The sequence below is a fragment of the Coloeus monedula genome (genome assembly GCF_965178545.1).
Source record: "Coloeus monedula genome assembly, chromosome: 15".
Taxonomy (NCBI): domain Eukaryota; kingdom Metazoa; phylum Chordata; class Aves; order Passeriformes; family Corvidae; genus Coloeus; species Coloeus monedula.
Window position 1 is genome coordinate 3,282,365 of NC_138795.1, and position 136,748 is coordinate 3,419,112.

At 50.1% G+C, this 136,748-nt stretch overlaps 11 protein-coding genes across 15 annotated transcripts in view; 5 read left to right on the top strand and 6 right to left on the bottom strand.

Annotated features, from left to right (window-relative positions):
• Positions 1–30,822: 30,822 nt before the first annotated feature.
• Positions 30,823–32,988, bottom strand: DRD1 (dopamine receptor D1; the record flags this gene model as incomplete). Its single annotated transcript, XM_082291256.1, has 2 exons — positions 32,911–32,988; positions 30,823–32,189 (listed from the first exon to the last, which is right to left on the bottom strand). The coding sequence occupies exon 2, from the start codon at positions 32,179–32,181 to the stop codon at positions 30,823–30,825; it is 1,359 nt and encodes a 452-aa protein (XP_082147382.1). The 5' UTR covers positions 32,182–32,189; positions 32,911–32,988.
• Positions 32,989–45,442: 12,454 nt separating this feature from the next.
• Positions 45,443–67,503, top strand: SFXN1 (sideroflexin 1; the record flags this gene model as incomplete). 2 transcript variants are annotated; one of them, XM_082291654.1, is made up of 12 exons in its annotated part: positions 45,443–45,549; positions 46,338–46,438; positions 54,413–54,587; positions 55,183–55,353; positions 56,328–56,426; positions 57,725–57,800; positions 58,361–58,446; positions 59,685–59,812; positions 60,318–60,367; positions 65,371–65,420; positions 66,075–66,122; positions 67,407–67,503. In XM_082291654.1, exons 3-12 carry the CDS (start codon positions 54,424–54,426, stop codon positions 67,501–67,503), a joined length of 969 nt encoding a protein of 322 aa, XP_082147780.1. In that variant the 5' UTR covers positions 45,443–45,549; positions 46,338–46,438; positions 54,413–54,423. The 2 variants fall into 2 exon arrangements, with proteins under 2 accessions (XP_082147780.1, XP_082147781.1); XM_082291655.1 differs by lacking the exons at positions 65,371–65,420; positions 66,075–66,122; positions 67,407–67,503 and adding an exon at positions 61,983–62,079.
• Positions 67,504–67,855: 352 nt separating this feature from the next.
• Positions 67,856–76,954, bottom strand: KIF20A (kinesin family member 20A; the record flags this gene model as incomplete). Its single annotated transcript, XM_082291144.1, has 19 exons — positions 76,899–76,954; positions 76,284–76,456; positions 75,762–75,851; positions 75,516–75,635; positions 74,935–75,073; positions 74,655–74,842; positions 74,419–74,563; positions 73,488–73,688; positions 73,146–73,257; positions 72,961–73,032; positions 72,277–72,420; positions 72,035–72,200; positions 71,606–71,770; positions 70,906–71,045; positions 70,707–70,809; positions 69,852–70,059; positions 69,373–69,464; positions 68,972–69,109; positions 67,856–68,128 (listed from the first exon to the last, which is right to left on the bottom strand). Exons 2-19 carry the CDS (start codon positions 76,437–76,439, stop codon positions 67,856–67,858), a joined length of 2,652 nt encoding a protein of 883 aa, XP_082147270.1. The 5' UTR covers positions 76,440–76,456; positions 76,899–76,954.
• A 274-nt stretch (positions 76,955–77,228) lies between these two features.
• BRD8 (bromodomain containing 8) lies at positions 77,229–92,275 on the top strand. 3 transcript variants are annotated; one of them, XM_082291535.1, is made up of 22 exons: positions 77,229–77,262; positions 77,538–77,634; positions 78,452–78,521; positions 78,785–78,834; positions 79,719–79,841; positions 79,982–80,062; positions 80,485–80,549; positions 81,126–81,262; positions 81,684–81,899; positions 83,148–83,292; positions 84,439–84,648; positions 85,057–85,337; positions 85,826–86,281; positions 86,627–86,720; positions 86,931–86,977; positions 87,314–87,528; positions 87,794–87,886; positions 88,070–88,138; positions 88,839–89,016; positions 89,664–89,768; positions 90,707–90,751; positions 91,875–92,275. In XM_082291535.1, the coding sequence occupies exons 1-22, from the start codon at positions 77,244–77,246 to the stop codon at positions 91,932–91,934; spliced, it is 2,856 nt and encodes a 951-aa protein (XP_082147661.1). In that variant the 5' UTR covers positions 77,229–77,243; the 3' UTR covers positions 91,935–92,275. The 3 variants fall into 3 exon arrangements, 2 of the variants coding, with proteins under 2 accessions (XP_082147661.1, XP_082147662.1); XM_082291536.1 differs by lacking the exon at positions 84,439–84,648; XR_014226844.1 differs by lacking the exons at positions 88,839–89,016; positions 89,664–89,768; positions 90,707–90,751; positions 91,875–92,275 and adding exons at positions 88,235–88,372; positions 88,478–88,541.
• Positions 92,276–101,693: 9,418 nt separating this feature from the next.
• NHP2 (NHP2 ribonucleoprotein) lies at positions 101,694–103,068 on the top strand. The gene is made up of 4 exons (XM_082291193.1): positions 101,694–101,851; positions 101,953–102,022; positions 102,095–102,200; positions 102,795–103,068. The coding sequence occupies exons 1-4, from the start codon at positions 101,704–101,706 to the stop codon at positions 102,918–102,920; spliced, it is 450 nt and encodes a 149-aa protein (XP_082147319.1). The 5' UTR covers positions 101,694–101,703; the 3' UTR covers positions 102,921–103,068.
• A 258-nt stretch (positions 103,069–103,326) lies between these two features.
• N4BP3 (NEDD4 binding protein 3) lies at positions 103,327–108,921 on the bottom strand. Of its 2 annotated transcripts, none has more exons than XM_082291390.1 (5): positions 108,644–108,921; positions 106,142–106,585; positions 105,406–105,960; positions 104,963–105,220; positions 103,327–104,746 (listed from the first exon to the last, which is right to left on the bottom strand). In XM_082291390.1, the coding sequence occupies exons 2-5, from the start codon at positions 106,553–106,555 to the stop codon at positions 104,174–104,176; spliced, it is 1,800 nt and encodes a 599-aa protein (XP_082147516.1). In that variant the 5' UTR covers positions 106,556–106,585; positions 108,644–108,921; the 3' UTR covers positions 103,327–104,173. The 2 variants fall into 2 exon arrangements, with proteins under 2 accessions (XP_082147516.1, XP_082147515.1); XM_082291389.1 differs by lacking the exon at positions 108,644–108,921 and adding an exon at positions 108,214–108,337.
• Positions 108,922–111,473: 2,552 nt separating this feature from the next.
• On the bottom strand, positions 111,474–113,989 carry B4GALT7 (beta-1,4-galactosyltransferase 7). Its single transcript, XM_082291712.1, has 6 exons — positions 113,872–113,989; positions 113,392–113,745; positions 112,670–112,895; positions 112,365–112,448; positions 112,093–112,197; positions 111,474–111,929 (listed from the first exon to the last, which is right to left on the bottom strand). Exons 1-6 carry the CDS (start codon positions 113,916–113,918, stop codon positions 111,774–111,776), a joined length of 972 nt encoding a protein of 323 aa, XP_082147838.1. The 5' UTR covers positions 113,919–113,989; the 3' UTR covers positions 111,474–111,773.
• Positions 113,990–114,292: 303 nt separating this feature from the next.
• LMAN2 (lectin, mannose binding 2) lies at positions 114,293–118,086 on the bottom strand. The gene is made up of 8 exons (XM_082291391.1): positions 117,932–118,086; positions 117,733–117,851; positions 117,532–117,649; positions 117,198–117,277; positions 115,881–116,042; positions 115,435–115,549; positions 114,920–115,039; positions 114,293–114,775 (listed from the first exon to the last, which is right to left on the bottom strand). Exons 1-8 carry the CDS (start codon positions 118,071–118,073, stop codon positions 114,615–114,617), a joined length of 1,017 nt encoding a protein of 338 aa, XP_082147517.1. The 5' UTR covers positions 118,074–118,086; the 3' UTR covers positions 114,293–114,614.
• A 1,840-nt stretch (positions 118,087–119,926) lies between these two features.
• LOC309578608 (ADP-ribosylation factor-like protein 3) lies at positions 119,927–121,876 on the bottom strand (the record flags this gene model as incomplete). Its single annotated transcript, XM_082291356.1, has 6 exons — positions 119,927–119,974; positions 120,054–120,239; positions 120,989–121,039; positions 121,149–121,265; positions 121,350–121,493; positions 121,859–121,876. The coding sequence occupies 6 exons, from the start codon at positions 121,874–121,876 to the stop codon at positions 119,927–119,929; spliced, it is 564 nt and encodes a 187-aa protein (XP_082147482.1).
• Positions 121,877–123,935: 2,059 nt separating this feature from the next.
• RGS14 (regulator of G protein signaling 14) lies at positions 123,936–130,367 on the top strand (the record flags this gene model as incomplete). Its single annotated transcript, XM_082291603.1, has 15 exons — positions 123,936–123,980; positions 125,315–125,336; positions 126,377–126,531; positions 126,636–126,728; positions 127,251–127,394; positions 127,555–127,704; positions 127,869–127,989; positions 128,076–128,200; positions 128,277–128,480; positions 128,588–128,664; positions 128,803–128,929; positions 129,218–129,299; positions 129,482–129,540; positions 129,758–129,872; positions 130,138–130,367. The coding sequence occupies 15 exons, from the start codon at positions 123,936–123,938 to the stop codon at positions 130,365–130,367; spliced, it is 1,749 nt and encodes a 582-aa protein (XP_082147729.1).
• A 3,184-nt stretch (positions 130,368–133,551) lies between these two features.
• The window catches only part of SLC34A1 (solute carrier family 34 member 1), a gene marked incomplete at both ends in the record, with an annotated part of 3,755 nt that continues 558 nt past the window's right edge, over positions 133,552–136,748 (top strand). The window contains 11 exons of the mRNA XM_082291766.1: positions 133,552–133,657; positions 133,791–133,973; positions 134,340–134,468; positions 134,546–134,689; positions 134,799–134,910; positions 135,001–135,196; positions 135,395–135,490; positions 135,606–135,705; positions 135,935–136,102; positions 136,249–136,365; positions 136,522–136,646. Of these exons, the coding sequence (XP_082147892.1) occupies positions 133,552–133,657; positions 133,791–133,973; positions 134,340–134,468; positions 134,546–134,689; positions 134,799–134,910; positions 135,001–135,196; positions 135,395–135,490; positions 135,606–135,705; positions 135,935–136,102; positions 136,249–136,365; positions 136,522–136,646 (1,476 nt within the window). The remainder of the gene's footprint in view (positions 133,658–133,790; positions 133,974–134,339; positions 134,469–134,545; positions 134,690–134,798; positions 134,911–135,000; positions 135,197–135,394; positions 135,491–135,605; positions 135,706–135,934; positions 136,103–136,248; positions 136,366–136,521; positions 136,647–136,748) is intronic.

Here is a 136,748-nt window from a genome sequence, read left to right on the forward strand (position 1 = left end):
ATATCTCCACATTAGGAAGGAGAGGAGCTTCTCCCTAGCCTTGCAGCTCAGGTGCTGCCTCAGTACAAGCCTGGCTTCCAAGGCAGGTGGCTTCCCAACAGGTGGGATAAATAAAAGGTGATCTGTCAGACTGTGCTTTCCCTCCACGGGTTTGGAAGGAAGGCTTTTAACGCTGCGCTGAAGGCAGCAGTGACTGCAACACTTGGTGAGTAAGAAGTGTAACGTCAGCGTGAAAACCGAAGCCAAAGAGGGGAACAGGAAAGAGAAAGCGAATGAATCAGAAGAGTGATTGCGGGGGCGTATCAATATTTATAGCAAAAATCCCCAGGCTCCAACTGACTCTATCTAGTGGCACAAAATAGAATTTTTGCATTATTTTTTTTAACACTAATCAGGAAGTCTGTTTGACAACAATAAGAACCTGTGGATTCAAACCTTGCGCTCTGCACAGCTACGCCAGGCTCTGAAGATTATTTCTTGATACTTTTGTATTTCAAAATAGGAATGTTTTTTCTAATAGCTTATTAAAGGTCAAATCACTTCACTTTTTACAGCCAACCATGACTGCTTGTAGTGGATTTTACCTCTTTGCTATCCTGCAATTAAGGTAAAAGAAATCATGAAATTAGGCAGATGAATGTGTCATTTGTCTTCCAGATCCCAAAAGTTCTTTGAATTTCAGAGTTGAAACAATTTGAATTTGGTGAATCTGTTGCTAAGCAATTGAAGCCATCAAAGTTTAAATCTTGAATTATTATCCTTTATTGTCTGGAAATAGGATGCAAGAGAATGGATCAAAATGTGAGCTGATATCTTCTAGTTCCATCTCCCAAGGGCTTCTCCCAAATAACACCACGATCCATGTGGCACACTTTGCAAAAAGCCAAATTTTCTTCATGTTGAGCTATCCTTTTCCAAAAAGCACTTTCCAAAGAGTCTTTTGAGGGCATGGAAGCAGCTTGGATTTATGAAATATATAAATGTATCATCAAGCATGTTAAATGCTGATAGCAGCACTCAGCTTACGGGCAGGCATTTTTAAAAGTGGAGAGAACAGGACCGATTCTCACATCCAACCATTATCTTGTCCCACAAATGAATGGGGGTTTTTTGCCTACAACCACTAATGATACACTATGCTCTGATTGTGTTCGGAGCTGTGCTTTGTTTCCTAAATACTTTTAATTCTGTTTATTACCCACAGACATTTAATCACCCCTGGCTTAACTTTCAAAGCACATTATCATCACTCGTTCACGTAATCGCTTGGTTCAGACTGGGTTTTCTGCAGGAAACTGTCCTCAGGCAGTCTGATATGTTTGGATAGCCACTGATGGAAGCCAGTTTGGGAATTATTGATTGCTGGTATTTTCATACCATATTTTTATTTCAGGTTGGTAGGGATGTGGGGTTCTGTGCATTCTCGTGTGCTCTGGAAAGATTTATAGCAATAAGGATATTATCGGAAGAAACAAAGCGATAGTAACACAATGCATATCGTGTTTCTGGGTTGAACCAGCTGCTTAAAAACTTTTAGGCTTTTAAAAAAAGCTCTTGGGAAACAAAATCAGAGTAGATTTTGGTTTCCTTTTAAAGCTTTCAGCAATTTCAAACAGATACACGGGAACCTTTGATGTCACTTATAAAAAATGCACAGCATCAAAGAATATTAATCTGCACAGTAATGGCAGTTCCTAAGGAAATAATCTGATGGAAGTGAAACCTCTACTGGATACATTTTCCATCTGTTCACCAATAGCAAGAACTCCTCTTCCTTTAGGAATTTTCTCTTTTAGAGTTAAGAGAAATATTGAATCATTTTGGCATGTTCTTCCTCCTTTCTGTCTATTCAAAAATAGCAGTGCATGGAGACCCCAAACAGTTTGGAACTGCAAAAGATGAGATTAAACACAGGTTCAGAATTAGTCTCTTCTCACCCACAGACCAAGGGAGTTTGTGTTTACTGATGACGTGAAAAACATAAGGAGCTGAGCAACAACTGAGCTGACAAAACATGAACAAAAGCTGTAGGTCATGGACTGTTAAATCAATGGACATTTGAATATTGAACTCTCGGAAGTTCTGGAGGCAAAACCAACCAACCAAACACACTGAAGGCTGCATCTTTTCAACAGAGACTTTCCTCCCCTATCCAGTAGTTTTTAAAGTGTGCACACATGTGGGGATCGGGCTCTGCTCGCAGGGAACAGGGACAGGAGGAGAGGGAACGGCCTCAGGCTGGGCCAGGGCAGGCTCAGGGTGGGCAGCAGCAGGAATTTCCCCACGGAAAGGGTGCTCAGGCCTTGGCAGGGGCTGCCCAGGGAGGTTTGGAGTGCCCATCCCTGGAGGTGCCCAAGGAAGGGCTGGAGGTGGCACTCAGTGCTCTGGTATCCTTGACAAGGTGCTTGGACTTGATTATCTTAAATGATTTTGCAAAAAATCCTAAATGATTCTGCAAAACTGTGAACTTATGGTGAGAGTCATCCAAAGTCAGATGCAATGAAATATATTTCTGCAGAAATTGACAGTTCAGTGTGGAAGTATTGCTGGGCTGGTTCCAGCTGATCAGATGGATCGATGGACAGCGATGCTGCCTGGCAGAATGACGAGGCTCCATCTCATCACCATCCCTGCGTAGGTACAGGCTGCCTACCTACTCACAGCAAGAACATTTCTCAACAGGACCCTTATTTTTAAAAAAATGGATTAAAAAATTTAGGCATTTCTGTGGAGGCTTTCTCATACATCCCTATAATAATAGTGTACAAAATACTTGTGCTCTGCTGCTTCATTTTCTTTCCTTTTACTTTTGATAAGGTAGTTTTACTGAAATCTGAAATTTAAATATTTATACTGTAGGCTTTTTGATTAGCATATTTTGAAGCTAATCATAATAGGGCTCAGCTCATTTAGTGGATGTGTCAGTAAAATGAAGAATGAATTCAGTGACAGGGGTGAAGAGGAAAGGATGAAAAAGAAGTATTTGTACTTGTGAGAAGGATAATGTCTGTTACATGGGGACAGATCTACAGAAAGTTAAGTAGGATACAGCTCCTGCTCCCTTTCCTATTCAAGGAGCAATTTTTCAGAGAATGCACATTTCAAATAAATATTTTAATCTAAAGTTTAAAACTTCCACTAAATTGGTTTTCAAAGTTTCCCTTAAGTTTAATGGAAAGGATTCAGATTCTTTTAACATATGGTACAAAGCTGATCACAGAGAGAATTTAAATCCTGCTTTGAAAGTACCAGGGGACACAGCTCTCAGGATTTCAAATACCAGCCTTGTGCAAGCCCAAAAGAGCAGATTAATACAATTGTTCTGTTATCATCTATACATATATACTATTAATATATGTAATCCTGAACTTTTGGAGATCTCATTTGTTTATTCTGTGCAGCCACAAAGGTCAGAGGACGATTAGGAAGCCAAAACTGATATATATGCACGAGTGAAAGTACTGAGCTCTGACAGAAATGTCTGGCATCATGTAATTTGTCACAAAAGGATGAGAACAAGCAAAACAGAAGTCAACTAAACAGCAGAGAAGGATTTATTTTGTTTCATCTTGGATGACTGTGTCACATAACATTTTGTCTCAGCTAGTCAGCCCTGACAAAGAGCATCCCCAGAGCATCATCCACCACGGCTCATGGAGAGGTCAACGTTTCGTGAGGGGATTGCTACTTGGTATTGCCTCTTGTTTGCTATCAGCCAGTTCCTTGATTTGTTTTTTTTCCTAAATTTGCCAAATTCCACGTGGGAACATGAAAGGTAAAACCGAACTGGTAATTGCCCAACCCATCAGATCAAGACCATGTTGCACAAGATCTGCGACTCAACACTAAAGCAAGTCAAAGAAAAAACTCTTCTTTTATATTGACTGAAGGCACTCACAAGTCTGAGAGGAAAATTCATTGGTTTGGCTAAGAAAACAAGAGAAAGAAATTTCAAAACTCAGAAAAAAAATTGGTTCTGACATTTCTCTAATGAAAAAGCCGGAGGGCTTCTTAATATGAAAAACATTGCATTTAGAAATTAACTTAAATAAGTTTTAAAGGAAGGAATCATCCCCAAATTAACCAAACTCATGAATGCACTGTAAAAGGGTCAAGTGGGAGGCAGTTTTTCAATCCAAACCTAATTCCCCTGGTTTTGATTCCATCCAAATCGCATTTGTAACGTAATTAATGAATGAATTTAGCCAGGCTGATGAGCTGGCACTGTGACAAGCTCCATTCAGAAAGTCACTTCATTCCTCTGGGTGAGTCCAGGATCAGCAGCAAACTTCAGGCCTGGTCCTGCCAGTGTGATGCTTAAACAAGGATAGATTCTTGTATAGGTGTGATGACTTGCATTGGTGGGATTTATCCCAAAACGATCGTGGCAGTGAGACCCATGGTTGGCTTTCACCACATCCATTGCCTGGCATCACCTGAATTTGGGTTTTTTCCATCTGGTCATTCACACATCCTTCCCTCTCCTATTTCCCAAGCCAAGCAGCTGAGACCTCTGATGCACCCTGGCCACACTGCAGCCCCTCTGCTCTCCTCAGCCTTTCAGCTGGGCTTGAGGTCCTTTTAGAACCCTGGTCCCATGTAAAAATACTTCAGTTCTTCCCAAACAGAATTTGCAGGTGGGAACAGAGGGGTGTTGCATTGCACGAAGCTCTTCATTGCAAACCAAAGCTACAGCTGATCTTCCCCATGGGGAAGAAATCCAATTATCCTCTATTTTTAAAAGAGGTGCAAACCATTAATTTCTAAACACTTCTTTCTGTAACAATATTCAGAATATGTCTTGGATCTATTTAGAAGACCAAGAGGATAGATTATTATGTTCTTATGAAGTTTAATGGAATTTGAGCACCTAATTCCCAAAGGCTTCTTTGACAGCTGCATTCAAAGTCATTTACCAAAGAGATGGAGATGTTTTTAAACAGTTTCTCCAGTCTACACTTGATATCTTTCTCCTTTCCTTTTGTTATGGTGGCTGCTATAAATATTCAGTGGTTTTTATGAGCCTCAGCAGACCAAAAATGATCTTCAAAGAACTCGCTTACATGTATTCATATATTTTAAAAACCCTAAGATTTCCTTCAAAAGAAATATTATCAGGATTTCTGTATGTCTGCAGATAGTGAAAAGAAACTATTTGCAGAAAATAGTATTTTCACTGAGGAACAAAAGGGCAGAAGAAAGGATGAGAGGATTGGAGAAGTGATATACGTTCCAAGAATTCCTGTTACGGAGCTCTTGAGAAATACTTGTCTATCCCAACACGAATTGTCATCAAACTTAATTTCTTCAAGGGTCGATTGTGCAAGATAGTGAGAGAGTTAAAACTCCACTGAGATAAACCAGAGGCTGTTTGTTCTCTATCCTCTCCACCATATGTTGTCAATGAAGGGAAAGGGCAAGCAGGGCAGCTAAAATAATCCTGAAATGCTGTGGTTTGTACTCACGCCTCCAAAAGTGATTTATCTGATGGGCATTTCAGTTCAAGCAGTAGAAACAACATCTCTTCCAAAATACAGCATGTTTCAGCTGGAGAAATTCCAGGATAAAGTCAGAAGAGAAGGCCATGAAATCAAAGTACAGGTCTAGCTGTGAGTAAATAAATAGCAATAATTTAAAAAAATATTATGAGATCATCCTGTCTGTATCTTTGTGGGACCTCCTCAAAACTGATCCAGCAGGATCCTGATGCACATCCAGCCTGGCCTTGGACACTTCCAGGGATGGAGCAGCCACAGCTTCTCCAGGCAACCTGTGCCAGGACCTCCCCACTCTCACAAGGAACAATTTCTTCTGTATATCCAACCTAAATTTCCCCTGTTTCAGTGGGAAGCCATTCCCCTGTCCTGTCACTCCAGTCCCTGAAGAACTGTCCCTCTCCTGCTTCCTTGCAGGCCCTTCAGACACTGGAAAGGGCTGTGAGGTGTCCACAGAACCTTCTCTTCTCCAGGCTGAACTTTCTCAGCCTGTCCCCGTAGAGGAGCGGCTCCAATCCTCTTATCAACTCCACAGACTCCTCTGGACTTCTTCCAACAGAGTAGAGGGGGAGAATCACCTCCTTCCAAGGATCCACCCTCCAAACCAAGCTGGGGCAATGCTGCTCCTCCAGCACCTCCTGTTTCATTTTCAGTGGCAGTAAAAACAGACTGGCATGCTCAGAATTTTTCCCGGTCCAGAATTTCAAGTTTTTCCCGGCAGCTCTTCAATTTTACCTCGTGCTTGACAGAAAGTGGAACAGGAACAGGGCACTTGAGCAATACCCACAGGGTAATCAATCATTGTGGAAGGAGATTGAAAACAATCTGGCCTCCCACAGGAGGTTCAAAGCCACCGGCACCGTTTATGGCACATGTTTTATGCATCTGTTGTTCCGTAGTGGGAAGCCATTCAACAGATGGTTTCGTTTTCACTTACATTAGGTATATAAAGTTGGGAGCTTGTTTGTAACAAGTGATAATCGAGTTTGAGCTATAAAAACAAGTGTATTGATGCCACCCAAATTTTCAGTATGTGTTTGCTACTACTTTAATAGGTGAGGTTACAGATACTCAAGGACCCACGCTGGTAAGGACACAGAAGGATCTGCCCTCCAAGCCAAGACTGGGTCAATTCTGCTCCTCCAGCACCTTCTGCTTTAGTTCTGATGGAATCAAAAGCAGACTGGGATGCTGAGGATCTTTCTCCATCTAAAATGCCAAGTTTTTCCAGAAGCTTGTAATTTTCAAAGCTCGGTTACTCACCAGGGTCAGTGAGAACTCAGGGGGTGCAATGACAGGATGTGAGGACCATCACCTCTGAGTGTCAGTGGCCAGATCATATCTTAATTGAGATCATTTATTTTTTGAAAAATATATTCTCAAATTACCTGAAAACTGAACAGAAAGGACTTCCAGACAAATGTGCCTGGATTTAATATCAGTTTATGACTCAGGCAGTGCCTTAGTGTTTGATAACCACTGGGTCATGAGCAATGAAAGGCACAAAGTTGAGAGGTTTTCCAAACTTCCAGTTATAATCAGTAATGAAAACTGAATATTCTCAATATTCCTATAGCCCCAAATTCCTTTGAAATTCTTGTCGAAATTCTTGTTCTCAGTGACTGTGCCATAACTGAATATTTTGTGAAATTATTCCCTACTGCCAGCAGCTTCCCACCTTCCAGCATCCCTTTGATCAGGTAACACAACACGTGGAGAAGTTTCTGACCCCCTGCTCACTGATCAGGCTTTGTGCCTTTCCATCATGCTCACTTGTTCCCAAAATAAAGAATCCATATATAAATTCCAGGGAAAAAATTCAAACTATGATTAAAAAAAAAAGTTCGTATGTTAACATTTTAAGCAATGATTTGCACTTAATGGCTGAAATGACAGAGCTGAGCTGAAGCAGTTTCTGAATGCAGATGTTTCAAAAGTGAATGTAAAATGTGGATTTGTGGTGGCCTTGGGGAAAAAAAGTGAAACATTTCTGACAGTGATGGTGGAGCATTTTTCTTACATTGTTTTCACTTTCTCTTTTTCTTTTTTTTTTTTTTTTTTTTGCCATTATCAGGTTTCACTCAAGACAAAAATTTCCATTGCTTGAGGGAACAGACAGATAGGCACTAATGAAAAAAAGGGAAAGATGAGCAGGTACCAGCACGTGGCATTCAAAGGGACCTCCCACCCCCTCACACCATTTCACCCACCAGCCTTCACCGGGTCAAGAATTCTCTCTTTTGAGCAAACCATTCTCATGGTTTGTTGGGTTCGAGGTGTTTTTGGTTCTTTTCTTGCAACGCTGCCTGAAACGTTCAGTTCTGCTGGGAAAAATGTTGGTGTTCTGTGACATTTCCTGGGCTGCTTGCCTGGAAGGCTCTGCTCAATCTCACACTCTGCCCGTGGGGAGGGAAGGGAGCTGACAAGCCCTGGGGAGGGAGAGGAGCTGGGGATGGGGCGGGGGGAGGAAGGCTGGCGTGTGAGGAGGAGGAGGAGGAGGAGGGTCTGCCATCAGCCTTCCAGCCTCCCCTGGAGCAAAGGCCTTCATGAAAATCTTCTAAGCCCTAGGCTGGCATGTCAAAGGAAAAGATACAGAAGAAGAACCCTATTTTGGTTTCTTCAAAACAGCCAGAAACTCGCTCAGCAAAAGAAGACATTTTCACCTGGAACAATTTTCCGTGAGACTTTTTTTCCCCATCTCCAACCAAAACCCATCACACCAATGCCCTCTTTGCTCCCCCCACTTTTCACAGCTCTGTTTCCTCACTTGCCCTTTATATTCTAATCTCATATTGAAGCATCTTCCCTCGCTCTTGCCTGCTGGCAAAGCACAGGTTATTTTTATATCTCCTGAAGGTGCAAAGCATAGAAAATCACAGATCAAGGCCTCATTTCTCCTGCCTTGTTAACTTCTCTAACCACAGTTAAGCAGCCCTAGGGAAAGAGTCTCCAGGCCCTGCAGCCTGGCCAGAGCTGTTTCCTGAGTCTATCTCAAATTATTGCTCCCAGACCTTCTGTAAGCACCTTCTGCCACCTCAGGCAGTGCTCCCATATCCCTGACAGCACATTTCTGTGCTGCCAGATCACCCAGCCATGCAACACACTCTGGATGAAATGGGGACATCCAAATGCTTTGGACAAGGTGTTAAGTTTCCCAAAGCCTCAAAAAAAAATCACATTTTCCCAGTTTTGTAGCTGTGTGCTCGCTCTGCATCTCTTTTTCACAGGGGCAGATTTTAAAAACAGCATTTTTGATGCACTTTTTTTCTTGCCAAGAGCACTGTCACCAAGACAAGAGCTGTAGGTTTCCTTTTTCCTGGCTATGAACTGGCTAACTTGTCTCAGGACCAACACATTTCTAACCTGGGCTTTCTCATACATTTCTGTGCCCATCTCTTCCAGCCATATGTGCAGAGGAAAAAGTTGCACTTAGAGGAACAGTGCATTTGGAAAACAAGGATTGTTGTTGTTGTTGTTGATGTTATTCCCTCGTTGGCCCAGGATTTGAGAGTTCTTTGCTGCTCTGGCTGCAGACAGAGTGGGGATGGCAGAGCCAAGGAGGGGACAGAGCAGATTGTTCTGCAGAGGACAGGGAAGCAGGACCAGGGGTGACAATAGGGCAGCACCCCCTGCTCGAGGAGATGCAGCCTCCCAGTAGTTTGGCAAGAGCTGAGAGAGTTCAGTGGTCACAGACAAGGTCTGCCACAGTCCAGAGCCCAGAAAAGTGATGGGGCAACTGCAAGTCAAACCAGGAGGTCAGAGCCTGTTGGCATCCTCATGGATGCACCCCACTTGTCGAGCCTCACCACGAGCCCTCACACCAGGGTGGCTCCCAGGAGCTGCCTTGCCCCAGCCAGCAGGTTCCTCTGCAGCAGAAACATTTCATTCTTGAAACATTTTTGGCTGCATTTTGCCTTAAAAATAAAATGTGCAGAATCAATCTGTATAGCAATATTGAAATCTGACAGCATCACTCTGCACAGGGCAGGCTGGTTATTAACACAACCACTTACAGCAATGCTCCCACCTTTCTCTAAAAGCATTGATTTAAGGTGAGATAACAGAGCAAATTTGCTCTGTAATTCACGTTGGCCACACAGCATTTCTGCAAGGAAATGGGTGCTCCCAGTGTCTGTGCAAATACATCTTCTGGGGAGCTGCAGGCGGTGAGCATGAGGTCCCCTCTGTCAGCTCATGTCAGGTGACAGATGTAGAGCAAGGCTCTTTCTGGGCAAGGAAATCATTAGCAGGCTTCAGAGACACAGTGGTGTAAATCAGAGGTGAATCCACCTCGCAGTATAAATCCAGAGAATGGCCAGGCATGGAAGGTTAATAACAGCACCGTGGCAATTTTCAAATATCTGGGCAGTTCTCTGCAGTCAAGATGCCTTGAGAGTGTGGCCCAGTGGATTGGGCACAGCAGAGCCATGGACAGCAATGAAAACCTCATGGCTCAATCCCAGGGGTGCTGCTGGGGAACACATCCAAGCACTCACCATGAATTGCTCACAGGATGGCATTTCCTGCCTGGTGACTCCTCCCCTGTTACTTACTGCAAACCACCCATCCCAGCAAGTGTGTTGACATATTAAATTCAGGCTTCATTTGTGTGTTGAGTTGCCCAGGAGAACTCTCTGAGAAATGACATCCTTCAAGATTCACGAGGAGAGCTGGGGAGCTGCAGGCAGCAGAGTGCGTGTCATTTATTTAGTGGAAGAAATAAGATATGCATCAAAGCATCTTCGTGGAAGTTGTTAGGATGCAGCTTAGCTTTAATTTGTTCATGTGAGGTGGTGGGACTCGTTTCTACACTGTCACTTCAGTAACATCACTGCCATCACTGGCATCACTCATTATTGGCAGCTCTGAATATTTGATTACAACCTCACACACGCTGCCTGGAACAGGCTCTGATTCCTTTGCACCTCACAGCTCAAGCAGGATCCTGCTGGATCTGTCATGGATCCTAGACCTCTAAAGAAAATTCATGGAGCTGCAGCTTAGGAAGGGTAAAACTCTGTGCTGTTGCTCACTGCTGAAATGAGTGACAGTCACGTACTTTATCTTAGTGGCAGGAGGTGTTAGGCTTCTTTATGTGAGCAAAACAGAAAAGCAAAGATCTGGCTCTTGTTGCTGAGTAAAAATCCAGCAATTAAATTCAAGAAAATAAAAAAGATCCAACAATTGCTATGAAGAATTTCTCCTGTTCTGCTGAATATTTGTATGAGCAATTAGCTGCCTTCTGCCTAAAATTCTCCTTCAAAGGTGATAGACACAGCATATTTTCTCCCTTCTTGCCCCAAGCTGGTTTGCAGTGAATTATGTACATTGTAAAAAGACTGTTATTTCAGCCCAGGAGGGGCTGCAGGGAGCTGGTAGATAAAAGGATGATTTTTTAGACAGTTTCTTAGAAAACTGCTGAAAAATACAATAAAAAAAAGTATATTATGAAGCAATTTGTCCTCAAGATATTCTGAGAAAAAAACCCCCATATTTTGATACTGGTTGTTCAGTTAAAGAGGACAAAATTGCACTCAATATATTCAGGAATCACTGGGTTCTTTAGAAATAAATCAACCCTGACAGGGATGTTCCTTGTCCAGGTTTTAATGATCTGTGTCACTAAAAGCCCTGTTCTTTGTCTGAGCTGAGTCCTCCTCAACAAATACTTTAATCAGCCTTGGAATATAACCCGAGGAGGGATGGGGCTGTGGCTGGATGTGTTCTCACTGAGCAGAGCAGTCAGAGGCAGCGCTCCAGCCACTCCCTGGGTATTTTAACACGATTAAAGCAAATCCTGGGCATTAATTTAATGGGAGAAGCCTGTTCATGGCACAGGTCAGAGATGCAGCGCTGCCACAGAGCTCCTGGAGTTCAGCAGCAGCTCTTGGAGCCCTGGAGAGGGGATGATTCCCAGTGATGCCTCCATCTGACAGCGGGAGTTTCCAGGGGAGATGTCCTGACAAACCGGCCCTTGTTAGCACGCTGAGCACAGCAGGAGAGCTCCCTCGTGGAAAAGGGAAATCCAGATGGTTTCAATCTCCCTGGCAGGGAAGCGATGGGGGGAGAAGCCGTGTGTGCACAGCAGAGGAAGAGCAGAGCTCTGGGGTAGAAAAGCAAAGGTTTGGCTGATAAAGCTTAATAGATTTGGGCAACATAAGCAAAGGAGCTGAACTGGGGAGATGCTGCTGTTCAGAAAGGGACTGAAAGAAGCTGTCACTAAGAAGCCTTCAGGATACGTCTAAAATAGCCCACTTTTTATATTTGATGTATGAATAACCCAGGTGTTATCTAACCTGATAAAATCTACCTTAATCTTATGCTACTCTGAAATGGCAAGGTTTTCCTTCTTTCACTATTCAGTTTTGGCTCTTTCCCTTTATTTCTAAATATGTATTAAACTTCTGGAGGTTTTACTTTTGCTTGATACAGCTTTGAATTTCTGCTCTGGGCAAAAAGCCACGCTGACACACAAACAGGTTAGAAAATGTCCTGTGAAAGCATTGCTTGGAAAATATCACCTTCCAACTGAAAATCTCACAGAACCAGCCCTGCTCTCTGTTTTCAGGGCATTCAAAAATGCTCATATTTCAGGTATTTTACATTTTTCTGTATGCATTCCACATGCTTTCCATGACACTTTAAAAAACAGTCCCGAGCCTTTCTTCTTTAGAGAAAAGAGCTTCATTTTGTAAGACAAAAGGTTTTGTAATTCTCTCTTCTATTTCAGGAGAAGATTCACACTAAATAAGAATTCGTGCTTCTATAATCAAATCATTTATCTTTAAATTTTCTGTGGGAGGAGATCCTCATCCAGACTCAGAGCCTGGAATCTCATAAAAAATTCCAAAGAGGTAAGGGTAGCATACATAGGAAATGATGCTTTTTGTGGTTGTTTTGCTTGTGCCAGAGGAAAACCACTGATTGCTGGGACCACCCTTAGCCCATCCAGCTGTGTTTGATGTGTCCTTATCAAAGGGGAGGAAGGAGCAGATATGGAAGGAGCAGAAAATGCCTCAGCTCCTACAGCACCAGAGAGTTGATGTTCAGAGCCCAAGAGAGAGCATCTCTTGCTGCTGGTAGCCCGGGGTGGGACACCAACCTCCCTGGGAGCCCTGGGATCACCTAATTCAGAACCTAATTCTCTCTCCAGTTGCAACTCAGCAGCATCACTTTGCCCGGTGGCTTTTAATATTTGAAAAAAAATAGCAGGAGTTATGCAACGTAGCATGTTTGAGGCACTTAAAAGAGAGAAAGGGGGGGAAAAAAGAAAGAAAATTAAATAAAACCTTCTCTTTACAAGGCCTTTGACACGGGGGAAAATTCTGAAAGTGCTTTGGCTTGAAGGATTTGCTTCATGTGTTATCAAGTCATCTCAGGGGCTACACATTGACACAGCTCTGGCTCTGCTTGGACCTAACGCCTCTGGAGAAGGGCACGGGCAAGTTTCTGCCTTCAGAGGTGGGGCTGGACCTCCCCATGCAGTGACCAGCAAGCACAGAGCCCTGGGATCAAATGGGGGCTGAGACAGAGGCTTTTGTTTTATTTGAAGCCCTTGCAGAACTCTCCCCACCCAGCCTCATAGTTTGGGGGCCTGATGCTGCCAGGGAGAGAGGCACATTCCCTGTGCACCCTGGGGCACTGGGGGTGGGTGGCTTTGTCCTCTGTGAACTTCAGGGGGCACTTCTAAACCTTCGTGGAGAGCCACATCGGGCTCCTTTAGCCTGGAGCTCTCCTTTTCACCCCGTCCCAGAGAAGTGTTGAGCCTGCAGGGAGCGGAGGGCAGCGAGAGCTCACTGCGCTGATCCCCAAACCTTTATTTTCCCAAAGTGGCCTCCTCTATTCCAGCCTTTCCTAAAGGATGGGCATAGCAGCTCCTGCACACCAATCCACCCCCAGCCTCCTCTGTGTAGCACCAGGCCGGTCCCAGGGTCAGAGCAGCAGCCCTTAGTCGGGATGGACGAAAGGAACTTTTGGGTAAACTTGCCACGGTGAATGCTAACGAACAATGTAAGAATATCTTGAGGGCCCTACCCATGGACACAGAACCCACAATAGAACAAATGATAGAAAGCTGTACATAACACACATCCACAGAGAACACAATGACCCAAGCCGTTGTAAAAGGCGTCTTTTTTTTTTTTTTTTTTTGGTTCCTCTGTGCAATCTCAGCAGACATCCCTCCAGGGCAGTGGCTGGGCACACCCCACAGCCCTTGCCCACTGCTGAGGTGCTGCCCCAAGTGCATCTCCAGAGCCAGCCCCACCTGTGCCCCTCTCTGCTCTCCCACTGCACATCTCCAGTGCCAAATCTGAGAGAGCCACAAAGTAAATCAGCTCTAAATCAACACCAAAAGATCCAGAGCAGAGAATGGATCAAGCGAGAAGACACAAGGATGAACTTTTTTTTTATTTACACAATAGGCTAAACACCGTTGTAGGGCCAGAGCAACACGAGTTACATCTGGATGAGGATTTTAGCCCAGCCCTCCTAATGAGGGCACGGCAGAGGCTGGAGCAGCCAGAGCTCTGCCCTCAGCCCTCTGTCTGCAGCTCCCCTCGGTGAGCAGCTCCAGGCTGAGCTCCCCCAGCTCACAGGGCTGCTGCTCTTCTCCCCGCTGCAGATTTTCCAGTTCCTCTCTGGAATGAGCATCATCAAATGTCTCCTTGCCTGACTCGTTCCTGCCTGGAGAGGACGGCTGAAACTCTGAGCTCACTTTCTACCTCTCAGGCTTGTGGTTGAGCCTGTGACTCACACATCACCTCCTCAGACTTCTTTGGGTTCAGGCCATTTTCTAATTTCTCTCCACAGGACTGTAAAGATTCACTGCCCATGACCCTTTTTGGAAAATTTAGTAACTTTTTTTTGTCTCGATCCACTTCTTTCTTCCTGCTGAATTCCTCCGCTGCGTGTTGCTATTTCCTGCATTTTCAGCACAGCCTGAGCCCCATCATGTGTCTACACGCACAAAAGGAAACTCTCCTCTATTATTAGAATCCCAGAATAGTTTGGGTTGTAAAAGACTTTAAAGCCCATCCCATTCCAACTCCCTGCCATGGGCAGGGACACCTTCCACTATCCCAGGTTCCCATCTAACCTGGCCTTGGACAGTTCCAGAGATCCAGTGGCTGCCACAGCTTCTCTGGGCACCCTGTGCCAGGGCCCCATCACCCTCACAGGGAAGAATTTTTAATTTATATGTAACCTAAATTTCCCCTTTTTCAGTTGGAACCCATCACTCCTTGTGCTATCCCTACAGCTCCTAATAATGAGTGCCTCTCCAGCTTCCTTTTCTGTCTCCTACTCTGATTTCCACTTCACTGCAAACACCAAATTGTTCCAGAGACAGATTGCTGGTTTTATTGAGTGTATTTTACAGCAGACATCCTAGTTAGCTTTTCAAGCTCGTGGTCCTGTCTGAAGACAGCCATCCATCAGGTGTGGCTGCTGCACCAGCTGAGGAAAAGGCTTTGGAAGAGTATTTTGGAGACAAATCAAGCCTGTGGCCCTACCTGAGCTCCTTAAATCCATCTCAGAACAGAGATCCTGGACTGTCCCGTGGTGAAATACCCCCTTCTGTGGTTATTTGAGGTCCCAGCCAGAGCACTCAGCCCCCAGCACAGATCACAGCGTGAGTGAGGGGCAGAAGCACATTACAGAAAATTGGAAATGTGCTTTATTGCTTGTGCCCAGCCACAAGCTGCTCTCCCTTTTCTTTAGATGTTTACCTTAGTCTACATGTGTTATATTAAGATTTATACTTCAAATCTGAAAACAGACATTTCTTGACAAGATGAACAGACAACAAGCAGTTGATTCCAATCAGAGAATTTGGTCTTCTTTATTTTTTTAAAAGCCCCTGAAGAGTTATCTATTGCTATCTGAACAATGGATAAAATAGAGTAAGGTGAAAGATAGTTCAAGCTAAATTTAGAGGTGCAGACACATCTTGTTAGGCAAGTTCAGGGTGCTAGGACATATAACATTGGAACAAGAAAAGTGAAAGTACAAGTTGAAATTCTGAATACACTGCTGCCCTTGCAGCCTTTTTGCATTAACTGAGAGCAACCCTTCCTGAGCATTCCCTGGGCCACAGTGGGAGCAGGAGAGGAGCAGAAGAGAAACGGAGCCACAGCAGCTCAGATGTAGCAAAACCAGTCTCCAAGGCCCAAACTGGGACCTTCTCCTCATTCCCACCCACTAGATGTTGCAATTCTGTTAAAAGACAGTAAATTAATTATAAAATCCAATATGGAAGGGAAGGCAATGTTGTCTGCATGGGGAGCTGGGCAATGGAGCAAGCTCTCAGCAGATCTTCCCTTTTTTAGGAAAAGAGGTGAAGAGTGACAGGAGATGTGGCAGCAAGATCAAGGTCCTCAGCAGAAAGGTTCTCTTTTGCAATTTCTTGATGTTCACAGCCATATTTAAACATCATTCATCCCACAGCATTTCAGCACAAGGAGCCAGTTTTAAGTGCAGTGCTATTAAAGCCGATGGAGCTGTGAGAATTTAATTCACTGTGACTCTACGAAACACTGGTGAAAAATGGGCAGGCACTGTGCACTTATAAATTCTGATTCTGGAACTATTCTTTCAAGGGGCTATTTGGTTTTCATGTTCATTTCTTCCTTCACTGGAGCCTGACATTCAGCTGAAGTTATCTCCTCTCATTTAGAGAGCAATGTATCAGAGCACAGTAAAACTCACCTCAGCTTTATTGTTATCCAGCAGAGAAAACAGTGGTTAACTGACAGCAGAATGAAGAGGAATAAAACAATTACAATATTAGTGTATGCCTCACAGATGGGGGAGGTACTAAATAACCACGAGTCCATTACAGGGGATTTCTCAGATGCTAAGAAGGTTAAATGGCTGAATGACTTATCCAAAAGTGATTGCTTTTCTGATCCCAGCTCCCTCATGCTATGGCAACATTACCTTATTGCTTTCAAAACCACTCATGTGGCTTTTTTTAATTATGATTTGACTCTTCTGGATGGTACCATCCCAACCATCTGGAGCCTGTGGGCTCTGCCCAAGGTACATAAAGCTCCCAGCACAGGCAGGACAGCAAAGGACAAACAACCCCAGGGCTGTATCTGCTGCAGGAGGGATCAGGGAGAGGGCCAGAGTTTTGTGCTTCACCCAAATTACCCACAAGGAGGATATTCCACAGCTGTCACAGCCTTGCCCACAGGTCAGGATGGGACTCAGGAATTCACCCCAGCTGATGGGAAATGCTCTCACAGAGTCTTCTCACTACTTCTTCTTCTCTCCCTTTGAGACTGCAGCTTTTCCATCAGCCTGGATGGGCTTTTTTTTCCCTGCCCAAGCTTTCCATGAGCTTTAGGGTGAAACAAGCCAGCATTAGCCTAAAGAAGAAAACCATGTCTGGGGTGGTGAGACTGTTAACGTGGCAGTGGAGTAGATTTCCAGGCTTTCTGTCTTCTCTGTAGAAATCTTCAAACACTGGGGAAATGGATCAGGAAGAAAGTATACATCAGTAAAACAGAAGAAACACTTTTAGGATCTAGAGACAAAAGAACTCAAGGCTCTGGGGCACATGGTGGAATTTATTGGGTTGTCCCATGCAGGACTAAGAGTTGGACTCGATCCTTGTGGGTCCCTTCCAACTCAGCTCATTCTGTGATTTGTGATTCTGTGAACTGATGAGCCTGTTCCTTCTGAGATTCTCCAGGAAATGAAAACTAATCCATTTTTAGATTCCTTCAGACAAGCTCAGATCCTCGATCTAAGCACGTCCTGTCTTTCTCCCTTCCATCAGCTCCATCAAAAGTCCTGGACACTTGAAATGGAAATGAATCCTGTAAAGGAGCTCTGGGTTTGTCATTCAGTTTTGGTAATAAAAATCCTTCTTTGATCCTGCAAGATGTCACGCTCGTTGCCTGAGCACGTCGGCAAAACCAAATTATGGAGCTACCGTGTTTTTGCTGCCTCTCAATTCCTGTGACACTAGAATTGTAAGACTTCTGCTTTTTTAGGCTCAGACAAATATCAGCAATTTAATTGCTTTCTTTAAGCTTGGGTTTGGAAAGCTGATGAGACTATTAGGAAAACAGGGTCATGTAAGTGGGTTTTTTCAGTCAGTTAAGGAAAAAAAAGTAACTATGATGCCTGTAGGCATAAAAATTAACTTAAACAATTCTTTACCCCTTTCCACGCTCATTTTAGTACCTCAAAAAGGCCACGTCTAATTGGAACACAATTAGAGCCAGAATGCAGCTTGCTTCTATTTCCGACCCCTTTGTACAGTGCTCATCATCGAAACTCCTGTTCAGAGAGACTTACACAGGGCAGATTTTGTGTCTTAATATCACAGATTATTTTAAATGTACAACATTCTGCACGAGCATGCAATCCTGCAAAGCTGCTGCCAGCAATTCCTGCTTCACACTCCTGCTTCAGCTCCTGCCTCTGCGAGGCCTAAAGCCAGACAGCAGAAACTCTCCTCATGGTGGGCTGGGAACACGAGTTGGGTGTGTTGTTAGTACGAGGCAAAATTGGTGTGAAATCCAGCAGTACAGGCTGACAGCCTTGTGGGGATTGTTTTCCCCCACGATTCTGCCCAAGGAAACCTTCTGGAGTCAGGTCTGGGCATCACAAGTGGGAGCAGCAATTCCCCAGCATCGCTCTGTGCTGTCAGCAGCACGTTATGAGTGGGACACAACACCTTCTTTTCTGCAAATTCACCAAATCCCTCGTGTCTCTTTCCCATCTTTTGCCTCAGTGTGAGTTGAACCTCCAGCTGCTTGTTTTCCTTCTTATTTCTATTGCTTAAGTCCTCTCAAGCTGTGCCAGCTTTAATAGGAAAGACTTCTGCTGATCTCTGTTCCTGGATGGCAGTGCTGGAATCACCTTGGGCACACAATTGTTCATTAAACACACACATGGAAGCAAGTGATCAGCAATATCTTCCCTTTCTCACATTCTAGTGTACCCTTTTATTAAAGAGCTAAAACCACAAATGGAACCTCTCCCTCTTTGTTTAATAATAAACCCTTAAAATTGGAGACCTTGTCTTAGGCAAAGCTCAAAAGCTCAGTGGGGGTGAGCCGGGATCCAGGTGGAAGGAGAAGGAGCACATTTGGTGGTGTGGTGAGGTTTTTTTGTGAGGTGCCCACACACTCCTGAGCACACACAAGGTGAGGTGGTTTCAGGGACACCTAAATTCCTGAAGTTCAGGTGTATTTTCCCCTGATGGAACAGCAAAATCCAACAGAAGGCACCTCTAGACCCAGCCACCTGCAGAACTGTCTGCCTTTGCTCCAAAACACGTCAGCCCTTGAGCTTCCCCTCACAAGAGCCCCAAATTTTCATGTGGGAAACACAAGTTTCCTTTCCTCCTGTTCTCTTATGCTGCATTGACTTCACTGCTGTGACTGACACTATAAAAGTTTGTAGGTTTGCCTGAGGCACAGATCCAGCATAGAAAAATCTCTCTCCAAAGGCTGAGGCTCAGCAAAGAGATAAGTGACTGAAAAAAGGGTCTCCTGAGACAAAGATCAGTCTTAAGGTGGTCTGGGCCTCCCCACAATCGCATTTTGCTAATCAGCAGGGGGACTCTGTGATCTCATATATGCCAGGATAGATCTAATGCAAATCCCAGGGAATAAATTATATTACTGTGGATTTATTCAGCTGTAATAGATCAACATTTGTCCCCGAGTGACTCCAGCATTTCTTGCCCGTGTGTGCAGCCTCTTCCCTGCTAATGCATCCCCACAGGAGGGAATGTTTCTTCTGCTAAGCAGGAAACAGGGGAAGAAGCCAATTGCATTTTGCTTGATGGGTGAATTTCAAATGTACAATTTCCCTAAGACAGAGGCTCCTGTCTCAAACAAACACAGATATGTAACCATGCCCTCACATGGAAAACACAATAAACTCCGACCGAAAATCTGAGATTCCTCACAGCTCAAGAGGCTTCATTCCTCTTCATTTCTCTCCTGAAACACCTTTTGCATTAATCCAGACCGAGGCCAGTTGTCCAGACCCTCTCAATCATGCACCCTGCCCTCTGCATGCTCTGGGATGCACCAGGAATTAAGTAGCTGCTCATCTGGCACCATCTCTTTCCCCAAACTCGCTGATTAGAAAGTGCTCCCGGGCAGAGCAGGGATTGCCTGAGCTCATTCCTAATCCAGCTCCAAATGACACAGCCAAATTAACCAGATGCTCTCCACACTGATCTCACATGGCAGAGCTGCTCCGAGCCCTCGCCACGAGACAGGAGTTTGGGAATTGTACATTTGAATGTCATGGCAGGGGCACGGCCAGACCCCGCTCCCTCCTCCTGCTCGTGGCTGAGGAGAACAAAAAGCACAATAAAGTGAACACTTTTACTGCTTGCTTAACTCATTGTTCTCCAGCAAACATCCTAATTTTATGTGTCTCTGTTTCAGGTGACTCATTAATTCTTTGGCTCATGATTCACCTTTCTAGGTGTGACCAGGAAATCTATCAGAAAATCTCTCACCTTCAGAGGTAATGCTGAAAGGAACCCCAGATGTCCCAGAATCAAATATGGTTGTTTCCACCTCACAGGGAGTTCTGAATTGGTGGGGAGGAAGTTTGGGGTTTTTTGGAGGGTGGTTTTCAGTATTGAAACTCCTCAACCCAGTTCAGAATTAAGATTTCTGAAGCCTGCACATTTAATCACAAGTCTTTTCTCCAATTAGGGAGTAGTTCACAGCATGACCACGATGAAAGAAAATAAAATAATGTTTCTCAATATTAACTGAAAGGTTGGTGCCCATGTCTAGACACACAAATTTTCCTGCAGTGGTAAACATTGGTTTTGATCAGAAAATTGTTCTTACTCCAGTTTTAGCATCACAAGACAGAATTACTACTTGGCAGCTGAGATCTGAGAAAGGTCAGAAGCTGGCCAGTTAAAAGTAATGTTTTTCAGTTTTAATGAAAAAATATTATTTGCTGTATTTTTCTCCATCCTGCTTGGAAGAAAATGTTGTTTTACTGCAGGGCTCTGACTGCAGCTCTGCATCACATGGGAGTCCAGTGGCAGACAACAGCACTTAGAGCATTAAAAATGCATTCTCCATGTATCAGACCAAAAAAGTGTGCCTCTTGGCAGCATTGCTGGCCTAATTTTGGCTGCAGAATGAATAAAATCAAGGCTTCCACTGAAATCCCAGCATGCAGCTCCTGAGCTGCAGACAGGGAGGTAACAGGGAGGGAGTTTGGGCAGCCTTTGGGGGCAGGGGCTGTGGGTTCCCTCTTCATCAGGGTTCCGTGCTGAGGGAGACAGCACTTGCTGAGCATCCCAAGGGCAGCCGTAGAGTCCGTGGGAGTGGATCAGCAACATTTCTCTCCTGAAATCACCACGTTTCTTTAAATATCTGTGCCCACCCGAGATGCACCCGGGCAGCCTCGTTAATCCCTCGGCATCTCGGAGCAATGGTTTGCTGTCCCTGGAACTCGCTGACGGGAGGGACCATGGGGAGGTTGCTCTGGTAGCACCCACACTTCAGTCCTCACACACCAGCTGTGTGGGTGGGGATGTCTCCATCTACTCAAAAGGAGCATTCAGGACTAGCTGACCCTGGCCCAAGAATCTGCCTGTTGAAGGATTCCTGCAGGCAACTTTTTTCTTTTTTTTTTTTTTTATGGGACAGGCTGATTTCGGAAAGGAACTGAGGAAGCAGAAGCTGTTTGGGGTGCCAACAAATTACAGACTGGTTTGGGTTGGAAAGGACCTTAAAGTTCATCTCATTCCACCCCCTGCCATGGGCAGGGACACCTTCCACTATCCCAGGTTGCTCCAAGCCCTGTCCAGCCTGGCCTTGGACATTTCCAGGGATCCAGGGGCAGCCACAGCTGCTCTGGGCACCCTGTGCCAGGGCCTGCCCACCTTTACAAGGAAGAATTTCTTCCTAACACTTATCTAAAACTCCTCTCTTTTAGTTTAAAACCATTCTCCCTTGTAAAAAGCAAGGGGCACAACATGACAGCTGTAATGAAGATAAATTGGGGAGTATTATGATGACCCTCAGACCAAACCGAACTCAGCGTCTCCCAACCACACAAATCCAGGCACTGTGTGATAACAGCAGCTCCTCCAAGACTGACAAATGATAATGACTCTCTGAAAGCAACACTTAAACCTCCTGGTGGATGTTCCTCCCATCTCAGCTTCCCACTGAGACAGATGTGATAGATTGGAACAAGCTGGAATTAAAGTATGAAATGGCATCACACCCTGAGCCTGCGGGAACGAGCGGGAACCGCATCCTCCCTGACATGCCGAGCTCCTCACAGGGTGCTGGCTTGAATAACAATCACAGAAATCACAGTATTGAAGTCTCGGCACTGTGAATATCCCCTGATCTGTCTGCAATGACCATGAGGCCTATTAATTTGTGTTATTTTCCCACTCGGCTTTTCCATGGGCTGTCTATACCAGCAACAACCGGAGCTGTGCCCACACATCAGTGCAGGCTGTGACCCACAAGTGCCTGAGAGGGAACTTAAACACTGAGAAACTACTCTGCAGCATTACATGGCATCCTTTTATTTTCCTTAAGGAACTAAAATACAAGGAGCATTTTGATTAATTCAGCTCTTGAAACAATTACAGTCTGTTTAGTGCCCTTGAGTTATGGGTACAACTAAACATGGACTCACTGCTAAAAAAAGAAGCAATGTTACAAGACAATGCAAATTAAGGGAGTCCTTTGTAATAAAACAAGATATTCAGTCCAAGCAAGGGAAATTCTCACTTCTGAGGGCAGAAACAGCTTCTCAGAGAGGAAGGTCCTCCTTCCTAATATTACCTTTCTCTTCAGCTCAGTGACTCCAGTGGGCATTGTTTCTGGAACATTGTTTTTGCTCACCCTAGTAAGTGGGCTGGCCTTCATTATCTACAGGTGTTTGTAGTTCAAAAATATTACATAAGGCACAGAGGAAATTAACATTCAGGAATTATTTTGTGTCCATTGTGAGCAAGGGAAAGCAGTAAAATAAAATCACATTATAAAATGGAATAGAATAAAAAATTAAATTATAAACTAAAACAGCAGTGAAGCTCTTTCGTTTTAGGGAAAAGTGTATTTTCTCCTCAGACTCCCCATGCTTCCCCTCCAGCTGAACTATAAACCCCAGTGGCTTTTACTGGTGACACTTTCCTACACTTAACTTTGAGCACAGGCAGCAAATGGACATGGAGAGGAATCACCAGTCATTTTGAGAAGGGAAGTGAAGGAAATATTGAACACCCCATTGACTGCAGCCTGTGGTGTGCAAAGTGTTTCTTTCATGGTGCTGTTCCTGGAGTGGGAATGGATGGGCACTGCCATGGGTGAGATCCTGCTGGGGCTCCTCGCTCACACTCAGCACAGTCTCAGTGCGTTTTCCGTGCCTTACATCCCTGTCAGTGGGGTGGGAATCCAGCCCTTGGCTGATGGCTTCTTTTCCTGGGTGTCAGGATTGAGAACTTTATATTCTCTTTGCTTTTATTGTGCAGCCAGGCCTTTACTTCAGCCACATGTCAAAATTGAGGGTGTTTGCACATCAGAGCTGGGTAAATGCTGCAAAATAAAATCGATTTCTGCAAGTGGTTTTTGAGCTGGGAAGGGCAGGTACTTGGAAGCACTGGAGAGCAGCATTCCAGGGGATAAGTTTAGTCACTAACCAAGCTCATCAACTTTTTGGCCTTTTCTTGAGAATGTCTCAGTCAATTCACTGAGGGGGCTCTCCCCATCCCACCCCAAAATGTGCAACCTTCACCTTGGGGTGTGAGTGGGGAGATCCCAACAAACAGGATCCCCGGGATGCTGCATCCATGCACAGGTGTGAGTGCCAGGGATGTCCCAGGGCTCAGAGTGCAGCTCAGACCGTGGCTGCCTGGGCTGCAAACATGCTGTTAAAATCATGTGAAAAACTCATTCCTACAATTTACTTCATCCTAATAAGTAAAGGATAAAGAGGCTCAAGGAGTGAATATGCATAAAAGACAGGGAAGGGCGAAGAAGGAATTTGCTTGTGCTGAAAAGCAGCAAGACAGTCACAAAGGGCAGGAATTCCTGTGCTGCAGCCTGGGTACAAAAATGCCACTTAGAGGGGTAGAAGTCCAGTGAGACTCCCAGCAAAAGGCCGATTAATTACCCTTATTATAATGAAAGTTACCTTCACGTACTCATTTAATCAATTTTTTAAAATATAATCAATATTTTACAACGAGGGGAACTAAACAGCACAAATGAAGTTACTAAATGTCTAAATGTGACTGCCTGCACTGTTTGCTAGAAAGGTTTTACTCAAGCCACACGTTATCCCAAAGCTCTCTATCACTATATTTTATCCTCTCAAGCAAGGAAGAAACATGACTGGAAGTTTCTGCATTAAACTGTTCTCATCAGAAGTTGTTCTCTTTTTTGAAGAATGTCATACGTGAACAAAATGCACTGAAAATGTTCTACTCTATAAGGATTGTAACGATGTTTAAATTTTTTTCTGAAATTTTAACTATTATAATCTTTCTCACTTCAAAATTACTGCTGTTCTTCAAGCCATAAATCTTGCTTTTGAGAAAATTAACTCAAACTGTTCACAAATAAATCTGGAAAAATATGAAAATGGATTAGGTTTTGGACTTACAAAAAAGATACCAGTAGAAAACGCCATTTTTTTGCTCAAAAATAATTTCCCACTGTTCAAAAACAGCTGTTTCCAAGGGGTTCCTTTCACTGTTGTCCCACATCCCAACAGATCTGGTGGGATCCAGGGTTCCAGGAGGTGTCAGGAGAAGAGTCTGTTCAGCTGAGAACACAAATCCATATCAAAGTCTGATACGAGCACAGAAGAGCAAAGAGAAGGAAACTGGATGGTCCCATTTACAACTCTGAAATCAATACAGAAATAGCCACAAAGCTTAGTAAACAAGAAAGTGGAAAGTACATAACAGTATCGTTAAATCTCTTTTTATTACTATTTTAAACACTTTTATGATGCAATTTCAAAGTGTGTTTTCACAATTTTTTTTAACATTTCATCTCTCTGGCACAAAGTGCTGGCATGGAAGATCCATCAGTCCTGACAGGTTTGTCCTTTAAATGCAGGTGATGCAGGCCTGGTTCATCTCCTGCTTCTGTAACAAAGAAAATCTCATTTAACTTCACCGTTTGTCCCTTCCACATGCTCCATGAATCCTTTAATTGAGGGTGATGGACCTTGTGTATGAACACATGGAAATAGGTTATTGGTACTGACACACAGTGGCATCTAAATCATTAAGATCTTGGCACCATTGAGAACTCTTTTATTAACAGAGAAATAAAATGGAAACAGAGGGAAATGCCTGGGTGTCTGAATCCATAATTCCCTCCAAAATGAAGAGAAACTTTGCAATGGTGGCAAAGGTCAGTGAAATGTTTGATTCTTCTGCTTGCATCAGTGGAAGGACAATCTAGGAAGCAAATATTTCCCTCATTCTCTTCTTTCAAGATCTCAAAAAAATTCTCTTGTCTTAGGAAAATGTGAAATTAATAGAATTGTATTATCTGAAAATCAAGGGATGGGAGCAGGAAAAGGTTTTTACCAATCCAATTGTTTAATGCAAGTCACATTAACTTGTTTCATTTTATTTTAATGTTTAACTTCCTTGTCAGTATACTCAAACCAGAGATCTGGGTTTTAAAAATCTCACACTGCAAACTGTAAAGTTAAGTACCTCAAAACCAAAGAAAACAATTTTGAAAATGTAAAAAAAATATAGATACAAACAACACTTTTTCTGATTGTTTGGTTTGATTTGAGTTTTCTGTCATCATTTTAAATAACCCACAAATAGTTTATTCCTGTTGGGTAGGAACTATTCAAACAGGAAAAATGCAGCTTTGGAGACTGCACCAAGCCTGGCTCTGAGCAGCTGCTGCACTCCCAGCTGAGCTGTTCTGTGGTAATGCAGGGACTGGGAGCTGGTTTGGTCCTTGGCTCTGGCCTGGACCTGGGCTCTCCCCTCATCCCTCTCTGGATGCCCAGGATTGTGGCAGGGCACCTGGGCACGGGGTTTGCCCAGTGCCACCACCCCAGCCCCGCTCCCCTGCAGCCAGCCCTGGAGCCCCTTTCTCTTTTATGCCTTTTTGACCCCAAATCATCCATTTCAGCAGCTCCACAGGGTGATAATGAACCAGACCCAGGGTACCCCTTTGATCCCATTTCCATCCTGGGTGAAGCCAACCCCATCCAGAGGGACAGGAACTAAAGCCAGGCCACTGACACAAATCAGAGGATTTTGGTGTGTCCGAGTGTGTGGCTGCAGCTCTGGGGGGCAGGTACCAGGATTTGCACCTCCTGCCATCCTTCACCCAGGCACCGAGGAAACTCCTTCACTAAACAACCAACAGGAACATCCCTCCTTGGAAAAGGGAGGAACAGCCTGGCACGAGCAAAAGGGAAATACAATCGAAATAGAAAAGCAATGGCCACCAGCACAGCAGGGGAGCAGCTTTCTCCTGTATCATTGCCCAGAGCTTTATCCTAGAAATCAAATTTAAAAAGCATGGCAGAATCTTGCTGTTTCATTCTGGCCATGACTGTAATGACAACCAACATGAAAACAACTGTTTTACAACCATGGTATACTCGATTTACACCTTCAGTCCCAAAATTACATCTGTAGCAAGACGCTGGCAGTGGCAGCTGGGCAGGGCCAGCACAAGGGCTCGGCAGATCCCTCGGGAAAGGCTCGTGTCACAGTGCAACCCCAGCTCTGACATCTGGAGTGTGGCAGGAGCATCAGATTCTCTCTCAAAGATGGGATCATCACCCGATCCAAGATTGGAGCCCAACACTTGGTTCACAGACCACCTCTACTGCAACAGACCAGTGCAAGAACACCTTGGATTTGTGTTTCCACCTTTTAAAAGCTATGAAATAAATACCACAGTGTTCCTTGTCTAAGTCACATTTGTTGTGTGGCCACATAGGCCACGTGTTCATCTCTAGGAACACACTCTTCTATCTTTACACTAGAAACCAAAATAATAACTGGAATAATCTGCCTTTCAAGATACTGATCATAGGAGGTTTTTGAGTTTTCAGTCAGATTTGGTTGCTTCTGAAAGCTACTGATTTGAAAAAAATCCAGGATTGCCTCTCAATAACGGTGTCATTAAACCTGTACCTCAGCAAAGGCATTTCTTCTTTCATCCTTTATCTTTTGTATGCTTTGTTAAATTAGAAACTCAAATCAGCATAAACTGCTTGATAAGGGAAAGGGAGAAATGTATTCAGATTTCATCTGGTGATTGTGGCTCATTCGTTGCAAACAGCTCCTTCATCAAGGCCATCAGGTGAATTATTAACCTCTTCCATCCACAAACAGAAAAATACCTTCAGGCCCAAGGAAGCAATGCCAGAGAAAAGGTTCCTTGGGTTGTCTGCAGGTAACCTTTCATTCATGTCCTGTCATGGGACGGGACACAGCAAGGCTCACTCTGCAGAGGAAAATGCTGGAGGGGAGCAAGGCAGGGAGAAAAGCATGAGCAGGGAAGGGAGAAAAGTGTGTGATGCCCCCAGGATAGACGTGGGGACCGTCCTGGTGGGAGCAGTGACATCCCGGTGTCCTTCACTGCTCCTCTGTGGCTCTGCCGCTGCCCAGCCACTCTTGGCAACACATGGTGAGAAAAGACCTTCCTGGGGAGGTGTTCCACCAAAGTGGCCCAAGTTGGCTCAGGGAAGACACTCCCAGAAATGAGTTCCTGCTGCTCATCCTCCAGAGCAGCAGCTGCCTGCCAGGGTGGAACAGCCAGCACTCCTCCCAGGCTACTCCAGCCAAACCTCATCGGTCAGCTCCCTGCTATCAGCTCCACAGAGCCCAGAGAGGGCCTGGCACTCCTCCAGCCCCCAGGGTGCACCCTGACATTGGTGTGACCAGCAGTTCCAGCAGAGCACTGGTTTTGAGCAGCCAGGGAGCAGGCACAGAGCAGGTAATGAATGCAGCTCCTGAGCAATTAATTCAGCACATAAATAGAGTAGCAGTCAGCAGGTGCTTGCTGTTGTCCCTTCTAGTCGCCCCTGAGACTGGTGTCCAGGCTCTGCAACAGGTAAGAGAGGCATTTCTGGGAGCAGGCTGTGGGAAGGGGACTCTTGGGTGTGCTGGGGGGAAGGATTTTAATCTGGACTTTCTTCTAAGCAAAGGATTATCATGGCAAATAAAGCCAAACAAGGCAACAGAAAGGCTCTGGTAGTAATGGGAGGAAAGGCAGGGAGGACAGGTAGAGGAGCTTGCTGGGAAGGCTGGAAAACAAAGGGTAAATGGGGTATGTTGGCAATGAGGATCAAGGCCAATTCATGTTGTTTTAAAATGTATGGAAGGAGTCAGAAGCAAAAATTAGTTAAATCAAATGAGAGATAAAACAATAAAATAAAGTAATCCAGGTGTCTCCCCAGCTTCTCACACCCAGGGGACACTCCCCAGCAGCACTTCACCAAACTTCACAGAGCCCCCCGAAACTCAGATCCTTCTGCAAGGAGGGAGGTTCTGTGACAGCCCCTGGTCAAGCAGAGCAAACATTTATTACAGAACTCAAATCATCCCCTATGAACCCGTGCAAAAACAGCACCTTGCTTTACACGAGCTCCTTAAATCATACTTTGTATTTTGCTTTTATATCAGACTGCTGGGAGTTTTGAGAATAAGTGAGAAACCACAGAACTTCCTCTTTGGCCTGTGTACTTTTTAAGAAATTAAGTAATTCCTCAAAGGTACCCCAAAAAAATCCAGCATTGGGAAATTTTCCCGAAAGTGTCAAGACGGATTGGAGGCAGCCACGATGCCCTGTTTACCTCCAAGCTGCTCCTCCCTGGGAGCAGCCAGGGAGGGGGACCTGGACATTCTCACAGCTCCTGCACCAGCTCCAGTCCCAGATGCTGGACTGGTCATGCTGGTGTTGCTCGAGGCAGAAGTGACCATGTAGATTTGTTTCTTCATTTCAAAATGAATCTGCTGACAGAGGCAAAAGCAAAGGGCTGCCAGGAACAGAGGGATCCTCAGCTGCACCCACCATCACCTCACTGCTGAAATGATTCATTTTCTCCCAAAAAACAGACACCAGCAGTGGGGCTGTATCAGGCTTTGAGAAGTACTCCACAGCTTGGGAGGGAAAAAAGAAAAAAGAAAAGGAAAAACAACAATAAAAACATGCTATAAACCAAATTCACTGTGCTGTTACACCAAGGCAAAAACAATCTTTGAAATAAAAGTCACCAGTAGGTTGAGCCTTACACACTTAAAACAGAGGGTGGCTGTTTACAAACTGCTTTTACTGGTTTCAAATCCTCGTTTAGAGCAAGGGCTCAGTGGTCTCTAGTAAGGAGGTTTTCCTCTGCTTCTAACAGAAATTCCCATCTGCCTCATGGGTGTGATCCCAAATAAGGGCAAATGGGAAAATAAAGGAACTGTCCCTCCCTTTAACACAATCAATACAACGGCCAAAAACCAGCATGTATTTAATAAATGCAATGTAGATTGCTTTATTTGACCTTCTGTTCACAAAATAATTTTATTATATGTATGAAAGCAGCATACAGGCAATAAAATTATGAAAACATTCACAATACATAAATACACAGACCTGATGCAGGATGTATATAGTTTGTTAGACTTTAAAATTTTTTTTCCTCTCAGTTCTCTTTTCCTGACAACACATTTTTCTTTGATATATGTTATGGAAAAGTTGCTCCAAAGGGCATTTTCTCGCATTCAGAAAAGAAATGGATTTCTTTGAATGCTGCTGAATATTAACACCCAGTGCTCCTGTTGCTAATGCTCACTGATTGCTTTTGGCATTACAGAGGGAAAGCAGCAGGGAAGGACAGTGGAAAAGTAGCAGGATTTTTTAATTAAACATTGGCAACTTTTTGGGAGTTCACAGGAGGATTTTGAGATGGAGGCTGCAGTTCCATCCGTATTTAGAAATGTTTTAGTCCAAAATGGTAATGAGGCACTATTCCTTATTGAGTGGAGTATTGACATGGCAATTACTAAACTGTAATGTCCTCCCAGCTCCCGGAGTAAAGCACCAGGTACCTCAGGTTTTAATTCTGACTGTGATAGAGGAGCAGACAGACAGCAGGGTCCGGGTGCTCCTGCAGGAACACCGGTGATAACGAGGTTTTTGGCATCCTTCCTACCTTTATAACCCAGTGTGTTTGTTCAGAAAAGATATCCAAGACTTGAAATAAGAAAAGTCTGAGAAAGCCGTTTATCTTACATAAATACAAAACACGATATACTAAGAATTGTTATCTAAGAAGCTTTCCTTCCCAAACTGGATTCTTCTTAAGGTCGTAGTCATATTTAAGGTATTTACAGATCCACAAACGTGACATTCTAGCAAAGTCTCTGTAACATGAAACTTTTTAAAAATAAATAGCAGCAATTTCTTTTATTTCTATAAGGGAAGAGAATTCGCAACTCAGTCAACTCTGGTCCTATCTTTTGAAAGAAATCCCACTTAAAAATAAAAAAAAGCCCACAAGCAAACAAACTCCACACAGCATCAGTTTTGTTGATTCCTTCATTTCTTGCTGAGCTTCTGAACATTCCTCCATTCCCCTCACCAGCTCTCCAGACTATCAGAGCTTGTAATAAAGTGCTGACTGGTTGACTGGTCAAATGCAGTTATGACACTCCAAAAATATCCCATTATTTAGACATCTTAAATAACATAAATAAAGCTAGATCTGTTATAACATATGAAAAATATCAATTTAAAACAATAAATAAATAAAACCAGTATCAACATATTACCTCCCAAAGCTTTAAAAATAACCATTCTCATTATAAGGCTCAATTATTTGTCAGAAATAATTTTAAGAAGGCATCTACCTACCTTTACAATCCCTCAGTCTTTAATTAGGACCTGTTAACACCCACTATCACAAGACACAGCAATCTTTTAACTTCTAGTAAACATTAATCTTTAAATACTCAACATTTATCTTTTGCCTCACTTTTAGCTAGAAATTGGTTTCTCTGTACAGAGAAGAAGCAACATTTTCTTTGTAACTGCACTGCATCTAAATTTGTAGATTTTCCTCAGTGCGAACAGTACAGTTTAACATCCTTTTTTATAACCAATTTCCGGTGTATTTTTCTGTTTATTGTTTGAAATGTTAAATTTGCTCTGAATGCCAGGAAAATTGATTCTGGGCTTGGTGTAAATGTGCATTTTTCTCCCTTAGAGCTTAGGTTCTCACCAAAGGAATCTTGTCTATCTTTTTTTTCTCCCAAAAAGATTATTACAATATACACCATTAGGTCTTGCTGAGTAAACCTTACTGTTCAGGTTTTATGCTGCCCATTCTGTGTAATGGGATTGATCTTTTCCAAAGAAACATCAGCTTCATAATCCAAGATACCAGACAGTGCTGGAGACATTTTCTCCAAGGTCTTTGACAGTTCACCCTCTTCTTCCTTTTTAAGAGGTTCTTCTTCCGGGCAAATAATTGCATGTGGGATCAGATAAACCAGATTAGACTCTTTGGGGCTAGACCCTTTGGGCTCGTGTTGGCTGGAAAAAACCACTGCCCCGTTGTTGTTAATGCTGACAGTCTCGATGGCATTGCCAGACATGGGGCAGAGCCTGTAGCAGCCCAGCAGGGTGGAGAATGCCTTGCGGAAATCAGCGTTGAAGGCATAAATGATGGGGTTGAGGGAAGAATTTGCCCATCCAAACCATACAAAAACGTCAAAGGTGGTGGAATTAATGCAGAAAGCCTCTGCTCCCTTGGATGGCTGGGTCGGCTCGCAGAAGGGAATCATGCAGTTCAACACAAAAAATGGCAACCAGCAGCACACAAACACCCCCATGATCACCGAGAGAGTCTTTAACACCTTTGTTTCCCTCTTGAAGGACATTTTGAAGTTGCTCTCTGGCTGCTGGCAGTCCATGCTGCTCCTGTTGCCGCCCGGGTTCTGGCAGTTCTTGGCATGCACTGCTGCTCTCTCCAGAGCCGAGATGCGCCGGATTTGCTTCTGAGCAATCCGGTATATCCTGGTGTAGGTTACTATCATGATGGCCACGGGGATGTAGAAGCTAATTAGAGAAGAGGAGATGGCATACATCCTGTTTAGGCTAGAATCACAGTTGTCCATGCTTACACCCTGTAAGCTGGCATTGAAGTCCAAAAAGCTCGTGGTTGTAGCCTTGTGCCAGTTCAGCTGCACTGGGATGAAGGAGATCAACACGGACAAAGTCCACGCCACGCTGATCATAATGAAGGCTGCCCTGGGGGTCATTTTCCTCTCGTACCTAAATGGGCTGGAGATGGCCCAGTATCTGTCCACACTAATGACACAGAGGTTTAAGATGGATGCTGTTGAGCACATAATATCAAAGGCCACCCAGATGTTGCAAAATGAACCAAAAGGCCAGAAACCGGCGATCTCGGCCACAGCTTTCCAAGGCATGACCAAAACTGCCACTAAGAGATCTGACACGGCCAAGGAGATGACAAAGAAGTTGGTCACCTTGGACCTGAGGTGGCGAAACCTAATGACAGCTGCGCAGACCAGAGTGTTTCCCAGCAGCGTGGAGAGGATCAGGAGCGAGAGGAAGCAGCCCGTGAGGATCCGAAAGGAAGAGGAGTCCCTTTCCACCAGCAACCCTTCCCCGTCCATAGTGGTGTCGTTCCAAGTCATAGTTTCTCCTGAGGGAAAATCATATCATGATTTTCATGACGACATCAACTCCTCTCCTTGCAGAGATCAGAGACATCAGATGTCCATTAATTACTCATCACCAAACAGACCAAAGGTCCTTTCCTACAGTCCCTTCGCCCCCGGATGGACCTCACCCTCTTTGAATCATCCTGAACAACATCCTGAAAGCTCTACGAGCAGGAACTGGAAATGCACAAACACAGTTAACCCTACAAACAGGGGCTTTTAGCAATCCCTTCAGAAACACACTGCACCACCCCGGCATGGAGTAGCCTAACTCAGACAGCTCACCTGTAAATGTTCTGCTGCTGTCCTCTGCAAACACACCCCACACACAGCAAAGCAATCACTTTTCCATGCTTGCATCTATTCCCACTTAAATAGACTATTGATCGAGTGTTTCCAGTGTCCACTGCACCAGCCCTTCATATTTACTGAAGCGTATTAGACAAGGTGCCTTTCCTCTACTTCCCTAAATGTCTCACTGATGAAACACGCCATCCTTCCTCCTCGGTACATTCCTGTTACAAAATGCACCAGTTCTCTGTTTCTTGGCAGTATCAGAAAGCAAATCTTCACTTTGTTTCAAACTGGTTTACATTTCCAAGACAAAATAAATTAACATACAGTAGGTGTGTTTTAAAGGTTTTCAGTAAGAAGCAGCTCAGGTTATTTAGTTTGACTTAAACAAGAAATGCTGGCTCCTACCTTTCACCTCTGATTCCCTGTTTGCTCTGGGATGCAGGGCCGTCTCTCCTCCTGTTTTAGTTTTGGAATTGCATAGCAAATCTTATATACAAAACCAACACAGGAACACTGCATTGCATCGTGTATGTGGGGTTTTTTCCCTGAAAGTGTAAATTGGCAGGGGAGAAGTAAGAGTTGGACCATCAGGAGTTAGTTTTCAAGGGAGCAGCAGGTCTGTGCCGTCGGACCGTGCGTGACGGACCCTGCTGGTGTGTGCCCAGCTCCCTCCATCCCACGGCCCCTGCTGATCACTCTGCAAACTTTGTTGGCCGGATCAGTCCCAGTCGTACTTTGTACATCCCGTTGAAGCGGCACATCAGGGCAAATCATCCCAGGCAAAAGGCACGGTATTCCCAACACTGGCAAGAGTCGATTACCGGTTTTTTCTTCTGTCGTTTGCCGGATGAAGAAAGAGGCGAGAGGAGGAGAAGGACCCGAGTGACCTTCCCTCGGCCACGACGCCGGCGATGCCCGCAGTGGGTTCCTCTTCCAGCAGGGACGAGTCGCTTTAACACTCCGCTGCCAGGTTATAGCTCTCCATAACTACTCCGGAATAATCCCACCTCCTGCTGCGCTCCAGGGATCGGGTCCAGCTCTTACCATGCTTTTTCCTTCTCGGAAAGGCGCAGGCGGAGGCAGCTTCTCACACTCTCCCGCAGCCCGCCCCGGGCCGCGCATCTCTCGGCTTCCTTCTGCCCGGGGCAGGGCTCGGCAGCATCGCCCCTCCAGGAACGCTCTGTCTGCCTGGCGACTCCTTCCTAAAGGATTAAGATAAGGGAATGACAGGCATGGAGGCACGCAGCGGGCAAAAAGCCACCCCCCTTCGCTTCCTCTAACATCTTCGGTCGGGCGCCGCTTCTTCTGGGCAGCTTTTCCTGCCTTCCTGGGGAATAACGTCCCGGGCAGCCGGGGCGAGAGGCAGAGCGGGGCTCCGGGAGCGGCTCTGGTGGAGTTTAGCGCAGCCGGGATTACTTTGCCCGAGCTGCGGGACGCGCGGGGCGCTGCGAGCCGCGCTCGGTGCACTGATGCGGACAGTGAGTACCGGCCCCGCGCCTCCGCGATGGGCGATGCTCGGGAGGGGCCGCGGGCCGAGGCACCGCCACCCGGGGGAGCGGCGATAGCCCGGGGCACGCTCGGGAGCCGCTGCCGGCACGGCGGGGCAGGGGCCGGGGCTGGGGGCTCGGCCGGGGCAGCGGTCCCTGCGCACCGCCCCCCGCCTGGCGCAGCCCTCGGCTCCCGGCGCAGCCGCGGCCACCGGGCTCCCTCTCCTGGGCGGCCGCGGCCCCGCCGGGGGTGGGCACGGACGGGGGGCAGCGGCCGCACGCGTCCCACACCGCTCCCAGCCCGGCTGACACCGGGATCGGCATCGTAATCCTGTGGGCAGGGAGCGGGGAAAACCCACGGACGGGTTCCGCATCCCGACGGAATCGTGCGGGCTCAGGCGAGGGCACGGAGAGGAACAAACAGTGCGGAGCCGCCGGAGCCCCGAGCGGGCACCCCCGAGAGCAGGGACAGCCCGTCCGAGCAGACCCGCAGCTCCCTCCAAAACCTCTTGGCAAAAACCCTCCCAGTTCGGTAGTGAGCACCAAAACTGGAGCGGTTGTTCCTCAAATCCTTCTTCCTACAAAAGGGTCTTTTCTTGCTTACCTTAGCCGCAACAGGCAGGGAAAGATGAACATGCTGATTTGCAACCTTTTCATAGGAATCTTACCCCCCAAAAAATCAGAAAATAAATATAAAACACGTCACAGGGCGGTTTAAAAACCTCCTAGAAGAATAAATACTGTCACTAAGTTGTCAACATAAATTCTGTGGGGTCCAGCACTTGTGAAGTTGCTTTTGTGCCATCTATAATTTCTCATAATGTCACTTAAAGCAGATACAGTGCTAAGCTAATCTTGACTACTTAACTGAAACACTTGTTTTCCTTTCCCCTTCTCTTTCTTTTTTTATAAATTTTAACTGCTTCTCACCAAGTTCTCATCCCGCCCTCCCCCTGCTTATTATCCTGTCCTTTAATCATCATTCATCCCCAGAGGAGGGTGAAAATAGACAAGAAAATGAATCCTGTGCTGTTTGGTAATCGAGATCTCTAATGAAACTCACTGTGAGTTTTCTTTTTCTATTTTCAAGATCCTTTTTCTCTTCTCTCCTGTTCTTAAAGCTCCACACAGGTGAGGCTTACTGCACGATAATTATTTTCGGCAAAGGTAGCGTGTTCCTGTTTTTCCATAGAAACCCTGGGCTGAGGGGAACATTGCCTGCATAAGAAGCCACTGAGCACACTTGATTTTATTTGCAACAACTTCCAGAGGCTCTCCTAAAATGACTTTCGACCACAGCCATCCTGGATTATTCCAGGAGAAATCACAGCATGTAATCACCCAAAAAGCAAAATTTTTGAGGAATATTGGAGAGAAATGCTGAGGTACACATTGCAGAGGAGAGAGAAGTCTGCTCTCAAGAATCTGCTTATCAGCTTATCCAGCAAAATCTTCAGTTCGTTTTTACCAGGAAGTGGCCTTTCCTGGGGAAGAGGCTGGATTCAGCATTGGAAGAACCTAATGCTGCTCATATGAGTGAGGGTTTCATTTGAATCTGACATTAAAAAAAGCCTTTTGGATTCCTACTCACAGCAGCTTGTAGACTCTCACAGCCCTTATTTTTTTTTGGCAATTCAAGTATCAGTTTCAGAAGCCAGAGCCTCTGTCCTGTCTCTTCTCCAAGTTTGTGTGACCAGTCCAGGGATGAATGAAAGGTCTGGCTCAGCCCTGACTGAAAAGCCCTTTCAGCAGTTTCAAACACCAGGAGTTCATCCAGGGCACCCTGCTGTACCCATTTGTCACTCTAGCTCATTTATGAGCTTTAAAAACTTTCACGACTTAACACTCATACCCAGGTGAGGAACAAAAGGGAAATCCACTAAACCCCTATTATTATTTAGTTAAATTTAACAGTAGGATTAGGCAGCAGATTGCCACGACTCTGGGAGCCAGTTACACGAGTGTTGGGTCATTTTTCCTCTTGCTGCTCTCTGGCCAAGCTGCCCCCAGCCAGTGCCAGCAGGATCAGCTCTGGTCCAGCTCTGGACTTGCCTGAAACTGTCAGCAACAGGATGATGGTGCAGATGTTTCCTGGAGATTCAAAAACAGTCACAGAGCTTGTTAAATTTCTCCCTGGGTACCCACATGAAACAGCTGCTTAACTTTATTTAATGCTTTTCAGTCACTACTGACTGCTGCTGGAATCAAAGCAATGGCCAGCAAAGGAAAGCTTTTGTGTCCCTATTCCCACCTGCTCCTCCCAGGAGACTCTGGCTGGAGAAAGTCCTACCTGCTCCATATGAAGATTTAAAAATATAAATACTGAGTAGCACTTTGATCCAAATGATCTTAATTCAAGCAGAAATTAGCTACTGGAAGATCAAGTCTGAGTAGAACAAAGCCCAGATCTTGCATTCAGAGATGAATATGTTTTAACCTACAAAATAGTGCACACACTAGATCTGGAGAGAAGCATCTGAATTTACAAAATATATTACAGTACATGGATACCAATTGTACTCACATCACCCTCAGGATGACTTTTCATGTCTGCAAGCATGGGATCTACTAAACATGAAATCAGCTGAGGCATATTATTGGAAATAGTGTCTAAAAGAGCTGTCAGATTTGTAAATAACTGGTTATGCTAATATCCAAGATAAATTTAGCCTCAATGTAACCCTCTCGGAAAAGTCAAGGGTTCCTGGAAATCAAACAGCTCTGAAGTCTTTTAAAGATCAGTGAAGCACATTGTTTAAATTGATATTATCATGTTGTGCATTCCATGAGGAAAACCACAGCAGTCACTACAAAAGCACAGAGCTAAGAGTGGCAGCAGAAAAAAAACATTGCTAATATCTCCGAGGATCTCAAGCTCACTCCTGAATGATAAAGATCCATCAGCAGGGAGAAAGGATCAGTGAGAGAAATGATTTCTAGTCCCCAAACGCTGACAACAAGAGGCCTAAATATTCAGTATTTGAGTGTGGGTACTTTTTTTTTGACTGTAGATTACAGCCACTGCAGCTGGCCCTCAGTGCCTGGTGGATTCAGCAGGGCTGATCTCAAAAAGCACATGTGCAGGTTGCCTTGTGAACTATTTTTCCAATGGCAGCCATGGAGCATCCCTGGGTATCAGGTCACTGGTGAAGTGTGTGAGGAAATTTCAACACTGGCAGGGAAATGGAAAATCAAAAAAGCCCTGAGAGAAACACCATGTCTGAAAGTCTGAATTTAAATGACTCGTTTGAGGGGGCTCATTCAGGCTGGACACAGAGGGCAGTGCAGGAGGGTATAAACGGGAAGGATTTGCTGTGCACTGCTACTGCTTCCCAGGATCTGGAACTCATGCACTGGCTGCAGGGTGCTCAGAGGGCAGGACCAGGCACTGCTGCTCCCCTGGCATCTCCCCTGTCAGGCACTGATGCATCAGCACAGCCCCACTCTGAGCCAGGAGAGCCCAACTCCACCCGTGGGCCACAGCAGATGGAGCCTGCAGAAAGGATTTCTGCTGTGGGAGATCAGGCAGCAGCCTCTCAAAAGGCAGCCTCGTGTCACACCCAGGCTTTAGGAGTGCTGGAAAAGCATTGTCTGGTTGTTCCATGTTCCCCTCCCAGCCTCCTCCTGCTCAGAGCCCATTCAGGCTCTGCTCCCCTCTCCCTCCCTCACCAGTGATCCCTCTCTGCATCTGCCCAGAGCAGGTTTCAGCTGGAACCACCCACCCCCCACCCCCCCCCCACCCCCCCCCAGATTTTACAACAAAATGGCTCTTTTTGGAGAGATGAGGAAGACAGGAAAGAAAGAGAAGTACCAAACCTGCTGCCAGGGATCCAAGCAGAAGCTGTCACCTGCACAGTCCCCAGCCCCAGGAGCTGTGGGTATTTAAACTCAGTGTGATGCTGCCAATAACTGTGTTATTTAATCTGCAGAGCTCATGCAGTGACTTTTTATGGGGTTTTTCCAGTTCCACCCACTCACTCCCACAGGACCAGAGAAAGAACAGTTTCCCAAAAGGAATACTTGGAGTGACCTTCCTGTTGCAGCTCGACCTGCTCCGTCAATCCAAAAGCCATTTACTGGATCTTAAATCACCCTGGAAATTGCTTGAGCAGGGAAACTTAAAATTTCCCCCCTTCTCTTTCTGGGATTTCCATCTGCCAGAGATACGGGGCAGGAGAGGGATTACTGCCCTGCCAACACTTCCCTCCAGAGTGGGTAGAGAGCCAAACTGCAGAGGATGATGAGAATAAATTAGAGCTGAGAGGAGAGCTCTAAGGAAAGGAAAATGCATCCTCTGACTGCCTCATCCCTGCGGCACAGCAGAACAGTGCCAGGAAATCCACAGCAAGCCAACGTTTCATTAAAACCTAATCTACACCAACAAATACAGAACACCTCCAAATTTCTGATCATTTCACTGACAAGTAGACACTGGATGTACTTCTGAGTTTTATACTTTAATCTGTGTAAATAAAAACCCTACACAGCTGATTGCTAAGGACTTGCTATATGAAATGGCTCTTAAAGTAGTAAGTCAGCAAAAAAATACAGCCTGGGCCATTCCCTCCCAATTTAGGCTATATTTGCATATGCATATTTTTTACTACTGTACAGCTTTAATTTTTTCTTTCACTCCACACTGGATGGACATTTTAGGCCCTCAGAAAAAAAAAAAAAAAACCTGAATATGTGAATCAAAAGAAGAGTCACGGAGAAAATGACAGCAGTTTTCATGTCAACGATGGCTTTGACATATTAATTAGTATCTCAGAGATGAAATAAAGCCAGTGATACCGAATGATTCATTAGAATGAAATTAATCTGAGGAATAATTAATTCTGAGGGGATGGAGAAAAAGAATACAAATAGATATATTAGCAGCAAAACTCTTCAGCGATGAGTGTGACAGTGACTTCTAGCAGCAGTGGATGAGACTGCAGATAATACAATTTTCTCAGCAGATGGCTTGGTAGGTGGCACTCTCCCTCCTAAACTGCTCTTACAGATTTACTCCTGAGCTGCGTGCCAGCATCAAATAGATCCTTACCCATATTCCAGCCCAGCCCCTGATTGATGGATGGCAAAGAAATGTTTAACAGAAAAACTATTTAAGAGCAGATTTTTGTGGGTTTCTGGTGCAGGATGTGATGATAAAGAGTGTGCTTGGTACCTACAGCAAGTGGACAATAATTTGCCCTACATCTGATTATTAAATCCACATTATTACACATCAAGCATGGTCAGGCTCCACAGCCCTGCCAGTGGCAGGCTACAAATCCTTGAATTAAAGATAATTAAACTAATACTTACCAAAAAGTTAGAAGCATCACTTCTTGCTCTTAGTGAAGGCTGGCAGCAGCATTTCAGCACCACAGGGAGCCACAGAAGCCCAGCCAGGGCTCTCTGCAAGGGGAGCAGCCCCACAATGCCCACGGAGCACAGCAGGTCCAGCTACAGCAGACAGGGTCAAGCAGCAGTCCAGCAACGACCTGACCTCTCCAAATGTGCCAGTCGTGCAGCTCTGCTGCCTCAGGCAGCATTTTCCCATCTGCAGCTCCCCAGACAGCCCTGCTGCCGTTGTGATGTTGCAGTTCCACCCTCAGATTCTGGGATTAAACTCTTCCCCAAGGCTGCTTGTCAAAGTCAAATCACACAGTCTGGGCTTGATGGCAGTCAGAAGCATCCCACCAAGTTCAACAAAACACTGGAACAATATTCCAAATGAGAATCTGTACCAAGGTCTAAACCTTGGGCTGCTTCACTCCTCCTGAAGTAACTTTCATTCAAACTTTTGAAAAACCCTGTGAACCAACTACCCCAAACTATGATGTTATCCCAAACCCACTCTCACCCTCGCTCAGCTGGATCTGTTATCCTACCCCAGCCTCCATGCCTGTCCCACCACATCAGGCAGAACAGTTTTTCCCCCCTAACATGAGTAACTTCTCCCTCTTTACATCCTGCTTTGATGTCCTTGGCTTTTCCCTGCCCTGTTGCTGAGACAGTCTCCAGCAGGCTGTACTTTCCCAGGCTGGAAATGTTCCCTTGAGTTTCATTATGCACTTGTCAGCATCTGGCCCAAGGTCAGGGGCCTTCCAAAGCACCCAGTTCTCCCTGCTCCCTTCCCTCAAAGCTCATCAGGGCTCAGCTTCACTAACACAGGCATGCAGAGTCTCTTCTCAGTCCATCAAACCAGTCCTCTCCATTCAGGAGAGGCTAAAACCAGGGATGTCTTCCAGGTATAAGTTCCATGTCAGTAGAAAGTTCCCTGGTGCTTTCTAGTAATTGTGTACTATTTATAGGAATTCCCTTCTGCCTTCCCAAAGTTCTCTTCTGCTCTTTAGAAATTTGCCACAGCCTTCTAAGAACTGTGCTAGGAATCCTTATAGGATTCCTCCACTGTTTTATAGCAATTTCTCCTTAATTCATAGGAAATTCCCTCCACCTTCCTGGGAATTTGTAGCAAATTTTCTCAGAACTCACATCACATTTTGCTTTCCTGGGGTTCTCCCACAGCTTTTTAAGAATTCAACTTTCCTTGCTAAGGATTTCCCATAATTTTTCCACAAGCTACATGTCATTTTCTAGGACTTTCCTGTGTTTTCCTAGACATTTTCCATACCTTTCCAGGAATTTCCTGCTGCCATGAATCTCTCACTGCTCTCTAGCCATTTCCATCAGCTTTCAGGTGTATCCACCAGGTTGTGACATGGTATCAAGGGTTGTCCCATGCTGGTTGTGCTGCTGTGTGTTGTCACGTGCCAAATGCTATTCCCAGTTGTTCTGTGGTGTCCTGTTTTGTGATATATGGCATATTTTGTCATTGTTGTGCTGGCACACCTCGATCTCATATTTTTAACTATTTTATAAAGCCACGGGAAAGGCTCAGGGGTGAAAGTAAAGGATTAATCAATATCTGGTCCCTAGACACTGATGAAAAAAAAATGTCAGGTCTGTTTGAAGGAGTTGTGAGACCCTGTGTCCTGTGGGATGTTCCTACACCTCCTCTTGCCCCTACAGGTGTATTTTGACAACCCAGATCACTCTGCCTGGTCAGGGGTCTTGCTGCCAAAAGCGGCTGGCACGGATCTTTCATGGCAGCAAAGGTCCCACATTAGACATTTATAAAATAGCCACACCATAGAGGAAATGGCTTCCTAATCCCCTTGAAAGGCTGGTTTATCCCTTTAAACACAGCTTTACGTCCCTTCTAAACACAGATTGGCTTTTCATCTTCATTCCCTTCCATTCTTATCTGATATAACTGTACATCCAGAGAAAGAGGAAAATTGAGTATGCATTAATTTAGCTTGGCACAGTAGAGCATGAGTAACCTAGAACTGAGTTCAAATATTGCAGATGGAGCCAAAGCATTTAACTGATTTTGTAAGTAACACTCTATCAGCTTATGTAAGAGTTTTGTTACAATTTATATTGCCAAAAAATGTTGTGTTACTTGCCTGTTTGATCAAATTTCCCAAGATAATAGTTTATTCCTTATCAGCTGAGACTGGGAAAACAGGGTGGTGGTTTTTTTGGTATACTGACACAGACTCACAGAAATCGCTGGCTCATTTACAAAAACAATCCTTGAACTCCCTCAGACTGTACTGATGTCCCAGTCTGGAATTTGGATCTTCTACATAAAATTAATGGATATTACGTCAGGAAACCACAGGAAATGCTGGATATATGTGGTTCACCTCGCCCAGCACTCAGCTCCTGATAGCGAAACCCAGCACGAAGCCTTCACAGGCACCTCCCATTGAGTGCTAATGAATAATTCCCAGAAATGCTGCTGCTTTCTTCTGGCAAACCCCTGATAACAGCCAGCTTGGTGCCAAGGCCAGTTTCTGACATCACATTCCAGGGCCAGCCTCTGAATACACCCCAGATCCTTGCATGTGCCCTCTGGAACATCATCACATCATTCCCCACTGCTCTACAACTACTTTTTTCATGGAGCAGAAAAGTCTTGACATCTCCCATGCTTGCGTTCACTCTGACTGCACTGTTTTTAACCCAGGGTTTGGAATTCCTGGTCCTGCAGTGCCACTTACTGGACATTTCTGTTCATAAAACCACGTGCAGGAGCTCTACATTTACTCACTTGATTCCCAGGGCTAATCTGAAATCGATAAAAACATAAAATACACCAATGTTCACTTAGGAATACATGAAAGTTTGAGTAAAGTAAATACAGAAAACTTCATTTCTTAGATGAGGCAGTAATTGTGGAGGAACAGAAATCTTCCTTTTCTGGTCAGTGTAGGGAAGAACTTTCCCCTGTAGTAGTCTGGGAATTCTTCCAGGTGGAAACACGCAGATGGTTAAATTCATCCCTCGTTCAACAAATGCATCTGGGAGTTTGCAGGAATCTTATTAATATATCCCTTGGAAAATAAGGCAACTGAAAGGAATGCTTCAAAAGGAGCTGGGGTGGGGCTTACTTGATTAATCCAGATGTATATTTTTAATACAGCCAAAAACATTTTAGTGTGAAAATCAGTGCAGATGAAGAAAGACATGGAGTGAGAGGTCAGATATTCCTTGTGACTACCCATATTCACCCATTTGCCCTTCAGTTTGTAGCTCACGAGTAACTGGTGGTGATTGCTCAGAGCCATCTCGAGCCCTTTCGGGATCCATGGCAAAATATCAGATTTGTTACTCAGCAATGGGAGAAATGACTCGTCCAGTGAAAGAGAGGTTCTGTAGCTGTTCAAAACCATCTGCACTGAGCACAGAGCAATGATTAACTCGTGCAGCTTTGCACGTAGCAACTCAGAGAAAGAATTTAGGTATTCATATATCCACATTAAATACTCTGCAAGCAGAATTTCAGCTGTGATGTGAAGAAAAGTCCATGTGTGGTTTTAAATCGGATGAACAAGTTGGTATCTTTGGCATACAAGAAAATTATTATGAACACATCAGTCCTCAGACTGCAAACCATACAAAACAACACCAGTTATACCCAACAACAACTAATTTATTTCTCTGCACAACATCCAGCTGTTTCCATTTTCTGAACAAGATGGTTTTTGCCATGTTTTTTAGCAACAAGTGTTATGGCCAGATATCACCACAGATGTATCAGTGTTGGATCTGTCAGTGGTCATGGAGACTGGGATCTGACTGACAAGATTAAAAAGAATTAGACATTAGCAGGGAAATATATAAATTGTTCACGAATTTTGTTGTGAAGCGCAAGGGTATCAGTGCCAGTTTTTACTCTTTCATGATGGACTCTCACCTGGTATATTTGCACCTGCAATTGTCATATTTATATCTCTAAGATTTAAGTTGTGGAGCCACAGGAGAAATAGAGCAGGAGACATCTGAGACTGGATGTGGCTTGTGTCAGAATGAAGGCTGACTCTTAATTTTTTATTGAAAATCATGAACTGAGTTGGCTTTGAGTTAAAAACTGAAAACAAACTCCAGCCTACACAATTCTATTTTATGAAAAAAAAATGTGTAATTTCATAGAAGTTGAGTATTAACAGCAAAGCTTTCATCAGTAAGTGCAACTCCACAAACATTTGGTATCTGAGCAGAGTCATGGCTTTTTAATATAAAATTCCCACTCTGTATCCCACAATGAGCAGGGAGAGGGAGCTCAGTCCTGTATCCAAAGAGCAGAAGAGTAGGATTGCTCTGCTTGCACAGCTGCCACTCCTCCGGGGATGAGACCTGTGGACAGCGCAGCGATTTTACAACGGGAATTTGAGCAGAGGAGCTGGATTGGGCTATAGATGGCACTTGCAATCCGTTCGTGAGATATTCTGGTCCACGAAAGACCTGAACGAGCACAGCTTGTGCTCTGTAAAGGGGCCGCAGCTCCGCGGTGTCTGCACCCGTGTGCCCCGCTCCCAGGGGACTCAGGGATGGGATGGGATGGGATGGGATGGGATGGGATGGGATGGGATGGGATGGGATGGGATGGGATGCGATGGGATGCGATGGGATGCGATGGGATGCGATGGGATGCGATGGGATGCGATGGGGTAGGATCGGGTTCGGGTTCGGCTCGGCTGGGCTGGGCTTGGCCACGGCACAGCTCGGACCTGACCGTGCCGGTTCAGATCGGGTCGGGTCGGGCCCGGGCCGGTCCTGCCCGCACTGGTCGGGTCAGCTCAGCCCTCCCCGGGCCCCGGCCGGTACCGCCCCCGGTTGTGACCATGCCCCCGCCAATCCCAAATGTCCCCATCCCTGTGCTCACCCTGTGCCCGCCCAGGGACAGTGTCACCTGCCGCGACACCTGGAATTAGCGGACCACGGGCACGAGTGAGCAGGTTGCACAGGACTGATGAGAACTTAAGGGGAACTAAAAAAACCAAATTAGAAGGTTTGAAGTTCCTGGGCGTTTCTCCTGTCGCAGCGGCCTGGCCACCCCTGGGAGTAACAGAAAGAAGGAAAATGACCGTGGGGAGGCCACCATTTGTCCCAGTGCCGGTTTCCTCCTCCGCAGCTGCATCCAGAACATCATTACTGGGTGCCAGCAGCTTTGAATTGCTGAAATAGAGATGAAGACACATCCTGCCCTGAAAACTGCTGCCTTCCCAGTGCCCACAGCAGACACCAGGGTTATGGGCTGGGAGCCCGGCTGAGGAAGGGATGTCCGGCTCGAGTGTGAGCAGGGGGTGACAGTGACATGCGGATACTCCTTATCTGGCTGCTAATGCACTTTTTATCTCCTCTCCTAGGCGTGAGCGATGTGGCAAGCCTCTCGTACTTGAGCGACCTTCAGAACGGCCTCCTGAGCCGGCGGTGTTGTCCTCACACACGGCAGGTTATTGTCCCTCATCGCCAGGTTTGGGGGCATTCGTGTGGCTTGGGTTTCTGATAATAACCCTGTGACAACAATCCAAATCCAGCGCAGCCTGGAGGAGACTGATGGGAGACCTCACCGTGGTCCTCGTATGGGTCACACTTAGGAGATGGACTCGATGATGCTTGGGGGTCCCTTGCAACTCAGAATATTGTGTGATTCTGTGATTTTGTGGTCTGCAGCTTCCTCAAGAGGGGCAGGGGAGGGGCAGCACCGATCTCTGCCCTCTGTGACCAGTGACAGGACCCGAGAGAATCGCTGGAGCTGTGTCAGGGAAGAAAATTGGGAAAAGGTTCTTCACTCAAAGGGTGGTTGGGCTTCCCAGGGAAGCCTAACACAGCTCAAGGAGCGTTTGTTTGGAAAACGCTCTCAGGCACACGGCGGGGTTGTTGGGGCTGTGGGGCGCCAGGAGTTGGACCCTGGCGATCCCAGCGGGTCCCTTCCAGCACAGGACATTTCATGAAGTAATTAATGGCAGTAACTGTGCGAGAAATGCGAGCCACCCCGAGCTGAGCCGGACCTTCAGGCGAAGCGGGCGGAGGGAGGCGCGGGCGGCCCCGGGCGCTGCCCGCACAGCCCAGCCCGGCCCGGCCCGGCCCGGCCCCGCCGGGGCGGAGCGAGGCGGAGCGGGGCGGCCCCGCCGCCTCCCCGGCACCTCGCCCGCGGCGCCGAGCGAGGCTCTTCCGGGCAACGGGGCCAGGGCGGCGCGGGGCCGGCGGCTGGGTGAGTAGCGGGGCCGGGGCCGGGGCCGGGCAGTCCCCGCGGGGATGGGCTGTGGCCGCGGACGGGCGGAGGAGCCAGCGCCGGTGGCACCCCCAGTGCTGTACTGGCGACCCAGGCAGGGACCCAGCTCCATCTGCCACCTCAGTCCCCTTCACAGGGACCCAGCCGCCCGTGTTGCTCCATCCCCTCTACGCGGGACCAGACCCCCGTGTCACCTCGGCCCCTCCGCAGAAGCCCAGCCCCATCTGTCACCTCTGTTACCCCTGCAGAGGCCTTGATCTGTTTGTGATCCCTCTCGCCTTCACAGGGGTCCAGCCCCGTCTGCCACCTCTTTCCCCCCCACAGGAACCCAGCCCCATCTGTCACCCCAGGCCCCTCCACAGGGTCCAGCCCCGAATGTCCACCCGGCCCCTCCATAGGGGACCAGCCCCGCGCGTCACCTCTGTTACCCTGCAGAGGCCCTGAGCTGTTTGTCACCCTATCCCCTCCACGGGGGTCCAGCCCCATGTGTCAACCCATCCCCTCCATAGGGGCCTAGCTCTGTGTGTCACCCCTGTCACCTCCCCAGGCTCCCAGCCCCATGTGTCACCCCATCCCTTCCTCGGGATCCCAGCCCCATGTGTCCCCCTGTCCCCGTGGAAGCAGGGCTGGACACTGGCAGTGCAGGCAGCCGGCACTGGGGGGCTGCCACAGCCCTCTCCTCCCTGCACATGTCCCTGCTTCCCCAGCCGCTCCCAAAAGCTGCCCCTGACCACTCACTGTCCCCTGAGCAGGGCTTTGTGTCACAGGCATTGCGCGACAGCGGCGCAGATTCCAGGCCTGCAAGAGACAAGCCTCCCTGCTGCAGGATCATCCTTTCCAGGGAAGGAACACGCCAAATAACTCCAAGGTCAGACACCTAGTAGCCAGAGACAGAATTTTGAGTATTAATAATTTTTTTAAATTTATTAGATTATAAATAATTTATTGTTTTATAATGGTGGGTGGGGTGAAGATTAGCTTTGTACCAATGTGCAATTAAAATATCACTGTATGGAAAAAGATACATGAAATAGTGAAAAACTACAGAAGAAGGCTGTGAATATACCTGGGGTAGAGACAAACCTCCTGCAGTTTATTGGTGGGGGTTAAAACACAAGGAGCAGAAACAAGCTAGCAGCAACCAGGACTGAAATAAGTCCTAACCTTGGTTAGCAAAGGAGGTTTATTTTCCTTACTGTGGAGATGAGGCGAACACGTGCGGCGTCTCTGGATGTGCCTCGTGCAATGGGAGAGGGAAGTGGCAAAGCAAAGCTGACACAGCTGAGCTGGCTGCAGGGACCTCTAACATCTGGAGCTGGCTTTAATGCAGAATGATGAAATCTCTGGTCAAGTTACACGCCAAAGATGGCTCCTGTTTTGAGGAGAGAGCCCCAGCAGCAGGCTCATCTCACCCAGGCTGCTGCTTTTGTTGCTAGGCTACAAGTGGGATGTACATTTATAAGCAAAAAAAAAAAAAGAAAAACCAACTATCTTGTAGTGTTGCCATGATTTGCCTTCTCCAGCATTCCTTTTAGGATTGCAGTAGGAAAAATCATAGTGCAGACAAAGATTTTTTTTCCCTCCTGGTGATTTAAGTAGGCGTTTTACTGGTAGAAAACCAGTTTGCTTTGGGAAAGAAAAACTTGGCAAGTGGCTTTAACATTTGGTGTAAGTACATTGCATCAGACTCCCAGTCATCAGCTGTGCTGCTTATTTCAAACTGTGGCAGCAAATGCAGTGCAAATAGAGGAATACCATTGCTTACAGACCCTGGTAAGTCTCACATGTGCTCTTTTGCCACCACACAAAAGTGCTTTTTTCCCCTAAAAGTCTATTAGTTCTTCCCATTTGAACTAATTAACTGCCATGACTGACATCCCTGGAGAAGGCCTTGTGTTCTTTTCTTTGCCAGAGCAATTAAAACATGGATTTGCCTTTCTGCTGTTGCTTTGCCAATGTGTTGCAGTTTTAAAGTAGAACAGGTCATTTTTTCCTAATCAGAGTGTGGTTTATTTCCTGTCTTTTCTCCTAAGCCAGCATAGCAGCTCTTTGGGTGGGCATTGTGGAAAATTGGGCACTGGAAAAGAAAAATCTTGAGTTTGTTCAGACAAAGGAGCCCCAAAAAAGGAACAATATGTTCCTTGAGGAATAAAGAGGCCTAGCAGGACCCCTGAGTATTTCTCTATCAAAGTGGCATGGGAAATGTTTCAGAAGAACTCAGCTCTGCAAAAACAAGCAGCCATGGGCACTTTGGTTTATAAAGAGAAGGAAGAAGAGAAGTTGTTCTCCCCATTTTATCGCAGCAGTTACTTTTCTCAACCTCAAGATTTTCCAGGCTGCATCTCATTTCCCAGAACAAGGCACTGAGATCAGGACAGTTAAGGGACTGGACATCCTGGACATCAGGTTGTTAAGGGACTGCTTTAAAGAATGGAGATGCAGGGGCCTAAGTGTGTCAAATCTTACTTTTGTCTCTCCCAGTGGGTCTGCACATGAAACATCAGCAGTACCTGGCTCTACCTTTTGAACTATTCCTATTCTAAAGAATCCTAAAGGATTCTGTGAAGAAAGAGGTTCTGCTGTTACCTTCTATTTTTAGTGGGTTTTCGGGGAGAAGCCTCACTGTTGTTTTTTAAAAAAAGAATTCTTAGTTGCCTCTAGAAGATTTTGTGAATCGTTATCCGTCCTGAGCACCTTTACATCACCAGAACTTATGGGTCTAAGTCCTGGTAAAGGACACCACAAAAGTTATACCTTTCAGCATTTGTGCAGTCTGGTTGGAATTCTATTTTAAGCTGAATTACCGAGCAAATCCCATGCTTTGTAACAGAAGGTTGCAGGTTGCAGTTTGGGCGTTGGGCACCAAGAAGTCAAATGTCACAGTGAGCATTATCACAATTATATCTGCTCTACTTTTGGATGTAGAATTCTCTTTAGACTTCTCCCTGGGTTCACAGTTACCTCATCATGAAATTTCCTTTTCTGTCACTCTAGTCCCAGTTTTAGCTGATACTGTCAAGAAACTGACGAAAATTCTTAATTGTGGAGTGCAGTTTTTCAAGGCTTGGGTTAAAACACAAGGTGTCAGTAACATAAGAAAATAGAAATGGTTCCAAGGAAGGTGGCAAAGCTGCATTTCATCATTTGTGCACTACTGCATGAGTTTTAATTGCCCAGATTTTCCCAGATCATTTGCCCATCTGGATAATTCAGTCATGCAACACAGTTTTAAAAAAAAAGATGAAATATCTGGGTTGCTCAAAATTGAGTGGTTTGTTACTGTCTGAAATAAATTAAATAGTCATTGCTACTCTTCTAGCTGTTGCTTTGGTTTGAAAAGTGGTTGCATGACCTTCAATGTGATGTTTAAAAGATGAACTTTGTAAAGGAACAGCAGAGAGTTGAACTCCTGATAACTCCTGAATCTGCATTTTGTATAATTGCTGCAACTGCTGTTGTTAACCTTTAAACAAGGTTTAAAGTCTTCTGCTATTGCTGGTTCTGTGGAAAATCTAAGCGTAGCCTTTGTACTAAACCTGTTGATCAGACTTTGTGCAGGTTTTGTATGTAATTATTATGTTAAGAGAGGCCACTCTCACTTATTCTTAAGCTCTTTATTCCCTCCAGTTAATATTAATATTAAACTTCAGAGCTGGCAGATGATTCCATCTGATCAGAGAGGGCAAGAAATTTGCCATGGGCAGGGACACCTTCCACTAAACACGGGTACTCCAAGCCCCGTCCAACCTGGCCTTGGACCCTTCAGGGATGGGGCAGCCACAGCTTCTCTGGGCAACCTGTGCTGGGCCTCACCACCCTCATAGGGAAGGATTTTTTCCTGATATCCAATGTAACCCTACTCTGTTTCAGTTTGAAGCCATTCCCCCTTGTCCTGTCACTCCAGGTCCTTGTAAACAATCTCTCTCCGTTTTTCCTGTGAGCTCCCTTCAGATACTGGAAGGCCACAATGAGGTCACCCCAAAGTTTCCCTTCTCCAGGCTGAACAATCCCAATTCTCTCAGCTTTTCCTCACTGGAGGAAAATACAGTCGTGTGTTGAGGAAAAACTTTATGAACTCACCATCAGTTATGACTAAAAACTTGGTCCATAGGAGGAGCCACACATGGATAATCAAACCTCTATCAGTGCTGGGGAGACAAACAGTGCCAAAAAATGTCCCTGGTCACGGGAATGCCACCCCCCATTATTGTTCAGTCACTGGAGCATGGCAGGGCCCCGGGTTTGCCCGGGACAGCTGATGCTCAGCCAGACAATCCAGCAGCACGAGGCAGAGTTCAGCTGCTCTTCTCCGTGGGCAGTTTGGATACAGCTGCTCTAGTTTGGAAACTGAAAGGGTTTAGTGATATGAATGTGCCAGAGAGCATAGTCCGTCCTTTATTGCTGATTTAATTTGCTGGGGAAAACAGCTGCAGGGTTTCCAGGTACAAGTGGTTCTATTAAATACCTTTCTAATTGATCTGTTATGTGAAGTAGTGAAAATACGGATCATTTTCTCCCTTACTGCATGTTTTCCATGAGAGTTGGTAATTGTTTGACTGCGTTACGATGTCATTTTTTATCCTTTCCAGTACTACTGATCCTTCTGTGTGAACATAACCTCAAACTGACATTTCTATATGGATTATTCCAAAAACTGATGTGTTTGTAAAATTCATTTTGTTTCCCAAATCCTCTGTTAATGGCTTCGTTTGTGGAGAAGAGCAATTGCTTGGGCAATTTTGCTGCTTCCACCTTAAAATTCAAGGTGCTGTTGATTGAAAGTTTTATCCTATTTCAGGATAAGTTGGTACTTACTGGACAGCAGCAGGTGGAAACAATAAATTCAGGTGTTTATATATAGGCACTTTAAATAATTAAAGGTTAGGTAGTTTGCCTTTATTAGTTGACTGTAACAAAGCAAACAGTTTTATCTTTGTCTTTATCTTTATTGTGCTTTTGCTTTCTAGCTCCCTTGCAAACTATCTACTTATCTCAAGGTTCAGATGGATTTACTTAAATTTGATTTAACCCTAATGTCCTTTATTTTTTCTGTACTCAATTCGATTATGGATAATGAGAACTTAAATCTTGGGCACACTTAGTACAGGTGGAAAATTATATCACTGAAGGAAGTGGAGTTCCACCCTTGACAAAGCATTGTAGTTAAAATAATAATTAAATCTTAAGTAGTTTTATTACAGTGCTTTTATTATGAGCATTTGAATGGATTGTGCAAACAGCAGCACCCCTCTGAAATGGTATCTGAAAATTAAGGTGACAGGTAGGTAAAAATAGTGTTGCAGCAACTTAAATTGAGGGTGTTGCACCTATTTCTTGCAGTTTTAAGGTCTCACTGTTAAAATTAAAAATTAAATTTAAAAAAAGCCATAGACTTTATGGTGATGACTCTATGGCTGTTAGACAATACATTGATGAAACTATTTTTGTGCAGTCACCACTTTATAGTTGGACATTTTGTTTTGTAGGAGGATCCCTTTGAAGTATATCAGTGTTTTATGAGCTTATGGTTTTGCTTTATGGGATTTATTTCCCTTTTCAGCATTTACTAATGGGGTCTGATTAGTCATGAGTAGCATCATACAGTTTCTTTAAAACAAGAAGTGGGGCCTTTGTTGTAAAAGTATTTTGCTGGAAAACTTTTTGAGTTTTCAAGACAGAAATTGCCTGGTTCTCTCAGGCACTGTTGTAACAGGTCTGTGATTCAGAGTCCCGTGACTGGCAAACTCAGCCACCTTTTTTACTTCACTGCAAGTTTTATGTGTCTCCAAATCATATTATTCTGAACTTTTTTACACTCCCTTGTATGTGTGACATCTGCCCTTTATCTGTGGGCATTGGTGGTCTGGTTTAAGCTCTTTAGAGCAGCATTGTTCCTACTTACCTGCTAAAAGTGCAAGTCAGCCACATCATGGAAAAAAGAAAATGGGTTTGTGTACTTAAATAGCTGCAGCCTAAAATGTAAACCCCTTTTTAGAGGAGATTTAGCCTTTTGCAGGGTGGGCAGCTGTCCCACCCCCCATCCTAGGCAGGATTGAAGGCTGTATGTCCTTTATTAAGATTAGTAGTAGTAAAGTCCACGTTCTCTGTTCCATCTTCCTAAACAGAGTGATTTCAAGCCTGAGTTTTAGTTGTAACACATGAATTAATGGATGTTTTCCATTTTCCTGCTAGGTTGCTTTTTACTGCTGCAGCAGCAATAACCCTGTTTCGTAGATTTACAAGGAGAAAGAGAGACCAAAGCCTGTGCTGACCTGTCTGTGGTAGCCGTCTGGCTAGCATGGGTAAGAGCAGGGAGAAAGGCATGGAAACACTCTGGGAAATCTGTTCCAGAGCCCAGTCACAGCCAGGGCAGCAGTTCTGCCTCCTGTGCAGGGCAATTGCCGGGCTCAGGCCCTGCCCGTGGCTCTGGTGCTGCTGCTGGGCCCCGGAGCAGAGCCCGGGCCCTGCCCTGAGCCCTCCCTGCAGCCAGGGACACCCAGGGCTGAGGGCCCCTCTCAGCTGGGGCTCCTCTCGAGGCTGAGCAGCCCCGGCTCCCTCAGCCTGTGCTGGGCACGGAGCTGCTCCAGGCCCTTCCTCAGCTGCGCAGCCCCCGCCGGCCCCGCTCCAGGAGCTCCCTGGCCCTGCTGGGCTGAGGAGCCAGAGCTGGGCACGGCACCCCAGAGGTGCCCCCAGGCTGGGCAGAGGGGCAGGATCACTCAGTGACCTGCTGGAAATGCTCTTCCCCATGCACCCCATTGGCATTCTTGGTCCCCAGGACACGCTGCTGGTCATGGACAGCTCATTGTCCAGCAGGGTTCCCAGAGCTGCTCTCCAGCAAGTCACCCCAGCCTGTGCAGGTGCAGGGGTTTATTTACCCCCAGTACAATCTTTCTGCTGCATTAGTTTCCTGCCAAGGCAGTGAATTCCATCAGCACACCTGGGTCAAGGAACATCAGAGCAGATACAGAGTAGATGAAGTGGGGAGGGGAAAGAGACAGGATGTGAATGTGTTTAATGTTCTGTGTACTGTACATCCACTTTTTCTGATTGTTTCAGACTGAAACAATCCTGAATTGAACCATGAACCATATGCAGTGAAGGGAGATCCTTAATGTTTAGATTTCTTACCACTGAGGGACTTGTGTTTGTGGACAGAGGTATCAGAAGTAAATAAAGGGAATTCAGACACAACCGAGTAGTGTGTATGCTAATCAGAGTGAAAAGAAAGAACTGACCAGAATGAAAAGAAAGAAAAAAGCTTCTATGGATGCACTGCTTCATTCAGCATTCATTAGACAGCTTTAACCAGATTATCATAAGCTATCCTAACAAGTAGCTTTAATCTTTATTGATGAAACGGATAATTTAATTATAAAAACATTTACACCTGAGCTTTCCTACAAGTAAGGGAAGCAGTCACAGAGCAAGTTACCAGTCCTAATGTCCTGATTTGTATATTTATTTTGGTGGAAAAGAGGGTTTGAATAAATAAGTGCACTTGCCTTCATAGGGCTTTGCAAAACCAGCAGTTCCCATTTTAGACCAGAAGATGGACTATTAATTCACAACACAGCACTGTTCACAGGAGGGTGTTTTCAATGGTAAAGTACTAAGAAAAGGAAATGAAATCTAAGGAGCATCTCCTGTTGAGATGCTGTGCATGAGAGATCTGTTCTCCAAATCTGTCCTGAGTCTTTTTTTCATTTCCATGATCTCTATTCATCCTGCAGCCTGCCTGGTTGAGAGAGGTACACATGAAAATAATCCTACTAATAAATAGTGCTGTACAATAATGAACTTAACAGTGAGGAAAATGTGAGTGGAAGAAGGGGGAAAAGGCTAGTTTCTCCTACTGTACCAGATTTATTAGCCTTCTGCTATCTTAGAATCACAGAATGGTTTGGCTTGGAAGGGACCTTAAAGATCATCTAAAATTGGATCTTTATTTATAAATAGATAAATATATTAAAATGTATTCATATAGATCCAATTTCCTGCTGCCATTTGAACAAGCATTATTTGGAGGAGGATTTTTTTTCACTGGTTGTTGAATATGTTGCAGAAATTTCTCTTAAGGAAGTTAAAATTCATATAGCTTGTGCTATGGAGGGACTGTTCTTCTTTCATTAGATGTTGAAGTAAACTTAATCATCCTGAAGTAATTTTTACTTTCCTGGGCTTTATGCTGAATGCACAACTCTGTTAGTTCAGTGTCCTTCATTGTAGTTCTTTAACCATCTTTGAAGTATCATTAGGTCTGGTCACGTGTTCATAATGTGGCAGATTGTTGCATTACATAATCTCTGTTTTGTTAAAACATGGATTTAGAGAAACAACATTTATTAAAACAAATTGGTGGGTTCGTGTTCCTAATTTTTGGTTTGTTTTGCTATGCCAGAAGAGTTAATTGGATTTTATTAAATATTTCATCTGTCACTGCACTTTATAGCACTTCAGGCATCTCTTGAAATAGTTGATTTCTCCTTCCCTTCAATGCATTATTTTCAACAAACAGTAATTCATCACTGAAATAAAGCACTTTCTGATCAGTATGTTGTTGTTTAGCATGTTTGTTTATTAATAAGTTTATGTGCTTCCTTTGCATCTGCCTCATCCTCAGGTATTTGTACAAATGTAATAAATACTGTATAAATGCTTGGGGGCACGAGACACAGAAGCATTTCTGTAGACGTGCCCCTTTAAACCTCAGTTCTGCAAATTCTTTGGTGTTTGTTCTCTGGGTTTTTTACTCTAAGTGTGGCCACTTTTCATCTTGCAGGTTATAGATACTTTAGGAAATGAGTGGAATTCTGAATTGCAAATGTTGATGTTTTCTTGGCAGAGCTTTTGAAGATGTCAGCAGATATACCATTAAATATTAATATCAAGGAGCCCCGATGGGATCAAAGCACTTTTGTTGGACGAGCCACTCACTTCTTCACTGTAACAGACCCCAGGAATATTTTGTTATCTGATGCCAAACTGGAAAATGCAAGAAAAATTGTGCATGATTACAGGTATGATATTGCCTACTTCTACTGCTGACCCCAAAAAAGTCCATGTCAATGATTAGTACATGGTGATGTATTTAAAAGGAAATATTTAAATCATTGTATTCATTGCACCACTTCTTATTCTTCAGAGCTTGAAACCCTTTTTTTTTTTTAAATCAGATTTACTAATGGATGGGGAAGTTGTGCCCCTGTTAAGTGTCCTGAAATGCAGAAGTGTCTAATTCTGAAAATAGTATAACAACAAAGCTTAAAACTTCCTCTTAGGTGTGGCATTTGGAGCAATTGGTTTTTTAAATTCTCTCAAAGTGAATTTTCAAAGTTTCACACTAACGATTTTGCCTCTACATTTTAGCTCTAAAACCTAGTGCAGGTTTGAGTAAATAGACTCGGCCAACATAACCACTGCCTGGAGTTCCAATTCTTTTTGTCTCACCAATCCATTTAAAAGCTGAAGAATCTCTCCAGATTATCTGAGAGTCTCGATTAACTTATGGTGAACATCCCCAAATCCTCTGATGCCGCATTTCTCCCAGGAATTTGCAGCATTTTATAACATTTGTGGTTTTTGCTGTTGTCCTGTTTCTTAACCTGTCCCAAGACAAGGTATTGTGGCACCTGGCTTGACAGAAGATGAGTTGTGGAGAGCAAAATACATCTATGATTCAGCCTTTCACCCAGACACTGGGGAGAAGATGTTCGTGATTGGCCGCATGTCTGCCCAGGTCCCCATGAACATGACTATCACAGGCTGTATGATGACCTTTTACAGGTGAGTGGTGGCAATATAGCACATAAAACATTTGCCTGCTAATTAGAGAAGTGAAAATCAATGTTATTGTCAAAAGATTTATTACGAATACTTATAAATGTGAAATTTGCTGCTTTTTCTTTCTCCGCATTCCCTTACACTGGTTAATGGTTCCCTCTAAAAGTAGTTTTGAGATAAGCCCTTAGCCCCTCTCCCTCACCATCCCACTTTCCCTCAAACTGGGAAATGTTCCAGAATCCCATCTGTGGAGGACAAAGAGGAGATCCCTGGGAACTGCTAACCTTACAGGCGTGCAGGATGTTCTGTCTGCCCCGTGAGTCTTTGGAATGCTTCGATCCATCGGTTGTGGAGTTTCTCCAACTCCCCTGCAATCCCTGCATTTCCTCAGTGGTTCTGGAATCTCCAGGACAGTGAAGCCCACTGAAGCAGAGCCAGTGTGCTCTTTTAGCAGCTCAGTGTTAGAAACACTTTTTGACACAGCTTGCAGGAACTGGTGGGAGCTCAGAGGAAACAGCAGCAGCCATTTGGATGCTGAGGTTTCACAAACTCCTGACACACACCCCACTTTTGGGTTGTGCATATAAACATGGACATATAAACATGTGCATATAAAGGTGGGTGTGCTTTAAATTGCACTCAAGAATATGAATCAAACCCTCAGCACAGCTGCCCACTCCCAAGCACTGCCTCCTGTTAACTGCTCCTTCTGTTATTATCTATAACACCTAGAGGAGCTCTCTGCCTTTTCTTTGCATTATTATTCAGATTCAAAACTAGGTGATTTTTAAATTCTTCTAGAAGAGCTCTTATTGTCAAGTCAGTATCTCACTGACTGTATTGTTTCATTCAACTAAGCAAGAACCTCTGCATGGTTACTGCTTTCTGTGGCTTTTCTTGATTTGTCATCATTTTTTTGTGCTGTTGGTTCAACTGTGAGTTTAATAATAACAATTACAATTGTTTCTCTTTTCAAGAACGACACCAGCAGTGCTTTTCTGGCAGTGGGTCAACCAGTCCTTCAATGCTGTAGTAAATTACACGAACAGGAGCGGGGATGCCCCAATCACTGTCAGGTCAGGCACTGAACCTCGTAATTCTGATGAGTTTAAAAGTTGCTCTCTGATGTACTTGAACATGGTTGGGTATTAAAGTTTGGTATGAGACAGGAATAAGTTTTTCATCTGTACTAATTCTTAGTTTGATATGCACAGATGAGAAGTCTGAGAATGACAGAGCTGAGAACTCCATTTCTGCCATTAAAGACAAGCCTGAGCACCTTGATCATGAGCACTTAACAGTGCAGGATTTAACAGGAGTCTGTGTTTCAGAGCTCAGTCAACCATTTGCAAGTTTTCCTCATCGGTTTGGTGTCCTACCAGGATACTTCTAAGCTGGTATTTTGTGGGGCACTTTAGTTGTGTCATTGTGCCACCTTCTCAGTGCCAGCACACTCCACACGGAGGGTTCATTTACAAAAAGAGATTCCTTCAACTGGTCTGTGCTTGTTTGTACTTGATGGCTAAAAAAGAGACTAAATAGATGCTGAAAGCAAGAAATCACAAACTGAGGAGAGGAGAAATATAGAAATTCATCCTGTGAGAGTGGTGAGGCCCTGGCACAGGGTGCCCAGAGAAGCTGGGGCTGCCCCTGGATCCCTGGAAGTGTCCAAGGCCAGGTTGGACGGGGCTTGGAACACCCTGGGATAGTGGAAGGTGTCCCTGCCCATGGCAGGGGGTGGAATGAGATGAACTCTAAGGTTCCTCCCAACCCAAACCATTTATGATTCTATGAATAGAAAACTGGAATTGCAGTACTTGACTTTCTGGTTTTAGGGCTGATTTGCTTAAACATGTCTGGGAGCAAACTATGGATTCAAACATATAGAGACACCTCCTAGCTGGGAAGTATGTAAAGTGTGGTTTGGGGCAGGTTGGGTTGGATTTGGGTGTTTGCAGCATAGCTGGTCTGTGTGGGGGGGTTTGGTATGTTTGATTTTAATTACTATTATAGACGTGGCCTTGGAAATCCAAGCTGATTTTACTAGGTTAAGCAATTAGGAAATTAAATAAGAACTAATCCTTCAAGGTGTTCATTCAGACACATGAGAAAATGCTGAACAGGCAGCAATGCACAACCAGCAGAACCTGATTCAGTATTACAATGTGGCTTGAATATGATTTTTACTGCTAGTGAAATAGAAGTGTTTAATTCAGTGTCCCATTGTGGATCTTCCATCCCCACCTTACTGCAGTGGCACAAAAAAGCCTACTTAACTTCTGGGGGTGTATAACGACATGTGTAAAGTGTAATTATTTTTCAAAGTGACATCAATGTCTCTGTGCATGTGCAAACATTTTCATTTCTGTTTTAGCCAGCTGGGAACAGCCTATGTTTCTGCCACCACGGGTGCTGTTGCAACAGCCTTAGGACTTAATTCACTAGCAAAGGTATTGCTGGTATTTTTTTCCATTCTTACTGAATTGTGATGTCCTGTGAGAAGCTCACAGCTCATTTCTCCTCTGGTGTATCTCTGTCGTGCACAGCTCCCACTGTGGAGTTGTAATGAATGTTGTAATCCTTTCTTTAGATCCCAACCTTGTTTTTTCCCCATGGAGATGGGTTTATACATATCTGTCAGACAGCCCATGCTTGGTTCATGCAGACTCTACCTAATAAAGTGCCATTTTTTCCAGTTTCTTTTTCACATCTCAAGGCATCTAATAGCACTTGAAATTAAATTGGAGTTGTAATTACACTTCCCTGTGATGCTGCTAAATTCAGAATGGTTTTGTCACTCTCCTGCCACTACTCACTTTGGAAAGAAGCATTTATGACTTATTTCTTGTTTGAATCTTGTTCTACCTCTGCCCCACCAGTGAGTTTTCACTGAAATTCAATATAAAGGAAATAAGTCTGGTCTGTCATTAGCAGATAAAGCATTTCAATGAAGACAATGATTATATACCTTTTTATTTTCCTTTTTCTCCCCTCCCTGTGTGTTTTACAGCGTGTCTCACCTCTTATAGGGAGGTTTGTTCCTTTTGCTGCTGTTGCTTCTGCCAACTGCATCAATATTCCACTAATGAGACAAAGGTAGGAAAAAGAACAATGATCACTCATGCTAGAAGAAAAGATGTTGCTCTGTTTGTAGATCAGCAAGTTACTAAATAAAGCACATTTTATATCTGTAGCTTGTTTCAGAACTTTGCAGAAACCTCATGCATGAGGTTTTGACTGGTTGTTTGTAACAGGTATAAAACAGAACGTGTTCATTCTCTTCAGATAAATATCCAAAGAGTTCTTCAGTCTTGGATCTCCAATCAATTACTGGTTCCTTCAAAACTTTGATCACAGGGACCCCTTGAATACCATCTACACTTTGGAAAAACACAGTCATTTCAAAAATGGTGCTTCAAATGCCACCTGCAGAACTTAGTCATAGAAGTCAGGCTCTGCAGTTCTGTTTAATCATCGAGGTGACAAAAACATGCAGTTTGTCAGAAACAAACTTTTTTTTTGTGTTGTGATTTGACTAGGAATAAGAGCAGTAGTAAGGAACAGCATATTAAAAGTATTCTGTCTACTATAAATACAAGCTTATGGGTGGAAAAGGGTTTAGAGTTTGTATTGATGATGGAAGTTGATCTATGGTAGTATTTTCTATAAAATCTGAAGAGAAGAATAAAGGCAGCCCTCAGGAAATCTGCTGTTCCTTCTGCTTGTCCCAATATAACACCTAACCCTGCACTTGAGCAAAAGATCTGATAGAGAATAATGCAGTTACAGAAATGTGACTTGGCTTGTGCCTCCTTTTATACTTTCAAGTATATTCTTCGTGGTTGAAATGACAACTCAGACTAGAATGCCAGGGGGGAATTTTCACAGAGCCTTCTGTTTCAACTCAGTGAAAATAATCTTCCTGTGTTCCATGAGCTGTCTGTCAGATAGGACAGACTCCACTTGCAGAGCAGTCCAGAAAATTCCACTTTTCTGAATTGCTTTGTGAACTGACCTCTCCCTTCTGTGGAACACAGAAAAAGCACATCTCCTTTCTTCCTCCTTGGAATGCTGTGAGCAGACTCAAGCAGCAGATTGCGGTTACAAATACTCAGTTGGTAACTTCTCAATATATTTTTTCTTGATATTTCTCTACCTTTTGAAATTTTTTTTGTGCCAAAGAGCGTTACAGAGAGGCTAACTTAGAAAATAAAATACAACATGTAATTGTTATAATTGACAATTTTAAGGGACAGAGATAAGGTGACCAAAAAAAAGGTGAAAAAACAAGTTCACATCCATCACTGCTTTATTTTTTACCCCTTATTAAACAGGGAACTCAAGTTTGGAATTCCTGTCACGGATGAGAATGGAAACAGACTGGGTGATTCATCCAAAGCAGCTCAGCAGGCAATCACCCAGGTGGTGATATCCAGGATTCTGATGGCTTCTCCTGGCATGGGTAAAGATAAGTCCTGTGCAGTCCTGATTATCAGTTCCAGCTGTGAGAAGGAGATTTCAGTTCTAGCCAAGTGATTTTCCTCAGAGGCCAAGTTACCTTACAGTTCCCCAGGCAGTGTTTGCTTTTCTGTTGAGAACTTCCCCAGGGAAATGTGGAAACATCCTCAGTGTGTTACACTGAAGTGCAGCAGAAAAGCTCCTGGGATGCTTGTGCAGAAAAGATACAGATAGCAAAGGAATGGGAGCAAATTCCACTTGCTTGGAATTGGTTTAGGTGCTCTGCCAGGGCCAAATTACTGAGCTCAGGTTTACATGTGAAATTGCAAGTTTGCTCATTGGGAGAATTCAGATCTGTAAATACCAATCCAGCTGGCAATGTGAAATGAAAACTCAGTGAATGACAAAAGGCTGTGAAAATTGTGTTACAGTATTAGTTCAGCTAAACAGAAAATGAAAACAAAGTGCCTTTCTCTCTGAGGTTAATGCCTTTTTTATCTTATTTGCAGCAATTCCTCCCTTCATAATGAATGCCCTGGAAAAGAAAGCCTTTTTAAAGGTTAGTCTTAGATAATCTACCTCAATGTATTTCATATCCTAAGTTAATATTTTAATGACATTTAAATACTTCCTGAATCTTCATATTTGCCTCCCAAACACTGTGGGAGGACATCCCTGTAGAACTTGCTTTACAGCTGTCACTTTCCTTCTGTCTTTCTTAGGGGTAACTTGGGTTTTTTATCACAGTGTAAGGTAACATTGAGAAAATAGGAGCACTCTTGTTACTTTTATAATTGTTCTTAAAATGCAGATTCTTCCTGTGAAATAAACCTTCCTTGTACTGAGTTTTCTGGGGGAAAAAAAAACATTTTAGTAATGCTGGTTTTTTCAAGATAGCAGTAAGGAGGCTTTGCTTAGCTGCTGTAGTAACAATCTGAGTATGGAAACAAAAATTATGGTAAAAATCTCTTTTTAAAATGATCCTTTAAAATTTACTGGACATAAAGTGCAGGGTAGGCACAGAATGGGCATTCTTAAACAAAAATTCCTTATTTCCAGCATCTTTTTATGCTGATGTAGTGTGAAGTCAAACCCCTGGTGTTGGTAAATCCATAACCTACATCAACATAATGCACTGTGTGCATGAGAGGGTAAAGAACAATAATGGAATTAGTTACAGGGTTGTCTAAAATAATATTTTAGGGAAATAATATTCAGGTGAGGAGCCGTGTAATTCTTTACCAGTAAAGGGAGTTTCATCCTCACTGCTGATAGCAGTGATTTAATTACTGATAAAGCAAAGCCTCTGCCTGTGAGACCCACCCCAGAAGCCTAAGAAAATCTGTCTCCTTCCTGTTAGAAAAAATTAGGGAAAAAATCATGGTCTGAGTCTCCAGACCCTCCCTTGGAAAAGTTTGTGTGGGGACAAGCAGGAGAAGCAGGGGAAGATTTTGTTTGGAATGGTTTTTTTTGTCTAAGATAAAGTTTTAAAAGTATTTAAATTTTATCTCTTACTGTTTCTGCCCTTCCTTTCTCTTTCACAGAGTGAGATTACCCAGTTAGACACCCTGTTTGGAAGTGTTTCTGTATTTATAAGTCAGGAACAGATTGCCTGGGATAGTTGTGGCTGCCCCATCCCTGAAAGTGTCCAAGGCCAGGTTGGAAAGATCTTAGAACAACCTGGGATAGTGAAGGGGGTGGAACTGGATGGTCTTTAAAGCCCTTCCAACCCAAACCATTCTGTGATTGTCTTGCAATCTTAAAACTTTTTTTCCCCTAAAGTGCTTTGCTTTCCTCCCACTTGTTAACAGAAAACAGTTTTGCTCAGAGTGTAAAAACAGGAAATGTGGCATTTGAGTTTCAGGGTAAAAATCAGTGTGTGCTGCTTTTATCTCCTGGAAGAAGTGAGCCTGCAGGGCATCCAAACACACCACGACTTGTGATGCTGTGATCTTCTTGAGAATGTATTGCCTGGAAAATTAACCCTTGTTAAAAAAAAATTTAGGGAAAAAATTATTTTGTTTGTATTTGACGTGTGAGAAATGTCACAAATGCTATTAACTCAGCTGGAAAATACATTTGTGAAGAAGTTGCAGCAATCCTCAAAATCTGGAGACAAATACCTGTTGTTTTTGTGTGGCGTAATCAACATAAGGGTGTTGTAAATTTTTCAGATCAGCCAAAATGAGCGATTTCTGCAGTGACTACTCAGTGGTCTCTGGTACCATCCTGGCCGTTTATGCTCACCTGTCCTCTCCCTCAGCCTCAGAGACTGAATGCAGGTGAAACACTGCTCTGCAGCTAGCCAGTGGTAACACCTGGTAGAGATTAGTATTAAACCCTTTAAGGAATGAGCTGCATTTTTAACAAGCAGCTTCTGCATGTCCTCGTGGAGTTTGAGAAGCACCATCCCATCCCAGCACTCCAACACCACCCCCACCCTGCTTTACTAACTCACTACCCTTGGCCTTTGCTTCACTACCACTCTTGGAAATAATTCCTGACTGCTTGCCAAAGCCTATTAAGCAACACACAAGGCCAAAAAATAGGCAAATGGTTGTGAATGATAAAAGAAAATAGAAAGCTGGCCTGCAGTAAGACAAGAGAGAGGGAAATACTCCTGGAATGTTGGTCTCAGAGCAGCCTGTCATCCTCTGATATGTGGAATAAGATGTAGGTCATGTAGCACTACTCATCCGCCACATTCCCACTGTGTTTTGCACCAAGACATCGGTGTGAATTAACAACATTCCCAGAAGTTCTTGCTGGAAAATGCCTCAATGTTCTTAGAACATAAGCACATATTTACTGCTTCAAAAAGAAGTTGCCTTGAGAAAGTATTTTTAACTGTAGAAGTTCTTTCACCATAGGTTTCAGCAGCAGCTTCGGGGCCTTTTTATGTAATTATGCAGCGTAGCAGTGATTAGGCTGCATAATGTCCATTTTCATTATCCCTGTGGCTGTACTCCTGACCAGTTCTGTGCAGAACCAAGTTAATTTACCTGCTGCAGCAGGAGGATCCATAAACAACCTTGCCCTGAGGGTTTATAGATTTTACTTACAGGTAACTTTTCTAAAGAAATAAATTGGTTTTTTTCCATAGAAACTTAGGAAAATTCCAATCAACATGAAAGTTTGTGTTTATATTGCTACTCTTACAGCTTTAACTACAGTTTCTGTACAGTTCTGCATATTGAATTAACATCCAAGTTGATTCTAGAAGTTTCCTCATATATCCTTGAAACAAGCTCTGTGAGGTCTTTTAATCTGCAGCTAAAATCTGTATTCAAAACAGTTACAAAACCAGAACATAGGGCCTTTGTCTTCAAGCATTGTTCTTGAATGTCTTATGCCCTGAAGTCCTCCATGCATTCCTAATTTCACAGTCATTTCATTTATTTATTTTTTTGAAAACAGGCATAGCTGGCCTGGGAAAGCTGACAGATTTTTATGTCCAACAAAGAAAGGAGGCAGTTAGAAAGAAGCTGATTCCCCTTATGGCTTTTGTTTGCTTAATTATAATTTCTCCATTTTCTCTGTTTGCACTAACCACTAAAATGTCATAAAGACATCTGGAAATTAAATGCTAATTCATTGGGAACTGCTTTCTTCCGGAGTTAAACGATGGTTCTCTAACACAGTGAATTCTTCTGCTCTTTCTCTTGTATTTTCTCCATTTTCTCTCTTTGTGGGGGTGTGCAGCCTCCATTTGAATTTTGTTTTATGGTTTTGCGTTGTTCCCTGGGCAACTCCAGTTCTTAATTCTGACCTCCCAGTGTTACTTTTTCCTCACCATCTTTCTGGATTAGTGCAGCCTGGTAACATTCTTGAAAAAGAAAGGCTGTAATTCAGATCAAGTTGGCAAAAAATGTTCCAGCACATAAACTCCGTGTTCTTTGCAGAGTCTGTATTAGACACCTCTCTCTCTCTCTCAGATCAATGACTAACTCTGACAAAGGCATGAAACCATTTATTCCTCTCAGGACACCTTCCAACAGCCTTTTTTAGTTATAAAATTGTATTTGGGGCTTTTCTGTTACATCCCTTGGGTCCCACACTCCCACTGCAATGCGCAGCGTCCCTCTCCCTCCCTTCTCAGAGGCAGTGCAGGGTTTGGCTTGTGTTCACCACCTCTGGGCATGGACTCTCCCAGGGTATGAAATGTAAAGCATTTGGGGTGAATTTGTCTCAGCTGAGGGTCAAATGGAGGTGTTTAGGGAATGCCAGAACAGCAAAGCTCAGCTGCCTTCACTCTTCGCCCTTCTCGCTGTTGTTCTGTCCCATTTGTTACCTCTTGTTGCAGGTTATTGCTGAATTACACAGTTCTTCCTGCACTCATTTCTGGATTACAGATTGACAGCAGGAAAAAAAAAATTAAAGAAAAGAGAAGCAGTCTTCTACATTGTTTCTTCTCCCTCAGGCTCTGGAGAAATTTTACTCCACGCAGGCTCATTTTCCCTGCCTCAGACACTGCTGTGACCTCCCTCAGCCCTGAGCTTTGTCCTCCTGTGCTTTCTACATTTCCTTTGTCCATTTCTACTCTCAAACAGTGCCCAGCTTCTGCTCACCACTTTCTCCTCTAACTTCAATATCTTGAGAAACTCTTCTTGCAGAAACAAACATCATCTAGTGTATCAAGTGATTTTTATCTTTTGAGCCGTTTTGTTTTCAAGCTCCCTTCGTGCCCTCATTGGCAGCTGGGTAGATGCTGTTCTTAGTGTAGCAAGAGGCAGCAGTGTCCATTGAAAAGTTCTGGGTTTACTTCTTTAGTAATGAATTTCAATTAACATTCTACCAATGAGAGAGAGTGGGTTCCTAAATAATTTAAAAATTTCTTGGCACTTATTCAAGTTCTGCAAAAGTTACAGAATTAATGAGGAATATACTAAAAACACATCCATGGGTTATGTGTTGCTTTCTCAGCTTTGTTTTCCCAATCCTTCAACCCTTTTTTCCTTCAATAAGAGGTGAACTCCTGCAGAGCTGGACTGTTGCCACAAGGAAAAAGTTCCTGCACATCAAGGGAAATCATATGACAGGAGAAAGGGCTAAGAGAGGCAGGTTTACATTCTGACTTGACATCTCCCTTATTTATGGCTGGTGGCTCCAGTTGCAGGTTAAAACCATTTGATGCCACCAAAGGGAAGGAGCTGTAACCAGACCGTGCTCTTCCTTGGAATGCCTGGGTGAAATTCCCTGTGCCCTTCAGAGGTGTGGCAGCACCACTCCAAATTTCAGCTCTGTTGTTGCTGTGGGCTTGTGAGAATCAGAGAAAAGGCCCAGGAGCAGCTCCTGAGTCAAACAGCCACACTCTCATTGGAGTTTCTAAGGGACACTTAGGGTCGCAGTGTACATTGATTCCCCTGGGAATTTCCTTACTGCTTTCCAAAGGGATTTGGCTCTCAAATGAGCTCAGCATGAAGCCACGCTGGTCAGGGTTTTGCCTTCACATCTAAGAGTCTTTTAGGTGCAATCTGTCTCTTGTAAAACAAGAATTCCAGGAAGGTGGGAAGCCGGAAGAAAAGACTCCACACTTACGGTGTGTGGTTTTATTTCCAACAGAGATTTCCTTGGATGAGTGCTCCCATTCAAGTTGGATTAGTTGGAATCTGGTAAGTGGTTTCTTTGGGCTGGGTCTGCTATCTTAAGAGATACTTCTGAGGGTTTTGAGAAAGTAGAAATATTTGCACTTTTTTTAAGGAAAAAAGGTTGTGAGAGTTAATGAGGGCATAGCAGTTATTTCCATCTCTGTAACTGATAAAATATCATGTTAAAAACAAAAAAGCCGCTAGCAGGGAAGAAGCTGCCAAGAAAAGCAGAGGGAGGGAGAAAGGGAGTGGCAAAAAAAGGAATGTGGCAGCTCAATTAGAAAAGATGCTTTGGCTGTTGCCTCTAAACAGTCAGTGGAATCTCATCCTGGAGGTTGATGGATTCTTGAAATATTCAGTTAATAAGGTTTAATTTGCTGTGTTCTGGCATTTTCTGTTGTCCTGCACTCAAATGTAAAACACTGTAAGGACATCAAATGGCAATTTTAGACACGTTTGGGAGCATGGTATTGAAACATTTAGTGCTACGTGTAGGTAAATGATTTAATAAGGGACAATGCAGTGAGAAATAAAAGTTACACAGCACTTTATGGAACTTTACCTCACTGTCTACAAAAAAAAAAAAAGCTAGAAAGCTTTTTACCTAAATCATGCATAAGGTTTTTGAATTCTCCTTTAGCACCCTAAATATTGTAAACCTGATTTTGTCTCCTCTAGTCTCGTGTTTGCAACTCCCCTGTGTTGTGCACTGTTTCCTCAGAAAAGGTGGGTACTGCTGTGACTTGTTCTCACTTTAATGTTACTCCAGATCCATTCATGGTGCTGCACACAGACACAAACAAGGGGTCATTGCCTGCTCAAGCACAGTTTTAATTCCCATATAACAAAGGTGATAAACAAGAGAATATACAGAAAAGTAATAACTATGTTATTCATCAGTAACATATGATAGTTGGTTACAAACCCCAGCAGCTCAAGATGAGTTCTATACAATATATTCATGTCCAGTAAGGTTATAGATGCATTAAATACAGTCAGAGCCCATTTTATTTTCAGCTGGAAACTCTTCTAGTTATACAAAACAGCACTGGACTATCTGTGCTTATTTGTTATTTGATTAATATTTTTCCAGACTCTTTCATCAATACAGAAATAGCTCAGTACTGAAAGCTGTCTTAGAAACAATATTCATTATAGCTGAAATCATTGTGAAATCTGAGTTACTTAACAAAAATCTTAGCTCAGTATGGTATGTAATACAGACAGGGCCTTAAATTCAGCTGTCCCTCTCATTTTAATAGTGGTTGTCTAAACAAGCTGCCAGATGTACCTTAAACAATCCAAGCTTGAGCTGAGTCCATTAAAATACTGAACAACTAAGGCAGCTTTTGACTTCCAGGAAACAATAGCCAATTCTCAGCATTGTTTGAGTACAACAAAGCTGTCTGACACCATCTGTCTCCCTGCTTGGCCTAGGACAGAGAACTGTGGTAAACACGTGTCACTAGGCTACCTGGAGATGACTTGACAAACCAACCCAGTACACATGCTGCAGTTCTTGATTTCAGTCATGGCTCTCCAGTTCAAAGGAAGATTAGACCATGAACTGTGTTCAGGAAAGTGCAGCTGTTCAAATGACCTGGCAGCTCAATTGACTTTACTGTGAACCAGCTCTCATAAAAAAAAAAAAAAAAAACTTTTATTCAACTGAATAAAATCAGGTAGTAAGTTAAATAGGCAAATACATTCTATTTAATAAAAACACTCTGAGGAAGGTAAGTTTCTACTGCCAGCAACAACCTGAGCAATGAAGCAGATCCTTATCCTCATGGTAGTAGCAACAGCCAATTTCCTGCCTCCACAGACTCCAGTGCCCTTGGAGCAGGGATTCATTTGCCCTGGTCTGTGAGCCTGCTTCCTTGATAAGATGTTTAAAAAGATCTGAAAACTCTTTTAACAATGCGGGATGTTTCACCAGATGCATTGTCCATCTTATTTTCCCTTCTGCTGCTTGCTTGATGTAACCCCTTTACTGTTTCTTTTGCTCAGTTCTATGTCGGTATCGCGCTTGGAGCCAGAATTGCAAGCCAAGATCCGAGAGAGCAGCCCTGGCCTAGAACGTGTATACTTTAATAAAGGATTGTAATTCAAGGAAGGCAAAGTATCTTTCAAGGAGAAACTTGTGAACTTATTTTTTGAATTGTGTGCCAACACAGACAAGAATTCACCTTTATCTTGTCCTTCTGTTAAACCAGTTTGATCATCTGCATTATTTTATATTTAAAGACTTTCCTCAGTGTAGTGTTTAAATTACATAAGGTCACTTTGTCCACTTTGGTATTGATTGAAAGTTTAAACATACATATCCAGAGATGTTTACATAAGCTCTCAAGCAGCTACAATAACAATAAACAAGCGCACAATGAAAACCAGATGCTATTATATTGGATTTGCCACCTGTTCCAGTAATAGCGGGGCAGGGACCTCCTTTTGAAAAGTCACAGAGCAACTGAACGAAGTTGCCACCCTCTGGCAGCCACAGGACGGGTGGCTGACCGTGTCAGGATGTTGTGCAGGAAGAGCTTTTTTCCAGGAGGCTGATTAGGCTGCAGGTTTTCCCTGTTGGCACAGAAGCGTTTCTTTAGGGTGGACGTTGGCGGGGCCTGCAGCTTCTGCACCGTGTGGTACTGCTCGGCGATGCAGGCCGCCTTCTTGCGCAGGTCCAGCTTCACCAGCATCATGTTGTTCTGCAGCTCTGCCAGGGTCTGGTCCTGAGGAAGGCAAGGCAATATATATTTATATAAAATAATATAAAATATTGAATCATAGAAAGAAAAGCCCATCCGTAGTTGGAACAGACCTTAAAGATCCTCTTGTTCTCTGTTGTGGATTGGGACAGCTTTTACTAGACCAGCGTGCTCCAGCCTAGCTTTAAACACTTCCAGGGATGGAGCAGCCACAATTTCTCTAGGAAATGTGTTTTTAGTGCTTCAGCACCCTCACAGTAAAGAATTTTCCCCTAATATCTAATCTAAACCTCAGTTTGAAGCTATTCCTCCTTGTCTTGTCATTCTCTGCTCTTATAAAAAGTGCCTCTCCAGCTTTCTTGTAGGCTCCCATCAGGTACTATGACAAGTTGTCTTAACTCCCTGGTTACTGTGAACTGAGGAGGATAAACTGCCTTTTGCCAAAATTCACTAACTTCTAAATAAGACCATGCATAAAAGCTTCTGCTGTCAACAGTGTAGCAGTTCAGTAACAAAGAGGAACAGTAAGGGTGGGACAAAGCTGACTCCATCCTGCTGCAAATATGTTGCCATAGCAACTGTGATGGAGTGGATAAGGAAATGAGAACTCTGAATTCTCCTGCTTTAAGTGCAGGCTGCCAGTTAACGGAACAGAAACAATCTGGGTCTCCTCTGGAGAGGTAAATACACAACTGACTCAGCCATTGAAAGAATCAGCAGGAGAGCTCTCTTCACATAATAGGCAGTATGTACTAGCAAATCATTTTTATTTTCAGCAGCAAGAACTTTTGTTACTCTGATTATGGCAGAGCACACAGACTAAACCCCTCAGGCCCCTTGCAACCCACACCAAAGCAGACACATCACCTGTCGTGCCAGGATGTCATCACATGTGCCCAGGGCCTCTCGCAGCTTCCCTGCCCCTGTGCTGTGGCAGCACGCCCGCTCTGCAGACTGGAGAGACTGCCCAATTTTTTGTAACTCTGAACGCAGCAATCTGACATTCTAGAAGAGAGAGGTTTAAGGCAACAGCTGGTTTTGACACCACTCTGCAAACAAAGCCACTCCAAGGTAATTCAGATATGCAGCACAGAGAGAGGATCTCATCTGAGTGATCACTGATACCAAAACCTCCAACAGCTCCAGTAAGTTCAACAAACCCATTTCACGTGTTTAAAAACGTGGTAACAGCAGCCCCAAACACTGTTTAAGCTGGCAGCCACTTTGCTCTGTAAATGTTCTTCTCTGTAACACAGAACTGAAGTTACCTTCTGTCCGTCCTCCAGCTTCCTGTCTACATCCATAGTAATGGGTTTGGCAGAGGGAGGTGGCTCCACTAATTTCTGGTATTTGCGCAACTCTAGGAACAGACAAAAAGTAGTGAGCAACAGGACATTGATCAGCTTTCAGTATTCCTGAAGTTCAGGACTTCCCTTGAGACAAGCTGCCACAGGCAAGCTGGGAAGAGCTTTTGAGTTTGTGCAGAAAGGCACAAACATCCCAGGCTTCTCCCATTCATTTAGACAAAGGGACTTAGGAATTTGAATGGAAAGATTATCCTGCCCTAAAGTCCATTTTCATGTGAAAATGAAGTGAAACTGTCCATCCAGCACATTATTCCTGTCATCTACAACCCAAATTATGTTTTCAGAGTGTCTGAATGCAATGTACCCTGAAGAAGGTCTCTCTAACCCTGCACAAGGCTCTCTCAGCACAGTTCAGAACCGGTGCGGCGTCGCTGCTGTACCTGCAGTTGCAGAATTTAACTCCTTTTGACACTGCTCCAGCCTGGCTTTGGTGTCTGCCAGCTCCTGCTGCAGAGCAGACGAGGTGGCCACTTGCTTGGATCGACGTATGCCTTGCTCTGAGTCCTTTTGCTTCATATCCAGGCTCTCCAGCTTTTCTTTGGTCTCCTGCAGAGCAGCTTTGAGCTCCAAAATCTCCTCGTCACGCTCCTGAGAAAGGAAGTTGTTCAGATATTGAACAAGATTTTCTTAGCACAGCTTGTCTGAAACTTTCTGTGTCTTTCTTCCTGGAGAATTTCTCAATCCCACACTTCACACATTGAACCCAGCCTTTAAGGTCCTTTAAGTGAGCACAGTAAACCCACTTCCTGGGAGCCTAAACCACTTTTTTACAGGCTCTAAAGAAAAGGGATTTTTTTTAGGAGTTGGCATCTTCAGTCTGCTAGAAGTCCCAGAAGTCACTCAAATGTCACAGGCTTGAAAATATGGACAGACCAATGCCCATCATCACAACTTAGAGCAAGAAAAGAAATTCACACAAATCTGAAGAGCCCAAATCAAGCCAGTAGTGAAGAGTAAGGGGGGGAGGGGAGAGAATCATGTTGAACAAGTAGAGGAATCAGGATGGTTGTGCATTAGCTTCCAGATTGAGTGTTCAAAATTAGGAAGCCTAGTGGGCTACATAAAGTAGGAGACAAGAAGCAAAAAGTGTGGATCAAGTGATGAAATAATATCACCAAAAATACCTCAGAAAGCAAAATCTTTCACTTTGCATAAAGATCTTCCTGGACTTGAGTACCCAGAGTCCCCTCCCAACCCACAACTTTCCTGATGTCATTGCATTGCCCTGAACAAACCTGCATCTTCTCCTGGTAGTGGTCAGTCAGTAAGTCCTTCAGGATGGTCATTTTACCCTCATACAGTTCCTCCAGCTGCTCCCTCTGAGCATCCACGTGTTGGCTACAAAGAGAACAACCAATTCCATGTCAGGATCTGGCAGTTCTTGGTGCTGCAGCTCATCCTGAGCAGAGGGAGGGAGACCAGCACAGGTTGTACCTCCACCACTGCTCCTTCTGTTGCATGTGCTCCAGCATCTCGTTGCAGATCTCCTCGCGCAGGCGCATCTCGAGCTGCAGCTTCTTCTGCCGCTCCTGCACCAGCAGCTCTCGGGCAGCTTCGACCACACGCAACAAGTCCTGAAAGAGGCCCACAGCTCCACTGCTCACACTGCACAACAGACTTAAGACCTGGAGTAAGTGATCCCATGTCTGCAGGCTGCAGTGATCTAGATTTAAGGTTTTGGAAAGAGAAGTTGCCAGAGTTTGCTACCTTGACACATGACAGCTTGAGTCTCTGTAGGGATATGACTTCATCTTGATCTTTCAGCTATCCCAGCTGCCTGCTTTGAGTATCTAGGGAGTTTGATTATTTTTTCCCCCATTTAGCCTCCTGTTCTGCACAACTTCTAGATTTCCCTTGCAGAGAAGGAATTCTAAGGCTGCACCTGCACTGTTACTGTCACTATTCCATAGATGACAAAGTGCTTCCAAATTAAGCATGTGTGTCAGATTTAGATCAACTGTGGAATGTTTTTGTCATAGATTCCCAATTTCCCAGGTCCCTATATCCTTCTGAGGTTCTGTGTCATCTCTCTTGGCATAGTGCTGAGCTCCAATCCCAGCTCCCAGGCCAAAGCTAACAGTCATGTTCTTGAGCTTGCATCCACATAAAAGCTATAAAACAAATCACAGCCCACCTTCTTCTCATACATGGAGACATCTCCCTCATCCTCAGTGTCTTCTTCTGATTCCACATCTTCCTCTGGCTCTGCCTCTGGACCCTGGCTGGTTCGCCTGTTGTGTTCTTTGATGATGGATTGTAAGGATGGAAGTCCCAGCTTTGTGGGAGGTGCCTGAACAAGCTGAAGGGGAAAAGACCATCATTATCAGTCTGCAAAGCCTGGGAGTTGTGTAGTCTTTAAATACTACCCCCCTCTCTGCAACCTTCAGCCCTTTCAGTTTAGCAGAATCTGGAAATATCCTGAAGGTAATAACCACTAGAAAAGCATAGGGAAGACTTGCAAGCATTCCCCCTCTCCTTGTGGTGGGAAGGGACCTATTCCCACAGAAGCAGGAGAAACCCAAGGTACCCTGACCATGCCATGATCCTGGTGGGTGCTACTCACCTGGCTGGCAATGGCTGAGAACTTGGCTACATACAGAGTCTCATCATAGGTGGACGCACACTGGTTGATGTTGACAATCATGCAGGAGCGCCCACGCCCCGTGAAGAAGCCCTGGAACACGCGGGTCAGTTTGCTGTCCCGGAACGGAACCACCGCCTGCCTCGTTCTGTGAGACAGACAGGAGTGAGCTGGGAAAGCCAAACAGCCCCCCACACCCTCCCTCTGGAGGTGTGGATGCTCACCTGGCCTGCTGGTTCTGGCGGAGGGCGGCGATGCAGCGGCCCAGGGTGTGCAGGGAGGTGTTGATGTTGTTGGCTTCTTTCATTCGGTCCCCGCTTTTCTGGTCCTTGCAGCGCTCGGACCCCGCCAGGTCACACAGGGATAACCTGAGGGAAACACAGTGATACTCACATAACCTACAGGGTTTGTCCTGCCATATCCAGGTTTACAGCTCAGACACCCTGCAGTCATCTTCCCAGCGTCCCCATAAGGGCACAGAACATTCTTTTGGGGAGCTTGGGCTATTGCTGGATGGAAGGGCCTGCCCTAAGTGTAGGTATTACACTAAGTAGCAGCAAAATGAGCTTTGCAGTGTCAACTTCAAAGGTCCTTTGCCAGTCCTCAGACCAGCCACTTTCCAGATAACTACATCCCAAGAACAGGCATCAGCAGCACTCAAATCAGCCCTGTTACAGGGGTAAGGATGCTTGCATTTACCTTCACTCAAAAAGCCTGAAAACTACTTCAAGTTGTACTTTGCAGTACTCCTCAAACTCCTGTCAGTTCCAAGACTTAACACTGGGAGCAGTTATTCCTTCCAAGTACTTTCAACACCACCATCAAGATACTTCCCATAACCCAGGCCCTCAACCAAAGAGACAGGAAAGTTGAGATCACACCCAAATCCTAAAAAACACGAAACTTACTCGCTGATTTTTGGAACAACTTCACTGCCACCTCTTTGCAAGTGCAGAATCCGAATGGAGAACACACTGTGACTGTAAAGAAACATGCAAATAATTAAAAAAAAAAAAAAAAAAAAAAACACAACAAACTTTTAAAGCCCCTCAGAATTGTATTTCTGCTTAAACAACCCCTTTCCCCTTCAGACCTGCGACTGGAGTTCTGGTTCATGTGGGTGCTAGCAAAACTCTGGTTTTTCCGACCCAGTTTCAGGAGCTTCCAGGCCTCATCTGCATCCCGGACATTGATCCAGTTCAGATCTGGAAAGCAAGCATGCATTGGGCACAGCAGTTAGGAGACTGGCAGAAAACTTATCTCAGCCCCAACTTCACCATTGCATTTCCTTGACATCAACAAATTTGACGATCCTGTAATCCAGACATCAGAGGTCTCTGTGGGGCTCTCCAGCACATCACTGCTAAGCCACCCACCCACTCAATCCTAAAGCGTTTTTAGCAGGCCACTAAACCTCCCTTCCAGGTAAATCTACCTTTCACATAGGGGTTGCCAGTCTGGTCCTCGCAGAGCCGCAGTGTTTGCCGCTTGCGGTTCTGCCCAGGTACAGCTGGTTCTAACAAGTCGTAGATTAACTCGTTGTAAATCTCAAAGAAGGAGACCCAGATGGAGAACTGCACATCTCCTGTGCTGGTGAGTGAAACGCGATCCAAGTCAGCCCAGCAAGGGCCCAGTTCTGGGGGAAAAAGAGATAAAAAAAGAAGGAAACTAAATCATGACTGCAGCTTTTCATGGGTCCAACTGGAATGGTTTAGCTCTACAGTGAGATACTTTCTTCAGCAAGAAAAACCATCCCAGAGACAAATCCTTCCATGTAACTCCTCCCATTTGTATCTATTCCAATGCCTGTCCCCAGTGAGACAGCCTAAAGTTTCCTTTAGCAGTATCATCTGTTCTGTGTAAGGACTCTTATATACTCAGTTTTGACTCTAGAATTACAGGATATTTCAAACATGAACTCCTTCCAGCACAAGTGACATTTCAGATCTTGTTATCTCAATCACTCCATGCTCCTGCATACCTAAGCAGCTGGTAGTTCTTGGGTTGGACAGTCAGGGCCCAAGTGCTCAGTGCAGGCTGTCACTTTGGCATCCTGCTTCCCACCAATCCTCACCTCACAGCAATCAGCTGCTCAATAACCACATTACTTGAATGAAGTGAGCAAGTGTCAAGTAATATTTCATTTGACAAGGCTTGGTTATTATGCAGCAGCAAATATTGGCAAAACATATGCACAAAGTTCTTTTTCTGACATGACATCCTTATCTTTCAAAGGGAAAATCTGTGAGACTATAGCACCTTTGCTCCCTTACCCACAACACAGCATCCAAACAGCCATCACCCTTTTCTTCCCCCATCCTCCAACAAAAAGAAGCAGGTAGTACACAACAGCCTTTCAGACATACCTTCTGCCTGGCTGAGGTCTGAACGGTTGGTGAGTTGGCTGGATGAAGACAGACCAGCAACTCCACTGTCAAAACTGCAACTGGTGGTGGCCTGGAGCTGAGATTCAGCACTGTGACTCCTCTTCAGTGGCGTTAGCAGCTCCTCCTTGAAGGGAAACAACAAACAGGAGCATGCAGGTAGCATGACACCATCCCTTACCTCTTGCTGTTGAACTCCCCAGAAGCCCTGTGCTTACCTCCCAGAGACCCCCCTGCAGCATCATCTGCTTCTTGGTCTCCTCCTGCCGCACCTGCCTGCTGTCCAGCCAGGCCACCTCATTGGAGAGGGCAGGCTTCAGGTCCATGGCCTGGTACAGCCGGTCCCCCACACTGTTGAAGATGGTTGCCAAGGAGCGAGGCAGAATCCCACCATCTTGGGTGGTGCCTGCAGCAAGAACAGCAGCAAAGCTGAGGATCCACAGGCAAGAGAGGAGACAACTCCCTCGACAGGCCCCTAACACCTGGTGCTTTCCATACCCTGAATCGTGTGAGTCTTCCCCGAATTGGTGATGCCATAGGTGTAAACCAGACAGTTCTGCCCACTCAGCACATCCTTTACCACCTGCTTCATTGTCTCATCAAAGAACAATTTCTGCCCCACCTCTGGTCCAAAAATCTGCAAACAAGACACAGGAAAAATGTCTTCAGGTAGATCTTTCCTATCCTTTGCTGATGGTTGCTCAAGTGGTATTACACAGTCCTTTGTTCCCTGCACTAGCCATGAGTAAAAGACCTACCAGCAATTCCAGCTGAGCCCCCTACAAAAATAAGCTGTTCATTTGTTTAATCCAGTAACATCTTGTATCACTGCAACTCTAGTCTTGTTTAGAGCTTCATCAACAAGTTTTCTGCTTTCTGCCAAAAAAAATTTTCAGAAAAGCTTAAGAAGATAAAAACTAAGAAAACTGCAAGTGAAACCTGTAGAGAGGATTGTACAAGACTGCAGAGTTCAGGCAGTGCCTTGGGGTCAGTGGATATGAATAAGACTGCTTTTCAAGCTGCAAGGCTGGTTTAAGCTTAAATCACTTCCAGATGGCTTGTTTGTCCCAGCTACCTACCCGGGTGAAGGAGAATCTGTGCACTGCTTGTCCCACTCCCCGCTCCGTGCTCCGCATGGTGAAGGAATTCTTAGGAGCTTTTAGAATAAGGGTTTCTGAGTTCTCAATGCAGACACAGCCCTAAAGAACACATGAAATCCATCACTGCAGTGCCTTACAAGAGGCCAGAGGATATACAGCGAAGGACAACAGTATCTCCCAGGAGGCACACGGGCGGCTCAGAGCCTGCTTCATTCAGTGTCTCACCTGGTCTTCCCCTTTTTCCACTTCTGTAGATTTCAGAGGTCGAACTCTCAGGTAGACCTTTAATTTTCCATTATTGTCTTCAGCTACAGCCTGCAAGAATCCGCACAAGTTAAGTATGGCAGCCAGAGAGGCAGCACACAACCCCCCCATGGGAGCACTTAACAGGAACCACCGTATGGAGCACACATGTGGGCTGTGTGTGCTAGTGCTTAGGAACTTCTCTGGTCACAAAATCACCAGCAATGCCAGAAGCTTTCTTAGGCATTTCCAAGCACACCAGCATTTTTTTAATCTAATGAATCAGACCAACAATCCAAAAGCCTGACACTAAAATGAAGCATCACCCCAAGAGACACTTGCTGCCCACTGGTCTCACAGGAACTGCCTCCCCCAAAGCAGCATTTTGTTCCTGCCTCTTCTGAAGAGTCCCTGTTGTTTCTGCATCACATCACCCTTGTACAGACAGCAGCAGCCACGAGTGAAAACACTGCCCTGTTTGTGACAAAAGCGTTCCAACCTCACCTGAGAGCCCTCCAAGTTTGGGGAGATGGCAGAGAACTCCGACAGCAGGTCCTTGCGCACGTCAGCCCCAAACCCTGTTGCTGTGGACTCGAGCACAGGGGAGGCTGCAGCCTCATCGTCAGAAAACAGCCCTGGGGAGGCAAGTGCTTGTGCCATAGTCTCTCACACGGCTCCTGGGGAAAAAGGGACACAGGACAGAGTAATGTTACAGCAACCCAAGCTTTGCTCCTCACACATACAACCCAGTGCCACATCCATCAATCCTCACAAACACGGATCCCCACGCGGAAGCCTCCCTGCACATAGGATGCTACTGCAAATGTGCACACACCCCCAAACACCCAAACGCACGCCCTGCACACCGGGAAACCACACAGGACCCCGTGCGCACACAAACACTACCAAAGACCCCAAACACACCTCCTGGACCCACGGACACCATGCGGGACCCCTCCACACACACAGACCACCTCTACACCCCTTTAACACACGGTACCGAACAGACCTAACGCATACACCAACCACCACACAGGACACCCCCAAAGCCACACGCAACTCCGCGCCGGCCGCCCCACACACATCCCCCAGCACCACGCGGGGCCTGGCCGTACGCACAGGAAGCCGCAGACTCCGCCGGCCGCCCCTCACACCGCTCCGATCCCGTTGTCCCTCACGCCGCCCCTCACACCGCTCCGATCCCGTTGTCCCTCACGCCGCCCCTCGCCGACGGTCGGGGTTTCAAACCTCGCCGCCCGCCCGCTCCGCCAATGAGGGCACCGCACACGCGCCCCGCGGCCAATCAGCGCCCCTCGCTCGGGCGGAGGGGGCGGGGCCTCAGCAACGGGCCGTCCGCACGCGTGCGTAGACAGCGGGGGGGGGGGGCGTGGTGGGGCTCGGCCGCCTCCCGGTGGGCTTTGCGCGCGGTGCCGCCCCTGCCTCCCTCAGGGCCGGGCGCGGAAGATGGCGGCGGGGCCGGGGAGTGAGTGCGGGGCTGGGCGGGAGACGCGGCGGGGAGCGAGCGGCGGCGGGGCTGGGGGGGAGAAGGGGCAAGAAAATGGCCCGAGGAAAACGGAGCGGTTGCGAAGGACCCTCCCGGGAAGAGCCAACGGTGGCGCGGGGCGGGGCGGGGCCAATGGGTCCGGGGAGGGGCGGGGCCAAAGGGTCCGGGAGGGGCGGGGCCAGCTGCGGGAGCCGCGAGTTCGAATCCTGGTGTGCCCGGACGCTGCCCCCGCGCACTCCTGCCCTGTCCCGCAGAGCACAAGCTGCTGAGCGCCGGCCCCACCGAGCCCTGGTCCATCCGCGAGAAGCTCTGCCTGGCTTCCTCCGTCATGCGCAGCGGCGACCAGAACTGGTACGGGACCGGGGAAGGCGGGCGGCGTGTGCAGAGCACTGGGTGCTGTCACCCCGCTGCCTCTGTTCAGAACAAAGATGGGGTGTAAAAGGTGTTAAAGGTGTACCTGGACAGGTATTTTGTTGCCTTCATATCTACTGCGTAAAAGGTGTGTTTGTCAAAATAAAGAGGGATGAGAGCTGGAAAGGGACTTTGGACACGGACATGGGGTGTCAGGACAAGGGGGAATGGCTTCAGCCTGACAGAGGGAGGGTTACATTAGAGATTAGGAAAGAATTCTTTACTGTGAGGGTGGTGAGGCACTGGAAAGGGTTGCCCAGAGAAGTTGTGGCTTCCCATCCCTGGAAGTGTCCATGGACAGGTTGGACAGGGCTTGGAGCAACCCAGGATAGTGGAGGGTGTCCCTGTCCAGGGCAGAGGGTTGGAACAAGATGATCTTTAAGGTCCTTCCCAGCCCATTCTATGATTCTGTGTTCATAATTAGATGAGGTGAGTTGTGGACAAAGATATTTGGTAACAGATTCCTGTGCACTGAACCTATAGCTCTGCTTTGCTGTGTTTTTCCCCTCACTAAAGTAAGGGTTTTGTGGAAATTTAATCATGTAATCAGAAGCAAGAAACTTGCTTTTCAAAACAAAAGAGTGAAATTATTAGAAGCAGGCAAATATTTTTGAGACTTGTACAACATAACTCCGTGGTGAGTTTATCATGTTTAGGAGGGTTTCTCAATGATGTGAAGACAGGTTTTCATCTTTTCTCTGCATGTTGCTTGGGAGAGAAGATAAGTTGATGGTGACTTGCTGTTTCCCTCCCACAGGGTCTCAGTCAGCAGAGCCATCAAACCTTTTGCAGAGCCAGGACGCCCACCTGACTGGTTTTCCCAAAAGGTAAGACACTGACATTTGAATCTTGGATACCAAATCTCTGCACAATCAGAAATGCCATATTGAGGATGAATTAAAGATTAATTGTTCTTCGCTTTGTCCAGTACCCAGTTACTAAGTAAGACTAACTAAAGAGATTCTTCACCAGGCATGTGATTAAGCTGTGGAATTCCTTGCCTCAGGAATTTGTGGATGTCCATGTATTTTGGTGTGTCCTGCTGTTTGGGCAAGCAAACTGTCCTCTGACTTCCTTTGTTTCTTCCCAGCACTGTGCATCTCAGTACTCGGAGCTCTTGGAGACCACGGAGACCCCTAAGTGAGTACAAAGGCTGACCCCAGCACAGCCTGCAGCAGCTCAGGGGGGACTCGTGGGTTCTTACAGCAGAGTCCTTGTCAGCGTTAAATTACTTTCTTACTTAAATTACTTTCTCCCCCAACCTACTCCTCCCAAAAGGAGCATTTCAGAACGAGAAAATTCAGGTGGAATAGCTGTTGTGGGACAGTGGGATCAGAGTCTGTCATATGGGAAAGATAATATTTATTTGGCTGGAATAAAACACTGCATGTTAGTCTTATTGACCAGAAGCTTTACACATAAAATTGTCATTGAGAATAGGGGTAGAAAAGAAAATGAGTGAGAAAGGAGATGTTCTGTATTTGTCACTATTTTGCAGTGGTTTCTTACAGTTTTCTTATCACTGTTATTACTACAGCTCTGTGATCTCAGATATTTACTGCTCCTAATTCCAGGCATTTTGGTTAGAGACTTAACATCAAATTTACTTTAAGATGGGATGTTTAAAAGTAATATTTGTGTGTGACTGATTTGTTTGTGAATGATCTTCAGCACTAGAGTTGAAAAATCAAAGGGCTTAGTAGACTTAGTGAAGAGAAAAACAGATGTTTCTTCTTGGGTAGAAATTAAATTTCTCTTCAAGTGGAGTGATTTTTTTCAGGTTGAGAATTTTTAGTGGACTTGCATCTTTGATCTGTTTCTGAAGACTTTAACACTGGGTGAATTAGAAAAAACATGCTGAAGAGATTGACCATTGTGCTGTCCAATATAATTTAAGGGAATTGGAAGAAGTTGGTTTTTTTTGCATGAGCATGTCATGAATGAGAGAGAGCAACCATTTTTGAAAGAAGAACTGGGGTTTCTGTGTTTTGTGTCTGACTTCTATTTTTTCTCTTACCCTCTAGGAGAAAACGTGGTGAGAAGGGAGAAGTTGTGGAAACTGTGGAAGATGTTATTGTGCGGAAACTGACTGCGGAGCGGGTTGAGGAGTTGAAGAAAATTATTAAAGAAACACAGGAAAAATACAGGTACATGACAGAGGTGTTAAAATGTTGCACACCTGAGAGTCCTGTCCTGAAAAAGCTAAGTGGGTCGTGATTGAGGTGAAAATGCTGCTTGAGGGTGTCCACTTCAGTGATCAGAAAGTAAAACGATTTTATGATTACAGGCAACTCAAGAAGGATGCAGAGCTGATCCAGGCTGGACACATGGATAACAGACTGGAGGAGCTCTGCAATGAGATTATGATGTGAGTTATTTAATAATTTCTTCTCAGATTGTAGTTTCCTAACATTCTGTTTGTCCAGTATCTCTTGCCCCACATACTTTGGGTTAAGAGAAATGAGCTGGGCAGATGCTTTGGCCTCTGAAGGGGGACTTAGCTTGGACTGGGGGATACCAGCTGATGTGGAACATCCTTTGGAGCTGCTCAGTAAAGAGCTTGGCCATGGCTTGCGGCATCATGCTTGCTGCCTCTGTTTTGATAATCTGCTGGAAGTGAAATTTCCAGTGTGCCGTTCTCTGGCTCTGCTTCTCTCCTCAGTGGATTTGAGCCCAAGTCTACAGGGGTGGTTTCTTCTTGTCTGGAGATAACAGGGTGGGGGTCAGTAAACTGATTGTGAAGGGGGAACTGAGACACCCTGTGACAGCAAGTTTTTGTTCTTCATACAGAAAGAAAAAAATGGAAGAGGAGGAGGCAGAAGTCAAGAGGAAGGCTACAGATGCTGCTTATCAAGGTAACCTGGAAATGAGCTGCCTTCCCTTTCCACAGATATGTATATTTATAAGAACGTTTAGAAAATACTTAAGTCTTGTTAAGACTTGCAGGAGGAATTCCTTGACCCTAGAGTTGGAGAGAAAGGTTATATTCTTTTTCCAGCACTATATTTGTAACAGGGTAAAAGGCAGAGGCTTCTGAAAGAGGAACAAAATCTGTAGGAAAGCTGTATCCAAGGGGAAGTAGGATTAGTAAGGAGCTCTGTGTTAGAATGTCAGGCTTTTCACCCCTTTATTTTCCCTGGCGACTAAAGATAAAAGGAAGAGACTTTTGTTCTGAATGTTTAATTCTTTGTAACTCTTGAGGCATTTAATTTGATGGTGGGAGGTGGTGAATACCCAACTGCTAGAGAAACCTGCAATTGAAGTGCATTACCCAGAGTTTGTATTATTTGGGAACTGAGCCTAGCAGAGTGCAAGAAATTCCTACAACATAAATTGTCCTCTTAAAGTTCTTCAGGATAAAGTCAAAGGTAACTTAGAGACTGTCCAGGATGGAGCCATGCAATCTCACTTTGGTTTCTGTTCTCTTCCAGCTCGCCAGGCCATTAAGAACCCACCTCGAAGACTCACGGGGGTGATGGTTCGTTCTCCCGCTGGCTCCACCTCCCCTGGCGGGGATTATTCCCTGGGAGATCTGTCCCAGCCTGCTGGGGATGATGCCAGTCCAGGGGTAAGGATCCTTCTCTGGGCAGGAGGGAAAGCCCAGCTTGGGACATGGGGCTCTGCATCCATCACAGAGAAGGGGCCTGGGGAGAAGCCCTTGCCTTGCTTTGCAGAATCCTAGTGTTGTAGTGTGGTTGATGACAGTGCTGCTCAAGATCCATGTCCTCTTCCCTGTCTGTGATGGTCCGGTGCCTGGATCAAAGGCCTTGTAGGGGCATCAGTGGGTTGGCCAGGCAGTCTGTGAGTGCCTGGGAAGTGGCTCTGCAGGGCAGGGAAAGGGTGAAAGCACATGCCTGGAGTAGGGGCAGCGAGTGAATGGAGTAGGTGTCTGTGGTGTGCTGGATCAATGCTCTTGGGGGAAGCAGCAAGTGGGGCTGGTCCGTGTGGTGGAGTGTGGCTTTGAACAGTGTGGTTTTTCTCTTTCTCAGGTCACGCCAGGGACATTGCCCAGCACCCCAGTTGCCTCCTTCATTGGAATCCCTGACACCCCTCCAGGCTCTGCTCCCCTGGATGCCCCCATGACCCCAGTCACTGATGATTCACCCCAGAAAAAGATGCTAGGACAAAAAGCAACTCCGCCTCCTTCCCCTCTGCTCTCAGAGCTGCTGAAGAAGGGCAGTCTCCTGCCCACAAGCCCCAGGCTGGTATGGAGCTCTCTGCTCATATATGCAAGCACACAAACAATTTGCTCCAGACTCTCCCACTGAAAAAGGGGGATCTGCAAAGAATTTTTAAAAATGTGCAGTTTTGTGAGAGTCCCAGCAGAAGTCATATCTGAGAGGTATAAATACCCCTGTGAGCCACAGAGGTGAGACCCTTTCCCAGCAGGACTGCAGGGCTCTTGCAGCACAAAGGACTGGCTGTCCCCTCAGTCATAAGGAGTTGGAGTTGCAGGGTTTGCTAGAGGAAGTTGTTCTCCTCAGGGGAGGGATCTTGTTAGTCAGCATCATCCCCATCAGCCTCCATGGAGCTGTTCCTGGTGATTCCTACACTGGGCTCACAGTTCTTTACGTCTTGTCAGGAAGTTGTGTTCCAATATTTTTAATGCCTCTTAGCACAAGAGGAGGGAATCTGTGAATGGGGTTTATGGCCTATACTGAAGTGGTTCAGTTTTCTCCTAATTGTAGGTGGTTACATCACTGTGATGAGAACCCACTTGTGGTGTTAGTGACTCTGGAAGTCTTAGGAGATGCTGACACTGTTCAGAGCCCAGTCTGAAAACAGCAGCCATCAGCCTGCTCATCACACAGATTCCCTGGGTTAGTGCTTGTGCAGTGGAGTAGGTGTGTTGCTGTTGACTTTTTTCTTCATAGTAGTCAGATTTAGGGTTTTTTCTATTTGTTAGCTTGGCTAAGTGTTCCATGGGTTCTGTGTTTGCAGGATGTAACATAGAATGGAATAGGGAAAGGTAATGGTTGTGGAAGGCTGTTTTCTTTGTAGGAACAGGACTGGTTTACAGCTGTTTCAAGGTCCATCCTAGGTTCACTGTGTGACCTTGATCAAGTTACTTTCCATCTTGGTACTTCTCTTTCTCTCAACTCAAAACAAGGGATATTTCTGTGCCATCTCAGGGTCTAGAGAGACTCATATGTGTAAAGGGTTGTGAGGTCCTTGAACAGAAGAACTGTGATAAACCAAATGATGCTCTTGGCCTCACCTCAAAGGAAAGTGGCACTGCAGCTCTGTTACAGCTGAAGAACAGCAACAGAGTTTCAGACTCTCATGTTCTGTACTTGTATGAGGGGCCTCAGGCAGGGACTAACCTGAATAAAAAGTGCAGAAGAAATGCTGGGACAGCAGATGCTGGTCCTGTTCGTGGAGGTGCGCATCTGGCAGAGAATCACTGGTGTGGTGGTATCTCCAGGAACTTCAGTCTCATCCTCCTTTGACAGGTCGGTGAAAACGAAATGGCAGTGGCTTCTGGTCACATGAACAGCTCAGGAGTGCTGCTGGAGGTAGGAAGTGTCCTTCCAGTGCTGCACAGTGGGGAAATGCAGTCGGCACCTGGTGCTGTCCCTGCATCTCCAGCTGCTTCAGGTAACTCGGGCCTCTCCCTGTACCTTAAGATGTACCTTCAGATTGTTCCGTGAATTCTCTCTGGAGAAAGATGATGTCTACCTGGCTGGTTTGGGGGCTTCTCTTTCAGTTGTATCCCTATTTCTGTACCCTTGTCCAGCTCACCACTACTTTTTTAAGAAGACTCTAATCCTTACAGAAAAAAGAGTGACTGAAACAATTACACTTGATTCAGTCCTGATCCATGCAGTTTGGTTTTCTGGGTTTGACACTGGCTAATACCAGGCATTTGAGTGTAGAAAGAAAGGGTTTGTTGATGGGCAGTTGGGGAAAAAATGGTCAAGATCTGATTCCCAACGTGTCAAACACTGCTCCCTGTGGATCTGGAGAACTCGTGTGCCTTCCCTCTGCTGTATCTTAGAGATGTGTTGAGGGTTAGACCACTGAGCTCCAGAGGAAGTTCCACAGGATGTGGGTGAGGGGGGCAGTGCAAGACTCTGCATTGGGCTTTTTCAGAACGACCTGCCTAAGGTGAATTTTTTTTCTCAGCTTCTGCTGACCAGTGGTTAAATCACATTGTCTGCAACTGAGAATATATGTCATTCATTCATACAGAATTCCATACAAGTAATCTTGCTTTCCTTATTCACTTTTGGTTTTTTAAGACCTGTTAATTTGGTCCAGACAGTTCAGTAAATTCAGACTGGAAGTTACAGCTAAGATGAACGGCAGCCTTTGATATAAGAGGAATTCTGCAGGAAAAACCTGCAGAGAGATCCCCTCCGCTCCCTCCCAGCTCCTGTGATGACTGTTTGTCTTGGCTTACCTTGTGTGGCTCTCTCAGCACTGTTTTTCAGATTTCCCATAATTGTTTTGGGATGAGCCTTTGGAAGGGCATCTCTGTGCATGTGTGGCTTAGTCTGTCCAGCCCTTGCAGTGAGCGCAGTGTTCCGTAGCTGCATGATTCCGCCTCAGACTGCACACACAGTAGGAGTCGTGTGGTTTTGGTGCAGGTTCTCTGTACAGCTTTTGGGACTGTTTATAGGTATCTCTCCATGTCTTTTCCCAGAAGAAGCCACCAGACAATGAAGAGCCCAGTGGTGGCTTTGTGAACTTCAGTGGTGGCTGCTTCTTGCTCATGTGCTTTTCCCTTCTACTCTCTGTTAGGTGCTCCTACGCTTTCCCGGCTTTTAGAAGCTGGTCCTGCACAGTTCACCTCACCTCTTGCTTCCTTCTCCGCTGTTGCCAGCGAGCCTCCAGCTAAGCTCCTGCCACCCCCCGTAGAGCCTGTGTCCCAGGCCACTATTGTCATGATGCCCACACTGTCAGCACCAGCCGTTGTGCCACCAGCTGCAGCTCCAGAAAGCATAGCCACAGGTGCGTTCCTGAGCTACGCACTCAGAGGTCACGTCCTGCTGGAAAAGCAGAACTTCCCGTGGGATCAGTGCCCAGCAAGCTCTCAGCTGGGCTTTATCACCTCAGACTCACCATCCTGGCCAAAAAGGATGGTTATGGCTGGGTTCTGGAGTAAACAGATGGTTTTAAACAAGGGTTGCTGGGTGGGGGTGCTGGTGATTTGCTGGACTGCGGTTCAGGGGTTGGAATCTCATTTTGTCTCTCCTGTGGGAAAGCAAACCCATATTTGTCTTTTATTTATCTATGCTGTGGTGGTGTGGGTGGGCCTGGGATACTTGTGGTTGGTGCTTGGTCTTACCCACTGCAGTGTTTGTTTATGTGGGGACTTCTCCAGCTTGGTCTCTGACTGCCCCTCTCATCCTTGTGCAGTGAGCCAGCCAGAAGCCTGTGTTTCCATGGAGGCAGTGTCTGATTCCCATACTGTGACAGTGTCCATGGACAGCAGTGAAATATCAATGATCATTGATTCCATCAAGAAAGAGTGCCTGGGTTCTGGGGCTGGCAGCACTGCAGGGTCTTCCAAAGATCACTGCATGGATGGGAAAGAAGATCTGGATTTGGCTGAGAAAATGGATATTGCAGTGTCCTATACGGGGGAAGAGCTGGACTTTGACACGGTTGGAAATATTATAGCCATCATTGAGGACAAGGTAAACAGGGAAAGCAGAGTGCCAGTGCCTTTTGCTCCACATGCAGTTGGGTTAATCTCAAATGATTGCTGTTCACTAGTTAGTTTAAGCAAGCAGGAGATAACTATTCCAAAATGCTCATTCTCAAGATCGTTTTCCAGATCACTAGGAAAGGACACCACTGCTGCCTGTCTGACACTGGTGCTCCTTTTCAGAGTGCAAAAGGAAATCTTTCTTGCTTCTCTTGGGTAGGGTTTGGGTCATGTCTTTGGCAGACAGATGAGTGCTGCTCAAGCATCCTTTCCAGGATGCTTTCAGTATTTCTGAAACTGAAGCTCCGGGAGAGACTCCTGCAGGGCGTGATCCAAGTCTGGCTGCAAAAGGCAACTTTGTAAACCCAATAGTCTGGGATTTCCACAGTTGTCTCAGTACCAAGAAGCATGGATTTTTCTTTAATCCCTCTTTCTGACCTTGGCCTGCACTGCTGTGTGTTTGTTTTGACAATAAAGGTAGACGACCACCCTGAAGTCCTGGATGCAGCAGTTGTTGAAGCTGCTCTGTCTTCTTTCTGCGAAGATACTGATGACCCTCAGACCCTTCCTGGCCCATGGGAACATTCAATTCGTCAGGAGCACGAGAAACAGCCCCAGATACCCCAAGTGTCTGTGACTGTGAAGCAGGAAAGACTGGAGTGTGAGGAGCCAGAGGCAAAGGGAATTCGAGACCTAATGGGCATCAGCGAGCTGGGGTCAGAAATAAAGACTGAACTTGCAGAGCAGGACCAGAGTCAGCTGGGCTCTGAAGAAACCATACCAGCAACTGCAAGAGTGACAGAAACACCAGAGCTTAGAAACCAAGAGGTAGAAGAAGATCAAAGAGCAGCTGTAACATCAGGAGAGACTTCTGAAATCAAGATAGAGTCATCCCAGGGAGAAGATGCAGTGCTCAATCCAGTGAAGACAGAGGTATGTGGTCAGAGAGGCTGTCTGGAACTGGTGTGGGGAAAGAGAGGAGCAGTTGTGACAGGTAGGAGTGAAGTTTAGAGGAAGGATGAGTGCTGGGTTGAAGGTGACCCTTCAGTGAATGTGACTGACTGTTTTCCTGGGAGTCAGGCTGCTGATGTGCAGAGCAGCTCTGCTTTAGGCAGTACCTTTGTGTATCTCCCTCAGCCATGTGCAGAATTGCTGCTGGGAAGATGCTCAGTAAACCTCATTGCCTGGAGTTAGGTTAGGGTGAGTGAGATGTGCCCACACCTTCACTGAAGTAAGCTGACACAAACATCTAGATTTGTGCATTTCTCTTCCCTCCAGACCCCACCTGATGATGATTCATCCCCTCCACAAGTCCCAAATGTGAGTGAAGACTCCTCACAGGCTGATGTTCAGCACAAATTTGAGCTGTCAGGTAACTTAATTCAGCTAGGAAATCTTTTACATGCAACATTATTAGCTGGATAGTTGTTAGTTATCTGGTTCAGGTTTTTTGGGGAGGAGGGAGAAAAGATACGTGTAGGAACAGTGGTAATTACTGCAGGATAGTAGGCATTGGTGCAGGAGCTTTTGTAGGAAAGGCTGCTTGGGAGAGTCAATCTTTCTGCATTTCTCTCTTTGACAGAGTCAATGAAGGAGGAGGCCCAAGCCCTGTTTAGGAGTCAGATGAAGGTAATTCTCAGTTGGTTTTAGTCATCTTGAGTTTATTAGCAACATCTTGCTGCTGCTGCTGTCTGCTGAAAGGCAAAGCTTGTGTTCAGCTTTCTGCACTGAGAAGTGAGCAGCCTGCAGCTGAAGGGGGAGGTTGCTTCAGACTGTAAAGGTGTTTGTGTATGTGCTTCTGGGTCTGTGGGGAGAAGCAGGGCATTCTGGGATTTTATGGAAGTGCCAGTGCAGTTGTCAGCAGCATAACAAGAAAATCACTTTGCTCACAGAACCATAGTTGCTTTGGAGGCTCTGAGTGGCTTCTGTAGCTGGCTGTGCCAGCTCATGGACTCTGTGTTTCAGGATGGGCAGGGTGAGGAGGATGATGAGGACGGTGCCAGTGAGGCTGCCAGTTTGGAGGAACCCAAAGAAGAAGACCAGGGTGAGGGGTATCTCTCAGAGATGGATAACGAGCCCCCCGTGAGCGAGAGCGACGATGGCTTCAGCGTCCACAACGCGCCCTTGCAGTCCCACGCGCTCGCCGACTCCATCCCCAGCAGCCCGGCCTCCTCGCAGTTGTGAGTGTCAGGGCACACAGGGAGTGGAGGGTTCCCAGGTGTGGTTTGTTGAGTGGGTCCTAAGGGGGAATTTGTTGATGATTTGTCTGGTTCTCCTTGCTTACAAGGGCAAGTGTGCAGGCAGCACTTCAGTACCAGCTCCCACTTTTTCCTTCGGTCTTTGACGTGGATTAGCGCAGGCATGTCGAGGACAAAACAAACCACAGGTTTTCTGCTCTGAGGCTGTGTGCAGACTCCTGAAGGAATTACGTTCTTCTCTTCCCAGCTCAGTGTGCAGTGAGGACCAGGAAGCGATACAGGCTCAGAAGATCTGGAAGAAAGCCATCATGCTGGTTTGGAGAGCAGCAGCTAATCACAGGTGAGTTTGATGTCTTGGCAGAAAGAAGTGACTAATCCTAGACAAGTCTCCACTCTCCCATCTCAGAGGCTTATCTCTCTTGGGAGATGATGAATCATATTGTTACAGACAAATAAACAAGAGAGTGTGAAACAAATATTTACCAGCAAGGACAGGCACTGAGTGAACTCTTTATCTCTGCAGGTATGCCAATGTCTTCCTGCAGCCTGTAACTGATGACATAGCACCAGGCTACCACAGCATTGTGCAGAGGTGAGTTTCAGCAGTCTTCTGGCATTGGAACTCTGTATATTTGCACATTTGTAGGGATTTCTGGCAGGAATAATGTCGTTTTTGCCTGCTGTGCAGACTTGGAAAAGTATTCTTTTTCGGACATGATTCGGTCAGAAGCAGGCTTCCCCAAGAAGAGAGTCGTCATCAGTAACAGGCCTGTACACTGTCCTGACTTCGAGTGAAGTACACTGACTTACACAGAACATTTTATCAGTAAGGTGAAACTGATCCATTTCTCCCAATGTCAGTCCAAGAATAGGATTTAACCTTTGGAATTCCTAAAAGCTGTTCTTTAATAGGCATTTTTTACTGTCCCAGATGGTGAACTTTTCTGGAAGAATTACCAGAATGCCCTGCTAGCTGCTGAAATCTCTCCTGAGCAGTTCAAGTTCAGTGGCTGCAGCTCTAGCTCCTTAGTGTGTCTGTCAGCTGTGCCTGGAGAAGGCAGATGCCTCTCCTGAGAGATCTCTCAGGCTGTTGTTACCATTCCAGGTAACTGCTGGGTACCTTGTGTCTTCTGACCCAGGCCTTGGTGCTGGGGAGCACAGCCCATGTGGGCGAGAAGCTGTTCAGCTAAATAAAATAGACACTGTAACACATCACAGACCCAGGCTGTTTGCAAAGGAGAGGGGAAAGAGTTTAGCATTTCTGTTGCAGTTCTGCCTTCATTTCTTCACAGGCCAATGGATTTATCCACCATCAAAAAGAACATTGAGAACGGGCTGATCCGAACCACAGCAGAGTTCCAGCGGGATATTATGCTGATGTTTCAGAATGCAGTGATGTACAACAGCTCTGACCACGATGTGTACCACATGGCTGTGGAGATGCAGAGAGATGTCCTGGAGCAGATCCAGGTAAAGTACTGAGCTGAGGCCAGTGCAGGACAGAGCACCTGCCTTGGTCCATAGGTCTGATTGTCAGACCAGAGTTTCACTCCCAGTGTGTTTGAGTGCAGTGGGTCCTGTCCTTCCCTGCTTCTCTCTCATGGCAGCTCAGGTGTTTGTGTTGAACTACACTGTGCGTGAGTTAAAAAAGTAACACAGCAAAATTTTTTATAGCTTCATCCCAGACCAATTTCAAATGTAATTTCCTTCAGGGAAGTGCTTAGGCCAGCAGGAACCAGGGCGTGGTTCAGGAACAGAAACAAGCAACAAGAACAGTGAATGACAGGGGACGCGACGGCTTCTTTGGGTGGTTGTGCTGGTTTATGTTGATATAAAGTGCACATGAAACTGCCCTGTGAATTTATGCTATTTAAAATATCCTTTGAAGCAGAATGTCCCAAATGGTAGGGCTAACAGAGTTTGAATTGGGGTTTTATAGTTCCTCAGAACTTGTGGCTTCTGAGGTAAATAAGGAAACTTATTCTGAGCAGCACACAAGGAACTGAAACTGCCTCTGACCCAATCGTTCCCAACCTGTGGTCTGTGATAGTTGACTGACACACACTTACTGAGCTTGTTTTGCATGCCAATCTTAACAGAGTGTGGTTTCCTTGCAGCAATTTCTGGCCACACAACTGATGATGCAAACATCAGAGTCAGGGATCAGTGCAAAGAGCCTGCGGGGGCGAGACTCCACTCGCAAGCAGGATGCTTCGGAGAAGGTGAGAATGCTGCACCCTGTGCAAGGGCACTTGGGATCTTCTGAAGAATCCCAAGATACTGCATGAAGTTCCCACACCAAGGAGGCAAAATGTTCTTTGAAACTGGAGTGGCTCCAGCATCTTCATGTGAACAAATTTTCTTTAAATGTGTCTATTGATTAGATTTCAGTTCTGGAACTGTACAGCATTCCAAAGGCAGGTCTCATGAGTGTTTTCTGTCATCCAAATACTTCTATTACCTGTTTTTTAAAATAGGTGATAAAAACTGTAGGGAAATGAACAGAGTATTGGAAGAGGTGTGAATACTCTCAGGCACATGGTGTGACTCTTGGGGATGGGCCTGCAGGGCAGGGAGCTGGACTCAGTGATTGTTGTGGTTCCCCTCCAGCTCTACAGATTCTGTGATTCTGTGATATGGCAGAATGGTGAGGGGAATTGCCATATCCTTCACTTTCTAGTCAGGTTTTTAGAGTTAGAGAATCAGTCAACTCTGGTTTGCTGCATAAAATACACCAGAGAGCCTTTGAATTCCGCACTGATCTAAGCAATGAAGGTTTGTTGGGGTTTTTTTTTTTTCTCTAATGACACATGCAAACTTGATGAAGTGATCTCAGGTACTCTCAGCTGGTGCACACAACACTGTTACAGCAGGGACTGCCTGCTTAGTTCTAGTGACAGCTGTACCAAGCAGAAATTGTTTGGTAGACCAGGCAAACTTGCAATGGCTGTGGAGGGAATATCCCTTTCCTGGCATTCTGGCTCTCTCAGTATCCCGCTTTTTGTCTGTTTTTATGTTCCTGCTGCATAAGACTGACACCCTGCAGGAAGGGGAGTGGGGCACATGTTCCTCTACGCTCGTGTGTGGGCTCAGTGCTTCTGTGTGGTGTGCATTTCCGTAGCTGATGCCTGATAAGTCCTTCTGTTTGGCCTTTTAACAGGACAGTGTCCCAATGGGCTCTCCTGCCTTCCTTCTCTCTCTCTTTGTAAGTATTGAAAGGCTCCAGCAGGTTCTGCAGTACTGCTGCCAGGTGCTCTGCTCCTTGTCTGGGTGATCACTGCACTGTCACAGCATCCTTAGCACTGCAGCAGGGTGTGTTTGACTTGGGGGCTGCACCACTGTGATCTGAGAAGAGAGATCTCAGTCCCTTATTCTCAAAATGGGTGAGCGGGAGGGGCTTCAGTCTTTTCTTCTGGTTCCAAGTGTTTTTGTTTTGTCATCTGCTTTTGCTTTTTTCCATGACTTCTCTCCTGCTTTCTTTCCATGTAAGTGGGAAGACAAACCAAGTGGTGCAGTCCTGTAGTTCCTACATCTCTCATGTTTATACAGCTGCCCCTTCCACACATCCAAGGCAGTACAAAAGGTCTTGGGAGAGTGAGGAGTCAGCTGTGTGTCATTTATCCATTCCTGGTTCAGAAAGCAAATAAGATTGCAGAAATATCTTGCTCTGTGCCCGTGGTGATCTGGAAGTGTTTGGAAAAGTATTCCCTCTGGGAAATCCCAAGTCTCTGAGTTACTGTGAGGAGAGAGAGGAGGAAGATGGAGAGCTGTCCTTATCTCTCACGTGTATCTAAAGACAGAGGAGTACTCCAGGAGAGGCAGCAGATCAGCCAGAGAGAGGGCAGTGGATCAGAGGAAGCTCTCAGCTCGCCTTCTGCTCATGGAAAGGAGCTATGTGGAGGAACTAGGGGGCTAGAGCCAGGGTCACTCAACTGGAGGAGCACTTCCCATAGGGATCAGCAGCTGATAAGGTAGGTTAGTCAGCAGTTTTCGTTTTCCCACCTTAAGCTAGAATCTGCTGCTTAGGAGAAAGCCTGCAGGCTTTGTCCAGGCTCCAAAAGCATCTGTCTGGGCCAGAGGTGTTGTCTCTCTCTGCCCTGGCTCCAGCAGTGCAGAGATGCTGCCAAACTCAGCACCCTGCTCTGTCCAGATCCAACTTCAGGTAGGTCTGCAGGCAGGCCTTGGCAGGGACAGCTTCCCTTTCTCCTGATGTGAAGGCATGAAAAGTTGTTGCCAGATGCAGAATTCCCTCCTTCCTTCCCTCCTGCTGTGCCGGAGGGGACGTTCCTGTGGGGTTGTGTAACTGTGTTTGTTTGCCTTGTGAGCAGGACGGAGGCACCAGAGGGCGGCGCTGCGCCATCGAGGCAGACATGAAGATGAAGAAATGATGCTGCAGACACAGAATCCCAGCAGAATCCCAGGCATCCGGAGCTGGAGTGCAAGCAGGCAACTCTTAACAGCTGCTGGAGGAGGAAGAAAAGCTGCAGGTCCATTTCTGGGACCTTGTTCACCACCTTCACTTGCCCTTCTGGAAAGCAGTGTCTTGTCAGAATGTGTAACCCAAAGAAACTTCCCCAGAGGGGAAGACCAGCCCCCCTGCCTGTTTTAGGGCAGTCGTCTTGGGCTTCATCAGTGTTCTGGTGTTAGCTAGCAACTGGTGGCTCGTATGTACTGTAATGTGAAGTGTACAGATTTTTACTAGTGATGTGTAAATGTGATGTATATTAAAATCTGGGAACAAACCCGTGTGCGGTGTACTGAGCATCACAGCTCTGCAGGGAGGAATCCTGTGGCACAAGCCTGGATCCCCACCTGGAATACCTGCAAATACAATTCTCTTCCAGTTACCCCTGTAGCACCTATGCATGGCAGAGCAGTGACATTAGAGACAATCCATTAATCACAGGAATGTTGCACAGAACTTGGATGGAGAGGAAGTTTCCCTGCTTGAGTGTGTGAGGATATGGCAGCACTGTGGGGACACTGGAGATCAAACCTTGAGAAGTTAAATACTGCAGTCTTGTTGGAGCTTTCCTTAGGAGAAAATGCATTGAAAAGGACTTGACATTCTTTCCCCAGAGATCTGTGGAGGCTACACTAGTCAGAGTGAAAATCTGATCCCAGCACCCGTAGGCAGGATTGCCAATACCTGGTTTCACATCTGAGCTTGTGCACTGTTTCTACTGGAAATTACGGTCCTTTTCCTCAGCAACAAGAAGGTTTAAGTTCTCTGCAAGAATTTCCAAGTCACTTTTTCTGCTCATATGACCTGAGATGAAGCTTGCATGTTTTCTGCCCACACAATCTATCATGGGGTAAAAAAAAACAACAAAATGACACCATCCTTGATTGTTGCAGCAGCTGGGAGTGCTCTGCACTCTGTGCAGCATGTGCAGGGTGCAGCTTTCTGGTAGACAGGTTTCAGGAAACTGAGTCACTGGGATTAAGACCAGAGGCATTGTTGCCTTATCCAGTAAGAGCTCTCAATTTTCACAAGTTCAGTGTTGGAAGTTGGCCATGCCTGCTGTGTCAAGTCCCGTGTATTGCTGAGATGTATTTTTACCAAGAGTCACCTCAGTGATGTGGAAATGCTGAAACTCCCTTGGATTGGTGATTGGTTAATTGTCCTTCGCTGCCAAACGTGGGAGCAAATTTCTGGTTTGAATTTTTATTGTTCTCAGTTCATAGCACAAAAAGTTACAGAGGTCTTTGTCTCTCATGTATTTTATGGAATGATTTCAGTTAGGGACAAACTTTGGCATTGCCTGTTGTGACAGGCAAGGTAATGGTTCTAAACTAAGAGAGGGTTGATTTAGACTGGATGAAGATTATTTTTACAATGAGGGTGGTGAGGCCCTAGCATAGGTTGTCCAGAGAAGCTGTGGATGCCCCATCCCTGGACGTGTTGAAGGCCAAGTTGGACGAGGCTCTGAGTAACTTGGGATAGTGGAAGGTGTCCCTGCCCATGGCAAGGGGGCTGGACCCAGACAGCCTTTAAAGGTCCCTCCCAACCCATTCCGTGATTCTAAGTTGGGAAGAACCTCTCTGCATTCCTTAACTTCATTCAGCTGCTCTGAGCAGGGCCAGCTTCAAATATTTACCTTACACCCAGTCAGAATTTCCTGTGGTGCAACTTGTCATCCCTGTCTCCTTTCACTGTTGGGCACTGAGAAGAGTCTGGCTCCATGTCTCTTTAACACCTCTGCCCTGCCATTGTCTCTGTTGGAAACTTGAAGGTACAGCAGAGGAGAAGACATCAGGCCCTCTGGTAACTTGCTTCCATCATGGCAAGCATTGCTGTTCCGTCCTACCCTTGGTTTCTTCTCTTAACCAGGTATTTTTCTCTCAGCCTTGTCTCCTGCCCCATGACATTTTAATAGTCTTTAATGATGTTTAAGAGCTTTAAAACTCCAAGATGCGGTTTTTCTCTACGGAGCCTCATTCCCTCTTTCCCAATTCATCATCTCATGCTCTGACTATTTACTAATTCTCTTCTTCCTAATACTTTGTTCTAATCCGTCTAGCACAGAGCTGATGTTTTACTGTGCTGCATCTCCCAGCACCCACCCTTTTACAGACAGATAAAACTGTCACCCCTTTCTGGTTTTCTTCTTAAATGACAAGTTACACGGCATAGGCTCCGTCACGTTGTATTTAAGCTTCTTTAGGGCTCACAGATGAATCCCAATGGGTTCGAAGGTTTATTCGCTCCCTCAAATTGTTCTAAAACCTCCCCTGTTGACATTTTAATTCGAAATCATCTCTCAGACCCATCCCAAGAGAAGGTCTCATGTGAGCTCCTCTGTGGCAAGTGCTGATAATGATGATTAATTTGGTTTTTCCAACTGGGCCTATTTTCCACTGAAATGTTTGGCACTGATTGTGTGTCATCCCCACTGATCATCTGGCAGCTCTCTGCTTCTGATGGTTTTGATGAGGTTTTTTGGTTTTATTTGCTTTTATGTCTTTAGCAAATTGTTCTCTTTTTCTTTTTTTCTTTTTTTCTTTTTTTTTTTTTTGCCTACTTTATGTGGATTCTACATTTCATTTATTAGAGTTCAGGCTTTTATCATTTTTCTTGTTTTGACATGCAAGTTCTTTTTAAAGGCTGTCTTTTTGATTTCTAACAGCTTTTTCCCAGAACAGCAAGGGTTGCACAGTGTCTGATCTCTGCAAAGTGAACTAAAACTTTCCAGTTTGAGAGAGGTTCCTTGCTAGTGACTTATGTAGCCAACTTAATTAAGAACTGTCAGGCAATTCTTAATTAAAAGTTCAAGTCTGTGTCATTTTGTCCGGAATTGGTGTAGAGCTGAGCAAGCTGTGATTATTTCACTCATCATGTCTTGCACTAACGCTGCTGTTCTGCTCTCTGGCATCTTGAGCCTTCCAGGATTTGGTAAAACTGAACATAAGGCTGATGATCTCTTTAATCTTGTGCCCAAGTTCCCAGGACTTCCTGATCTTCAGCGTTTATCCCTCTGAACTGGAGTACGGAAAGATGATCACAAGTGATCGGATTAGCCTGGGCTGAGGCTTTTCTGTGCCTCTGCGTGTGGCAGCTCTGCTGAGGCTGCAGGAGAGAGCTCCAGGCACGGGCTTTCTCTTCAGATGGAATCTCAGTTTGCCCAACTCCCTCACCTGGAAGTTGAGAGCAGGTATTGTTATCTCTAACCTCATCAAATTTCATCTGCTGCCAGTGAAGTGAACTTTGAAAGAGGTTTCCGAAGGACAGGCTTTCAGATGCCAACTCTGCTTGCAAGTTCACAAAATAAGCAAACCTGTTTTCTCATCCCAGACCCAGAGGATTCTGTATTTCTCCCAGTTATGCACCATAAGCTGTATTTGGAGCTGTGCTAGCAGTCCTGAGAATGGAAAAGCCAATCAGTGAGAAATGTGATTGTTCAAAACTCTGAAAAAATGAGGTTGTACATAATTAACTGAAGACTCTAAAGACAGTGTTAATTAATGCATAGAATTCTCCATAGGTGCAGCATCCTGGCAGCTCCATTCAGTGGTAAGATGCAGATTTTGTGACATTCTTTACTGTTGTACAGTGACTCTGCAAGCAGTTTCCCAGGCTTAGAGAAATCAGAGTGCAGTCATGCAGTAGAAAACACTTAGGCATGGACTAATGAACAGAGATTAAATGAGTGGTTTCTTCCTTCTTAAGAGAATGCTAACTTTTATTTTCTGCAATGTGTAGAACTGTCCCTGTCAGTGTGTGACTGTGCAGTTACAATTCTTCTGGCTCAGGTACATGAGGTATCACCATCCAGCTAAACCACACCTGTCACTTTCAAAACTGTGTCTGTAAGGTTTGTCGTAAGTTATCTCCAGTTAAAAAGTTCCCAGGGGGCAGCAAATGGAATTTCAGTGAGCTGTCCTTGGAGTCACTGTTCCCAACACTCAGCAGCTGAGGAGCCCCAGCAGGACTCAGTTTGAACTTGCTGGAATCCTTCAGCATCTTAATTATGGAGCATCAGCAAAGCCACGTGCTCCCAGACAGCTCAGCATGCCCTGAGCAGAGTGACCCACTGACCAGGGCAGGGAGAGAGCACAGCAAAATTTCAGAAAACCTGAAATTCAGTTGCTCTGAAGGAGCAGTTTGTGTTGCAGAGCTGCAGCCCTGCCAGGTGCTGTGTGGTAAGCTCAGGTGTAGGCTGCTCATCCCAGGCTGTGACCCTCCAAGTGTGTCTAGAAATGAGCTGGGTTTGGCAGTTCTGGATCAGGGTACAAAGAAATTGCTGTCTTTTCCTTGTCTGCAGATGGGCCATGCCTGGAAGTCTGAGTTGGAATCTCCCATCAAGTCAGAGAACAGTGATTTCCAGTCTCTTCCTGACTGGGATTCAAGCCTGGATCTGGATGTGAGGAGCTGGAGAAATTCTGAAGAGGTGGCCATGGGGAAGCTAGAGGGGAGCAGCCAAGAGAAAGACCATGAGATGGAGCTGAGTGAGCCTCTCTGGAAGGATGATAGTGAAGATTACCAAGAGGCAGAGAAACCATGTGAAAGTGACAATCTTTTCCAGTTCCTCTTGGAGGTAGGGCTGTAGGGATGGCAGGAAGGTAGGCAGCATAGTTGAGGCCCTCCTGAAACATTGGGCTTTTCAGGGCCTCCATCATCCCTACCCACAGAAACAGTCTGGGGGCATGGCAGAAGCTCTGGGTTCACTTTGTCCCCAGTTCAAATCCAGCCTTTCCTCCCATTTGGAGCTCCCACTGCAATCAGGCAGCTGCTTTGCCAAAACACAGCTCACCCTGAAGCACAGAAATGTCTGTGAACTGACACAGTAATAATAACACAGGGCTTCATCAGATTTTGCAAGGATTCCTAAAAATGGAAAGGCGTTCATGAGTGATTGCAAAAATAGCATCTCTGCTGTTTATTTCTTCTCCCTTTTGCCTTCATAATTTGAAGTAATAAATCACTGTCTTGCAGGTAACCCAGATGTTGGAATCTTTCTGCATTAGCAGCACAGAGTCACCGCAGACTCCGTGGGATTATTGTGGCTCGGGGAAGCAGAGTGATGGGGAAGAAGTGAGGTGCCAGGAGAAGACCACAGGAACAACAGTCTCAGGAGCAGAGGAAAGTCAACTACACATCCTGGCAGAAGATGAGAAAGAACACTTCCTGGGAAGAGAGGTAGAATAGTGATGGTCCTAAAAGAGCCTCTGGCCTTGGGCGAGAGATGAGACAGTGAAGGAAACCAGCTCTAGAAGAGATGGGGGAGCCCCAAGTTCTGAGGCAGGAGACAAAACACACAGGAGGAAACAGCAGGGAGGGGAACACAGAAGAAATGTATGGGGGAAGGGTGTTTTTTATGTATGGCTGTGTATCTTTATAAACAGGAAGCTTGTTACAGATGAAACCCTCAGATGTGACTTGGAGGAATTGCTCCTTGGCAGTGTAAAGGTGACTCATGAGAGCTGGCAGGCTGCTCTCAGGTTTAAGGCAAGGTTGGAATACTTGCCTGGTTCTAATTGCTGTGTTTTGCAGCACAGCTTGGCTGGTTTCAGGCCCACGTGGCTGTGCCAGCAATAACCATCTGCCCCTGGGGACTGTCATGTCTTGGAAGCAGGCACTGTCTAGCCTGGGTTTGTATGAGTCCTGTGTTTGGGGGGCTCTGGCCTCCCACCTGCCTGCTGGGTATTCCTGGGAAAGTCACATAGCAATGGAGGAATAGTGCCATTTTTCCCCATTTGTTCTCTTGCGAACTCGGGACACTGGAGACAAATAACCTCCAGGATTTCACCTGTTCAGCCAGCACAGTGTTATTCCCAGCAGTTACTCTGCTCTTAACTGCTGTTACTCCCAGCAACTCCCTCACAGTTCTCCCAGTGGTCACAGCCAAACACAGCACAGTTTCTTTCTGAGAAGTCTGCTTGTGCATCAGATCAGTTGATTCTGAGGTGCCCCTGCACTGTGCATTTTACTGGCAAACCACGACAACAACAGCACCACTCTCATTCCCAGCTGAGTCTATTCCCTGTCATCTTCATGTGGGAGTTTGTGAGGAAACAACCTTGTTGAACTCTAGGGGCTCCTATTATCTGTATCTGGAGCTTTAACAGGCCTGAGGCAATCTTAACTCAGCTCCTGATTGCCCTCTCTACATCCATGACTCTTCCCAGAGAGCAGACAGACACAACACTGGGCACCACTCATCTCCACAGGGTTTGTGTCAGCCAGGGATGGATGTGATCCAAGGGATCAGACACAGCTGTTGCTGGGAAGGTCTGAGTGAGGTTAGACATCCTCTGAATAACAGAGAGCAAGCAAGCTCCCAGCTGAGCCTGGCTGCAGGAAAGGGATATGCAGCAGGCTGTCTTTTAGATAAAGGATTCAGGTGATGGGGTGCCATTTTACATGGATCCTCTGTGCTCTTCAGGGCAAGACTCAAGAGACACCTGGAGAACCTTTAGGTGAGCTGCCTCCACCAGAGATGAGTGCTCAGGCCCTGGATCAAGATGACAGCAACAGCACCTCTGCAGCCCCAGAGCAGGACTCCACAGGCTCTCCCAACATGCACCTGTAAGTAGCTGGTTCTGCTCTCTTGCAAATGCAGCAGAATAGAGTCATTTCCCTTGTCACACTTGAGAACAAGTGCATGGCACAGGTCACATCCAGGAAGGTGAGACAGGCAAGCAGAGCGGGAGGGAAGGAAGTAACTTGTCCTGTCTCTGGATCTGGCAGTATATTAGGGCATTGATCCTAAGCTGAAGTGAGAAGAATAGAAATTAAATAAGAGATTAAATGGAAAACATGTGCTTTCTCAAGTCAAATGGGCCTGGTGTGAGCTGGACATCAGGCTGTGTCAGGCAGTGCACAGCCCAGCATTACCAACCCCTTTGAGCAGCTGCAGGTGTGTCAGTCACATGCAGGCTCTGCCACGTGCGTGATCACTTGGACTGCCTTTCAAAGGCAAACGTGAGGTTTTGGGAAGAGAAACTTCATAAAAACCACCTCAGTGAAGTTCTGAACTGCAGAGTACCATGAGGTTTTCTATCCAGTTTGGTCCTGCTCTTGAGCTCAGCTTTGTTTTTACCTCTTGCCCTGCATCTTCCTGCACTCTGGATGTTGAGTTGTGCATTCTGATGCAGAACGCTCCCACCATCACACTCAGAGGCTTTTTGTAGCTTCATCCACCTGGATGTGATGGGTGCCAGCAGAATTGTCACCTCCTACTTTGTCTCGAGTGTGATGATCTGGCAGTTTCTTCACTCCACAGGCTGCAGCCGAGCTGGAATAACCCCCTCCAGCACCTGATCCTCAAAAAAAGGCTCCTGTCCATCTGGAGAATGATAGCCAGTCACAGGTACGTGGGAGCAGAGGGCTGGATCAACGTGTCCTGAACACACTGCCCTGAGTCCCAGCTCCTGTGTCACCAGGCCTTGTCCTCCCTTCCCAGAGGCTGGCCTGTCTCTCCAGGACTTTGCTTTGGGAACAGCTGCCTGCTGCAGAGCTGGAGGGAACACTGCATATTGATTTCCTCTGCTTAATGTGGTAGAGCCCAAATGCTGCTTCCTACACAGCTGGCACAACACTGGCTGTGGAGGGAGGCCAGCCCTGCTGCATGTTCCAATGCTGTCTCTGGTGCAGGGGCAGGCAGAGAACATTCTTTGTCCTTGTCCCTGTAGGTTCAGCAGCCCGTTCCTGAAGCCAGTGTCAGAGAAACAAGCCCCTGGATACAAGGATGTGGTAAAAAGGTGAGTTTGTGGAGGAAGTGCTTGGCTGGCTGATTTCTCTCTGGTTGTTTTCTGCCTTTGGTTTACAAAGGGCCAGTGGGATGGTTTCCTTCCTCCTTTTCCAGAGTTTGGCTGTCACAAGCATCTCCCACTGATTTCTTTCAGTAAAACTCCCTTCTGGGTAATTAGAACCTGGAAGCTTGCACTGACTCTGGAGCTGGTGGGAATTGTGCCTGCCCTTTGCAGGCATTGCATGGCTGGCTTATCCCAGGCACAGTCCCTGGGCAGGGGATCCAGGCACTGCAGCTCAGCAGTCCCTTCTCCCCGTGCCTGGGGAGATGCCCCCTCCTCACCCGCTGCGAGCGCCCCAGATGTTTCACTCTCAGCACAGAATTGGGTCATAAGAATATTTCCCAGAGAGATTAATGGCATTTTTCAGAGCTGAATCATGTTCTATTCTGGTCACAGTTGTCCTCTCTGCAGCCATTCATTTTCCCATTCTGTCAAAATAAGGGAAGTAATATTTATTCCCTATCATGTTCCCCTTACCAGCATTGCTATTTTTGCTGGTGGCACCATTCGATCTTAAGGGGGTTTAATAGATACCTATTTTAGTAACTTTTCTTTCTCCACTAAGACCTGGACTGACTTCCTGAAGACTAATTACTGCTTGCCTTCTCTGGAGCTCAGCATCCCATTTTTTCCAGAGGTGACTGCTAATGACCTGCCAAGTTGATTGGCTAGCAAGTGTCGCATTGGCTGAACTTACTTTTGTCTGGCTTGGAAGAAAAGCCTTTTTCACTCCCCGCTGTGTGTCTTGAGCAATAAAATTGATGGAAAATAGCTGTGCTTTCAGGGCCACCCTGAAATGAGAACAAGCACATTCATGCAGATCCCAAAGGATGCCTGGCCCTGGGCTGCAATTCAATTCTTCTTCTCTCTGTCTTTTGTAGACCCATGGATTTAACCAGCATAAAGAGGAGGCTGTCAAAGGGACACATTCAGTCCGTGATGCAGTTCCAGTGTGACCTCATGCTCATGTTCCAGAACGCGGTGATGTACAACAGCTCCAACCACCACGTGTTCCACGTCGCTGTGGAGATGCAGCGAGAGGTCTTGGAGCAGCTGCAGGTCTTGGCTGAAGCCCTCCTGTTCTCCAGGGACAGGCTGGAGTGAGGCAGAAGGTAACCAGCCCTGTCTGAGGCCTCTCTCAGTTGAGTAGTGTTGTCTCTCTGGTTCAGGGCATCTCCTGAGCTCAGGGGATGTGCTGCCCTGGCCTTGGGCAGACCTTGTTATCCACAGTGCTGGCTGGGTTGATGGGTTGATCCAAATCAGTTTTTGGGAGAGTACCATGTTGGAAGCCTCTGTTCGTTTTGGGAAAAGTAGCGATGTAGCCCTGCAGGTAGAAGAGTTCCCTGGGATGAAAAGCAAGGGAGAAAATCCCGTGTGTGGCCAGGTGGATGAAGCGGGTGCAGCCCGAGAGGGTGGGTGGCTGCACACTGGGCACCGCAGCGTTCCCGTGTTCTGGTTGTTGTGGTGTTCTGGTTGTTGTGGTGTTGTGTTGTGTTGCTGTGTTGTTGTGTTGGGTCGGGTGAGTCCAGCGTTACCGGCACTGACCACACCCAATAAAGGCCCGTGTTGAAGCTTGTTCCGGCCTGCCTGACACTGGGATTGGGATTGGAATTGGGACTGGGGCCGAAACTGGAACTGAAGGGGGTCCAGAAGTGGAACTGGGAGTGGGTCCAGCCCTGGAACTGGGACCGGGACCGAGACTGGGACTGGGGCCGGGAAAGGCGGGACGGAGCGCGTGGCCGAGGAGGGCGGGGCGAGGTGGTAAAGCGCCGCCTGCCATTGGTCATTTTGGCTGTCTGTCAGTGCCGACGCGGTTGCCGATTGGCTGGCGGGGAGCTCGCGGCTGTGTGTTCCGCCCTCGACGCGCGCGTGCCCCGGAAGCGGAAGCGGCCTGGTGCGGCCATGGCGCGGGAGAAGCCGGAGGCGGCGGCCGAGGCGGAGGCGACACCGGAGCTCTCGTACCGAGAGCAGCTCGACTTCCTGAACCCCATCGCGCAGCCGCTCGCGTCCCGAAAACTCACACGAAAGCTCTACAAGTGCATCAGGAAAGGTGTGGCGGGGGTGGGGAGGGGCGGGGACATGGCGGCGGCGCGGCGCGGTCCCCCACGCTGCGGTTCTCACTCAGCTGCTCACGCCGTGGTTCTCTTGCAGCGGCCAAGCACAAGCAGCTCCGCCGCGGTGTGAAGGAGGTGCAGAAGTTCATTAACAAGGGCGAGAAGGGGTAAGTGCTGCCCTGGCCGCGGGGCCCTGCACGGCCCCGCCCGCCCGGCTGCTGACACGGGTGTCCCTGCAGGATCACGGTGCTGGCCGGAGACACGCTGCCCATCGATGTCTACTGCCACATCCCCATCATGTGCGAGGACAGGAGCCTTCCCTACGCATACGTCCCTTCCAAATCGGTGAGTGCAGGGGCTGGGGAGGAACCAGCCCTGCTGACGGGGAACCCGGTGAGGAGTGCAGGCTGTGACCGGAGCCTGCCTGGGGAGGTGCAGATCCGGTGCCCGAGTAAAGAATTCGGTGTTTGTCCCTGAGCAGAGCACTGAAGGGGATAGGGAGGAGGTGTAGAAGTGTTTCATTGTGGGATCACAGAACTGTTTGCCATGATCGAGTCCCTGCAGCAGCTCCGGGGCAGAGCCAAGACATCTTTCCCAGGCTTCTGTGAGCTGGACCAGCTCTTTCGTAGTTTGGGAGTTGTGGGGGCAGTCGGTGTCTTTGGAGCTTCAGCCCCATGCAGGCAGCGCTGCAGACCCGCTCTGGGGAAGGACTATGGCACAGGAGCCAGGTGCCGGTCCCTTGCACCAGCCCAGCTTGCAGCTTCTAGGAGACAAGTTGGGAAAAAGGTTCTTGGACCCAGCACGAGTCCAGACAGTTTGGGGGTGCTGGGCTGGACAGGCAGAGCGTCCCTGCATTAAACCAGGACATTCAGTGAGCTGGTCCCGAGCTCTCACCTTGGGAAGGGAAAGGCACCCCACGGCCTCACTCTGCTCCCACAGGACCTGGGAGCTGCAGCCGGCTCCAAGCGCCCGACCTGTGTCATCATGATCAAGCCCCACGAGGACTACCAGGAGACCTACGACGAGTGCCTGGAGGAGGTGTCGGCCCTTCCCCTGCCGCTGTGAAGAGCCGGGGGCAGGCTGTACCCTTGGTGGCACGTCCCTGTCCCTCTGCCCGGGGACCGCATGGCTGTTTATGGGGACTCTGCCCAGAGGACTGAAGGGGGGATGGTGAGCACTGCGGGGTGAATAAAGTGTCTGTGGGTTTTTACAACGTGGTCCTGGTGCTCGGGGCGGCGGCTGAGAGGTCTCGGCTTAAAGCACAGCGGGGCCGAGGCTGCCCCGGGAGCCGGCCCGGCCCCGCCCTGACTCACGGCCATGCCCCGCCCGCCGGTACCGCCCTGCCCAGCCCGGCCCGGCCCGCACACCTCCCCCCTTACCCCTGCCCTGACAGCCGGGAGCCCCCCGAGCCCGAGGGAAGCAGAGCAGAGGCCGGGAGAGAGAAATGCGGGTTTATTGCAGGAACGGGGTGCGGGGCCGGGCCCGGCCTTCACGTGGTTGTGCTGTTACACGCATAGAGCAGGGCTCTTTCCTTCCAGGACCTCTGGGCTCCCCCCAGCTCCCCGTCACCCACTCTGGGAGGGGAGACCCCGGCCTCTCCCCCAGCTCAGGCACATGCCCCAGTCCTCTATCCTACCCCAATTCCTCCCAGTGTGGCACAGCACCAGTTCCCATCCCTCCTTGCACAAGGCACTCCCCCATCTCAGCCCGAAGAAAGCTGCACCAGCCACCTCCATTGCACAGCAGTTCCACACTGGGGACACAGAAAGCCCTGGGAGAGGTGCTGGGGCAGCTGCCCCCTCCCAGCAGCACCAGAACTCCTCGGGGTTTCCTCCTCTGCCTCCCCTGTCGCACCACCAGCTCCAGGGCCCTGCTGCCAAGGCAGCCACTGGAAACAGTAGCTGCAACTTCCACAGCAAGGCAGTGGGGTGGGGGACAGGGCGTGAGCTTCTCCTCACAAGACATTAAGTTACTGGGTTGTAGGAACAGGAGCAGCAGAGCAGGAGGGACAGGGAATGTCTCACAGGGCGTTTGGTTTCTGCCCCCATGGCAGAAAAAACCACAGAGCAAACGCTCCTGGACTCAGAGCATGGGGCACATGCAAGACCCCCACCCCGGTACAGATGACCCCCCCGCCCTCCAGAGACCCCCACCAGAAGGGCCTGAAGTGCTGCAAGAAGGAAAAGCTCCCCTGTCGCAATTGGTCCTTCAGCCCAGGGCAGTGCTGAGCGGGGCCAGTCCTTGTGCACACCCTGAGATCGTCCCACTGCAGCAGCAAGAGACCTTCCCCCTTCACAGTCCCACTGGCATCCCGCCTCTCAGATCTTGGAGGACTCCACCCGCTCGATCCAGGGCGAATCGATGCCGACATCCCTGGGCTCCGCCCGCAGCTGCCGCAGCTCCCGCTCCAGCGCCTGGCTCCGGTGGTACATCTCCATGTAGCTGGCCTGGAGCTCCCGCTGGTACCGCAGCACCTTCTCCTTCTCCTCCTGCCAGGTTTTCCTCTCCAGCTCAAAGTTCACAGCCTGCAGCTGGCCCTGACGCCGCTCCCGCAGCAGCTCTGCCCACAGCCACTCCACCTGCCGCTCCAGGGGCTCCGCCGAGTCGCTCTGGAGGCCCCGGCACTTGGAGTCATCAGTTTCGCAGCCAGGGAAGTCCTGGCACGATGGCATGGGGTCATCACCCAGAGGCAGCGAGGTGCTGGGCTCCGGGGGGCTCTGGAAGGAGTCTGCCAGCTGTGCCAGCTGGGAGTCCCTGGCCTGGACCTCTGCCTTGGCCTCCCGCAGCTGCGTCTTCAGGCTGAAGATCTCCCCCAGCTTCTGAGCCATCTCCTCCTGGGTGTCCCGGAGCTGCTGCTTCAGCAGGGAGATCTCGGCTGCCTTCTGGCACACCTGCAGGGCACGGGCAAGCAGTGAGGAAGGGCTGGGGGAGCAGGACCCCAGAGGTGGCAGCACCCCAAGTCGTCCTCCTGGGAGCCCATAAGCACCACACACAGCTCATCCCTCCTGTCCTGTGGCCCCGAGCGACACCAGTGCAGGAAACTGCTGCCCCCATGCTGGCTCCACAGCCAGGAGGGTGGCAACAGGGAGAGAAGGAAGGGGACTCACCTCCCACTTGGTCTCCTCCAGCTTGGGGCTGCCATGCTCGCCCTGGGGCTGCCGGAGCTTGGTCTCCTCGCACTGGCACTGCTGCAGGCTCAGCTCCTCCTGCAGCCGCTTCTTCTCCTGCTGTGCCTTGTAAAGCTGCAGCTGCAGCGCCCGCTGCCCGCGCTGCGCCTGCTGCATCACCTGCTGCAGCCGGGCCATGTACATCTGCTTCAGGTCCTCCAGCTCATCCAGCCACAGCCGCTGCTTGTCCTCAAATGCCTGCCAGCACAGGTGGACACTGGTGAGAGCAGTCCCAGAAGGGACCCAAGAGGTCCCATGATACTTGGTCCTCCCACACTTGGGCATTCCAAGCCCATCACCCACCACGGCAGCTCCTTCACTGCTCCTTCCATTCCCAGATCCCTGCCCGGGGCACTCAGCGCTGCCCCAGCCCCACGGCTCACCTGTGTGAAGGGATCTTCAGTCTCGCTGAGGCTCCTCTTGAGCTGCCGCAGCTCCCCTCCCGTCTCCTGCAGCCGATCCTCCAGCTGCTTCACCGCATCCTCCAGCGAGTAGGAGAACTCATAGGGCGGCGGGGGCTCGCCGGGGCTCTGCAGCCGGCTCAGGGTGGCCATGCTTTTGCAGGACAGGGGCATCTTCTCAGGGGCCAGGGTGTCCCTGGGGCTCCGGGAGACCCTGTCCAAGGAGCCCCCAATGTGGTTGATGTGGCCCATGGAGGCGCTGAACTGGCTCTGGGCAGGCTTCAGGCGGGAGCCGTAGGATGGGAAGCTCTGGATGGAGTTGTGGCTGGAGTCAGAGGCCTCGTCCAGGCTGATGGCGTGGAGCAGGTGGGTGCGGAGCGGGCCGTGCTGCGGGGCCGCTGTGCTGCTCTGCGACAGCAGCGTGTGCAGGCTCCCATTGCTCTTGGACAACTTCTGCCCCTTGGACGAGGACAGGCCCTGCATGGAGACCAGCCCCTTCCCAGCCACCGCCTTGAAGGCTGAGGGCCTGATACGGCACTGAAAAACAACAGCAAGGTAAAGTATGAGCCTCTACAGCCAGGGAGAACCCCCACACTCCCAGCTTCATACCCCCGAACATCCTCAAATCCCCACATCCCAAGCAGGGAGACATGGCTCATTCTGCTCCATCCTCATCCTCTCGCAGACCAGGCCATATTTCAGGACCCCACAGCCTCACCTTGTCGAAGCGGCCACGCTCGGGCAGGGAGCTCTTGGAGAAGTCGGCCCCACGGTGATGCTCCCGGGAGCAGCGCTCGGGGGACCGGTTCTCGCGGTCACTCTCGTAGTCCCGCTTGTAGCAGGCACCCGACACCTGGTGCTTCCGCTCCGACCGCGTCTCCTTCTTGGCCCCGTGCAGGTACCCAAAGAGCTCCCGCTGGCTCGGCCCCTTCCGCAGCAGCCCATCGGGCTGCCGGAGCCCCCGCGAGCCGCCCAGCGGGGCCCGCAGCTCCAGGGGGGACAGATCCTGCTTCTCCACCAGGCTGCCCACGCTGCCCATGCTGCCAACGACGCCAACGGGCTCCGAGGAGAGGTAGGTGCCAAGGACACGGGTGTCAGGCTCACAGGTCACAGGACCCTGTGCTGCTGCCATGGAGAATTAGAGAAAAGCCCAGAACCAGCACTGCCGAGGGAGAGACAGAGTCAGCGATGCCGGGCAGCCGGGACACACCCCCGCACCCCCTTTCCCAGCCAGCCCCAAGGGCCCACACGGGCTCCTGGCACTGGGATGGATCTGCCATCTCCCGTGCAGCTTCCCGGGGGACAGGGCACAGCAAGCACCGGGGCGGGGGCTCCCTGCCGCTGGCCCCGCCATGGTGCAGCGCCTCCTCCCACACCCAGCCCCACCTCCCGCCCGCGGCCGGGGCCGGGGCCGGCACCAGAACAGGCACCTGCCGCCCAGCCAGGCGGGCGAGTTCGGGAGCCGGCAGCACCTGCCCGGGCCTGGCGCCAGCCCCGGCCCGGCGGCACCCAGCCTCCCCGCCGGGACCTCCGGCTCCGGACACCCTCTGGAGACCTCCCCAAAACGCCCCTGTGGATGCCCATCAGCTTGGCTTCCCCGGGGCGCGGACGGGACGGGCACCTCTCCGGCACCACGGGGACACTTCCCGCACAGCATGGGCGGCACGGGCTCCTGCACCTCGCAGGGCAAGATCCACACGGCTCCATCCATCCACAGGCATTCCCACCCCAACACCGGGCATGGACGGTCACCGCCCAGCTGCTGCGTGCGTGCCGGGGACCCCGTGGCCGGACATGGCGTGAGGGCGGTGGGAAGGGGCAGGATGCTGACGGGACAATGCAGCTTCCTGCGCAGGTGGCCGGGGGAGGAAGGATGAGAGGATGCCTTCGGCCTGGGCTCTGGCTCCCCAGCGCTAGGGAGGGGACGATGGCCTCACACCAGTGCAGGGGACATAGCGAGTGTGGCAGGGGCGCGGCAGAGACCCCACCACCGCTCCCAGCCTCGCCGAGGGCTCTGGGGCCGGGTTACACCCAGGAAGCTGCCCTGGTTCTCAGCACCACGCGCCAGGTAAACAAACACCCAGCTTTTAATTGCTGCCACGCACAAACCTGTCTGACAGCTCCCGGCCTGCGCTGTCACCTCCCTCTGCGAGCCCAACACCTGCTCCGGGCATCGGCACCCCACGAAGGGCAGCAGGGATGGACCCTCTGGAAGGAGCCGGGCTGCCTGCGGTGCCACCGGGCGTGCACGGGGATGCGGGACATGGATGTTCCCATGGTGGTGGTGAGGGGGGGCGTGGATGCACATCCAGCCCCCGGCACTGGGGAGCAGCTCGGCCGAGCCCCGCAGCGGCTCCTCCCGGCACAGGCGGCCGAGGAAGTAGGTCAGGTTGTGGGAGGTTTGGGAAACGCCGGGGGAGCCCGAAGGTGTCCTGCCTGCGGCAGGGAGGGGATCGCCCTCCAGGCGCCAAAACACCGGTCCGGCCAGCCCGGCTCCTTCGCGATCTGCACCCAACCCCAGCCGTGCCCGGGCAGGATACGGCTCCAAACCCTTTCGCTTTCCCATTCCCATTCCACCCGGGAGGGAACGGCGGGGTTGGAGGGAGGCGGGCGCGGGTCCCCGCGCAGCCCCCTCCGCGCCTCCCCGCAGCCCCGCCGGAATTTCCGGCACGGAGAAGGCGGAGGGGGCGGTCGGTGCCCGGGGCCGAGCCCGGGACAAAGCCCCGCTGGCCGGAGCGCAGGGGGGGAGGGGGATGGGGAGCGGCGGGGGCCGCCCGGGCCCGCACTCACCATGCCGGCGGCGCTGCGGTCCCGCACGGCTCCGCTCCGCGCTCCTTCCCTCGCCGCGTTTGAACGCGCCCCTCGGCCGCGGCCGCGCGGGGCGGCGGGCGGAGCCGGCACCGGCAAATCGCGGCGCGGGGGCGGCGGGACGGGAGGGGCGGGAAGCAGGAGGAGGAGGAGGAGGAGGAGGAGGAGGAGGAAGAAGAAGGAGGGGGGGCGGCCTGGCCGTGCCCACCAGCGGGGCGGGGCAGGGCTCGCTGGCTGCGTGCGGCGCCGGGACTTGCGCGAAACCCTTCCCCCCAATGGCGGGGAGACCCCCGCAAATCCCCCCAGCTACAGCTCCGGGACCGGCAACACTGAAGCCAGCCGGCCTCCAGTGAGCCGCTGATATCCCCGGATATCGCCCACCGAGAGTGGAGAGACATATTTTGCTTCGTACCTGCGGCGTGGAGAACCGTCTCGGCTCCCTGGGACACTCTCTGCGCCGTCCTCTTGCAGGGCAACCCGGTGTCCCCCCCTCACAGCACCCGCGGGTGGGCAGGAGCCTCACAAAGCCCCGGGGGACACGGTGTACCCCCGTGGGGCTGCCGGCTGGCCTGGCGCCAGCGAGACGGGACACGCTGCATCCCTCTGAATCAGCGCTGCCACATCCTGGCCTGGAGCCGGTTTTGGCAGCCGCAGGGAGCGAGAATCCCGCCACGGGCTGGACCTGGTCACCGGCGTCCTCTGCTCTGCTCCGTCCCACGGCGCGGTGCCCGTCTGTCCCCGGGCAGGAGCCGCACCGTCCCCAGCTCGGCGTATCCGCTGTGCTCACACCCCGGGCCCCGCTCGCTGCCAGCTCCCCCCGCCGCACAGCCGAGTCCTCAAGCTGTGCTGCCAGTGCTCTCCCACACACACACACTGTCCCCGGTCCCTGCTCGCCGGGCTCACATGCCGGTGGTGTCCTCGGTGCGCTGCCAAGGCACGCTCCGCTCCCTCTGGCCTCGGCCCCCGTTCCCCGCAGCTCCTGTGCCCAGCTGCGCACCAGCACGTGTGGCCTCTGAACCGGGGGGGCCCTTCCCAACGGTGCCATTGCCCATCCTGCTGGCCTCAGGAATGTGTCTGCGATGCCCTGGCCTTCTGCCTGGAGCTCAGCCCGCGGGCACTGGCATCATCCCACGGGGCTCGGATCGGGCAGGTTGCAGGGACGCCGGGTGACTGCAAGGGATGCTGCTCACGGCCGCACTCCTCCTTCCCGTCTGCCCCGTTTCCTGCTCCTCCGTGGGCCCGAGCTCGTCTCCCTGGGATAGCAGCTTCCACAGAGCCCTGGGGCTCAGTCCTGCCCAGGTCACTCCAGCAGCCAGGGATGTCCCCTTCTTCAGGCAGAGATGCTCCAGCCTCCTCTTGCTCTTTGCCCAGTCCCCTCTCTGCTCACCTCACCCCCCAGTGCCCTCCTCTAAGATACTACAGCAATTTCACATGTCCACCAGTAAACAGCTCCGGAACCATCCACTTTATAACAGCCTGGCAATAAAAGCCATCGATTGCTGTGCCTGCATCAACCCCTGCATGGCCTCACTGACAGCAACTGGGACTCCAGAAGAGGGGTCACAGAGGGGCAGGGCTGGGCCTCCAGGGGCCCTCTCTGCCCCTGAGCATTCTGATGTTCTCCTCAGGCTTGCTGAGAGCACGAGAACACTGGGAGGCTTTCGGCTCGGCTCTGCAGGGCTCCTGGGACAGCAGGCAGGGTGTTACCTATCTGTGGAAAAGCCATGGGGAAAAACTTCATCCCCTCCCGCTGGGCCATTGCCGATATCGAAGTGCGTGGGGGGAGCGGAGCTGAGCGACCTCCGAGTCACATTCAGGGCTATAAAAGGAAGCCGGGTCTCCAGCAGGGTGCCTCTTCCACAAAAGCAACCGGAGGATGAGGGGGCTGCGAGCAGAGCTGAGAAATAGCTGCCAGGCAGCGGGAGAGGAGCCTGGAGCGCTGAGCGAAGTGCGAGGTGCACATATGCTCTCTGTTTCTGCACAGATACGTCTTTATGAAACCTGCCCCAAATGGTGTCATCTATTTTGAACGGCGCAGAGGAATTCTTTGATCTGCCTCCACCAGCCCTGGCTGCGGTTCAGGCACTGGGAAGCGGCTGCCACACAGATGGCCAATCCCAAATCCGTGCCATGGAGAGGCAGGAGCGGGGCTGCTGGGTCGCTATCTCCCTCTGGCTGCCTACAGCAAGGGCGTGACTGGTCCTGGGAACACCTGTGGAGCAGTGCACCAGGTGTCCAAGTTCACCAGCACCTTCACGCCAGATACCAGCGCTGCTTTGGGGCCACCAGGCTGGAAAGGCCATTGGGAGCTCTTGGGCAGCACACCCACACACTGCCCCGAGGATGGGCCTGCCCCCTCCACGATGCAAAGCAGATCCTCACCACCCTGCACTGCCACCTTGATCCCTGCCTCGGAGGCAGCCGCCCCCACACCCTATCCAAGACTCCTCTCCCAGCTCCAGAGCAGCAGAGAGAGCAGAAGGCACCAGATCTCTCCAGACACCCCATCCCACAGCCCCTACATGGTACATGACCCCCGCACTTGGCTCTGATGCTTTTTCCCCTCCCTCCCTCCCTCCTTCCTCTCCGGAGCTACTCGTCTTCCCAGGATGGTGACAGCTTCTCTCTGGGGATGCAAAGCAACCGCTCCAGGAAGTGCCAGGCAGGAGATGAGGACAGAAGGGGCCAGGAAAGGCGGAGGGCCTGGTGCCAGTGCCGGTGGCAGGACTGAACTGAGGGGTACTGGCTGTTCAACCGGGCCTACCCAGCTTGAGGAGGCAGCAGCACCCAAAATGTGTGCCAAGACCCTGGGGGAGACATCAGGTTTTCCAACCCCCCCAGAAAGGCTGTGGCAGCATATGCCACAGAAGGCAGGCAAGGAAAGGAGAGCTCAGCCAGAATTCTCCTCCTCACTCCAGAGAGGTCCTGGCCTCCAAGTGCTGACATCCAGCAGCGCTGTGGATGCTGGGAGTCGGACATGGCTCAACCACAACCACTTCCTGCAGTGAAATGACAACAGCCCAGCCCTGGGGGTACCTGGCAGCTGGAACAGGCACCATCTCTCTGAGAGCCCATTTCAGACTGGCTTGGCCTCTGAACCAGAGCAGCTCAGAGCTCACCTGTCACACAGAGAGGAGCTGGGGCCAAGCCAGAACAGGTGTGCTGAAGGAAGGTGAAGGGAACAGGAAAATGGAGTAGTGCCAGCACAGCCCAGGGCATTCACAACTCACAGGTGCCCTGACAGTTCTTTATTGTCCTCTGAGCTGCGTGGCAGCTCAGCTATGTCCAGCACAGGAAAGCCACCTCCTGCACCTGCCCTGGGAGGCAGCACCAGTGCCTGCAGCGATACCAGCGAGTCCCACTCTCAGCCTCTTCTGTTGCTCCCAGCAAAGTCCAGTTCTCAGCCTCTTCTGCTCCTCTGTGTCTCGCCAGCACTGCCATGCTCATCCACTGCCAAAATCCTGCCTGCTCCAGGCAGCTCCGCAGCAGCCACGGAGTCTTGGCACCAGCACAGAGCACACGACTGGCACATGGGGAGGGGCTCAGCCAGACGTGCACCAGGGGGTCTCATTTGTGTCACAGTCCAGCAAGATATTAAGGACAGTGCAAGGGGCTCCTGCCACTCTCAGATCTGTCCGTGACTCGATTCGGTACCTCACGTTGTTCAGGCCTCCCTCCCGATCCACCTTAAACTGTTCCTGAGGAAAAGAAAGACTGTTCGGCCCAGGCTGGATAGGACAAGCACCCAGTGCCTGGAGAGGGAGCCAGAGCTGGCAGGGGAGGACATGAGCAAGGAGAGCTCAGAGCACGTGGTGACCACAGCCCAAACTTCCCGTGGTTCCCCCTGACCAGAGGTCTCACCTGCTTCTGCGCAGCAATGCGCTTCTGGTCTCTCTTCCTCCAGGCGGGGTCATGCAGGTGCTGGAAAGTCTCGTATCCAGTTGTGATTCCAGAGGGACGACGAACCTGGGAGAAGAGCAGAGCTTCCATAAAGCTACTGGAAAACTCCTGCACCTGCTGCTGGAGCACAGGGCTGCCTTCCCCACACCCCTGCCTGGGTGGCCACAGTGGGGCCAGGTAAAGAGACAAGAAAAAGGGCAATTTCAAGCCAGGAGGGTGCAGAGACCCCTTACCTGGAGACCAGCTCCTTTGATACGTCGATAGAACTCATCGTCCTCCCGTCCCCAGCCCCAGAAGCGGTTGGACATGCCATTGCACTGGAACAAGAGCAGCACCGTGCCAGCCAAGGTTCAGCACAACTCCATGGCCTCAGAGGAGCAGACACCAGCCCAGCCTCCCCTCTCCTGCCCCCCAGCAGCTCAGACCACAGGCTCTGTCCCCAAACCATTTTGACTCCTTTCCCCACTTCTTAAGTTCACTGTGATAATGTCATAGCCCCTGCCCCAAACTGTCCAGGACACCCCACCCAGGAGCTCACCAACTCATAGTGCTGCTTGGTGAGCAGCAGGATGCCACCCACGTAGGTCTTGTAGTGATAGAGAGGGTGCAGCTCGGGGGATGCCACGTGGAAGGGCCCTGCCTCCGGGAAGCTGTAGTCCAGGTGCTCGTTGAGGGGCAGGAGATCCACGTCATGCATGGCGATGTAGTCGGTGTCGTTGCCGCTCTCCAGGAAGCCCACGTTGATCAGGGATGCCCTGTTAAACCTGCCACGAGATTGGGGGCTCTCAGTGCCAGGCACAGCAGCCACTGCCCCCACACATCCCTCTGCCATGGTCATCAGTGCTCAGTGTCCGGTCCCCAAACAAGGGCACATGCAAACACAGCACTCCATCCTGCAGCTGCAGCCCTGCTTCCCCCTGCACGGCGAGCTGGGAGCAAGTGACAGCATTTCCAAACACCCCTTGGTCTGTCTTTGAATTCCAGAGGCCCCAGATGTTTGCTGCTGCAGACCTGTGACACTGGACAGAAAGCCAAAATACCCGGGGATAAAGGATTCTGTGCTAAGATTCTATTCTTGCTAAGGAAGAAGGAAGCAAACCACCACTTCATCCATCTCTAAGCTCTAGAATGAGCAGTTTTGGGGAGAGCATCACGCTCTGCCCCTGACATCCCACTGCCCCAGCCCTCCGCTTCTCCATGAGACCCTCCCAGCACTCAGAAAGCTTCGGGAAGGACCCCCATGGCACAGGAAGACGCTACCTGAAATGATCCACTTGGTTGAGGATGAAGATGTGGTGGCGGATCCTCTTCTTGCTGAGGAAGCGGTGCATGTAGGGCACGAAGGCCAGCAGCTCCTCGAAGCGCTCTCGGAAGGGCACCAGCAGCGCCAGCCGGTGCGGCCCCCACGACGGCTCCTCCTCGGGCGGCTGCAGCGGGGCGGGGGGCGAGCACGGCTGCCGGGGAACCCCCCGGTCCTGCCCTCCCGGCGCCGGCCCCTCGCCCGAGCAGCTGAGCTGGAGCCAGAGCAGCGAAGCGAAGCCGAGCAGCAGCGCCAGGAGGAAAAGCGGGAATGCGGAGAGGCGGCCGGGGAAGAGCCGCAGGAGCGGCGGGGACCTGCGGGATGGCGCGGGGTCAGCGCACGGCGGGACCTCCGCCCCCCCCCCGCTCCGCGATAGCCTCCCCCCAAGTCTCCTTGCCCCCCTCCCCCGGTACCGTCCCCACGGACCCCGCCGGGCTCACCCTCCGCCGCGCAGCCGGAGCGCGTCCCTGCGGCGGGCCGGGCCCATGGTGCCCGCCCGGCCCCGCGGGCAGCGGGACACGCTGGCTGCGCCCGCCGCTCCCCCTTCTTCCCCGGAAACACGGCCCCGCTCTCTTCCGCCAAAGGGGCGGGGCGGGGGCGGGACCGGCCGCCGGGGACATCCCTCCCCATCCCGCCCCACCGCCACCCCCCCGCGGGGCTCCTCCGGAAATCGCGGGGACACCCCATCACATCTCCTGGAGATGCCGGTGAACACAGATCCCCGCCCGCAGTTCCTCTGGCATCCTTCCAGGATTGCCTCCCTGCACACCCCACCAAGCTGGGACCCCCCACCAGCGCTTCCCAGCAGAGCTCCCCTTCTCTCCCCCGCCAGACAGAGCCAGAGCCACGGGTGGTGTCAGTCCTTTAATGCCCCACTCGCAGCCCCCTCCCCACAGCCCCTCACGTTCACACCTGCCCGAGGCAGCACAGCAAGTCCCAGCAAGGCGGGGGGAGCGCTGGAAAAACCAGGGAGCAACCTCCAGGCTCCCACAGCACAGCTCTGGGGAGCCAGCGGGCATCATCCCCCTCAGTCCAACCCGCGGGAGGCCCAGGGCCGGGCGGGGGTTACAGCCAAACAGACAGGTAAGAAAATACTTCTGGTATTTCTCAGAAACAGCATTTAGAAACCACAGTTTTTTACAGCTCCCCATAAAAAAAGATGGGTTTGGGCACAGGTGCTCCACTAGTAGAAACGCTTGTTCCGCTCCTGGCGTTTCTGGAAGACCACGGCTCCCACCACGGCGCAGACAATGATGCCCAGCAGTGCACAGAGCAGGAGCAGGAACACCTTCCAGCCCGTCAGTGGCCCACTCCGGAAATTCCCCGTCGGGTCATCCACGTTGTCTGCAAGGGAAAGAACAGCTACAGAGACAGACACAACCTCGGCTCCTGTGGAGTTTTGCCGGGTGTCACATCTTCAAGGCCTTCCAGAGTCCAGCCCCGACATCCCCATTGCCCCTGGAAGGTGTCCAAAGCCCACAGGCTCACCTTTGGGGGATTTAAGGAGGCTGACGCTCGGCTCGATCTTGGTCCAGTCAACGGTCTCATCTTCTACAGGGTGCTCCACCATGAGCTGGAACAGCTTCATCGAGATAATGTCGTGATTGTCTGGGGAACAACCGTGAGCACCAAATGCCATCAGAAACTCTGAGATGTCCACACACTCAGAGCACCCCTCAGACCCTCCTCTGCCAGGTCCAGTCTCCTTCCCTCTCAAGCCAACCTCATCCCCAGGTTATCAAACTGCAATCCAAAGACATTCCTTAGCTCTCAGGTGCCTCCTTTCCCCAGCCATGGGTCCCAAAAGGGTTTCAGGAGCCCAGTAAACAATTCAGGGAAAGGAAGCCATTGAAACTATCCAGTGCATCCAGTGTTACGATCACAGAATCACAGAACTTTCAGGGTTGGAAGGGACCTCTGGATATCCAACTCCTCTGCCAAGGAAGGGTCACCTAATCCAGGCTCCAACTACCACATGTTCCCTGAGCAAAGCCCCCTCTCACCAGACAGATCTCCTGTGCCAGCAGAAGCACCAAAGAAGTACCCAGTTGGCAGCTGCACCCCTGCGATGTCGATGCAGTTCTTCCATTCATTCTTGTCTTCCACGTCAGTCATCACCTGCAAAACCAGGAGAGGGTCACACCAGGAATGTTCAGGACCATGGGACAGGCCAGTTTGGAAGGGACCACAATCTGGTCCAACCTTCCCGCTCAAGCAGGGCCATCCCAGATCACACGGATTGTGTCCAGATGATTCACAAATATCTCCAGTGAGGGACACTCCACACCCTCTCCAGGCAACCACCTTTGGCACGCCACTATCCTGCCTGCCTGCACCTCTGCAGCTGGATGTGCTGGCCAGGCAGTGGCTGAGCCTGGAAGACCATCTCCAGCTCCTGGTACAGCCAGCCCTGCCCCACCTCAAGCGCAGGTGCCCCAGCAGGTCTCACCGTGAGCCGGCCCCGGGAGTAGCGGACGGCCAGGAAGGTGTCGTGGTTCTGGTTGCGCAGGTCAGCAGAGCAGCCGGCCAGCTCCGTCCAGCGCCCGTCCTTGCTGTGGTCGTAGGTCAGGGAGCCGTTGTTGACCATGGCTGAGATGTAGGGGAACACGCGCTGCGGGGCACAGACAGCGGCTGCCGGGGCTGCGGGAGCTCCCGGCGGCACAGCCGGAGCCTCCGTGCCCGCAGGAGGAGCAGGGTGGGAGCACGGCACAGAGCACAGCACCACAACATCACGGCTGCTTCTCCATCTAAAGCTGCTTCTGAACCGAGCCAGAGCTGCCTAAAGCAGAGCCACCCTTTCTGAGCTCCCATTTCAAGACCCCCATCCTGTGATTCTGTGAATAAACCCACCCTGTATTGCATGGCCAGAGCAGAGACAGCCCCAAGCTTGCAGAGTGGCTGGATAAAAATCCCAGAATCATTTAGGTTGGAAAAGACCTCTGAGATCATTCAGTCCATCCTGTGAGCAATCCCCACCTTGTCAACTAGCCCTGACTGCCATGACCAGTCATTCCTTGAACACAAGAAGTGTAAGAACAGAGCACAAGACCCAGAATGGGCAGAAATCTCACATAAGCAGCAAAACCACTCACAGGGTTTTGTGATCAGTAAGTTACCTACACCAGGAGAGGACAACTGGAGGCAGGAATTCACCTCCCATGAGCATCAAGACAACAGGAAGATGGGTCATTTCCAGGTGCCTTATGACTGAGGTATCATGGTTTTGGGGGTACAGACCCCAAAGCACAGTTTTGTTTTCTGACTGTGCCATAATGAAATCCACAAACACAGAGCAGGAGAGAAAGAAAGGATCCCCAGCCCTCACAGGACTGATCTGTACTGTGGCCATGGGGAATTCTGGAGCAAAAAGGCAGCCCAGGAGTTTCTTTCAGATACAGAGATGTTGCAAAGAGAAAATAAAGGCAGAAACATCACGGAATGAGCATCCAAAGCACAGAAATCAGGGAATGACACTCAGGATGAATATCAGCAGATGGTGCTGGGTTTACACCAGCTCTGTGCCTGCTCTCCTGTGCAGAGAAAATGCCTTGGAAAACATCTGTGTAGTCAAGAGCAGCACAAGAAGGAGAAGGGAGCTTCTTAGCTCCATTAATGCACACCAATTCTTCCCTTTACCAACTCCCAGGCCAGGAAGAGCAGACCACACTCAAGTAAGGAGAGACTTTTCCTTGGATCAGGTGAGAAGCACTTGGAGCAGGAAGGAAACAGCCTGGTGGGCACTGCACAAGCTGCTCGGACCACTCACCTCCGTCGCCTCATCATTAGGATAGGTATCAAGGAAAATAGCCAGTCCATGAAAGTTGTCCTTGCTGCCAAAAACAGGACCTGAAACAGGGCAGAGCAGTGGAGAGAGGGGGAGACAGAAGGAGGTCAGAATTCGTGCTCAGAGCGTCCTGAGCTGTACAAACTGTTCACTGCCAAGCAGGTGGCTGAGGGCACCTGCTGCCCGGGCAGAACACACAGGACACGTCACCCTAATCTAGTGAAACCAGACAGGGGGAGCCCAGAGGCACTCCCTGGCCCGCTGCCTTCCGGGACAAGGCCCGTGTGCTGCGGACCAGCCGGTTCCTGGCACTGACCTGGCGTCAGGCGCTCCTGCGTGTACCACAGCGCCAGCCCATCCCCGTGCAGGTTCTTCTTGCCGGCTCCGTGGATCTTGAAGTGGACGTGGAGCTCCCAGTCCTTGAGGAAGCAGGGCTGTGGGAGAAACCCCAGCGGCGTCAGGGCAGGAGGCGGCAGGGCCGTCCCGAGCCCCCGCCCGTCTCTGCCCGGGCTCTCACCACGCGGTTCCAGATGGAGCCCTCCCGACTGCGCTCGTCGGGCGTCAGGCGCACGTACTGGCTGGTGACCATGGTGCTACCCTGGAAGTCCCACAACGGCATCGCGGCGGAGCCCGCGCCTGTAGAGGGGCGAAGAGAGCGCGGATCAGCCCGGGCCGCTCGCGGGGGGCCCTGCGCGTCCCCCCGGCCCCGCGCTCACCCTGGTACGGCTTCATCAGCGAGTGCTCCCGCTTTAGGTGCTCGCTGTTGCCATCCGTGAGCTCGGCGGGCACCGGGCGCGGCCCGGCCAGGGCCAACAGCAGCGCGGCCGCCGCCACCAGCCCGCCCGCACCCGCCGCCATGCTCCGCTTCCGCCTTCCCTTCCGGCGCTCCGCCCCGGCCCCGCCTCTCAACAGAAACAGCCAATCAGAAACCCGCGTTCACCGTGGTCCCGCCCCCATCCGTGAGCGGCATCACCGTCCGCCTATTGCAGGGGAAAGCGCGGGAACAGCGGGCGCGCAGCCCCCGTTGCGCGGCGGGAGGCGGGAGGAGGGGACCGAACGGCCTCCCGGAGGGTGCTACGCGTGCGCGGCAGCGCGGGGCGTGCCGGGAGCTGTAGTCCGCCAGCCCTCCCCGGGGCCGCTCACGTGCGCGGCTCGTGGCCCCCGCGGGACACGTGACCCGCCTCGACGGGTCCCGGGAACGGGAACGGGAACAGCCCCGGGATGGGCCCAGGGAAGGGCCTCGGGAAGAACGGCCTCGGGAAGAACGGCCTCGGGAACGCAGAGCAGCGGGTCAGCACCGCCGCAGCGGCGCGGGAAGGACAGGCCGAGGCAGCGTGGAGGTCACAGCAGCTTTATTGAGGGTCGCAGGGCAGCCCCTGGCCCGCTCCCGCAGCTCTCCCCTCATCCCTCCGCCACGGCAGCCGTGGTGGCCAGGCAGCGGAATCTCCCAGCCCTCCGGATGGGCACCTCCAGGCAGGCGGCAGCCCCGGCTGGGACACAACGCGCGTCCCGGGGGTACAGGGTCCCCTCGGCCGCACAGAGCAGCCTCCGCCGGCACCGGGCAAGGAGACCCCGCCGTTGGCGACTGGTCCTGCCTTCGTGCTTGTCCTGAGTCCTGTGCGCACATGGGGACTCCTCTGGCCAGCGAGAGGTGCCGAACGGATGCTTTCCCGAGCCTCTGTACCGTGGCACGGCTGGGGCAGCACCGGTGCCATCCTGCAGGAGCACAGGGGGATGGACACACAGCGCACGGGTGCGTGGGGGTGCAGCCGGCACCGTGTCGGGGTGCCCGGCATGCCCGGGGTATGTGTGGGTCACAGCAGCACCCGTGGGGTGTAACAGCAGCATGGATGGACAAGTCCTGGGCAGGTTCTCGTGCTGGAGGTGTGCGAGCCCTCAACACGGTGGGACTTTATATGGGAAAATACTGGCAGAACATTCGAAATGTTTAACGGGAGAGTGAGGCAAGATGAGCTTGAGATAACAGAACACTTCACAGGAGAGTGAGGCAAGATGAGCTTGAGATAACAGAACACTTCACAGGAGAGGGAGGCAGGATGCGCTTGAGATAACAGGACACTTGAAAGGAAAGGGAGGCAGGAGGCCCTTAGGATAACAAGAACATGAAAGACATGAGCCAGCTGAGATCACCATTGCAGAAGAGCTGAATTGTGCGCATGTTCTGGAGCAAGAGGTGAAAAGGACAACTTCGAGGAAGACTTGGAGCCTTCATCCCACGACCACCCGAGATGACCACCAGAGAGCATTACACATGGTCGAGTGGATGTGAATTAGTGCCCAAAAGTATTTAGCATAAGACTACCCTTTTCTGAGTTGTATGAATAATGCATGAGCTGTGTGTAATAAATTGCTGAAAATCCAGGATGTTGGTGTGCACGATGAGAGGAGGCATCCCCCCGTGAACAAATACCTGCTTCAAAGACTCGGTCTCTGGAGTTCCTGGTACCCTGGTGTGAATCAGGACACGTGCTTCCCTCCAACAGCACGGGGGCTGCAGGGGAGTCAGGGGGTGTGAGGAGCCCGTGGAAGCCCGGGAGGCAGGGAGAGGGGAAGCCAGCTGATTAGTGGAAGACTGGGTGGGAAAATCATCCGAACATGGCAGTCTGAGGCTCAGGGCCGAGCCAAGGGATTGGGGGGTTGGCCGTGGCATAGGGACCTGCAGCTCAGGCCCGTCTGGCACTTTGCAGCTCTCACTTCTTCCTGTTCATGATCTGGCTGGAAATCCAGTTCATCCCATCCTGGAGGGGAAGAACGATGTGAGCGCAGGCCCTTGGGTCCACTCCCAGCTCTGCAGAGCCCACAGGCCCCCATCTCTACCTGCACCCCTTCCCCAGACAGGGCCGAGCAGGCCTGGATCTGCCACTCCCGGTCCCGGTAGGTGTGGAGGCTCAGCCCTTCTGCGATTTCGGCTGCGGGTGCTGCAGTCACCAGGTCCTGCTTGTTGGCAAACACCAGCAGCGGGACCCCCGTGAGGGACTCGTCCTCCGTGAGCTCTGCCAGCTCCTGCCAAGAGAGAACCTTCTCCCAGGGCTGCTGCCCTCCTCCACGGAGCTGTGCAGCATGTGCTGGACACCTCAGCCCTGCAAATGCCTCATCCCTTCTCTCTGGTGCTTGTGGCAGATAAGGAAGGGGTGAGGTCTTGACATCCCATGAGAGAGAAGCTCCCAAAGGAGCTTCACCTCCTGAAGGTCCATTAGCCCAGGAGCCACACACAGGGCTACCTGAGGACTGAAGCCCTCCCAGCACCGAGAGCCCTGGGCAAAGGGCAGCTGCAGGAGGCTCCTGCCAGTCCCGAGCTGTCTGGCACACCCACACCACCGTCTGGTGCCAGAACAGCTGGGGCTGGCACTCAGAGTCTCACCTTCCCCTCTCAGAGCTTCATTCCCGGGTTTGTAACTGAATTTGCTACTCGTAAACCTTTGTTTGGCTGTATCACTGACCTGGTGCTGGGGGGTGAGATGAGGGCTGGAGATTGAGGGCTCACTTTCACCAGGGACTGTCACCCCTGTGCTGGGCACCCTTGGAGCATCTCAGCTCAGGGGGAGCTGCTGGGCCATGGAGTGGGATATCTCTGCCTGCTGAGACTCTGATCTTGAGCCTTCCCACAGCGCTCCCAGGACAGCATGGCCCCCCCCTGCAGCACTGCCCCACAACTGAGAGCAGCTTCGCTTCACCCTCATCCTCAAAGAGCTGGTGCCAGACAGATCCGAGCCCCAGGACCCCACAGCCACCCCTCGCTGCACCCCTCATACCTGCCCTGTCTCCTCAAAACGCTTCTGGTCAGCACTGTCAATGACATAAATCTGCCATGGGGACAAAAGGGACAGTCAGGGACTCCTTCTTGCCTGGCTGCACAGCCCTTCTGTGGGGCCCACACAGCACTCACAGGGCTGGGGGTGCTGCCCCACTCACCAGCAGGTCTGTGCTGCCCAGATACTTCTTCCAGTATGGGCGGATGGAGCGCTGCCCCCCGATATCCCAAACATTCAGCTTCAAACCGTGGGAGTGGACGCTCTTGATGTTGAATCCCTGCACGGGGAATCCCGGCATCACTCAAGGGATGGGTGGGACCTGCCCCCTCTGCCGCCGCCCGAGGCCCCCAGCAGCACCTACCTGTGTGGGGGTGATGGTGCTGACTTCCTCGGACGCCAGGCGCTTCAGCAGCGTCGTCTTGCCGGCATTGTCCAGCCCCAGCAGGACGATGCGGAGCTCCTGCTCCGGCGAACCCTTCAGCTTCTGGATGACAGACAGCAGCCCCTGGGGGCGGGGGGTGCTGGGGGAGCCCTGTGGGGTGCCGGGTGGCTGCAGAGCACCCTTGTTTGGGAGAGGGGAACTGGGCACACTGCTGGCTTTGGGTACCCTGTGTCTCTGCCCTGAATAACCACCAAGGCCCAGCTCCCAAGGTGTGCAGGCTCGGGGTGGCCCCACAGCAGATCTGCCCACCCCAATTCCCCTTCCTGGGTGTGCTGTCCCAGCCCTGGGACCCCTCCCAGCTCCTGGACAGGCTGGGGGAACATGCCCCAGGTAGAGCCCTGCTCTGCCAGCCCTCCCGGCGCCACCACCGGGAGCTGGTGCCGCACACCCTCCCTGGAGCCGGTGGGATGTCACTGGACCCCGCTTACCTTCTGCACATCACCCATGGTCTGGGAGTCGCTCCGGCCCGCGGCACCGCCTGGGGAGCTGCCGGGGCTCGTCCCCGGGGCCCGCCGGCCGGTGCGTGACTGGCACGCTCCCCGTCCCCGGGGGAGGAAGAGGATTACGGGCTCCGGAATTAGCTGCTGTTCTTCCATTTACCCACGGCATTAAATAATGCCCTCAGCAAATCCCCCAGCCAGCTGTCGTCCCACCGCCACCTACCCCCAGGATAAACCAGGTCCCCCCGGGCTGGGGCACTGGGGCACGGGGCATCCCTCTCCCCATGGGGAAGGGGTCCCAGCCTGGGAAGATGCCGAGCCCAGGCACAGGGCTGACACAGCCTCCCATATCGGGATGCCTCACGTTGAGGCAACACCAGCACCCACGAGCTGTCCCCTCGCAGGGTGGCAGGAGAAATTGTTGAGGCTGCTTGAGGCCACGTCAGCGACTGCCACAGCTCCCCGCTGCTGCCCAAGGGAAACCACCAGGCCCTGGAGCAGGTCGAGGGCTGGGTTGTCAGCAGCTGGAGCTTGGGGATGACACAGGACAGGGGTCTGGAGGGGCTCAGACACATTCTCCAGCAGCCCACCCCCAACCCAGGTGGGGTGAGGGGCTTATCTGTTCTCCGTTTGGATTAAGTGCATTAATTAAGCAATGTCTTTGATTCCTGCATGCTGCAGTTCCGTCCTCAGATCAGGTTTCCCAGCAGAGAGGTTATCCTTGCGGTGAGGACCGTGAGTCACGCACTCTTGGAGAGACATTTTTATTTATAACTCCCGTGGCAAAGCCAAGCCAAACAACACAGCCACACTCTGACAAAGGGAAGGGGAGCAGCACGATCACCCCTCATCCCTATGCTGCTCCACACAGTGGCAGGGGGCAGAGGGGCAGCCAGAGGGGCCTCCCTCTGTTCCCCCCTGCCCAGAGACACTGCCAGGGCTGCAGCTGCTTGTGCTGCTCTGCTTTTGTGACTGCTCATGGTGGGAAAGCTTCATTTTTCTCTGCATAGATCTGCACCCAACTTAATGTTAGGGTTCTGCTTTTGATAGGTTAATCACCCACCTTACATCCCCGTTATTAGCATTTCCCTGAGCGGGTTGCCATGGTGTTCTGTGGTTTATCCTGCGCTGTTAGTTACTGAGATTTCCTAACAAATAACCTAAAATATCCTCCACTGGTTTGTGGTTGCTGATCAACATGGAACCCCGACCTTAGGAGGTGGGCAAAACTGCTTAGGCATCAGTTTGGTGACTCCAAGCTGCACGTCCACTGCTCCTCTCTGCCAGGTTCTGCTGGCACACACAGCACAGGCAACCCTCCCCAAACACTGGCCCTGGAGCCAGCCCCAGACCCTCTGTGACCAGGGCAAGTGGCACCAGGCTGGTGGCAGGGTGTGCTGGGCCTGTTGATGTCCCCGTGCCCCTACACCCCCCTTCCCTGGGGTGATGCGATGGCCGGGAGGAGCCCGCTCGGGCTGTCCAGGCTGCAGGGAGGGGGGACAACGGGGTGGTGACCCCAAGGCAGCACAGCCATGCTGGGAATGGAGACTGGGATGGGTTTGGGAACAGGGATGCAGATGCGGATGTGGTCATGGATGTAGATGTGAATGGAGACAGGGACAGGGATGGGGATGGAAACAAGGATGCAGATGGGGATGGGATCACGGATGTGGATGCAGATGGAGATGGGGATGGGAATGGGGAATGAGTGGGATGGGGATGGGAACAGGGATGCAGATGGGAATGGGATAACGGATGCGGATGCAGATGGAGACAGGGACGGGGATGGGGACGGAGATGCAGCGGCGCCGCGGCGGCTCCTGGCCCGGAGCTGGAGCCGGTGCCCACCGGGGCGGTGCCGGCGGCGCGGGGCGGGCGGGCAGCCCCGCTCCCCCCGCTGCGGTCTCGGTTCCCATGGCGACACTTCCTGTGAGAGCCGAAAGCGGTAGTGTGGTAGTGCCGGGAGCGCCGGGCCGGGCCGGGCCGGGAGAGCCGCGCCGCCGGCCGGGGATGCTGCGGGGCCGCGGGCCGCGCCCGTAGCGCGCCGGGCCGGGCCGAGCCAGGGATGCAGGGCAAGGGCAAACTGCTGGTGGTCCAGAACGGGCGCATGGTGAGTGCCCGGCACGCCGGTCCTCATCCCCCGGGGTGCCGGTCCCCATCCCCCGGGGCTGCCCCGCCCGGCGGCGCGGCGTGGGGCTCGGTACCGGGCAGGCGGGGGATGTGTGGGATCGCGGACCGGGCGGGCAGGGCGTGTGGAGGGGATAACGGGCAGACAGAGGGATGTATGGAGTCAGGAAACAGGCAGGCGGGCTCTGGGCAGGCAGGGCAGGATGGGGAACCAAAGCAGGAGGAGTCGTAGAGGGGTTTTAGGGCAGGCAGCAGTGTGTGGGGCTGGGCTAATGAGCAGCAGGGGTTTATGAGGCTAGGACAGCGTTGTAAGTGGGGATGTGCGGCACGGGGTAATGGACAAGCAGTGGCGGATGGGGATGGGGTCGCAGAAGTCAGCAGTGCTGGTGTGTGTGGGGCTGGGCGGCGCAGGCACGGCAGGGCTGTGTGGGTGTGGGCAGCAGGGATGGATGGGGAGGAGCGAGGAGTTGGCAAGATAGAGGGACATGGGACTGGGGTAAGAGACGTGGCAGAGGCATGTGGGGTGGGGTAGCAGGGAAAGGCAGGGGTGGAGACAGTCGGGGATGTACGGGGTAGGCTGGGGTGTGTGGGGCTGGCAGGGCGGGGGGCACGGGCCAGCTGGGTCAAGGGCATCACTCGAGTGTGGGCACCACTTCAGTGTGGCCCCAAGCAGGTGATGAGAGACAGCACCGTGCAGCGAGTGCTTGGCTGGGCTTTGGCTACGGAGGCTCTGCCCAAGTCCCTGCTTGCTGTGGGTCCTGGGTACTCCATCCCCAGGGCTGGTACCTGGGGGGTCCAGTAGGTGCTGCAGGACACCCTGTCCTGCTGTGCCCTGAGCTGGCAGCACTTGGTCTCTGTTTTTTGGGCATTTGCCCTCCGGTAGCTCCAGGCTCCAAGGAAAGAGGGAACAGGCAGTTTGCCTGCCTAGGGCTCTGTGGTTGTCCTTCCTTCCCTCCCCTCCTCCCCTCCTCTTCCTGTGCCGTGGAGGCTGCTTCTCTCCTCCCTTCTTGTTTGGGGTGGCAGGGTAACATCTGATAGCATCTGCCCTTTCCCAATCACGGGCCTGGCCCCAGGCCATGGGGAGGTGGGAGAAAAGCTGCACCCACCTTGTAACTCTCCCTGCTGCCCTGGGCTGGAAGTCCTGTGTCCTGCCTCTGACACAGGGCAGGTGACACCAGAGCAGTGTGTGCTGACAGTGTCTCTTGCTCTGGGTTCAGACTGGGCTTGCCCTGGTGCTGCTGCCTGCCCAGGTACCACTCCACCAGGCCCACAGATCCTGTGCAGCCCCTCTCACCTCTCTTCTTTCCACCCCCACAGGGCCCGGCCGTGTCAGATGGAGGTAAGGCCGCTCTTTGCCCTGGGACAGGAGGCCGGCATCATCTTCAGGGGAGGGGGAAGCCCACAGGCAGCCTGGTGCCAGGGGCAGGGAGCCAGCAGACAGTGAGGTCCTGTGTCAGCACAGGCTGTGCCATGGGCAGGAGGCAGGGCCCCCACAGTGCAGGGCTGAGCCCTCTGCCTGGGACTGGCCGTGTCCCCACATCCCTCCCACTTGGCCCCTGGTGCCTGTCCCTCCCTTTGGCTGCTCAGCTGGCACTTTTGTCTGAGGGAGTCCGTCTGTCTGTCTGTCAGTCTCACTGTGCACTGGATATCTCAGACGGTTTATTTGACTGTCTCGGCCCCAGTTACCCGTGGTTTAGACCCAGTGGGGAGCCCGGCAAAGGAGCAGCCTGACACACCTACTCCATTCCTGCCAGCTTTGCCAGGAGAGCACTGCTTCCATACCCTTGCCTTCTCTTGCAAATGACCCCCTGCTTCCAGCTGCACACCAGTCAAACCAGTTCCAAAGCTGGGGTTGTCCCCGGGAACTTCCATCTTTCTGAATACATGGTCACCCTGGGTTTCCCCGAGGTGGGGTTTCCTCAGGGTTGGGAGCTGGAAATGACACTTGCTGTGCCCTCCACGTGCTGTGTTTGTCCCTCATCATGGCCAGAGCAATGGAGAAGGTGGGTTCAGGCATCTCTGCCCATCTTCCAAGCTTCCCTCCACTCTGTCTGCCATCCGTGTCCCCTTCCGCTCTGCTTTCCCTGCTGGCTGGGTGCCTTCCCCACGGCTGTCTTACCCCGGGACATGAGTCACAGGTGGAGTCACAATGACACCAAGGGTGGGCAGAACTGCCAGCGCTGGCAGGGAGAGCTGTCGTGCCGGGAAGTGCCAGCTGTGGCACCAGGGACTCCAAGGGTGCCACTGTGATGCTCCTTATGTTCCCTACCCAGCGCTCACCAGCTCCGATCCAGATGGGGCACACAGAGGGCTGCTGGTGCCAGGGTGTGATGCTGGGGGACAGGAAGACAGCAAGAACTGACCCTTTTTTTCTCTCAGAGTTAAATGCCTCCCGGACCCGTGGCAGCAACCACAGTGTGAACAGCCTGCCGGGCCCACCAGCCTCGTGTGGATCCACACAGGGCTCTGTGGTCAGCTGGGCCGAATCCTTCGAGACACTGCTGCAGGACCGTGTGGCTGTCACCTACTTCACTGTGAGTGCCACAGCCCAGAGCTCAGTGCCTGCTCCCAGCTGCTGTTGGACACCGACTGTCCCACAGCCACGGTGCCACCAGACCAGCAGCTCTCTTCCCTGCAGGAGTTCCTCAAGAAGGAGTTCAGTGCTGAAAACGTCTACTTTTGGCAAGCATGTGAACGCTTCCAGCAGATCCCAGCCAGTGACACACAGCAGGTACCAGCTCTGTGCAGGCTTGGTCACACAGCTGCTGGGAGGGATGCGGGCAGATCTGTCCAGCCTGCATGTCCAGGGGTCCTGGCAGTCCCCTTTTCTAGGGGGCTGAGCAGGCTGGGGGCTCTTGCAGAAGGAGTAACAAGATGGATGTGATGTGCATCTGAAAAGCCACAGCTGGGCTTGCCTGCCCCACAGAGCAGGATGTGCTTTCTCAGCCTGGGACAGCCAGAGGGTGGAGAGTGTTTCTGGGGGGACAAACAAGACCAAGGGCAGAGATGGATAGGGGATGATGGGGACAGAGCTAGGTGGCTGCAGGAGATGGTTCCTCCCTCAGGTTGTACCTTTGCTGAGAGACTGGCATGTCATGCCCAAAGCTTGGTCCTGAAGTCCAGGTACTGAGCTGGTCCTGGGGCAGGTTGGTTCTTCAGGACTCAGGTGTCTCTGTGGGGTGAGCAAGAGGCTCCCCTGGGGTGGTACAGAGGAGGGGGTTGCTGGTCTCAGCCTGGCCTCCTATCCCCCCAGCTGGCCCAGGAGGCACGGCGGATCTACGATGAGTTCCTCTCCAGCCACTCGGTCAGCCCTGTGAACATTGACAAGCAGGCCTGGATTGGGGAGGACATGCTGGCCACCCCCTCCCCAGACATGTTTCGCATCCAGCAGCTCCAGGTATGGGCAGCACCTGAGCTCCACCCGCAGGATGGGGGGGTTGTGGGACCACCCCACATGTCACCAGCATCACTGCTGTCACCGTGGGGCTGTGCCATGGGGCAGTGGCTGGAGCCACTGGTGGGCAGGGGTCTTAAGCACACACATCCTCCCTTTCCAGATCTTCAACTTGATGAAGTTTGACAGCTATACACGTTTCGTGAAATCCCCGCTCTACCAGGCCTGCCTGCGGGCAGAGAGCCAGGGGCAGCCCCTGCCCGACCTGCGGCCCCACTCCCGCAGCAGCAGCCCCCCTCCTGACCTCAGCAAGGTGAGTGTGGGGGAAAGGGGAATGGGGACATGTCCCCTTGGTGCTGGGTCCCTTCCCTGCTCCTCAGCCCCAGGCTGAGGACAGACAAGCAGTCAGGAGACCAAGGAAAGGGAAGGGGAGACCTCAGATGTCCGCAGGCTGAGATGCTGCTCAATTCACCCCAGAAGTCAAAGCTGAAGCTGGGCAAGTCCCTGCCACTGGGCGTGGAGACAGCAGGCAGTGGTGCCAACCGCAGCCCTCGCCGGTCCTTCAGGAAGGGAGAGCGGCGGGAGCCCTCTTGGGCAGGTGGGTGCTGTGCTGAGCAGGCCAGAGGGGCCACACCACCCTGAGGGGTGTTCACGTCCCTACCACCATCCCTCTGTCTGTCCTAGAGGGGGGAGAAGGCGGCAGGAGCGCCATGCTGTGGAGGGAGTCCCAGGGCTCACTCAACTCCTCAGCCAGCCTGGACCTGGGCTTCTTGTCCTCGGCCAGCACAGCCACCAGCCCCTGCACGGAGGTGAGTCGGCACCACGCCAATCCCACGGCACCACGCTGCCACTGGCTGGGCTCATCCCGCCGCATCCCTCCCTCAGGGCCAGCAGAAGAGCCTGGGGGGCAGCGAGGCAGAGCTGCCGGCCAAGCCCATGAAGTACTGCTGCGTGTACCTGCCCGACGGCACGGCCTCGCTGGCCTCCATCCGGGCCGGCCGCTCCATCCGGGACATGCTGGTGGGGATATGTGAGAAACGCGGCTTCAGCCTCCCCGACATCAAGGTCTACCTGGTGGGGAATGAGCAGGTAGGGCAGGCAGGGGGGAGCAGGGTTTCTGCCAGCCAAACCATCCCTGCTGTGCTGGGACCACGTGCCACTCTGCTGGCTCTCTCCTGATGGTTTGTCTCTTGCAGAAAGCGCTGGTGCTAGACCAGGAGTGCTCCGTGTTGGCAGACCAGGAGGTGAAGCTGGAGAACAGGATAAGCTTTGAGTGAGTGGGAGCTTTGGGGCTGATGCTATTGGCCATCCACAGTGCCTCAAACCCAGTCCCCCAGGCAGTCCCAAGTGCTCTGGCTCTGCTCCTGCCTGTCCATATTTGCCTGCAACAACCTCTTCTCCCCCTCTGCAGCCTGGAGATCTCCTCCCTCAACAAGACCATCCGCATCACAGCCAGGTCAACCAAGCGCATCCGAGAAGCGCTGCAGCCCGTGCTGGGGAAGTACGGCGTGAGCGTGGAGCAGGCGCTGCTGCGCAGGGTGAGGCTCGGGCCTCGGCACAGCCCAGCCCCTGTGGTTTGGGGGGAGCCCTGGGTTTGGGGCTCAGGCTGTGAGCAGGTGGTGGGGAGCAGTGGTGTGTGCCAGGGACAGCCTGTGGGCTCGTAAAATCACAGGTTTTGGTATGGGCCATACACCCCACTGCGTGCTGGGAGGGACCAGTGGGTGTTCCCTGAGCTGGCACAGTGGGGTCTGGACAAGCAGGTCCTCAGCCTGGCTGCCTTTGCTGGGCCACAGCGAGTGTGACACTGGCTGCTGTTCCTGTTGCAGCAAGGCGAGCCAGCCACCCTGGACCTGGAGAAGCTGGTCAGCACAGTGTCTGCTCAGAAACTTGTCTTGGAAACGCCAGCAGGTAAAGTGTCCTCCCTCCCAAACCATGTCCCCTCAAGCCACATCACCCTGAAGAGCACTCACAGCGTCAGGCTGTTTCCTGCTGGCCATGGCTCCTGCTCCCTGGGACAAGGTCCATCCTGTCACTGGCCGGGCCAGGACCAGGATGCTGGGATGGGGCACTGAGCATCACTTCCCTTGCAGACGTGCGAGTGATGGAGAGTGCTGAGGCTGCGGCTGCCCCCTCTCTGCTCCGGAATGAGGTGAGCATAAAATCCCACCAGCCCCGGTCAGAGATGCCCTCACAGCTGCTGCCATGGTCCACAGGGAAGCTGGGCCCTGCTGTGGCCCCAGCACTTGCCACGGGGCTGGGCAGTGGGTGCTGAGGCAGGAGCCAGGCTGTGGGAGGGTGATGGGGACACAGCCCAGGGGAGCGCTGCCTCCTCGCCCCGTGGCTGAGGCCTGGGCTGCTCATTGCAGGAGGGAAGCCCAACAGGAGCAGAGCCTGACACGCGGTGGGAGGTGCCCTCCTCCTTCTCCAGGCCACGGGCTTCAGCTGCCATGAACCTCAACCGCCGCACGTATGACCTGGAAGGTGAGACCTGGCATGTCTGAAACCTGAGGGGTTGGGGCAAAACACAGGCCGAGGGATGCAGAGCCCCTGGTGTGCTGGGGATGGGTGCAGGGTCCTGTGAAGCTGGGAATGGGCTGTGGGGTCTTGGGGTCTGGCGTGGAGCAGGGAGAAGGTGCAGGTGCTGTGCCTGGGACATGTTCAGGGTCATGTCAGGTGGAGAGGGCAGCCGAGGTGCTAGGACAAAGCCCCAGTGCCTGGCTCAGGTGCATGATCTGCATTTCCCCAGGGCTGGTGGAGCTGCTGAACCGTGCCCAGAGCTGCCGGGCCAACGACCAGCGTGGGCTGCTCTCTAAGGAGGACCTGGTCCTGCCTGACTTCCTCCAGCTCCCCGTGCAGGACAACAGTGCCTGCAAGGGGTCAGATCAGCCCAGTGCCCCTCAGCCTGACTCTGAGGGAAACAGCCTCCCTCAGGAAGAGCCTGCGCTGGCTCAGCCTTCGTTTGACCACAAGCTCTGATGGGTCCTGCTGCACGTCCACACCCGGCGCGTGGCACCCCCAGGCCATGCCGGGGTTCAACACGGGCCCGACAGCCCCTGCCCTGCACCGCCGACACTGCCCGGACTGCAGATTCGTCCACATCCTGTCCCAAACTGTCGTGTCGTGTCACTGTGAGTGGCTGAGCAGCTGCCATGCCCGTCTGTGGGGCCACATCCCGGTGCACATCAAGGGAGTCCTGTACATAGTTTGAACCCCTGTTGCAAAGCACTTTGCAACGTCCCGTGCATGCCTGGCACTTTCCTGCCCAGTGCCTCTGCCTGCAGCAGAGCTGCCTGCCCAGCACATCCTGTCTGTGTCAGGCTGGCACAGCCCCACTCACTGTTTGGGTGGAGAAAGCTCCCTTCCCAGTGAAGGGTGTGTAGGATATATAGGGTGGGTGGGGAGGAAAGGCAGGCTCCAGTCCTGAACTCCGGTGCTGTGGGCAGGCAGGGTCAGGAGAACATGTGCCTGGAGCTGAGAGCCAGATCCAGTCCCTGGCCCCGTGGGAACAGGGCTGCCCCGTTGTTGATTTGCAAGTCCACTCTTCCTGGGGAGGGTGAGCATGGCCCTGCCAGGCTGTGCCCCGGGCAGGTTGTTACATCTGCATTGCGTGAGCGTGGCCTGATCCTGCCGCAGTAGCACTGCTTGGAGCAGGGCACATGGTTCCTGCCCCAGGCAGACAGAGGCAGAGCCAGCAGATTGTGCCAAAAAAGCCTTCCTCCTCCTCACTGGAGATCCTGCATGGGTGACCGCTGAGGGACACACAGGAGCAAATCCCCATATCCCCCCTGCCCCATCCCCACTGGGGCTGCGGGTGCTCAGCCTTTGGGTACAGCTCTGCTTGGTGCCAGCAGAATGCAGCACCCCTGTGTGCTGAGCACCTCAACCTGCTGCGCAGGTCCCCAGCGTGTGCCCAGCCTGTCATTCCTGCCAGCGGCTGTGCTGGGCTGTAGCCTTGAGCCTAGGATCTGCCAGTCCTGGCTGTACCCTGTTGGTCCCCATGCCCAGCAGCCCAGTGTCCCCAGAGGTCCCAGACAGAATGTGTGATGGAGACATTCCCCCAACAGCAGCCAGGAGATCCCTTCACAGTCCATACATGCCAGAGCCCTTCCTGGCTGTGCCTTGCCTAACCAGTCTGTCACCACTGCCTGGCCAAAGGCAGAGGGGTGACCCAGGGCACCCAGGCTTGCCCAGAAATGGGGGCATGGCCACCCAGTCCCATGCCGCCACAGCCAGCTGCAGCCCTGTGGCCTTAGTCAGAGCCCCCCTGTGTCTCTGTGATGCTGCTCAGTTCTGTCTGTGGTGTGGAACCAGGGGAAATAAAGAGCATTGCCTGGATGTGCCTTTCTTTCCTTCTCTGTCATCAAGGCTGGATGGTTCTTTTCCCAGCAGCAATGTCCCCTCAACCTCCCTGTCCCCTATGGAGCCCTCCCAGGCCCATGGCAGAGCTGGGGCCAGTCCTTGGCTCCAGTGCCACCCTGACTGGCAGCAAGGGGCAGTGCCAGGAGCTTGTTTTCCCGGCACTGCTGACGGAGTAGGGGAAGCTGCAGGGCCGGCACGGCCAAGGACTTCAGCCCCGACTCTGTCAATGAGTGACAGCCAGAGCTGCCAGGGCCTCACTGGGTTAATGATTGTGGGGGCAGCTGGCCAAGAGCCCCTGGGCACGGGGCAAGTGCGGACACCAGCCTCCTGCACACTGGCTGCACCCCTGCCCCCCCGGACAGAAGGGTCCCCAGGCCCTGCGGAGCCAGGACGTGTCCCCTGCTGTGGCACCTCCCGGGCATTCAGCTCCATCAGTCTGTGACTCAGTGGAGGTGGCTCAATGGTGTTCCAGCACTGGCACAGGTACCCCAGGCAGTCCCTGGGTGCCCTGGAGTACCCAAGGGATCTGCCCTTGTTCCCCCCATACACTTGCACCTGGCTCATCTATGGTGATGGCTCCTGGAAGTGCTTAATCCTGGAGAAATGGGGATGTGGCAACTGAACAGCTTTGTGCCCACTCCCACAGGCACCGGGGCTGGAGGAGCCCTTTGGCCACTGTCTCTCCCCTGGACAGCTGTGGACATGAGCCGGCTGGGTGTCCTGTGGGTGGATGGAAACTTGGCTGGAGGTGTGTAAGCAGCAGGTAATGATAAACAGGGCCGAGGAGGTGGTGACGGCAGTGCTGGCCTCGCTCCTCTCCTGCCCACCCATCGCACGCGCCGGGGAGATGTGGTGCCAGGGAGACGCAGGCTCTGCCCCACAGCCCTCACAGCACTGCTGGCTGCCCCACACTGGGCCGCTGGCACAGGCAGAGCTGGGCTGCGTGCCACCATCACCACCAGTGGCAGGACACAAGGATCACACCGGTGTTGGCATCACCCACCACCAATGCCCTGGGAGTGAGGACATTGTGCCCTGGGCAGAGCTGGGTCCCTCATGGCTGATGCTCCAATGGCACTGAAGGTGCTGGATGTGTGCATGGCCTCACCTCTGGTTTGTGATGCCCCAGCAGCACCAGCACCAAGCCCTTCTCCTCTTCCTCCTCCTCTCGTGCAGTGGATGAACCACCTGGCACCAAATGATGGAGAGCTGAGGCTGCTCCGGCATCACCCCTCGGGCACTGGGCTCCAGCAGTGCCCCGGCTTTGCTCATCACTGCCGCTTACCCAGACCCCGGGCAGGCGAGTCGGGGAGTGCCAGGGGCGCGGTACCCCGGGGGCATGTGCCCCATCCGCCGCAGCTGACGTGGGATGTGGTGGGGGTTACCCATTAACTGCAGGAATTTCTGGGGAGGAGGTGAGCAGCGAGCGGAGGTGAGGGGCAACACGGGGCTCCTTAGACTTTGCTCTTGGCGTGTGTATAAAGGGCCGTGGTGCCCCACGGACCACTTCGCTGGAGGGACGCGTGGATGTGGCATGTGGAAGTGGCACTGCCCTGAGTGCCCGGCCAGCCCCAGGTGAGCTGGGCCCTGGGCAGGAGGAGTCCCCTTCCTGCCCCCCCTGCCTGCCCTTTGGGAGCTCGCTGGGGTGGCACAGCAGCAGCTGGTGGCCCAGGGTACCAACAGATGATGGGATGGTGCTCCTCAGTGGTGCCAGCGCTGCAGGGATTCGGGGGGACATGGTAGTTGGTGCAGCACAGCTGTGGTGACACACAGCCACCTCTGCTCAGCCTCAGCAGGAGCGATGCTGCCCTACCGGACGGAGAGCCCGGTCCTGCCTGGTCGCTGCCCGGTGCGGGGAGGAAGGGTGGTGCACGGGCCACAGTTTGCCTACTGCCCCAGCCCCCAAGGTAGGTGCCACCAGCCCTCCTCCTCTTCCTCGCCTGGCTCAGCTCTGCTTCTGGCCCAGGCAGTGCTGGGGTCTCCTCTGCATGGAGGCCCCTGTGAGGACAGAGCTGTACCATAGGTGCCCTCTCTCCCCAGCTCTGCACCGGCTGCCGGGTGCCCACACCTGCCCCTTCACTGTCAGTGCTGTGCCTTGCCCTGACCATGGCTTCCCCTGCCCCGGCTCCCCGGGGCGCCTGCGTGAGGGCCGGGAGCGCTATGAGCTGGACGCGCTGTCCTGGCAGGGGCACCGCCTGGGCTTGGATGAGCTGCAGAAGCCAGGTGAGACCCCGCAGGTGGTGGGGGTCTCACACAGCACGCGGGCTGGGGAACACCCCAGAGACCTGACAGAGGCACCTGGGGTACTTGGTGTGCCAGGACTGTGGGGTGCCAGGATGGGAGGGGAGTGCCGGAGGGGAGACCCTGAGCATCCTGGGGTGATGTGGGAAGAACTGAGGGACAATGGGGCAGTTGGCACAAGGCACTCCAGTGTGGGAGGAGATGGAGGGGACCCAGGGAGAGGTGGCATAGCTGGGGACATGAGCCCTGTGCTGCCAGGAGCCGAGAGAACTGCATAAGGCTGTAGGAGCCTGAGGAACCAGGGCCATGACACAGCAGGAGTTTAACACTCTCTCTTGTCTTGCACAGAGCTCGGGTGCTGGGCCAGGGTCCAGTCCTTCTGTGTCTCCCTTCTAAAGGTGCCCCTGATGTTTGGGTTCCTGTACCTCTTCGTGTGCTCTCTGGACGTGCTCAGCTCTGCCTTCCAGCTGGCTGGAGGTAGTAGGGTGGCAGGGATGCCTGGGAACCTGGTGGCACTGGCAGTGCCAGCAGCCTGTGCTCACATTCCCTTACAGGAAAGGTGGCGGGGGACATCTTCAAGGACAACGCCATCCTCTCCAATCCAGTGGCTGGGTTGGTGGTGGGCATCCTGGTGACCGTGCTGGTGCAGAGCTCCTCCACCTCCACCTCCATCATTGTCAGCATGGTCTCCTCAGGGTGTGAGTGTGCCCATGAGGCTCCTGGGGAGCTGAGGCTGGAGGAGGGGATGGCTGGATGGGGTCACCCTGAGCCAGGCCATGTGAGGCTAGCAGGTCTCTCTGTCCCCAGTGCTGGAGGTGCGCTCTGCCATCCCCATCATCATGGGCTCCAACATTGGCACCTCGGTCACCAACACCATCGTGGCCCTCATGCAGGCTGGCGACCGCAGTGAGTTCAAACGGTGAGAGCTGGATGGGTCAGAGGGGCTGGATGGGCTGGGGGCTGCTCCTCAGGACCACCCCATGCCAACGAGCTCCTCTGCTCTGCACAGAGCCTTCGCCGGTGCCACGGTGCACGACTGCTTCAACTGGCTGTCGGTGCTGGTGCTGCTGCCACTGGAGGTGGTGAGTGGCTACCTGCACCACGTCACCCGCCTGGTCGTGGCCACCTTCAACATCCGCAGCGGGAAGGATGCCCCCGACCTGCTGAAGATCATCACGGAGCCCTTCACCAAGCTCATCATCCAGGTCTCCTCAGCTGTTGTGTTCGCCAGCATGGTGTGCCCCAGGCTGGTGGTGATGTCCCCAGCACTGGTGTCCCTTTGATGGTGGTTGTATCCAAGTGTCCCCAGGCTGGCAGTGGTGTCCCCATGCCAGTGAAGATGTCCCCAGTCTGTGGGTGCTGTTAGCCCCCAGGCACCCTCTCCAACACGTGTGTTGTTGCAGCTGGACAAGTCTGTGATCACGGGCATCGCGACAGGGGATGAGAGCCTGCGCAACCGGAGCCTCATCCGCGTCTGGTGTGGCCCTGCATCCCCACAGGTGAGGGGCCCGTGGCCCTGCTGGGGCCACCAAACAATCCCACAGAGGATGGGTGGTGGGCAAGGGCTGGCTGTGGACACTGTGGAGGCAGCTGTAGCCCACCTTCTCCTTGCAGATGGCCACTGTGGGACTTGGGCCCCCCCCAAACTGCACATCCCCCGGCCACTGCAGCACTAAGGGCATCGAGGTCCTCCACAACATCACCAGGCAGAAGTGTGAGTGGGTGTGGAGGGCTTGGGCAGGGCTGGGGCACAGGGCATGGGGCTGGGGAGGTGCAGGCAGGGCCGGGGGTTGTACACGTGATGGAGAAGTTCTGGAGCCATGACGTGGCTCAGGGCTGGGAGATGCTGGGCTGGGGTCTGGGTGTGGGGCTGTCTGTGGGGGCAGGTCTGTGAGCGGGGCCGGGCTGGCCCCAGCCCCTTGCCCAGCCGTGCTGTGGGGCAGGCAAGCACCTCTTCACCGACACACCACTGCCCGACCTGGCTGTGGGGCTGGTGCTGCTGGCCGGGTCCCTCGTCGTGCTCTGCACCTGCCTCATCCTCCTGGTCAAACTCCTCAACTCCCTGCTCAAGGGGCAGGTGGCCAAAGCCATCCAGAAGGTCATCAACACGGGTGAGTAGGATGGGGACCGTGTACCACATGGTCACCCATGCCCATCTCCACCTGCCATCCTCCGACCTGTCCCTGGCTGCTCTGACCCCCAACCCTGATGTGCCCTGCCCATATCCGTGTTTGTGTCCATGCCCATGCCGTGGCAGACCTCCCACATCCGCTCAGCTGGCTCACGGGGTACTTTGCCATGGTGGTGGGTGCTGGGATGACCTTCGTGGTGCAGAGCAGCTCTGTCTTCACCTCGGCCATCACACCCCTGATCGGTGAGTCCCGGCCATTCCTGGTCCCCTGCCATGTGCCAGCCTGTGGCCTGTGGGTGCTAAAGCACTCAGAGGGACAGGACGAGCTGTACATCCTTGGGAGAGCACAGGGATGACATTGCCAGGAGAGATGGGATGGATGGGCTGCCTCTCCCACAGGCCTGGGGGTGATCAGCATTGAGCGTGCCTACCCACTGACCCTGGGCTCAAACATTGGCACCACCACCACTGCCATCCTGGCGGCCCTGGCCAGCCCGGGGGACAAGCTGGCCAGCTCCTTCCAGGTACAGTCAGCCCAGGGCCATGGCTGGGTTGGATGGGGTCAGCGGGCAGGGCAGGGGGTGGGGGAAGCCCACGTGCCCAGTTTGACAGGGATGCCATCCCTA

Excerpts from the sequence above, each read along its gene's own strand:
- BRD8 (XM_082291535.1), top strand. Across the intron at positions 81,263-81,683 it reads GGGATGATGCCAGTCCAGGG|GTCACGCCAGGGACATTGCC; the intron begins GTAAGGATCCTT and ends TCTCTTTCTCAG. Across the intron at positions 89,769-90,706 it reads AGCAGGATGCTTCGGAGAAG|GACAGTGTCCCAATGGGCTC; the intron begins GTGAGAATGCTG and ends GCCTTTTAACAG.
- NHP2 (XM_082291193.1), top strand. The coding sequence starts at position 101,704 with ATGGCGCGGGAGAAGCCGGAGGCGGCGGCCGAGGCGGAGGCGACACCG. Across the intron at positions 101,852-101,952 it reads CTACAAGTGCATCAGGAAAG|CGGCCAAGCACAAGCAGCTC; the intron begins GTGTGGCGGGGG and ends GTTCTCTTGCAG. Across the intron at positions 102,201-102,794 it reads CATACGTCCCTTCCAAATCG|GACCTGGGAGCTGCAGCCGG; the intron begins GTGAGTGCAGGG and ends CTGCTCCCACAG.
- N4BP3 (XM_082291390.1), bottom strand. The coding sequence starts at position 106,555 with ATGGCAGCAGCACAGGGTCCTGTGACCTGTGAGCCTGACACCCGTGTC. Across the intron at positions 105,221-105,405 it reads CTGAAGATCCCTTCACACAG|GCATTTGAGGACAAGCAGCG; the intron begins GTGAGCCGTGGG and ends CTGTGCTGGCAG. Across the intron at positions 104,747-104,962 it reads TGGAGGAGACCAAGTGGGAG|GTGTGCCAGAAGGCAGCCGA; the intron begins GTGAGTCCCCTT and ends CGTGCCCTGCAG.
- B4GALT7 (XM_082291712.1), bottom strand. The coding sequence starts at position 113,918 with ATGGGCCCGGCCCGCCGCAGGGACGCGCTCCGGCTGCGCGGCGGAGG. Across the intron at positions 112,896-113,391 it reads AACCAAGTGGATCATTTCAG|GTTTAACAGGGCATCCCTGA; the intron begins GTAGCGTCTTCC and ends ATCTCGTGGCAG. Across the intron at positions 111,930-112,092 it reads GCATTGCTGCGCAGAAGCAG|GAACAGTTTAAGGTGGATCG; the intron begins GTGAGACCTCTG and ends TCTTTTCCTCAG.
- LMAN2 (XM_082291391.1), bottom strand. The coding sequence starts at position 118,073 with ATGGCGGCGGGTGCGGGCGGGCTGGTGGCGGCGGCCGCGCTGCTGTTG. Across the intron at positions 117,650-117,732 it reads GCTCCATCTGGAACCGCGTG|CCCTGCTTCCTCAAGGACTG; the intron begins GTGAGAGCCCGG and ends TTTCTCCCACAG. Across the intron at positions 115,040-115,434 it reads TGGCACAGGAGATCTGTCTG|ACAATCACGACATTATCTCG; the intron begins GTGAGAGGGGGC and ends GTTGTTCCCCAG.